This window comes from Pristiophorus japonicus, chromosome 12 (genome assembly GCF_044704955.1).
Source record: "Pristiophorus japonicus isolate sPriJap1 chromosome 12, sPriJap1.hap1, whole genome shotgun sequence".
Classification (NCBI taxonomy): Eukaryota; Metazoa; Chordata; class Chondrichthyes; family Pristiophoridae; genus Pristiophorus; species Pristiophorus japonicus.
In genome coordinates, this window is record NC_091988.1 from 18135254 (window position 1) to 18279432 (window position 144179).

The following is a 144179-nucleotide window of genomic DNA, read 5'->3' on the forward strand; positions in this document are numbered from 1 at the left end:
CACTGGGCTATTGGCACAGTCCAGCCTCGGCTGTTTTAATCAAAATGAAATGTCAACAACTTTGGCTGGTGCTATATCTTTCCAAATTAAACTTCAAGCAACTTGAAAGCTGCCGTATCTGTTTTCCAATCATCCAGCTGTCACTGTCTCATCAGTTCTGTGAATTCAAGATCGACGGCCAGCGACTTCTGTTTATCCAGACCGATACACACTGCAAGTAAGACCCTCAGTACGTGGCTAGCTAGGGTATCATCCAGATGGATTTGAATGGAAAAGACGATTGGGATGAAATAATTACCAGATTTCAGAGGGAGATAAAATAATTTGAATTTGTTACAGATTGAACTACAGATCCAGAAAAACCCAGGGGAAAGCTTGCTGCAATTTGAAATATTTCACAATGGAGTCAAAATGAAATTGTAAACCTGGTGAGTCACACAGATAAATCTGAAAGGGTTTTAGATGAATGACTCCAGAATTGTATGTGACTCACTAAACAAATTATATTTTTATTCCACATTACATACAATGGTTTTGTGCTAAACAGGTGTGCAACTTCAGCACAACTAGCCTCCAAATAGAAATCGATGAGCTGTGTTGTGAGTTAAATAAAAATATTCTCATATCTATTTTAAACAATGTAACATAATTTACAGATTTTCCAGTTTGATAATTTTATGGAAAAATTAGACTTGAGTAAAAAGGTTAGTCGCAGTAATGGACGACTTTTCTGTGGTCAGTGCTTCTCTGATTGTAATCTTCCAAACGTAGAGGAATGAATATTCACAAATAATGTGAAAAAGCTTATTTGTGCTTGTTATGGTCTTGTTAAAGGTTATTATTGATGAACCAGTGCAGAATTCTACAAGTTGCACAGCCTGAAAATGGAATATTTTATTCCAGGTCAGCTGTGCTGTTAGAGAGGAAGATCTGAAAGTATTTACGGCAATGACAGAAGTGAACAGTTAATGGAAAAGGACATCAGGCAGAGTGTAAAATGGGCTGCCGATTCGCTACAGCTTGGTTTGCGCTGTCATGTTTGCGCTATCATGCCCAAGACACGTTTCAGCTCCATAGTATTTCATTCATTTTGCTGGTGTTTCTGGCTGTTGTGTGTTCCCCATGCTGGTTGTGCATGTGGCCTATTATTATTTGATTATTTGGGCTAGATCTATACAAAATAAAGACCCATCACCAATGTTCACCGTCATTTTATTTTGGGTGGACGGCCCAGTCATAGTTTCACACATGCGCAAACTTTAACGTTGCACAAGCCGGTCCCGGGCTACGCAGGCTGGCAGAGAGCTGTGCAGCTTATAAGGAATGTTGGCTACCATCCCTGTGCTTGCTGCCCGACATTGGCTCCCGGTCTGGCAACGCCCCGTTTTTTAAAATGTCATCCTTGTTCTTGCCCAACCTATCTTTGTAACCACCTCCAGCCCTACAACCCTCCAAGATCTCTGTGCTCTTCCAATTCTGCCCTCTTGCAACTCCGGTAATTATTGCTTTACCATTGTCATGTATTCAACTGTCATTGTAACCCATGTATGAACTGACCTAAGTTGTACACCGTGAGAACATTGACCACTAGTTGGTGAACTTATGGGAGACACTCCTAACCTGGACTTTCAGGTATAAAAGGGGAAGCTCCACCCACCTTCATCACTGCAGTGCTGGCTAATAAAGATTACTGGTCACAGAGTGACCTTCTCTCTAGTATGGGCCTCGTGTGCATTTATACTGAATAGTAAGGACATATTATTGGCGACAAGAAACTGGGATTTAAACCACGCGAGCATGGCCACTAGCAGCAAGATGAGAAGCACTGTGTTGGTGATGATTGGGACGATTTTATTGAGAGACTACAGCAAAGTTTCGTCACTAAGGAATGGTTGGGACAGGATTCGGCCGACAAACGCAGGGCTCATCTCCTGACGGTTTGTGGATCCAGGACGTACTCCCTGATGAAGGACCTTCTAGTGCCAGAGAAGCCGGCGGACAAGACTTTTGAAGAGCTCAGTAAGTTGATCGGGGAACACTTTAAACCAGCGAGCAGCATGCACATAGCGAGACACCGGTTTCACACGCACCGGCGGCGAGAAGGGCAAAGCGTTCCAGACTTCATGGCAGACCTCCAGCGACTGGCGAGCCTATGTAAGTTCCCAGATGCATGCAGAGCGGAGATGCTGTGAGACTTTTTTATTGAGGGCATCGGGCATGCTGGGGTTTTCAGGAAACTGATTGAGACCAAAGACTTGACCCTGGAAATGGCAGCTTTGATAGCCCAGACATTTATCTCAGGGGAGGAAGAGACCAGAATGATGTTTGACAAAAATCTTGGTTTAAATGCAGCAGATGGACAGGGAGTCAACATTGTTAATGCGGCACACAGTTCTCCAGGCAGACAGGGGCAATCGGACATGCCCGAGCATGTAGTCGAAACCAAAGGGGGAATTCAACAGAGACAATGGCTAGCTGAACGGCGATTCATGCCATCGCAAGGGACAATGTGGCCAGTAATGGGGCCATCAACACCTGTTAATGGTGCGCTTAAGGTGCAGTTACAGAGACAGTCAGAGACGATCGACTGGTAATGGACCTTTTGTTTCCAACAATGTCTCATGTTGGAGGTGTGGAGGCAAACATACAGCCAGAGCTTGCAGGTATCAGCAATATACCTGCAGAAACTGCAACGTCAGCGGTAAATTGGCGCGTATGTGCAGGAAGCCTGCAGCCAGGTTGATGTACGAGGAGGACGGGCCCGATGTAAGCCCTACAAGGCCAACTGGACACTGGGGGAAATCGCTGGAAGCTGAAGTTTAGCGCGTTCATGTGGAGCACATATATAGTTCATACATCAGGACGCCACCGATAATGATGAAAGTGTTCCTCAATGGTATCCCAGTATCAATGGAGCTAGACACGGGGGCCAGCCAGTCCCTGATGAGTTTCAAACAGTTCGACAAGTTGTGGGCGTCCAAGGCCAGGAGGCCAAAATTATTGCCAATTGAAGCACAGCTACAGACATCTACAAAGGAGATCATTCCGGTGCTAGGCAGCGCCACGGTAGTCGTGACCCACAAAGATTCGGAGAACAGGTTGTCACTCTGGATTGTCCTGGGGGATGGTCCCGCACTGCTGGGGAGGAGTTGGCTTGCTGTGATGAACTGGAAATGGGACGATGTCAATGCAATTTCTTCTGTGGAGCGAATATCATGCTCACAGGTCCTGGACAAATTTGACTCACTATTTCAAGCCGGCATTGGCACTTTCATGGGGACCAAGGTAGTGATTCACATAAACCCGGACGCCAGGCCAGTACTCCACAAGGCCAGAGCGGTCCCGTACGTGATGCGGGAAAAGATAGAAGGCGAATTGGACCGCCTACTGAGGGAAGGCATCATCACGCCAGTCGAATTCAGTGACTGGGTGAGCCCGATTGTGCCGGTGCTCAAGGCAGATGGGTCGGTCAGGATATGTGGTGATTATAAGGCCACCATCACTCAGGTGTCACTCCAAGACCAATACCCGCTACTGAGAGTGGAGGACCTCTTTGCAACGCTATCCGGTGGCAAACTTTTTTCAAAATTGGACCTGACCTCAGCTTACATGACCCAGAAGCTGGTGAGTGAGTTGAAGAAGCTCACCACCATCACGACACACAAGAGATTGTTTGAGTACAACGGATGTCCGTTTGCGATTCACTCGGCCGCCGCAATCTTTCAACGAAATATGGAAAGCCTCCTCAAGTCGATTCCAAGGACGATGGTTTTTCAAGACGACATCCTCATCACAGGTTGTGATACTGAAGAACACCTCCGCAACCTGGAGGAGGTGCTACGCAGACTGGACCGGGTAGGTCTGCGACTGAAAAAGGCGAAGAGCGTCTTCCTAACTCCAGAGGTAGAATTCCTGGGGAGGAGGGTAGCAGCAGACGGGATCTGACCTGCTGCTTCCAAAACAGAAGTGATCCAGAGAGCACCCAGACCCCTTAACACGATGGAGCTGCGTTCATTCCTGGGGCTCCTGAACTATTTTGGTAACTTTCTTCCCAAATTGAGCACGCTGTTAGAGCCGCTACATGTGCTCCTACGCAAAGGTCACGAATGGGTCTGGGGGGACAGACAGGAAAGGGCTTTTGATAGAGCACGAAATTTGTTATGCTCCAACAATCTGTTAACGCTATATGACCCATGCAAGAAAGTTGTTTTAATGTGCGATGCGTCGTCCTATGGGATCGGGTGTGTGTTGCAGCATGTTAATGCCAAGGGTCAGTTACAGCCCATAGCTTATGCCTCCATAAGTCTGTCCCAGGCAGAACGGGGCTACGGGATGGGAGAAAAGAAAGCGCTTGCATGTGTATATGCAGTAAAAAAAATGCATCAGTGTCTGTTTGGCAGGAAATTTGAGCTGGAGACAGATCACAAACCCCTAACGTCCCTTTTGGCCGACAACAAGGCCATGAATGCAAATGCATCGGCCACTCACGTTAGCCGCCTATGACTATACAATTTGGCACAGACCAGGCACTGAAAACTGCGCCGATGCACTCAGCAGGCTCCCACTAGCCACCACCGAGGGGGCAACCGAGCATGCTGCTGAGATGGTCATGGCCGTGGAAGCTTTCGAAAGCGAAGGCTCACCCGTGACAGCCCGTCAGATAAAGTCTGGACAAATCGAGGCCCGCTACTGTCTTTAGTCAAGAAATGTGTCCTGAATGGGGACTGGGAAGCCACGTACAGGGCATGTCCTGAGGAATTCAAACCATTTCACAGGCGCAAGGATGAACTCTCGATTCAGGCCGATTGCCTACTGTGGGGAAACCGAGTAGTCATGCCCCAGATGGGCAGAGAGATGATCATCAGAGAACTCCACAATGAGCATGATGAAGGCAATTGCCAGGTCACACGTTTCGTGGCCAGGGATAGATGCAGACCTGGAACTTTGTGTTCGCAGGTGCAACACGTGTGCTCAGCTGGGCAATGCGCCCAGGGAAGCCCCCCTTAGCCCCCGGTCCTGACCCGCCATGCCATGGTCACGCATCCAAGTGGACTACGCAGGTCCTTTCATGGGAAAAATGTTTTTGGTTGTAGTAGACGCCTACTCCAAATGGATTGAGTGTGCCATTTTAAATTCAAGCATATCCTCTGCCACGGTAGAAAGACTATGGGCAATGTTTGCCGCCCATATTCTACCGGACGTCTTGGTCAGCGACAATGGCCCGTGCTTCACAAGCACTGAATTCCAGGACTTCATGGCAGGCAATGGAATCAACCATGTCAGAACGGCACCGTTCAAGCCGGCCTCAAACAGCCAGGCGGAACGAGCAGTGCAGATAATCAAACAGGGGATGCTCAGAATCCAAGGGGGTTCCCTACAAAGCCGCTTATCACGCCTCCTGTTGGCCAATAGATCCCAACCACGCTCCCACCCGCAGAGCTGCTAATTAAAAGGACGCTCAAAACCAGGTTATCCCTTATACACCCCACCATGAAAGAAATTGTTGAGAGCAGGCGCCAGTCACAATGTGACGACCATGACGGGAATGCAAGGGCGCAATGTATTGATGTCAATGACCCTGTCTTTGTCCTCAACTACGCTGCAGGGCCTAAATGGCTCGCAGGCACTGTGATTGCCAAAGAGGGGAATAGGATTCTGGTAGTTAAACTTACCATTGGACAAATCTGTCGCAAACACGTGGATCAAACTAAAAGGAGGTTCAGCAATCCCATAGAAGAAGCAGAGGAAGAACATGATGTAGAGTTCACTCCTCCACAGGTGACCGAACACCGGAACTAAGTGGAGGAGAGCCCAGTCACTGTGGGCAGTCTGGACAGGCCTGAGGCACCGCAAACAGCAGACACTCAGGCCAGCGCCCAACAAGCAGAGCCGCAACCCAGGCGCTCTACAAGGGAGCGTAAACCACCAGAGAGACTTAACCTGTGATCCCAATAAGACTTTGCGGGGGAGGTAATGTCATGTATTCAACTGTCATTGTAACCCATGTATAAACTGACCTAAGTTGTACACCGTGAGACCATTGACCACTAGGTGGTGAACTTGTGGGAGACACTCCTAACCTGGACTTTCAGGTATAAAAGGGGAAGCTCACTTCAGTGCTGGCTAATAAAGGTTACTGGTCACAGAGTGGCCTTCTCTCAAGTGTGGGCCTCGTGTGCATTTATACTGTATAGTAAGGACATATTAACCATGTCTTCAGTCGCCCAGGCTGAAGGCTCTGGAAATCCCATCCTAACCCTTTCCACCTCTCTACCTCTTTATTTTAACATGCTCCTCAAAACCTACCTCTTTGACCAAGCATTTGATCACATCCTAATAGCGCCTTATGAGGCTTGGTGTCAAATTTTGTTTGATAGCGCTCCTATGAAGCGTTGTTGGAAGTTTTACGACATTAAAAGCGCTATATAAATGCAAGTTGTTGTTGATCGTCCAAAGGACATTTGAAAGAATAAATTCTGATAATTTAATCACTGTATTTTGTAAAGATTCATGTAGTATTTTGTTTCTAATTACTGAAGACTAAATAATTAATTTTCCATCTGGATTTTCATTGGAACTTCTGCATCCATCTTGAAACTCAAAGCAGGAAATCCACCGACACCACTTCCTCATCCAGCACATCCCACCCACTAAAAACATGCCTTTAATCTTTTCATACATTTTAATTTCACAAACCAGCCAGAACAATTCAAGAAAAATTTTGACTGTGAGTGCTGCACTACATTAGCAATTTGATTATCACAAGGCATGTGGTTTAGGACTGAATCAACAAGATTAGCTCATCAGTTGCTTTGTGATGACATGGCTTACTTGCATGTGGCTTTTTGGAAAACGTAGCCTGCATCCTAGGGTTCTAAAAGAGGTGTCTGCAGAGATAATAGATGCATTGGTTTTGATCTTCCAAAATTGCTTAGATTCTCGAGCGGTCCCCAGTTGGTTGGAAGCCAGCAAATGTAACCTTGCTAGTCAAGAAAGGAGGGAGAGAGAAAACAGGGAACTACAGGCCAATTAGCCTGACATCAGTCGTCAGAGAAATGCTGGAATCCATTGTCAAGGAAGTGGCATCAGGGCACTTAGAAAATCATAACATGGTTTTAAGAAAGGGAAATTGTGTTTGACAAATTTATTGGAGTTTTTGAGGATGCAACTAGCAGGGTAGATAAAGAACCAGTGGATGTAGTATATTTAGATTTCAAAAAGGCATTTGATAACGTGCCACATAAAAGGTTATTACACAAGATAAGGATTCATGGGGGTGAGGGGTCATATAGTAGCATGGATAGATGACCGGTTAATGGATAGAAAACAGAGAGTAGGGATAAAAGGGTTTTTTTCAGGTTGGCAGGCTGTAACAAGTGGGGTGCCGCAGGGATCAGTGCTGGGGCCTCAGCTACTTACAATCTATATTAATGACCTAGATGAAGGGACCTTGTGTAATGTATTCAAGTTTGCTGATAATACAAAGCTGGGTGGGACAGTAAACTGTGAGGAGAACACAGAGTCTGCAAAGGGATTTAGATAGACTAAGTGAGAGGGCAGTAAGGTGGCAGATGGAGTACAGGTGGAGCGTCCGAAATCCGGAAACCTCGGGACTGAGGCCATTCCGGATTCCAGGTATTTCCGGATTTCGGAACGTCTTTCCGACTCCGTTCACAGCTCCCGATTTGCGTGGTTTCATTTGGGGGGTAGGCAGGGGCCGGCTGGTTTGGGGAGCTGCAGTATGCGTGGCCGGTTTTCGGACAGCCGTTTGATGGAAATAAACAGCGGTAAATACAATCAAAATTTCTTACTCACAACAGAAGTAACCCCCAAAATACAGCGTGGAAAATCGCCAGTGATTGTTTCCGCTTCCAGGACTGGGCCAGTTAGCTCACGGTTTCAATCGGAGGAGTACGATGAATTGACGCTGTTTTGGATTTAATTCTGGAAGTGAATAGTGGAAAAGGTGAAAGAATAAATAATGCAGGAATTGTGTGGAGCATTGTGACCAGAGTGGCAGAAGGAGGGGAAAGGAAAACTTGGATCATCCCCTTGTAGAGAAGGGAAGTGCCGTTTGCAGAGATTTGCCGGGGTCTTGCAACGGCGGTTTTAGGCGGACCGCCAGTGTGCAAGGCTGGGGTGCCATGGTTGGCGTGCTTTGGAGTTTTGGCCGAGGGAAGATGCCCGGGGGGGGGGGGGGGGGGGGCGGTGTGGGGAGGTACCTGTGTTGCGGACCCAGGAGCAGCGGTGCTTGTGGGTGTGAAGACCAGGAAGAAGAGGTGAGTTGGCGTTTTTGAGTTTTCATTCCTGTGAGTGTTCTGTGAGTTTTCGATTTTTGGATTTTCCCTGGGCCTGGCACGTGACAGCAAGTGGCTTGGCAGGGTATCCGGATTCCGGAACATTTTCTGGATTCCGGATGACACTGCCACGGATTGGCCTGGTGTCCGGGTTCTGGAACATTATGGATTCCGGAGCTCCGGATTTTGGACGCTCAACCTGTATAATGCAGGGAAATGTGAGGTTATTCACTTTGGTAGGAATAGAAAAACAGAATATTTTTTAAATGGTGAGAAATTTTTGAATGTTGGTGTTCAGAGAGATTTGGGTGTCCTAATGCAAGAAACACCAGAAAGTGAGCATACAGGTACGGCAAGCAATAAGGAAGGCAAATGGCATATTGTCTTTTATTGCATGCGGGTTGGAGTCTAAGAGTAGGGAGGGCTGAAATTCAGGGTTCGGATAAGGCCCGTTTCCGCTATTTAGCGGCGGTCATGTGGCGGTATTGAGTGGCCGCCGCGTTGCCGTCCAATGGCCGCCCCGTCCCAAATTCAGCTCGGGGATTTTTCGGCCTATCCCTAATTCCACCCCGCTGCTGATGACTGCCACAAACGTGCCATCAAAACACGCACCACCGCTGTCCCTCACCTGCAGAATACTGCACCCCAAATTTAGTGGAAAAATTAATTTCCCCGCCGCGCGGTACCCCTAACAGCTTTCTCTATCGGTGCACCTTCTCCTCACTGTGTGCAGCCCGGCAGTGCGGCATCACTTCAAGGGGAGGGCCCACTTCCGCGGCTGCCATGTCTTTATTTTTGCCGGCCTACTTCCCGATCGGCCAGTAAAATAGTGCCCACGGGTTCGGCTGGGCCGCCAACAGGCAGCCTGGCACCGCCTCTTGGGGGCCAGGCCACTGTCCCAGCCGAAACCCTCCCTGGTGGCCCAGTGGCCGAAGATTAAAAAATGCCCGATTCTCTCCCCTTTAACGGAGGGGAGAGAGCGTGGTGAGGCACACGGGCTGTGATGACACCACTACTGAGTGACAGCGGCGGAGTTCCGATTCCGCCTCAGCTCTCGCCCCTCAGCTTCACTTACCACTGCAATTCCGGCCCCACTATGACCGACTTCCGGTCCAACGTAAAACAAAATACTAAGTGCCGAAAATCAACAGAAAGGCCGCTTCAATGATCCCGGTGGAAAAAACTTCAAGAAAAAGGAAGGTCTGCCAGCTTTCTGGCGGCCCTGAATTTTGGCCCCAGGAAGTCTTGCTACAATTGTACAGGGCCTTGATGAGACCACAGCTGGAGTATTGTGTGCAGTTTTGGTCTCCTTATCTAAGGAAGAATATACTTGCCTTGCAGGCGGTGCAACACAGGTTCATCAGATTGATTCCTGGGACGAGAGAGCTGTCCTATGATGAGAGATTGTGTAGAATGGGCCTATACGCTCTGGAGTTTAGAAGAATGAGAGGTAATCTCATTGAAACATATAAGATTCTGAAGGGGATTGACAGGATAGATGCTGAGAGGTTGTTTCCCCCAGCTGGGTTGTCCAGAACTAGGATGCATAGTCTCAGGATCAGGGGTTGGCCATTTAAGACAGAAATGAGGAGGAATTTCTTCACTCAGAGGGTTGTGAATCTTTGGAAGTCTCTGCCCCAGACGGCAGCGAATGCTGAGTCTTTCATTATACTCAAGGCTGAGATAGATAGATTTTTGGAGTCTAGGGGAATCATGGAATATGGAGATCGGGCGGGAAAGTGTTGAGGTCGATGATTAGCCATGACCTTATTGAATGGCGAAGCAGGCTCAAGGGGCTGCATGGCCTCCTCTTGCTCCTATTTTTTAGGTTCTTCTCTCAAATTGGGCCCTTGAAGATTTCCTTAAAGAAGAAGGAAGCAGGGCTTCCCAAAAGGCTTTCCAGCTAATGAAATATTTTTTGATGTGTTGTCACCGTTGTAATATAGAAAATGCGGCAGCTAATTTGCGTACAGCAAGATCCCTCAAACAGCAACGTGATAATGACTAAATAATCTGCTTTTAGTGCTATTGTGGATTAAATATTGGCCAGGATACTGGGGATAATTCTCCTGCTCTTCTTTGAAATAGTGCCATGGGACCTTTTATGTCCATCTGAAAAGGCAGATAGGGCTTCGGTTTTAACGTCATATCCGAAAGATGGCGCCTCCGAGAGTACAGCACTTCCTCACTACTGCACTAGAGGTCAGCCTGGATTTTTTGCTCAAGTCTCTGGAGTGGGACTTGAACCCATGACCTTGTGACCTGGAGGTGAGCGTGCAGCCAACTGAGGCACGACTAGTAGAACAAAATGAGAGAGTTACTGCAATACCATCTTTATATGCCTTGCTATAATAAAAACAGAAAATGCTGGTAGCATACATGTCAGTCAGCATATGAAAATTAAAGATAGCTTCACCTTACAGATGAAATCCTTCACCAGAATGATATGTTGGAGAACAATTGGTGGAGTAGTTCCTGTATCACCAAAAATCTCACCAGCATCTGCTTTCTATCTGCAACCTAAATCATCCCATCCTGATAAAAAGCCCTGCTGAAACAATCCATCTTTCTCTTTCAGGTGCTACGTGAACTGCTGTGTTTCCCCAACCTTTTTTGTTTCTGTTGTATATGCTGACTATGAATGTACTTTATGTGTAGTCACTGTGAGATTGTGTAAGATGGAGACTTGTTTACCTTGATGTACTATCAATAAGGTTCCCACCGTGTACATACATGCTGGCACCACTAGAGGGTGCAACTGGTGGAGACCGGGGGGTTTCCTGCCCTGGTGGCAGTGCTCTGTATAAAAGGCTGCCCACCATGCATGCACAGCACTCTGGAGTTTGGAATAAAGGACCAAGGTCACTACAGTTCTAGTACAACACATTGCCTTGTGGAGTCATTCATAAGTACACTATAGACATAACAGTTTCTACTTCAGATTTTCAGCATTTGCACTGTTTTTATATCTCACCTGTCTTGTCTCCAAATGTGAGAGCGTTCAAACCTGGCTTTTGTGTAGCAGTGGTCTGATTCAAGCACCGGAGCGGGCGTCTGCCATCTCGAACCCGAATGTTGTAGTGTGGGAATGCACACAGTGCGCCCCGTTCTGGTAGCTGAACACATGAGTTCTCTGGCAAATTTGAGCAGAGACACACAGCGCGGGCGTGAGTGTCGATGCCTTTTGACAGTTTCCGTCTTGATTACGGGCCAGTCCACACTGCAACATGTGTGCGCACTAGGTGCCTGCAGCAGAGCTGGTCTCCAGTGGTCTTGATTAACCCTTGCCACTGAACCAAGACCTAACTCTGTCAAGCCCGTGTGGTGGCTGGTGTGCAACGGTCACCACACATTAAAAAAATCCACGCACAGGCATCTTCCACCCCCTCAATCGGAGTTCAGGACTGGAATATTGGGTCCTTCATTGAAACATCTGTGAACTCATGTGGAAGCAAGTTATCCTCGTTCGAGGGAACGTCTATGATGATCTTGTCCCATATGGTTGCCCCTAAAATGTTGATTAATTTCAATATTTCTATGTGATTGGAAACAAACCAACTTAATAGCCTTGCAGAAGACTGTAAAGCCAGTAACGAATAGTTCATTAGTAAGTCGGTGAGAAATGTTTCAGGGCATCGAACACCATGAAGTCAAGGTCATTGCAAATGCACACAAGTAAAATGTTTCATTATATTTTTTCATTGTTCAAAGCCCTAGTGTTCTACAAGAATATAAATCTTTTGCCTGAGCATGACCAATCTACGTCTACAGTCAAACATTAAAATACTCTGGAAAACATGTCGGTGCTGTTACCTGCACCAGTATTTCAATTTTCAGACAAATACCCCAAGTACAACTGTTCATTTTTAAAGGAATCCTATTTGTAGAGCAACACATTTCATGTTGTTGCATAGCAACGCCAGAAGTATAACTTAGTCTGCTGAACACAGCCGTGGTATTTGGAGATGGATATTGTTCATGATTATAAGATGCATTTTGATGGAGGTCTTAAGGAAATTAATTTCCAAGGTTCTATTTATTATAATTTACTTTAAGATTTGTAGATTTCAGATCAATTTCATATTTTCTAAATTAGGCAGCCAGTGATTTTTGTGTACTCTTAAAAAGGAAAGAGGCCACTTGGTGATACTTCCTTTCTGAATTTATGTTACGTTAAGTTTTTATGCCTCTTTGCTATTTGTCTCCTATGATGAAAGAGTTAAAGACACACAAAATGTAAAGAAGATATTATGAAAATATAAGTAAAAATATTCCTTGAGACACCTCTATCGACCATTCAGACACCAAGCATAGACAAAACCATTTCCTGTTCCCCGCCAAAGTTACTCTGTCATTGCTGCTCGGAAATGTATGAATCACATCAAACTGATATCATACATTTCTCATACACAATGCAGACCACCAGACTTGAAAAGGACGGAGCAGAAGTCAAAGCCAATCTGAAAGTAATGATACTATGATGCCGAGCTTGTGTTGAAAAGCCTGAAGAATATTTGAAGAGTGTAAGGCGCTCCACAGTTTTGAGATCCTGGGAAACAATGAGTTAGAGTGGGAGACTGAACAATGAGTTTTGAATATCTGAGGATGTATGTGGAGCGAGTGAAAAGTGTGCAGGATGGTATGTTTGCTGCTTAGGTGGTACTAAAGAGGGCAAGTCAGAGATGCACTTACCATAGTCGTATATATTAATACAATGAATAGAGACAAAGATTGCAGGCTAGAGATGAGAAAAGGATCACCTATGAGAGGGAAAACTTTATTGTTTCCTATCCCAGAGTGTAGGAGAGGTGTTGGAAGAGCCTCCTCAGATGTGAGCGCTGCATTCAAGTCTTGGATTGTCTTGGGATTTAAAGAAAGTTAAGAGTTATTGAAGTTTCTAAATCATTTCACTTTAAATAAATTCTTGTAAAAGAGATTAAGATATTGGAGATTGTTGGATGCATAAAAGTGATGCAACTGTAACTCTGGATATTGTCTTCAAGTTTACCACCACTACATTTTTTTTAAATTGAAAGAATAGTAAAAAAAGGCAGAAGAGGGTGAATTGAAAATGACACCAGTAGGTTTATTTCTAGGCAATTATTTTACTCCAACTACACATCACCTGAAGCATACAAATTATTACAGTTAGAATATTTCAAGAAACTGTGGAGATTTTGAAATGTAATCCTACATATTAATATTAAAAAGTTCATTCAGAGAGTGTAACTTTATCTAATACAGATACAAATTATTCAATTTATTTATAGACCGCTACCTTAGAAACTAATAACCGATGCAGTTTAAGTAACAATTTCACAGTGCAAGTGTTTTCAAGCTTTTAGTCCTTGTGGATTTAGGCATGATTGACAGAGAGCTGGGCTCAAATAATGACAGAAATCATTTCAATACGAATAACAGAGTCAAAGTATTGCAGTGCTGTTTAGCAAATAATTTGCCTTTATAATGCACCATTCTGTTACTATTAATGATGTGCTAGATTCACTGTGCCCTGTTTGCATGGACTTGCTGCATACATAAATGGATAAGATAAGCTAGTTTGCATTTTTGTGTTTATCATGTGCTATTTGTCAACATAATAAGTCCCTGAGGAAGTGTCAAAAGTCCTCAAACTTGCAGTAATACCCTTTGTAGAGTTCTGCCTGAAAAATGTAATTAATATTGTATCCTAGTTAACACATGCAAATTTGGCATTATTAGCTTTAATTAAAAGAATTTCAGCAGTGACTGCCTCCAAAGGGTTCTACACAGACAGCTTAAACAAATTTAAACCATTAATCACTGTAGTATGCGAAAATATAGAAATATAGGGCTAATTTGCACTAATTGTCCATATTAAAATTCTGCCCTCTATTCTGTGAAGGTGGCATCATCCTTCTGGAGCTTACCTAACAGATTCACAATTGTATTATAAATGGAACAATTGAGGGTTTGGTCAGTGGTTTCCTGAAAACTTTAGGACCTACAAGCATAGTGATCACCATTAAATGGGCCCAAGTTTCGGCTCGAGTTGCTCCTGTTTTTTTGGAGCAACTAGTTTAGTGTGGAGTATCTTAGAAATCGCAATTCTCGGCATTTAGTTTGCTCCAGTTCTAGTTAGTTAGAATAGTTTTGTTTTAGTGCAGTTTTTTTTTCAAAAGGGGGCGTTACCAGCCACTTATGCCTGTTTTGCAAGTTTAGGCAGCAAAAAGTTACTCCAAACTAACTTAGAATGGAGTAAGTGTCGATTTTTGTACGCTCAGAAAAACCTTGCCTACACTTTATAAATTAGGCGCAGGTAGCGAGAGATTGTGGGGGAGTGGGGGGAGAAGGGAAGTCAGAAGGAAGTTAGGGGATTTTACAAAGCAATAAAGAGCCATCATCAATAATAAATGATAAATAACTCAATAAATCAACCAATAAATCAATCCAAAAAAAATTAAAAATAAAAAAATAATAAAAAAACAATCAATAAATAAAAAATTTTAAGTTTCTACTCACCTACTGCAGCACCGGGAGCCCTCCAATAGCATGCTGAAGAGCTGGTCGGACAGGCCCCACCGCTGACGAGGTGCTCGGGCGGGGCCCACCACCGGGGAGGAGTTCGGGCGGGGCCCGCCACCGAGGAGGTAAGGGCAGGCAGGCCACTCGGCCCAAGATAGGGGCGACGTCCTTTCGGACAGAGATAGGGTCGCCCGGAGACAGGCAGCTGGGAGGGCCAGACGCAGCTGCCGCCACTCTTTTTGGCGCAGGGCTGTAGCTCCGCCCCCAGCTGCTTGTGCTGCGCTATGTTGACTGTGAAACAGGCCTGCTGGACTCGGAGAATCGTGAAGTAAGTTTTAGACGCTTTTTTTATTCTTGGAGTGCGCCATTCTGGGAGGACATCCGAAACTTGGGCCCAATGTGTCTATGATTTCATTAAGTTCTGTATTATTCGTAGGTTCAAACTTTGCGAGAAGTGAGGGGCCCGTGCCCAATATCCCCAAACTCAAATTTGAAGAAACAACTTGAGCTGCCCAATGGTTGCAATGGTGCCCAATGCTACCCAGGATGGGACTCAGCCATACAGACCAGGAAGATCCCAGGACACTGTGACAAGTGAATTGACCTCAGCTGACATCAGAAGGGATGATTCATTTGGCACCTGCGTTCCTAAACTGTGGAGAAATACAGCCAGTATGCCTTCCTGGAAAGTGTGCTTGTGTTGATGTCTGGTGAGGTCATGCATTATTTACAGAATATATATCTAAACCTATAATATTGGGATAAATAGTAACTCAGCGTAATTGCACAAGAAGGATGATTATGTATTTAATAGAGCAGCATGCCTTGGAATAAAAATGACTATACTGCAGCAATTTTATTTCAGAGTTTTTTTCCTGTTTTTCCCTCTTTACCCTCCTCATATCAGTCCATCTGTAACCATCTGATAGCAAGAAGATAGCATTCCCCACGCTCCCATGACTACTGATGACTATGCTGACTGGAGTAGCTTGTGGCTGGGCAGGACAGTGAAGGAATGAATCTCTAACACCAAAACTGAATAGCAGACTCTTTAAACTGCTGCCCCATTGGTCAATACCCTCTTACAGTGAAGTTTGTTAAATTTAAGTCAAGTACCGAAAGCCTAAGTGCCTAATAATATGGTTTGAATATTGCAATATTGTTGCTAGGGGGATATTGTGACACAGTTCCAGAAATAATAGCTTCTATAGTGGTCCATTTAAAAAAGCATCAGAAGGTACGAAAGAACCCCATCTTACTGGCAAGGCTGCATACGGCAAATTTAAATTAAGTGTATTAAATTAATTGCCAACATTTTCACTTTAAAATTGTACCTCCCAATGCCTTTCCTTATGGGACATTCCAAGGCGAAGGGAAGGGGGCTATCAATGAGCTCGAACCGTTCAATTGATTCTGATAAAAACAAATGACAGTTTTAAAAAATATACTTATTTTAATTTTAGATTTTGGTCTAGTATAGACAAAATGAAACCGAAGGACTATTTGAACCAGATAGGTTAGTGCAAACAGGGATAATGCACATGAGTGATGACAGTTCAAAAAGGAGTGGAATGGCTTTCTTGTTGTGGCTAATATCACTGCATACAAAAGGTAGGTGGGAAGCTGGGTGATGCCCCCTTACTGTCACCGTGGTCTCCGGAAACTTGGTTTGATTGCTTTCGGGGATCAGAGAGGAATTTCCTATATTTCTGCCACCTGAATTGGCCAAGGGTTTTCTTTTCTGTCTGGTTTTTCACTTGTCCCAGGAGATGGTTCATTCTCGGGTTGGAAAACAGTAACCAGTGGGGTGCTGCAGGAATCAGTGCTGGGACCCCAACTATTACAATCTATATTAACGATTTGGAAGAAGGAACCGAGTGTAACGTAGCCAAGTTTGCTGACGATACAAAGATGGGAGGAAAAGCAATGTGTGAGGAGGACACAAAAAATCTGCAAAAGAACATAGACAGGCGAAGTGAGTGGGCAAAAATTTGGCAGATGGAGTATAATGTTGGAAAGTGTGAGGTCATACTCTTCGGCAGAAAAATATCAAAGCGCAAGTTATTATTTAAATGGAGAAAGATTGCAAAGTGCTGCAGTACAGCGGGATCTCAGGGTACTTGTGCATGAAACACAAAAGGTGAGTATGCAGGGACAGTAAGTGATCAGGAAGGCCAATGGCCTTTATTGTAAAGGGGATGGCGTGTACGAACATAAGAACATAAGAAATAGGAGCAGGAGTAGGCCATACGGCCCCTCGAGCCTGCTCCGCCATTTAATACGATCATGGCTGATCTGATCATGGACTCGGGTCCACTTCCCTGCCCACTTTCCATAACCCCTTATTCCCTTATTGTTTAAGAAACTGTCTATTTCTGACTCAAATTTATTCAAAGTCCCAGATTCCACAGCTCTCTGAGACAGCGAATTCCACAGATCCACAACCCACTGAGAGAAGAAATTTCTCTTCATCTCAGTTTTAAATGGGCAGCCCCTTATTCTAAGATTATGTCCTCTAGTTCTAGTCTCCCCTATCAGTGGAAACATCCTCTCTGCATCCACCTTGTCAAGCCCCCTCATAATCTTATACGTTTCTCTAAGACCACCTCTCATTCTTCTGAATTCCAAATGAGTAGAGGGCCAACCTACTCAACCTTTCCTCATAAGTCAACCCCCTCATCTCCGGAATCAACCTTGTGAACTTTCTGTGAACTGCCTCCAAAGCAAGTATATCCTTTCGTAAATATGGAAACCAAAACTGCACACAGTATTCCAGGTGTGGCCTCACCAATACCCTGTACAATTGCAGCAAGACTTCCCTGCTTTGATACTCCATCCCCTTTGCAATAAAGGCCAAGATTCCATTGGCCTTCCTGATCACTTGCTGTACCTGCATATTAACCTTTTGTGTTTCATGCACAAGTACCCCCAGGTCCCGCTGTACTGCAGCACTTTGTAATCTTTCTGCATTGAAATAATAACTCGCTCTTTGATTTTTTTTCTGCCAAAGTGCATGATCTCACACTTTCCAACATTATACTCCATCTGCCAAATTTTTGTCCACTCATTTAGCCTGTCTATGTCCATTTTAGATTTTTTGTATTCTCCTCCCACGTTGCTTTAGCAGGGAAGTCTTGCTACAGTTGTACAGGGTACAACTGGAATACTGCATGCAGTTTTGGTTTCCATATTTATGAAAGGATATACTTGCTTTGGAGGCAGTTCAGAGAAGGTTCACAAGATTGATTCCGGAGATGTGGGGATTGATTTATGAGGAAAGGTTGAGTAGGTTAGGCCTCTACTCATTGGAATTCAGGAGAATGAGAGGTGATCTTATCGAAACGTATAAGATTATGAGGGGGATTGACAAGATGGATGCAGAGAGGATGTTTCCACTATTGGGGGAGACTAGAACTAGAGGGTACGATCTTAGGATAAGGGGCCGCCCATTTAAAACTGAGATGAGGAGAAATTTCTTCTCTCAGAGAGTTGTGGATCTGTGGAATTCGCTGCCTCAAAGAGCTGTGATAGCTGGGACACTGAATAAATTTAAGACAGAAATAGACAGTTTCTTAAATGTTAAGGGAATAAGGGGTTATGGAGAGCGGGCAGGGAAGTGGACCTGAGTCCATGATCGGATCAGCCATGATTGTGTTGAATAATGGAGCAGGCTCGAGGGGCCGTATGGCCAACTCCTGCTCCTATTTCTTATGTTCTTATGTTCTCATTACATGACTATGGGTTGGAATCTCCTGGATCGCACTTATGCAGAAATGTATTCAGATTTCTGCGCTGATTTTGTCAGTGGGAAATTACAGCGAAATTTCCTATGGAGCTCATTTTGCTACATCACATTATAAAAACCAGCGTAAAACAAATGCAAATCCAGTATTGCCAATCCAGAGTCTTACATATTGACAGCACAGAAACAGGTCCATTCCGGTGTTTCCACACGAGCCTCCTCCTACTCTTCTTCATCCAACCCCATCAACATATCCCTCTATTCCTTTCTCCCTGATGTATTTATCCAGCTTCCCCTTAAATGCCTCCATGCTAGTCGCCTCAACTACTCCTTGTGGCAGCTAATTCCACATTCTAAACACCCTCTAGCTAAAGAAGTTTCTCCTGAATTCCCTTTCGGTTTTATTAGGGGTAATAGCAAGCGGACTGCTGTCTTCTGCCCCAGTGTCCCACTTTCAGGGACTTTTCTGCTCTTCTTCCTCTTCTATCATTATGCATAACAGAGGTATGCCCATTGGGACGGACATTTCAGCTATTTAGTCCTTCTGCACATTGTGGGGAGATGGAGGTGCTGGGTGGGGCAGGGAGGGGAGGCGAGGGCTCAAAAGGTTTCTGAGATTGTCAGCACTTTGGTTCGATATAGTCCAGGAATCAGCCAGAATAGTGAAGAAAATCTCGATCAAACTCCAGAAATCTCAGTTACACTAATATCAGATGACAGGGCCTTGCTGCACCTAAATTTTTGGACATAAATCTATGCCAGCGTATATTCGCATCAGTTTCGGAAACTTACATGAGCTGGTCCTTTATACGGGGGCACAGAGCTACAATTGAGGAACTTCATGCACAGTGATATTTTAGTGTAAAACTGGAGTAAATCAGTTTCACACAAATTTCCTTTCTTAAATAAAACTCCACATCAGATCTCGCATTAAAGAACTAGAATATTTAGAAATATAACCGTAGCAATGGCAGGTGAATCTATATCAAAGCACATGTACTCAGGGTTATATCACATTCGTACATCTGCGTGTTAGTGTTGTATAACATTATCAATATCACACTGTGCTTTATACACAGTGTATCACAGTTGACGTATAATAAACTCCTTTTCTGCTATGTTACACTGCAACCCGGGAGCAGTGTGGAGACCCCGACCTGCGTGAGAACATCAGCGGCAGGTCGGGGCCATAAAAAGAGGGCGTGGAGGCCTCGGGAGCAGCGTGGAGGCCTCGGGAGCAGCACGAGTTGGTGCAGGAGGACGACGGCAGCAAAGAGTGACATCCTCAAGGTCCAGGTCGGTGATTGGAGCGTGGGCAGACACAGCAGGAGCGGCGAGGTCGGGGGCGAAGGAGCGGCAAGAGATTGTGGAGGGGCGTGATCGGGGCCCAGGAGAGGCGTGGGTTCGGGGTCAGGGGCAGCACGGGCCAGCCCACACATTGATATGTGTGCGCACTAGTCCCGTGCAGCAGAGCAGGTCTTTAGTCATCTTGGTTAACCCTTGCCACTGGACCAAGACCTAGCTCTGTCAAGCCCGTGTGGTGGCTGGTGTGCAACGGCCACCACACGTTAAAAAAATCCACGCACAGGCATCTTCCACCCCTCAGGATGTAGTTCGGGACCTGGAATATTAGGTCCTTCATTGAAACACCTGTGAACTCATCCCTTTTTTGGCGTGGAAGCAAGTCATCCTCGTTTCGAGGGACTGCCTATGATGATGATAATTCAGTCTGTTACTCTATACCTGACATTATCCACTTTCAGTTTCTGTAGGGTATATTTTCCACCTGTCACCAATGGCACTTCTGGATGGGGAGGAAGGGAGTCAGAAACACTTAATGAGATAAGGATTAAAGGTCTTGCTAAAAACAGCTGGGAGAAATTCATTAGAATATTATAATGAATCATAATGCTATGCAAATCAGCACACATGCAGTTTCCCACAATTCTCGTCAGGCGTGTGCTGTATGTCACTGTCACGACTGGGAATTGCAGACTGACAGCATTGAAAGAGAAATTGAATCAGCAATTTCAGTGAAGATTTTGGGACAGGTCTTTTGTCTGAAATATTTTAGTTATTGGAATTATAATTTGGAATATGACATTTCCATTATTTTCTGCTATTCGGGGAAGGAGGCAAGTGACAATCCACCTGAGATGGATAGAGAACTCAACATTACCCTCGGACTTGTATATATAGGCAGAGGAACATCTGTCTTAGCATGTCTGAGGCAAACTTCCCTAACAGGCTTAGGGAGGCATGGACAGAGTTATGGGCGCTGATATTAACTTGGGGCCATGGAGAGAGGCCGGGCTGGGAGTGGGGGGGAGTGGAACACCTGGACAGAAAACCTGGAGGTAAGGGTTTCCGGCCGACCTGCTGAAATTAACCGCAGGACGTCTTTAAAAAATGTTCAGCTGGTTCCACTCCCGCCAGCCAGCCAGATAGACAGGCTACCTGCCCGTCAGGTGGGAAAGCAACCCGGGAGCCAATCCCAGTCAAGTCGGAGATTGTGCAGGGTGAGGGGCGGGGGGGTTGGAGATTGGAGGGATTTGGAGTTTGGGGTGTTGGATATCTGCTGGGGGGGGAGGGAGTTGGAAATCGGGTGGGTGACGGAAGTGGGTGATCGGGGAGAGTTGGAGATCGGGGGTCTGGGGGAGTGGGAGATCGGGGAGAGTTGGATCGGGGGTCTGGAGGAGTGGAAAATCGGCGAGAGATGGATTGGGGGTCTGGGGGAGTCGGAGATCGGGGAGAGTTGGATCGGGGGTCAGGGGGAGTCGGAGATCGGGGAGAGTTGGATCAGGGGTCTGGGAGAGTGGGAGATCGGGGAGAGTTAGATCGGGGGTCTGGGTGAGTCGGAGATCGGGGAGAGTTAGATTGGGGGTCTGGGGGAGTGGGAGATCGGGGAGAGTTAGATCGGGGGTCTGGGTGAGTGGGAGATCACGGGAGAAAGGATAGCTGACAGTGGGGGGGTGTAACGAGGTTCGCTTGTTGAGCCTGGAGGAAACATTCCTTCTCCTCCAGGCCCACACGCAGTGCTGTAAATGTACTTACCTCATTGCTCCGGCCCTTAGCGCCTCCTTTTACCTGCCGTGGTTCCAAGCCCGGTGTAATATGGCCTCCATTGGTTAAAAATAAAAATCCAGTTAAAATGGAGTCATTCAGTCTTCTTAAAGGCTTTCACTGAGGTACCCGCCTCCTGAGGAGGGGGGGGGGGGGCGACAGGGGGAGGGGTTGTTGTGTGAGGTGGTGATCAGCAGGAGGTTTCCTTGGCCTTCTGTGTGACCTCAGTGGGACCAGAGCCAATGTTGACCACTCCCAAGGCCACTCCTACTCCCGTCCCAACTGTATATTACTGTGTCCTCACCCCTGCTCAGTCTATCCTGCTGGTGAGACAGGGAATACCGAGAGATAGTGATGTGGGACTTTGGCTTGTTAATAGAGTGTAGACCCATTGGGATAGCTAAAGCTCTTCTTAAACAAATGCTATTTTGTGGATAAACAGACTCAGTTAAGCAGTGTAGTACAACTTTAAGAAGCTGTTAGGAAGGCTCCAAGAGGTGTTACAATTTTTCTTTGCCAAGCAACAACAATACTACAGCTTAACCAATAATATACTTTAAGAGCAAGGGCGCAAAGGAAGGAAAGAGCCCTCCCCTGAAATGTTAATTTTATACATATGCTTAGCCTTTGAAGTGATGTACAGGCACTTCACTTACAATATATGAAGCTCCCTAATTTACTTCAGAATTGAGGCTTCAATTAACAAGATGGAAATTTGTGCACAGACACCAAATGCCCAGGTGCTTTCAAATTAAATTATTGTGCAAAGTGAATAATGAGCCAGATTTTGCGGTCAGCTGTGAAAGAACGGTGCCAGCAGTTCATTACGCATGCACTTGCCCTTGCCCACAGATTTTCTATGAGCTTTTTGTTGCTGGAAGTTGCTGAGATTAGAAATCCATTTCGGCGCAACGCCCTCTACAGGCGATCTGGGACCTGTGTGATCATCAGGCGGTCCCTCAAACGAGGATGACTTGCTTCCACACCAAAAGGGATGAGTTCACAGATGTTTCAATGAAGGACCCAATATTCCAGTCCTGAACTCCAGGGGTGGAAGATGCCTGTGTATGGATTTTTTTTAACGTGTGGTGACCGTTGCACACCAGCCACCACACGGGCTTGACAAAGGCAGGTCTTGGTCCAGTGGCAAGGATTACCCAAGATGACTGGAGACCTGCTCTGCTGCACGGACCTAGTGCGTACACATATCGCAGTGTGGGCTGGCCCGTGCTGCCCCTGGGCCCTCGGCTCTTCTGGGCCCCGTAGGGACCTGTGTGAACAGGGCAAGCAATTGTATACCTCCTTAACCAATTAGATTGAAGAATCTTTAATGAGGCATGCAGAGTCTGAATCAGGAAGTGTAAGTTAGAATATTTAATTCAGTGCCAAATCACATATAGAAAGCCAAAAAAGAGAGGGAAAAAGTTAGATTAAGAAAGAGAGAGAGATATAACAGAGACAAAAAGAAAAAGTTTAAAAAGTTATTTAACTGTGATTTTTTTAAGTCTCCAATAATAACTAAAATATGACGGAATGAGACACCACACTTATAAAAGTTGATTCTCAATGCCAGAGCAGTGTTTGGCAGTAATTAAGACTTATCATGCCATGTACTTAAAATGTACTTACACTGGAATGGACAAGTCCTTACTTTTCCTGATGAATTTATTGGGTAGCTATCACGTAAGTACTGCAACTTTACGCTGTTGTACATAATTCAATGCCAAGTCTCTCGGCCAGATACCACCATAGTGAAGCTTCTGGAGGAGCAGAGCAAGTCGGGCAGCTGTACATAATTCAATGCCAAGTCTCTCGGCCAGATACCACCATAGTGAAGCTTCTGGAGGAGCAGAGCAAGTCGGGCAGCAACTTCCTGATTTCCGCATTTAACTGTGCATTTGCGGTCGCTGGAAGTTACTGCTTGATTTACATTTTACTAACGGTGAGAGCTGTTAGCCTCACCATTTTCTTTACCACAAAATCCAGGCCATTGGGTATTCCCGAGGTGTGAATACCTCTTTAAGCCTCCTCTTGAAATGAGCTCCCCTTGAATTTAGTAGTTAGACTGCTTTGTCCCTTCCCTATACTTACTTTTAGCCCCACCCCATATTGTCTGAGTTGCCCCTCACTGGTTTAAAATCTTCCTGATCTATTTACTCTCACTACAAGAACATTCATACAAGTTCGCTTTCGGTGGAGCTCATGTTGTCTGCGGAGTTTTCTCCATCTCAGAACTCACCCCAATGCCTTAGTTCTGAAACGCTCCCTTGTACTCTATCTATAACTGGGGATTTAATTGTTCTACCAAGTCATGTGCTGATGTATCTACTTTGCATCTACTGACCTTTCATGTGACATTTGGAGTAATCCTGAATTTACCAGCGATAACCCACCAGTTGGTCAACAGGGAGCTCGCTGGTAATAGGGTGAGGGTACTTTTTATTCAAAGGATTTCCATCCTGTTCATCCCTATGTCACTTGGTTCCAATGGGTATCACAACTTGAAGCTGTTCAGTTCTGGGTGCCACACTTCAGAAAGGATGTATTGGCCTTGGAGGGGTACAGCACAGATTTACCAGAATGATATCAGGGCTTAAAGGGTTAACTTATGAGGCCAGGTTTTATAAGCCTGGGTTGTCCCGTGAGCTGAGGCGGTTGAGTGCTGATCTAAGTAAGGTGGTTAAAATGATAAAAGGATTCGATAGAGTGAATACTGAGAAGCTATTTCCTCTGGTGGGAGAATCCAGAACAAGGGGGCACAATCTCTTAATTGACAAATGTCATGTGCCTCACTCTTCCAAGTTTTAGTGAAAGCCTGAGATTTTCAGATGACCTCATTCTGGTCTGTCTAATGTGAACATTACGACTCTGCAACCTTATAAAAATGTAAAAATAAATGACAACTAATCTTAAATGTGAAACTGCTAAATTCACAGCCAGATGCTGGCAAATGTGAGTCCCTAACCTGACACTGGGATTTATCTGCTGCAGTGGTGATGAATTTTGTCAGCTCTAGGACAGACTGCTCAGTGTAGGATACTGAAAGCCTTCCACCTCAAGGGAGTAAAGATGGAGATGGCCATCTCACCCTATTACCAGTGAGCTTCCTGTTTACTGACTGTGGAGTATTATTGGCAGGTGCAGACAGTTGCTAGGCTTGTCCTATCTTGCAAAAAAAGAAGGCTGCTCAAAGACATTTGGCCCTCATGGGGAGGAGGGAGGGTTTGGAAATACAAAAAGGGATTACATTAACTCTAATAGTTGCATCAAGTACTATAGAAAAGAAGATATATTTTATAAAAATTGAGTATCACTGTAAGAAAGTCCCTTTTCAGGGAAATCGAAGGAATATTGAATAGGCCATTACCATCTCCTTTTGCTTTGTACTATCATACCTTTTGTAATTGTGATAGATCCTAATGACATCACTAACAAACACACTCTACAAGATGGCTCTTACACAGAAAACTGTCATCATGTGACCTTGCCACATGATCCTTTACTATTTACATCAGTAATTGCATAACCACAGTAGTCCACTAGGTGGAGCCGTAGTCCTCTAGGGGGATCTCTATTACACTTCTCCCTCCTTAATGAAGAAGTAATCATAACAAAATAATCATTATACATAACATGCATGGTTATACACAACAAAAGACATGGGGGCCGAAATTCAGCCTCCCAAAAAGGCCACTTACCGACAGAAAGCAGCGGCCAGGCGGAGGAGTCTAGCGGCCGCCGAATACCGGTTCAATGGCCACCATGATCGAAATTCAGCTCGTGGATTTTTCTGGTCGTCCCCACTTCTACCCCGCTGTTGCCGACTGTCCTAAATGCATCATCAAAGCGCACACTGCCGAACTCCCGCACCTCCATCGCACCTCCCGCGAAATTTAACTGCAAAAATCCACGATCCGCCGCGCGGTGCCCCCCGACAGCTTTTTCTGTCGGTGCACCTTGCCTTCACACTGTGAGCCGCGGCAGTGCAGCGGCCCTTCAAGGGGAGGGCGCATTGCCGCAGCCGCCATGTTTTTTTTTTGTCAGCCGACTGCCAGGTTGGGCCGACAATTATGCCCCCGGGTTCGGCCGGACCTCCAACAGGCAGCCTGGCACCCCCTCTTGGGTGCCAGGCCGCTGGCCCTGCGAATACCCTCCCTGGTGGCTCAGTGGACCGAAGTTTCAAAGTGACGAATGCTCTCCCCTTTTAGTGAAGGGGAGAGTGTGGTGTCGCACACACATCATGCCGTCATCTCCGCTCCGCTGCTGACTGACAGCGGTGGAGAATCCGTCCCGACTCCACCCCTCTAGAGTACTCACCGCCCCTCCTCCGCCCCCATTATGGCCGACATCCGGTCTGCTGCAAAAAAAAGGACCAAGAGCTGAATATTGATCAGGAGTCAACCTCATGCTACCCGGCGGTGAAAACACTTAAATAAACGGTAAGTGTGCCGGGTTTCTGGAGGCCCTGAATCTCTAACAAACACTGTCTACAAGATGGCTCTTACACAGAAAACCATCATGTGATCTTGACACATGATCCTTTATTATTTACATCAGCAGTTGCATTACCACAGTAGTCCACTAGGCGGAGCAGTAGTCCACTAGGGGGAGTTCTATTACAATTCCTTCTGCCTTCCGTCCTATCACAGGCCTACCCTTTTGTTCTTTATTCCCCTCCCGCCCTTTCCCTGCCCTTGCACTTGCTTAAAATGCATTACATCTGTAACTTTTTCCAGTTTTGACGAAAGGTCATCAACCTGAAAGGTTAACTCTGTTTCTCTCTCCACAGATGCTGCCTGATCTGCTGAGTATTTCCAGCAGTTCCTGTTTTTATTTCAGATTTCCAGCATCCCCAGTATTTTGCTTTTATATTGAATAGGCCAGTCGCACTGTGCAGTTTTAATGCAAAACAGATTTCAACCTCCCAACAACAAACTGTGTGATTTATTCCAGGCGTGAAATGACTCAGGCGCACGAAGACAAGAGGTGTGAGACGCAGCTCTGGGAGACAGGCTCACACTAGTTGATCTTTGTCAGGCATCATGGAGTTTGGGCCAAACCAAAGTTTCAGAGGTTGATTGACAGGCCATTGGACTACCGCAAACCTTTCAGGTAACTTCTGGGACAATCAGCTTGCTGGTCGCCTGAAAAAGTAACTGCCTGTGTTTACAAATAGGGTAACCATTCATACAGCTCCCTTGTGTTTTGACAGAGAAGCGATATGGAGCTGGCAGTATATGTCAGGTCTGTCGGTTCTGTGTTATTTAAAACACAGAACCAGCAGACCTGACTTACATTTCCAGCTCCACATCGCTTCTCTGCCAGAACTCCTTCACGGCAAATGAGCCAAAGGTGGGCAGAGGAAATGTTACAGGGCACCCTCAAAGCATCCCTGATAAAGTGCAACATCCCCACCAACACTTGGGAGTCCCTGGCCAAAGACCGCCCGGGAGGGCGCTGAGCACCTCGAGTCTCAACGCCGAGAGCATGCAGAAACCAAGCGCAGGCAGCGGAAAGAGCGTGCGGCAAACCTGTCCCACCCACCCCTTCCCTCAATGACTGTCTGTCCCACCAGTGACAGGGACTGTGGTTCTCATCATAGACGATCCCTCGAAACGAGGATGACTTGCTTCCACGCCAAAAAAAGGACGAGTTCACGGGTATTTCAATGAAGGACCCAAATTACATCCTGAAGGGTGGAAGATGTCTGTGTGTGTACGTTTTTTTACATGTGGTGGACATTGCACACCACACGGGCTTGACAGAACAAGGTCTTGGTCCAGTGGCAAGGGCTACCCAAAATGACTGGAGACCAGCTCTGCTGCACGGACCTAGTGTGCACACATCGCAGTGTGGGCTGGCCCGTGCTGCCCCTGGGCCCCTGGCCCCGAACTCGTGCCTCCCCTGGGAGACGTGTGGTTCTTATATTGGACTGTTCAGTCACCTAACGACACATTTTTAAAGTGGAAGCAAGTCTTCCTTGATTACGAGGGACTGACGACGATGATGATGATGATGACTTAACATATGACTGTCTATGCTCTCTGCAGTATATTATTACTCTGAATACTTTAGCCTTATGCTTATTTTTGTGTGAATAGTTTTATATCAGGCCATGTCAGCTGTAGCTCAGTGGGTAGCACACTCACCTCAGCGTCAGAAAGTTGTGGGTTCAAGTCCCACTCCAGAGACTTGAGATAAATCTAGGCTGACACTCCCAGTGCAGTACTGAGGGAGTGCTGCACTGTCGGAGGTGCAGTCTTTCGGATGAAACATTAAATCGAGGCCCCGTCTGCTCTCTTAGATGGACATAAAAGATCCTATGGCACTATTTTGAAGATAAGCAGGGAAGTTATCTATGGGATCCTGGCCAATATTTATCCCTCAGTCAACATAACAGAAACAGATTATCTGGTCATTATCACATTGCTGTTTGTGGGAGCTTACTGTGCACAAATTGACTGCCGTGTTTCCCACATTACAACAGTGACTACACTCCAAAAATACTTCCTTGGCTATAAAGCACTGTGGGACATCCGGTTGTCGTGAAAGGCGCTATATAAATGCAAGTCTTGACAGGGGATCTCATAGAAACATATAAAATTCTGACGGGATTGGACAGGTTAGATGAAGGAAGAATGTTCACGATGTTGGGTAAGTCCAGAACCAGGGGTCACAATCTAAGGATAAGGGGTCAGCCATTTAGGATCGAGATGAAGAGAAACTTCTCCACTCAGAGAGTTGTGAACCTGTGGAATTCTCTACCACAGAAAGTTGTTGAGGCCAGTTCGTTAGATATATTCAAAAGGGAGTTGGATGTGGCCCTTACGGCTAAAGGGATCAAGGGGTATGGAGAGAAAGCAGGAATGGGGTACTGAAGTTGCAAAAATGATCAGCCATGATCATATTGAATGGTGTTGCAGGCTCGAAGGGCCGAATGGCCTACTCCTGCACCTATTTTCTATGTTTCTATGTTTCTATGTTTTTCTGTTCATTTTAAATCAGTAAGTTTATCGGCAAAGGCATCAGCCAGTTTATACTAGAATTGAAGTGCTTCTCTAACAGAAATGGAAAATATATGTTAACAGCAAACATGGGTGAGGAGAATACCTTTGGCAAATGTCAATTAAATTTAGGAAGAGATTAAGTCCCTTCAAGGCCTGGTGAGTGAGAGCATCACCTTGTGTAGTGCTAATCAATATTGATCCGAAAGTACCAGATACAGTTCCAGATTATGCTGAGTTATCTGATCTCAGCTGGGGTAGTTGCAATTTTGCTTCAAGTGTCCCGAGGCCATGGAGTGGATAAATCAACCAGATTTGTTTCCAATCACTTCTACTGGAAAATATATTTCTGGATGTCAGGTGAGAACATGATCGACCTTGGTGGTAATGCACTCCATAGTTAAATTGCCAGGTGTATGCTCACACAAGAAGAATGGTCACTGAAGTGAGCTGTCTGTGCCCGTGGCATCTATTCCCCCACCACCACCAACTCCCCCCTCCACAAAAGTCAGCACCTTGAGGAGAGGAAGTGAGAAGATTAGGAAAAAAAGAGTTTAGATTATATGAAGCTGCAATATATTGCTTATCAATTATATTCAATTTATGCCATTCCATTGTGTGCTATTTTAATGTTACCCAATTTAACCCAGAGAAATGTTATATGAACACATTAAGGCTTGGCTTTTCCTCTGGGTTACTACCCATTTTTGAGCAGTCTGGAAACAGCCAATGGAGAAAAATGGAGCAGAGAGGCTTAGCTTTGAATTCTCACCCCAAGAAGCTGCCAAGCTGACGGAACAATATATGTGGGGAGGGGGGAACACCACAATGCCCACAATGCCCGCTGCTTGCCTGCTCTGCCACGTGTGAACGATGGCAGGAAGATGGGTTTCCTGGTTGTCCCATATTTCTCCCCTACCACCCATGGTCCAACTCCAGAAAGGAACCTTCTGTAACCTCCTACAACCCTACAACCCTACGAGATCTCTGCACTTCTCAAATTCTAGTCTCCCGCGCATCCCCGATTTTCATCGCTCTACCTTTGGTGGCCGTTCCTTCAGCTGCCTGGGTCCTAGCTCTGGATTTCCCTCCCTAAAGCTCGCCAGCTCCCTCTCCTTCTTTAAGACGCTCCTTAAAACGTACCGCTTTGAACAAGCTTTTGGTCGCCAGTATAATATCTCCTTCTGCGACTCGGTGTTTGATTACGCCCCTCTGAAAAACCTTGGGACATTTGACTACATTAAAGGAGCTACACAAACTAAAGTTGTTGCTGTTGTTCTTCCTACCATTTATAATTCTCCCACTGTTTATGACCAAAGGCTGGCTGTAGGTAATCTCCTCCGCCATCCCCACCCCCCCTCCCTTCCCCAATGGACTTCTCAGACTGGAGAATCTGTTGGGGGCGAGGCTGCATCTTTGTGGCGGATGTACTGTCACCTCACCTATCCACCCTGTAAACAGTCACGCCGAAGATCCAGGCTGTGTTTCTTCATCATCATAGGCAGTCACTCGGAATCGAGGAAGACTTGCTTCCACTCTTAAAATGAGTCTTTAGGTGGCTGAACAGTCCAATACGAGAACCACAGTCCCTGTCACAGGTGGGACAGATAGTCGTTGAGGGAAAGGGTGGGTGGGACAGGTTTGCCGCACACTCTTTCCGCTGCCTGCGCTTGATTTCTGCATGCTCTCGGCGATGAGACTCGAGGTGCTCAGCGCCCTCCGCTTAGGGCGGCCTTTGGCCAGGGACTCCCGCGTGTCGGTGGGGATGTTGCACTTTATCAGGGAGGCTTTGAGGGTGTCCTTGTAATGTTCCTCTGCCCACCTTTGACTCGTTTGCCGTGAAGGAGTTCCAAGTAGAGCACTTGCTTTGGGAGTCTCGTGTCTGGCATGCGAACAATGTGGGCTGCCCAGCGGAGCTGATCAAGTGTGGCCAGTGCTTCAATGCTGGGGATGTTGGGTTCTCTGTACCTGGTGCAATGCAACAATGTAAGACAGGTTGCAGAGCGGAAACAAAAGTAGGTAGTCACATGATCTTAATATAAAGGCTTATAATAGATCTTTACTTGGTTAAAAAATTTAACGCATTAGAGGGAAGGTTTTAGGTAGCATGTGAAGTACATTTTTGTTTTGGGTTAACTTCAACACCAAGGAATATATTCCTATGTTACTCTGGGGAGGCCTGTCATTTATATTCCATGAGGTGTGTGTGTAACTAACATCTTATGTTAATGTTAATTTCATATCTATGAATGAGTTGCTACTCAGCTCTGTTCTATGGTTCCCCTGTTACCCCGGGAAATATCAACAAGACTGATCTGATAACTCTGGTAGTAACACTACCGCTGCAAAGGCTCCTTGTTGTGGCTTCACTATTGTGGTAATGTCATATGTCGCATCTCATTCCAAAGTGAAATCCAACTGCAAGCCTTTAAATGCTGTCACTCCTGGTTTTACTACCTGGTTTTAGTCTACTCTTTGAGACTTTTCTCAAGCGACTGACTAGAGTCTGTACAACAGATCAATACTGCTCAGAGCTCACAAATATATTATTTGGGAACTTTCTATATTATCTATTGATATAAATATATCATATTTTTCAGGCATCAATTGGGGTATTCCAATGTCACATTAATATTGTAGAAATCAAAGTGCTCGACAGGAAAAAGTACAATCTGAGTGAACATGCACATATTTTAAAAATAGAAAATACATATTTACAAATGTTTTAATGTAAGTTAATCATGCATGTGGCAGTGTTATAAACGGGTATCAGTACACCCTCCAATACAGTGTAACGACAAGGTTCGACAATCCTCTTGGATATTCCAAAATAAGGTCTATAGGAAAAACATAAGAACATAAGAAATATATAAGAAACATAAGAGTAGGCCATACGGCCCCTCGAGTCTGCTCCGCCATTCAATAAGATCATGGCTGATCCGATCATGGACCCAACTCCACTTCCCCGCCCACTCCCCATAACCCCTTATCCCCTTATCGTTTAAGAAACTGTCTATTTCTGTCTTAAATTTATTCAATGTCCCAGCTTCCACAGCTCTCTGAGGCAGCGAATTCCACAGATGTACAACCCTCTGAGAGAAGAAATTTCTCCTCATCACTGTTTTAAATGGGCGGCCCCTTATTCTAAGACCATGCCCTCTAGTTCTAGTCTCCTCCATCAGTGGAAACATCCTCTCTGCATCCATCTTGTCAAGCCCCTTCATAATCTTATACGTTTCGATGAGATCACCCTTCATTCTTCTGAATTCCAATGTGTACAGGCCCAACCTACTCAACCTTTCCTCATAAGTCAACCCCTTCTTAGCCTTTAACATTCAGCAGGCTGTGGTGTGATGACATTGCTTGTTCACTGCAGGCTGGATCCAGCCAATAACAAATGAAACAAACTGGAACGGGTCATAGCTATCAAATGTGGACAGGTGACCTGTTTAACCTTAATGTGAGTCTTCACCCACATCCAGAGCCCAGAACACTGTTGGTCTTTCCACGTTTCATGTCTCTATTCCTTTACTCATTTTCCGGCATTCATTATGCTCTGAAAAGTGGTGTGTCTTCAATTCATTGTAGCAGCTAAAATCTGGAGCCCTCGGGACTGAGGCCATTCCGGACTTCATGTTTTTGCGGACTTTCGAACATTTTTTGATGTCTGAAGTCCAGAAATGCCTGAGCCCAGATTTGAGTACTTTCGGATTTCAAAATGCCAGTGGCGCGTCCTGAGTCTGGAAATGCCTGGGCCCAGGTTCCGATATTTCCGGTTTTTGGATGTCATTTTGTAGTTCTCTTCGCAGGCCTTGTAGTCCTCGCTTCTTCGCAACGCATAGTAAGTGTCCCTCTCTTGCTTTTGTACCTGTATGTTTTAGAAGGTAGTCTGATGCCCTGTACACCTGTACCTGTACAAGCCGAAGGGGACTTGTGCGCGGTGCTTGATTGGTTCTGGCCGAAGGGACTTGTGTGCTGTGCAGAGTATGATTTTGGCCAGGGACTTGCGCACAGAGCTGGGTTGGCTCTGGCTGAAGGGACTTGCGTGCGGACCCAGGAGCAATGGTGTGGTGACTGTGAAGACTTGGCCTGGAACAGCTAGGATTGGAGTTTTTATTCTTGCAATTCTTGTCACTGTACAGTAGTTGGATTTAATTTTTTGACTTTTCCCTGGGCTTGGCTGGTGGCGGTAACGGTTTGGCAGGGTGTCCGCATGACGGAACATCTTGCGGATTCTGGACGGCCCTGCCACGGATTGCCTCGGAGTCCAGGTTCCGGAACATTCTGTACTCCGGAACTCCGGATTTTCCACGCTGCACCTGTATTGCCAATTACCTTCTAACTTTCACAGTGTTGCATAGTCAGGAACAGCCAGACTGCTGTGTGTGACTGCTCCTGCTGTGAGGGAAATTGAATGGCCCTCGTCAATTGCCTTGAGGGCAGATTCTGATTAAATGATTAAGTACACACCGGCACAGTCTCTTCTCTACTCAAATCTCTAAGGATCAGGAGCTTACATATCCCATCACAGAAAGGAAGACCTTCCTATAGGCAAACATCAGATAAGTGACCTTTGCTCCCTGGCTCTCTAACTGTTGTTAGGCACGTTTCTTTCCTATTTATGCGGTAGAATGCATTTTCTATGGTATTTTTGCAGATGGGTGCTTCAGCTGTGATCTTGAAATGTCCCTCCTTTGACTTTTTGCAGTAATTCTCTCACATGATTCTGTTGCAGTAAACCCAATTGTGCATGGTATGTACTACGGGTAGGGTGAAGGAAATCAAAACCCAAATCTAGCAACTTCAAATGCTTGCTCAATAAAAACACATAGGGCCCGAACTTGGTCGAAGCCAAGGCCTGCCCAAATACCGCCCAAAGGACCGCCGATGGCAGCAGAGAGACCGGGTGGTACTTTGCCAGGAAGATCCCTCCAAAAGAGGTGGCAGTACCGCCCGACGGCCAAACAATGGTCTACGCCATCAATCTGGGTGGCAGCGGGCGGGAGCTCTCAATCTCGGCGGCAAATGCGGCCAAGGATGGAGTCGGGCACAGGGAGGGTGGAGGTGCATTACCAAAAAAGAAAAATAAACACTGGATCACCTTCAAGGGACCCCATCCAGGTAAGACGCTGTAAAAAAAATAATGTTTTAAAGATGTTGACTAACCTTTTCTTACCATCGAGGTTAGACCTGCAGTGGTCCTTCCCCCGGCTAGTGCCGACTCCCACCGACTTCCGCCAGCACCAATCTGGCAGCTCAGCGGGCGGGAGGCCACTTGTGCCACTTGACCGCCAGCAGCCGTCAGCGGGCGGTTCCCGGCGGTACTCCCCTCCCGCCGGCTACAGCCCGAGTCGAAACTGGCACAGAGGGGAGACTGGAGTCAAAACTCGGCGGCAATGGGCGGTAAGGCCACTAATATTGGGGCCATTAAGTAAAGAAATGAAAGAAGGAGAAAGAGAAGCATAAAGGTGCTTTGATATCTGCTAACACGAGGCAAAATTACAGTTCAAGATAGCCAGTTAGTTGAGATTACATTTTTCTAACCGGCAGAAAAACAAAGTAACTTATTTGTCCAGAAAAGTAGACATTGAAGTACAAGTTAAAGTCCTATGTCCTTTAAATCAGTACGTTCCAAACCTGTATGTGTGACGAACTCTCTGCAAGTATTGGCACAAGCCATGCCACTACCCACACTCGGGGGCCTTCGTGCTAACTTCTAAAACACAGTGTCAGCTACTCAAAGAATCGTAGTGCTAATGATTGTTGAAAACGCTTTTTCATAATGTTTTCTAAATATAGAAACATTCAGAATTTGATACAGATGGATGGAACTCTGGTGATCCTGGAATCCCTCCAGTCCAGGACTTAAGCTTTAAGCATGTTTTCAAGATTGAAGGAGCTGCTCCCAAGCACTGTTGCAGTGGGAGTAGGTGGGATGTGGGGGGAGGGGAGGCGGGGTGGGGGAAGTGTTCCTGCTCTTCAAGATAAAAGGCGTTAGTGCTGAAGAATGAAATATTTTTCTACCTTTTGCATCCAGTGACAGTATCAAGTACTCCAAGTCCAGGTATAGTATGAGATGAATGTAGGTCAAAATGCTATTTACTCTTTCCTAATAATGGTTCCTGATTCCCTGCTGCCCTCTTCATCATCATAGGCGGTCCCTCGAACGAGGATGACTTTCTTCCACGAGTTCACAGATGTTTCAATGAAGGACCCGATGTTCCAGTCCTGAACTCCAATTGAGGGGGTGGAAGATGCCTGTGCGTGAATTTTTTTAACATGCGGTGACCGTTGCACACCATCCACCACACGGGCTTGGCAGAGCCAGGTCTTGGTCCAGTGGCAAGGATTAACCAAGACGACTGGAGACCTGCTCTGCTGCACGGATCGAGTGCGCACACATCTCGCAGTGTGGGCTGGCCCGTGCTGCCCCTGGGCCCTCGGCTCTTCTGGGCCCCGTATCCTCATCTGTCGCACCTCCGCCACAATCTCTCGCCGCTCCTCCGCCCCGACCTTCCCACTCCTTTGTACCTGGGCCCCGCCGATGTTCCTGCCCATGCTCCAAAACGGCGACCAGGGTTTTGATGACGTCATCCAGTCGCCCATCTCAAAATCCTTGAAGCAGCTCGCGCTGGAGGTTGAAATGGTACGCTACTCCAGCTCTTTTATAGCCCGGCCTGCGGAGCTGTTCTCCCGCAGGTCAGGGGGCCATTAAAAGCCATACCAGCCACCCCCCCCCCCACCACCCCCGTGGCCTCTCAAAGTTAAATTGCCAATTTAATTCTGAATGGCGTGCAGTTTTGAGCTGTGGACTCATATCCAGTAGGAACTAATTCAGACCTTTGAAAGTCATTTCACAGAAACTTTTAGAGCTGTCAAAGCAGAAAAACTTTCATTTCATCAATTAGAATTGGGTTTAAACCCAGGTCCCAGACTTGAAATCAGTATTTAAACTTCCTGTACCTTCTAGCCTCTTACTGTGTGAAGACTGTCAGTGGTTTTCCTATTGCTGTCCTGATAAAGTGTATTTCAACTGTAAAGTATCTACTGAAGTCTATAATAAATGTCCCAGTGTGTTTAATATGACACCTTCAACTAATTAAAACAAAAGGTGCACCTCTGTGCTTCAGCTCAGCATAAAGCATGAGGTAATATTCATTGTAGTTATTAGTGAATAGATCATTCACTTATTTTTGCATTTCAAATATATTCCAAGAAGGCAGGATGGTACAGTTTTTAAAAATAATTTTCTGGCAATGTATCCACAAGACCCAGATTATCAAGAGAGAGACAGCTAAACACATTACTTACAATTCGCAGCTTACCTATGTCAGATCATTCAGAGTTATAGATTGTGAACTCGATAATTCTGATTTTGAACTCTGAGCTGACCAGATGGACCAATGTGTCCTTTTCTAGTCCGTTGAATTCCTATGTTCCTAAAACTGGCCCATTTTCTGTGCACTGCTGCAGTCAGTTAAGTTGTGAATGTTTTATATAAACCCTGTGAAGCAACCAAAGGAAACCTTTGGTCTGAAATCCTAAAAAATATTCATATCATGCATCACTTTGATGTACTGAATATTTAATCACTATGTACTAATAGACAAATTAACAGAACAAATCCCATTCGATTGTCCCATCAGAGACATTGATTTTGTGCTTGGCATGAAGAAATATAGATACCAGACAGCAAAACTGACATCTGGAAAATAGAAGTTTGAAGACCCCTAGGTAGTTTAAGCACATGAGAAATCCATCAGGGACAATAAAACCACAAACATGAATTACCCAACAAAGGAAATAAAGCACATGTTAATTAGAAAACACATCTCCCCTCCACAAACTGGGAATCTTGAATTACACACACTCATTTAAAGTTACTCTTATGAATCCAAATAAATATTTTTGCATCATGTTCTCACTAAGGTGCGTGCGCGTGCGGCAGTGCAGTAATTCTCATCCTTGTTTACAAATCACTCCATAGCCTTGCCCCTCCCTATCTCTGTAATCTTTTTCAGCCCCACAACCCCACAAGGTGTCTGTGCTCCTCAAATTCTGGCCTCTTGAACATCCCTCATTATAACTGCCCAACCATTGGTGGCTGTGCCTTCAGCTGTTTGGGCCCCAAGCTCTGGAACTCCCTCCCTAAACCTCTCCGCCTCTCTACCTCTCTTTCCTCCTTTAAGACACTCCTTAAAACATACCTCTTTATACAAACTTTTGGTCATCTGCCTTAATTTCCTCTTTTGTGGCTCGATGTCATATTTATCCATTTTGTCTTGTAACACTGTTGTGAAGCGCCTTGGGACATTTTACTCCATTAAAGGCGCTATATAAATAACAGTTATTGGGCTAGAACTTCCACTTTTTTTTTAACCTGCTTAACGCCCACTTAACAGCCATTTAACCGCTGAAAGGATGTATAACGCCCATATAGCGCCCATTTTGGCACAAAATGGAAACCGACAGGCATTTTTCCGAATCTCATCTCCGAGCGTTACCTTCCCCATGTGCTTAACACCGAGAAAAAATATTACTGCCCGCCCACTTTTTGGGGGCGGAATCAGCAGAATGGGCAAATTCAACACCCATCATATCGCCCAGCATTACTTTCCGCGCGGATTTAACACCGAGATTCAATATTAACGCCTGCCGACTTTTTTGTCGTAAAGGGAAAACTAGCGGCCATGGAGATGGCCCATCGTCAATTTCAGCACCTCGCACACATATCGCCCACAATATCGCTCGCTCAAAGAACCGCCCACAAAAAGTGGAACTAACCGGGACGAATCACAGCGTTATGGACGCCATGTTGTAGATCACATGTCGCGTCCTTTATAAAGCAGCTGTGCTTCAACCTCGGCGGAGTTCGGATGTACTCTGCAGGTCGTTGGAGTTGATGTGAACATCTGTGAAAACATCTTGACCACAAAGTGACCGATTGGAATTGAAGAGGTGTGCTCGTCGGGACATTCCTTGTTTGTGAGCAATCGGTAGAAAACAGAGAGCTACTGCAATGGGGCCTGCCCTTTCTCACCCTCTCTCGGTGACCAAATACATGCAGCAGACTTGACATTGCCGAAGGAACGCTCCACTGCATTATGTGCCCAATGTACGAAGTGACAGACAGATGAGGAGGAGCAGACGTTACACCCCCCCACCCCCCCCCCCCACCACCCCGCAAGTACAAGGAGAAGCATTTTTACCTCAACTTGCCCGACACCACCTGCCTTCGGAGACAGCGCTTCCACAAAGAGGTTATCACTGAGGCATGCCAGCTGATAAGGGCAGATCTGCAGCCTGCCAGCACCATCAGTACTGCACTGTCCGTCAAGGTCAAAGTCACCGCGGCACTGTCATTCTACGCCTCGGGTTCTTTTCAGGCCACAGCTGGCAACATTTGCGGACTTTCTCAGCATGCCACACATCGCTGCATTTGACAGATCACTGAAGCCCTGTACGCACACAGGAGGGACTTGATCAGCTTTCCTATGACCAGGGAGGCACAGAGTGAGAGGGCTCTAGGTTTCTCCAGAATTGCAAACTTCCCCAAGGTGCAGGGAGCAATAGACTGTACGCACATCGCGATGTGGGCACCTTTTCAGGATGCTGAGGTTTTCAGGAACTGCAAAGGATTCCACTCCCTGAATGTCCAGCTGGTTGTCGACCACCAGCAAATTATACTGGCAGTGAATGCTCAATTCCCGGGCAGCATCCATGATGCTCACATCCTGCGTGAGAGCACTGTCTCTGACTTGTTTAACAATGAGCCACAAGGTCAATGCTGGATGCTTGATGACAAAGGATATGGCCTCGCCACCTGGCTGATGAACCCCCTGCGTGACACCCACAGTGAAGCTGAGAGGCGATACAATGAGAGCCACAGAACAACTCGCAATATCGTGGAGAAATCCATTGGAGTGCTGAAGCAGCGCTTTAGATGCCTGGACCACTAAGGAGGCGATCTCCAATACTACCCTGAGCAGGTAGCTCAATTCATGATGGTGTGCTCCATGCTACACAACTTGGCTATCAGGAGGGGACAAGAATTGCCTGATGAGTCTGACAGTCCACCTCACCAGAGAGAGGAAGAGGAGGACGAGGAGGCAGACGCTGACATCGGCCCAGACAATCTGGCTGACACTGAAGCCATGTCCCCGCCCCCCTGTAGACCGCATGAAAGGGCCCATGGTGGCATGATAGCTGCAAGAGCCTTACGTCAGGAGCTCATCAATGATTGCTTTGCCTGAAAGAACGTTGATGTTATTTACAAGGCTGACACACTGCTGGGTGTGTAGGTCATACATCAATGGTGGGCATCACCTTGGTAACAGTTAAAGTTTAAGTTGATTGAAGTTAAGTGTGATTATACCCTTTGATAAGGAATCACCAGCATGTAATGGTGCAGCTATCTGAGCCAATGTGCTACAAGGTTTTGTTAAATAACAAACATTTAAACCGAACATTGGTCTGAAATCATCAGTATTTCTGTACAAACTAACTCTTTCACCCCCACCCCATCGCTTCTCCTCCCCACCTCTACCCCTTCCCCTTCCCCTCCTGACTCCAAGCCACCTGGCCGAGGAGGTCCTCAGGTGATGCTTCATTGGGGGTGACGGCCAAAGCGCTGCTTGGACAGATATGGGAGAGAACGATCCCTAGGTGGGAATGTGCTCCGAGCCATAAACAAGATGTTGGTGCTGGCTCTCATGTGGTGGGCAATGGGGGTGCATCACCTTGGGGTGCAGTGCGGCACTCTGGGATCACTGGGAGCCCTCTGCTACCAGTATTCCTGGCTACCAGCTCCAGGGCCTCCTCCATCCCTTCCATGTTATATATTATTTGTTGGACAAAAACTCGGTGCCAACTATGTTCTTGGTGCTTAGTAGGCTTTTTGCTGCTGGTGAATCTCTGTCATTCCTCCCATAACAGCCAAACAAGCACACACCACAGCCACACACGCTTTCAGTGCCTCTGAGCTCCCTCTCTCTCTCTGTCTCCTCTTCTGCGCATGTCATGATGACCATTGACTTCCTGAATCACGGGAATCGAGCGTTGCCATGCTGTTGCTAAGGACAGTCACACTTTACGGCAGAAGGTCAGAAAAATTTAACGCTACCGCCCATTTGATATTGCTCGTGTTAACGCCCATTTTCAAAAATGTAAACTAGGTTTTTTTGAGAATGGGCGAGAAGCTACCGATCTGAAAACCCTTTTTTACCGCCCACGCCGGAAATAACGACCATTTTTGGGCGATAATCACAAACGTGGAGTTTCATTATCATTATTATCCCTTGATACCCTTAATATCCAAAAATCTATCGATCTCTGTCTTGAATATACTCAACGACTGAGCCTTCACAGCCCTCTGGGGTAGAGAATTCCAAAGATTCACCACCCTCTGAGTGAAGAAATTTCTCCTCATCTCAGTCATAAATGGCTGACCCCTTATTCTGATATTGTGACCCCTGATTCTAGACTCCCCAGCCAGGGAAACATTCTCTCTACATCTACCCTGTCAGGCCCTGTAAGAATTTTGCATGTTTCAATGAGATCATTAATGATTTAAACGAGGGGATTAAATGTAGTATCTCCAAATTTGCAGATAACACTAAGTTGGGTGGCAGTGTGAGCTGCGAGGAGGATGCTATTAGGCTGCAGAGTGACTTGGATAGGTTAGGTGAGTGGGCAAATGCATGGCAGATGAAGTATAATGTGGATAAATGTGAGGTTATCCACTTTGGTGGTAAAAACAGAGAGACAGACTATTATCTGAATGGTGACAGATTAGGAAAAGGGGAGGTGCAAAGAGACCTGGGTGTCATGGTACATCAGTCATTGAAGGTTGGCATGCAGGTACAGCAGGCGGTTAAGAAAGCAAATGGCATGTTGGCCTTCATAGCGAGGGGATTTGAGTACAGGGGCAGGGAGGTGTTGCTACAGTTGTACAGGGCCTTGGTGAGGCCACACCTGGAGTATTGTGTACAGTTTTGGTCTCCTAACCTGAGGAAGGACATTCTTGCTATTGAGGGAGTGCAGCGAAGGTTCACCAGACTGATTCCCGGGATGGCGGGACTGACCTATCAAGAAAGACTGGATCAACTGAGCTCGTATTCACTGGAGTTCAGAAGAATGAGAGGGGACCTCATAGAAACGTTTAAAATTCTGACGGGGTTAGACAGGTTAAATGCAGGAAGAATGTTCCCAATGTTGGGGAAGTCCAGAACCAGGGGTCACAGTCTAAAGATAAGAGGTAAGCCATTTAGGACCGAGATGAGGAGAAACCTCTTCACCCAGAGAGTGGTGAACCTGTGGAATTCTCTACCACAGAAAGTTGTTGAGGCCAATTCACTAAATATATTCAAAAGGGAGTTAGATGTAGTCCTTACTACTAGGGGGATCAAGGGGTATGGCGAGAAAGCAGGAATGGGGTACTGAAGTTGCATGTTCAGCCATGAACTCATTGAATGGCGGTGCAGGCTTGAAGGGCCGAATGGCCTACTCCTGCACCTATTTTCTATGTTTCTATGTTTCTATCATCTCTAATTCTTCTAAACTCTAGAGAATATTGGCCCAGTCTACTCAATCTCTCCTCATAGGACAATCCCCCCCCCCCCCAATCCCAGGAATCAGTCTGGTGAACCTTTGTTGCACCCTCTATAGCAAGTATATCCTTCCTCAGGTAAGGAGACCAACACTGTACACAATACTCCAGGTGTGGTCTCTTTTCTTTATTTTTTTTCCTGCGATTCAGGTGGATGGGGTCCCCTGAAATTTTTCCAGGAGTTTTTTTCTTATTTTTGGGAAATTGTAATTTTTATCTGCTCCCCCCTCCCTGGGCCCGACTCAATCCTCGGCGGTACTTTGCCAAGGATTGCATTTACCGCCAAGATTGGGATCTCCCGCCCGCTGCCGCCCTGATTCATGGCGTAAGTCCTTTTTTTTGTCGCCAGATGGTCTTTCCAGGACTTTTTCATGAAAGTTCTGCCCAGAGTACTGTCAGGATCTCAGCGGTTCTGTGGGAGGCACTTGGGCGGAACTTAACTTCCACCAGGGTCGGGGCCTCTGCTTTTCTATTTTTCCTACCAAAGTGGATAACTTCACATTTCTCCACATTATATTCCATTTACCATGTTCTTGCCCACTCACTTACCCTGTCTATATTCCCTTGAAGCCTCTTTGCATCCTCCTCACAGGCAAGACATACCTTAACCAGCCAGTAAATTGAATTCCTCACACTCATGAAACTACTCTTACGAATTCAAGTTCTGAAAGTTGTTTTTCCTGGGTTTTTTTATTTTAAGTTATCCTCACTGTGACCTGCTCTGTATTTTCTATTTCTTTTACTACATTTTTAGTGAATCATTACTCCTCCGTAACTTCAGGATTTAGCACATGCGCATTTAAACATGGAAATCGTAAAGTTACGGTCAGTCATTCACTGTTTCGACACAGGTTGTGCGGTGGGACTTCCCACAGCCGGCAATCAATTGAAATTACTTGAACTAATGAACACTTCTTCTTTTACGATGGAATATTGCTGTTTAAAAAAAACACTAAAACGTTAAGTCTGGTTGAAAGACGTGTTTTTAAGAGCTTAATTACTGATTGAACAACTGTTCTGATCCTGAAATATTAATTTTATATTTGTGGAATGTCAAATTTTTGCATTAATATGAATAAGAATTACACATTTTTAATATATATATATATATTTTTTTTTTAAGTTTGTTTATGATATTTCAGCTTCTACCTGAATCATATGTGTATGTTCCAATCTTTATTGGAAGGAAAAGCAATGTGTGAGGAGGACACTAAAAATCTGCAAAAGGACATAAACAGGCTAAGTGAGTGGGCAAAAATTTGGCAGATGGAGTATAATGTTGGAAAGTGTGAGGTCATGCACTTTGGCAGAAAAAGTCAAAGAACAAGTTATTATTTAAATGGAGAAAGATTGCAAAGTGCCGCAGGACAGCGGGACCTGGGGGTACTTGTGCATGAAACACAAAAGGATAGTATGCAGGTACAGCAAGTGATCAGGAAGGCCAATGGGATCTTGGCCTTTGTTGCAAAGGGGATGAAGTATAAAAGCAGGGAAGTCTTGCTACAGCTATACAGGGTATTGGTGAGGCCAGACCTGGAAAACTGCATGCAGTTTTTATTTCTATATTTACAAAAGGATATACCTGCTTTGGAGGCAATTCAGAGAAGGTTCACTAGGTTGATTCCGGAGATGAGGGGGTTGACTTATGAGGAAAGGTTGAGTAGGTTGGGCCTCTACTCATTGGAATTCAGAAGAATGAGAGATGATCTTATCGAAACATATAAGATTATGAGGGGGCTTGACAAGGTGGATGCAGAGAGGATGTTTCCACTGATGGGGGAGACTAGAACTAGAGGGCACGATCTTAGAATAAGGGGCCACCCATTTAAAACTGAGATGAGGAGAAATTTCTTCTCTCAGAGGGTTGTAAATCTGTAGAATTGTAGAATTCGCAGAGAGTTGTGGAAGCTGGGACATTGAATAAATTTAAGACAGAAATAGACAGTTTCTTAAACGATAAGAGGATAAGGGGTTATGGGGAGCGGGCAGGGAAGTGGAGCTGAGTCCATGATCAGATCAGCCATGGTCTTATTGAATGGCGGAGCAAGCTCGAGCGGCCGTATGGCCTACTCCTGCTCCTATTTCTTATGTTCTTATGTTCTTATGTTCTTTATTTCGCTCTCTGTAAAATTTATAAAAAGTAAATTAGAATCTGTGCATTTTATTTCCTGGTTTGTTGTCTGTGAGAATTCTTCAATGTGATTGGCTGCTCAGCCTGCTTGATGACATCACTGTTGCTGGACACTGGAGATTTGACGTCAGTTTCAAACTAATGTCAGGAATCCCGGGCTAAATCCAATAATGCTATCCAACCATATGTCTCTGAACAAAAGTCGACTTGTGGATGACATGAATCTATGTCATGATTGAAAATACAGTTGAGTGCAAGGTAGTAAGTACACCGTGACACCCTGGTCCATTCTGCAATCACCCCTAGTACCTCCTCCCCTTCCTATGTCACCTTTCCGTGCAAGCGCAGGAGATGCAACACCTGTCCTTTTACCTCCTCTCTTCCCACTATCCAGGCCCAAAATACTCCTTCCAGATGAAACAGTGATCTACTTGTACTTCATTCAATTTTGTCCACTGTATTCGCCACTCACGATGTGGTCTCCTCTACACTGGGGAGACCAAGCGTAGATTGGGTGACCGCTTTGCGGAGCACCTCCGTTCAGTCCACAAGTGTGACCCTGAGCTTCCGGTCGCCTGTCACTTTAATTTTCCACTCCATTCCCACTCTGACCTCTCCATCCTCGGTTCTAACGAAGCTCAACAAGGAACAGCATCTCATCTTTCGTTTACAGCGTTCTGGACTCAACATCAAGTTAAAAAATTTCAGAGCGTAACCGCTGCCAACCTTTGGCTCCATTTCTCCACGCCCGCGCCCCCCCCCGCACTTTCCACCCCTCAGAGCCTGCTTCTTTTTTTTACTCCTTGTCTCTAATGGCTGTTGGTCGTAATCCCACCATTCACACCCTATCTCGACTAATGTTTTTCTAACCCTGGCATTACCATTTGAATTTGGGCCATCATCCCTTTTGTCTCTCTAATCTCTCCTGTCTTCCAACCTATCACAGATCTTCCCTTTTGTTCTTTCTTCCCCTCCCCCTTTCAGTGCCTGTAAAGAACATGTTTGTTCTGAACACTCCCCAGATCTGACGAAGGGTCATCAACTCGAAACGTTAACTCTGCTTCCTCTCCACAGATGCTGGCTGACCCGCTGAGATTTCAAGCATTTTCTGTTTTTATTCTAGATTCCAGCATCCGCAGTATTTTGCTTTTCTAGTAGTAAGTACACGTCCTGTCATTGCATTGTATGGTTGCATCCTTAAAACCAAAATGCAACTTTGGAATGATTAAAGTGAGAAAGTACTATAGCTAAAAGGTTCTCTTGCAGCTCTATTTCTATGAAATATTCATTGGTAGCAGGTCCCCGCCTCCCCCAAATCAATATAATGTTTACCACTCAGAGACAAACCGTGCAGGACATCGTCTGATCTGATCCTGTTTCTGAGATTTCTGATGGATGTAACTCTCTCATGAGCTATTGAGCTATTCAATTATAGCCTTGTGTCAGCACTCACCAGTCTTCTTCCTCAGGGATCTTAGCTCAGCAATTTAGATGTCTTCTTGTATTATTTTCTGTTTTCAATCTAATAGTAGAATCATCGGGATTTAATCTCTTGCTGAAAGATGAGCCACTTCAGGACTATTTCAGCACTCCTGGGGCCAGAATTTCTTTCGCCATACCGGGTGGAGAGATGCACCAATGCACTTCTGTCTCGACCTATATTTCTCTTCGTGGTGGGATGGCTGCTGGCTGTTCCTTCCCCACCTGCCGCATGTACATTAGGGCAAGAAGGTGGGGAACTGCAAGATGCAAATTTTCCTGCCTTCTGCCCATGGGGGTTGACTTATGAGGAAAGGTTGAGTAGGTTGGGCCTCTACTCATTGGAAGAATGAAAGGTGATGTTATCGAAACGTATAAGATTATGAGGGGGCTTGACAAGGTGGATGCAGAGAGGATGTTTCCACTGATGGGGGAGACTAGAACTGGAGGGCACGATCTCAGAATAAGGGGCCGCCCATTTAAAAATGAGGAGAAATTTCTTCTCTCAGATGGTTGTAAATCTGTGGAATTCGCTGTCTCAGAGAGCTGTGGAAGCTGGGACATTGAATAAACTTAAGACAGAAATAGACAGTTTCTTAAACGATAAGGGGAATAAGGGGTTATGGGGAGCGGGCGGGGAAGTGGACCCGAGTCCATGATCAGATCAGCCATGATCGTATTAAATGGCGGAGCAGGCTCGAGGGGCCGTATGGCCTACTCCTGCTCCTATTTCTTATGTTCTTATTATTCAGTCAACCCCAGGGACCGCCACGAGAGGGGGGGACCAAAGGCCGTGGCTTGTTGATGCCACTTTTGGAGGGCGAGGGACCAGTAGTTGGGACCTCGGCCTCATGTTAGGCCTCGAACTCTTACCTATTTAGAATTTGGTCCATTCCCAGGCTTAAAACTGTAAATTCCTTCCTGCTTCCTTTGGGCTCATCTGCTTCCTTTAAATGTCCCCCCATTGCTGGGATTTTCTTCTCTGGCAATAATGGGCACCCTCAATGGGTTCTGCTGGGAGCCCGGCCTTGCATAGCTAATAATTTTGACCTAGAAAAATGGGTTTGGGTCAGAGTGATGCTGAAACTACGAGTGAAGTCCCAGCCAATGTACCTGCTAAGTTGCATGGCTGCACAGCGGTTCAGAGGTCTGGAAAAATTACGCATGCATGGAAATTTGTCTGGGCCATTCAACCTGTTAAAGAGACCGTTACCCCCCCCAAAATATTAGAGGGAACATTGGTCTAGCTGGACGCCCCCACCCCCCCTCCACCGCCCCTGCCCCCACTCCCCCTCTCCTGCAGTGGATTAGGGAAAATCTACCACCTCATTTATACTTTTGGTCCAATAAATTGAATATTCAATAAAATATAAATCCTGAATAACAAAATGTTTCAGTTATAGAGACAGAATTTATGGGTGACTGTTACTTCTTTTTTACTAGCACACAGGTTATTTATATTTCCATGGACCATGGTAAACCCACTGTGTTTTAGCTCTCACACTGAAGGATCTTTCTTTGCTATCACATCATTGTCATTGTTTGAAACAAATCAAAGAGATTTGAAGAAAACTGGAATGGCCATATTGCAATTTATTAATTGGCATTCTGCGATTCACTCTATATACCTTACACCGAAAAATAGCTGTCAACTGTAGCTGACGATTGATCATCTTAATGCAATATCATCATCACAGGCAGTCCCTCGAAATCGAGGAAGACTTGCTTCCACTCTAAAAGTGAGTTCTCGGGTGACTGTTACAGTCCAATACGGGAATTACAGTCTCTGTCACAGGTGGGACAGACAATGTTTGAAGGAAGGGGTGGGTGGGGAATCTGGTTTGCCGCACGCTCTTTCCGCTGCCTGCGCTTGATTTCTGCATGCTCTCGGCGATGAGACTCGAGGTGCTCAGCGCCCTCCCGGATGTTCTTCCTCCACCTAGGGCGGTCTTTGGCCAGGGATTCCCAGGTGTCAGTGGGGATGTTGCACTTTATCAAGGAGGCTTTGAGAGTGTATTTAAAATGTTTCTTCTGCCCACCTTGGACTCGCTTGCCGTGTCGGAGTTCCAAATAGAGCGCTAGCTTTGGGAATCTTGTGTTGGACATGCAGAAAATGTGGCTCACCCAATGGAGCTGGTCGAGTATAGTCAGTGCTTTGATGCTGGGGATGTTGGTCTGATCGAGGACACTAATGTTAGTGCGTCTGTCCTCCCAGAGGATTTGCAGGATCTTGCGGAGACAGCGTTGGTGGTATTTCTCCAGTGATTTGAGGTGTCTGTTGTATATGGTCCACGTCTCTGAACCATACAGGAGGGCGGGTATCACTACAGCCCTGTAGTCCATAAGCTTGGTGCCAGATTTGAGGGCTAGATCCTCAAACACTCTCTGCTTCAGGTGACTGAAGGCTGCGCTGGCATACTGGAGACAGTGTTGAACTTCGTCATCGATGTCTGCCCTTGCTGATTGTAGGCTCCCGAGGTATGGAAAGTGGTCTACGTTGTCCAAGGCCGTGCTGTGAATTTTGATGACTGGGGGGCAGTGCAGTGTGGCGGGGTCAGGTTGGTGGAGGACCTTTGTCTTATGGATGTTTAGTGTAAGGCCCATGCTTTCGTACACCTCAGTGAGGCCAATTCACTAAATATATTCAAAAGGAGTTAGATGAAGTCCTTACTACTAGGGGAATCAAGGGGTATGGTGAGAAAGCAGGAATGGGGTACTGAAGTTGCATGTTCAGCCATGAACTCATTGAATGGCGGTGCAGGCTAGAAGGGCCGAATGGCCTACTCCTGCACCTATTTTCTATGTTTCTATGTTTCTAAGATGTTGATGACGGCTTGGAGTTCAGCCTCTGAATGTGCGCAGACGCAAGCGTCGTCCGCGTACTGTATTTTGACGACAGAGGATCGGACGGTCTTGGATCTAGATTGGAGGCAACGAAGGTTGAACCGCTTCCCACTGGTTCTGTAGTTTAGTTCCACTCCAGCGGAGAGCATGTTGAGCGTGGGATGGAGTATTGCAGCGAGGAAGATTGAGAAGAGGGTTGGCACGATGACGCAGCCCTGCTTGACCTCAGTCCGGACGTGGATTGGGTCTGTGGTGAATCCGTTGGTCAGGATCACGGCTTGCATGTCGTCGTGGAGCAGGCGGGGCAGAGAGGCACTATTGGCTCGAATGCATGACCTCATCTCTCTCATCTGGAAGGAGGAGAGCATGCCTGGAGATCTCAGAGATGCCATAATCGTGACCATGTTTAAAAAAGGGGACGTCCGACTGCGGTAACTACAGAGGAATCTCCCTGTTGTCGGCCACTGGGAAAGTCATCGCTAAAATCCTCCTCAACTGTCTTCTCCCTGTGGCTGAGGAGCTCCTCCCGGAGTCACAGTGCGGATTCCGTCAGCAGCAGGGTACAACGGACATGGTCTTCACGGCGCGACAACTGCAAGAGAAATGCAGGGAACAGCACTAACCCTTGTACATGGCCTTCTTTGACCTCACAAAGGCCTTTGACACTGTTAACCACGAGGGACTATGAAGCGTCCTCCTCCATTTCAGCTGCCTCCAATGCACTATACATGCATATTATACCCACAATTTATTTTCATGGTTGCTAAAGCTTTACAAAATATAACAAATTGCATTGTGTGTGCTAACATGAAACTCAAGTATATTATGAGAGAGAATATAGAATCTGATATCCACCCTCCAATTATCTGCCATCCCAATTATCCAGTAGAATTTCAATGGGGCAAAGTCTAATGTCAAACGTATCCTTGTTGCATAGCTTGTTAACATCAATCAACTCCTGTCTGACAGAAATCAGCATCACAATTCAGGAAAGATTAAATTCAGTTGAAGTGTTAATTTTCATTGTACTTGTCTTTATTCCTGTGTTGTATTGGTATACCATATTGTAAGGCGAGGAAAACCGATACACAAACTGAATTGTTGTACTTATCAGTATTAGGAGGTTCTGAGGAATCATAAGTAGCAACAATGCATTGACCCTCAGCACAGACTGATGAAAACATACACTCAGTACTGAACAACACATCCACCAAGGGCAGTGGAGAGTCAAAAGTCTAGAAAGATAGCAAACCCTGGGAAGCAAGGTCAATTCACACGTCATGAGGAATTGAGGCAAAGTTGACACCATGAATAACACATTCCAGAAAGGTGACACGTGATGGGAGATGGACAGTTGGGGGAGAGCCACTCAGAGCCAGTCTGAGCAGTAGGTGGTTTTGTAGGAGGGTCGCACACCTCGAAAAACTGTATAATTGTAATTGTAAAACCTCTGATCGGGGAAGTGTTTGTCGGAACCTTCCCGAGCATGCTTGAATAAAAACCGGTTGAACCAAGGTTTAGTCTGAGTGATTCCATGGTCGCTATACGAGAGAGGACAGTTGTCGATTCCTTATATCAGGGGGTCCACCTTGAGGAAGAGAAGTCTTGTTTTTACCCCAACAATACAATACAACCAAATTTTTGGGACTTTTGATCATCTCCCAATTCCCATTAACCGTAAGAGAAGTCTGTCCTTATAGGAGTTAATGGAGGTACCTCCCTTGCTAAATTGTTCATTTTATAATCGGCCTTATTTGCACATTCAGATTATACCAAATAAACAAAATACGGTCCTAAGTCAAGGAGGGGATGGCACAGCTGATTGGTGTATCATCACATTGTGCCGCAGAGCTTTAGGGCATAGGTTTTAGCCTGTAATTGGCCATGCAGTAAGTACACAATCTCAGCCGTACTGTTGCGCTGAAGTCAGGTGCCTTCCCATGTTGATCAAATGGTGAATGGAACCAGAGTACTGTCGCCCAACCCCTTGAGTAGAATTGGCACCAAACTTGCCATAGTCCACCTGAGGCCTGCTCACTTGGATGAGGAAAGACACATGATCCATGAGAGCCAAGAATCAGAACAAAAATATCCCACCATTTTTATAATTAGTGCTTATGGTTTTGCAGTTACACGAAGAACTCTATTTTGTAATTAAACTAATTAATTTATGTAAATGAGAGCTAATACTTTTAATTCACTAATTTCATTCCTAATAGATACACCATCTTACATAAAGCTAAGATTTGCAGTTTTTGAATTGTAGATTTAATTTACATATTTAATTTTGACCATATTAGCATAAATCATTAACATGATATCCCTCACAGCATAACAAATAGTCCCATGAGCTTTAGAAAGATAGACTTAATTTTATTTTATGCATGGGAAAAGTCTATCTTTCATGTGTAATCTCAGATGGATGACTATAGGACATCTGCTTTTGTTTAAAAATTAATAATTGTGCATGTTTACCATCTATTCCACAGTCTCCCCTCAAGGTATTGACTCTGGGTATATTCCACAGGTTGTTCCAGCTCTCCAATACCTTTCTCAAGTAGATAAGAGTGCTGTAACTATGGAGAGCATTGGAGCCAAGTTCAATATTGCCAGTGGATAGAAATCACAAGCAGGAACACTGATTAACTTTCTTTCTAATTTGCAACACCTAAAGCTCTGATTGTGGTCCCCTTGATCACAAGATTGGAGCCCTTGGAGGCTAAGGCACACCCAGCAATTTTGTGTGTATTTAGAACCGCCCTGCCTATGTAATCAGTGACTTTGCAAAGTGTAATTCGAGCCATTCTGACTGCCGACTCCGAACAGACAGAGCTCACTCTCACGGGTTAAGATCTCCCACCCCCCAAACAAGTTCCTGCCCCCACCCCGCAAGTTCATGACCTCCTCCACCCAGCTTAAGTTCCTGATCTCCTCCCCCAAGTTCCTTCCCGTACCCTCAAGTTTCTGACATTCTCCCCGTGCCCAAGTGCCTGACCTTCCCCAAACTCCCCAACGCCACCCCCCACAACCCCGCCACCAGAGTTCCTGTCCTTCTCGCCCTGGCCAAGTTCCTGACCTTCTCGCCCTGGCCAAGTGCTTCTCCCATGAATTCATGATCTTATGACCTTCTCCCCTCAACAGGTTCCTGACTTACCGTCCCCCACCCCCTCCATTCTCCCCTTTCCTAACCCCGGCCATAGATGAAGCATTGTGTGTGGGTCACGGATTAACAGATTTATTGGATATGAAGTGAATAGTGACATTGTGATGACTTCCAGATGTCATCCGGTCCAAAGATGTCACTTGCCACACACGCACCGAGCTTTCCGAGAAATCAAGCAGGTGTAGGGGGAGGAGAAGGAGAATGTGGTGCAGGTGTAAAGAGGGTGGGGTTGTAAGAAAGTGACCTGTCTTACCATCTGGGTCACGTTCTTGCTCTCAACCCCCCCCTATTAGACCTGGATCATGTTCTTCCCCCATCTCCCCTCTATCTGCCTCTTCTCTCTCTGCCTCTTCCCAATCTCTCTCTGCCCCTCTCTCCCCCAGTCTGTCTCTCACACGCTCTCTGACCCACTCTCTCTCTGCCTCTCTCTCTCCCTCTGCCCCTCTCTCCCTCTGCCCCTCTCTCTCTCTCTGCCCCTCCCTCTCTCTCCCTCTGCCCCTCTCTCCCTCTGCCCCCCTCTCGCTCTCTCTCACTGTCTGTCACTCTCCTCCACTCTCTCTCTCACTCTTCCCCACTCTCTCTCCCTCCAGTCTCTCTCTCTCTGCCCCAGTCTTTCTCTCTCTCATTCTCTCCCACACTCTCTCTATCTCTCTCCCCAGTGTCCCTTTCTCTCTGCCCCAGTCTCAATCTCTCACTCACTTTCTCCCACTCTCTCTTACTCTCCCCACTCTCTCTTACTCTCCCCATTTGCTCTCTCCCTCTCCCTCTTATTCTCCCCACACTCCCTCTCACTCTCCCTTTTTCTATCTCTTCCCTAGTCTCTCTCTCTCTATCTCTCTGCCCCACTCTCGCCTTCTCCCACCTACAATTTCCTCTCGCTATCAGAAGACCATGAAAATGTTTGTGCAGATAATCACAGCGACATTTTAGGCAAAAGTCCTGGAGATAACCCAGTAGCAGGTGTAGGTTTGGGCAGCAATGAGCTCTAGGTTCAGCAATGTGGTTCAGCCCTACCTCCGGTTTCCTCGTACATCATACTGTGCCTGCATGATCGGATCGAGCGCAATGAATAAAAATGGGGTGGAGTTCATGGCGTACATGCACAGAAGGAAGCAAAAATGTTCATGTAGATAATCACTCTGTGCCCTTTCCCTTCTTTATCCCAGGGGCTTTGAAGCCAATTGTGCTGCCCCATCTACCAGAAGAGACTGGGCATTAAACCTGGGAACTTCTCACCTATTAAAATGGCAGGTGCTGTTTTCAATCACAAGACTATTAGCAGAGTCTCTGTTCTTTTATATGTCAGCCATGGCTCAATGGGTAGCACACTGGCCCCTGAGTCATAAGGTCATGAGTTCAAGTACCACTCCAGAGCTTTGAGTGCAAAATCTATGCTGCAATGCAGTACTGAGGGAATAGAAACATAGAAACATAGAAAATAGGTGCAGCAGTAGGCCATTCGACCCTTCGAGCCTGCACCACCATTCAATAAGATCATGGCTGATCATTCACCTCAGTACCCCTTTCCTGCTTTCTCTCCATACCCCTTGATCCCTTTAGCCATAAGGGCCATATCTAACTCCCTCTTGAATATATCCAATGAACTGGCATCAACAACTCTCTGCGGTAGGGAATTCCACAGGTTAACAACTCTCTGAGTGAAGAAGTTTCTCCTCATCTCAGTCCTAAATGGCTTACCCCTTATCCTTAGACTGTGACCCCTGGTTCTGGACTTCACCAACATCGGGAACATTCTTCCTACATCTAACCTGTCCAGTCCCGTCAGAATTTTATGTTTCTATGAGATCCCCTCTCATCCTTCTAAACTCCAGTGAATACAGGCCCAGTCGATCCAATCTCTCCTCATATGTCATCCTGGGAATCAGTCTGGTGAAACTTCGCTGCATTCACTCAATAGCAAGAACATCCTTCCTCACATTAGGAGATCAAAACTGAACACAATATTCCAGGTGAGGCATCTCCAAGGCTCTGTACAACTGCAGTAAGACCTCCCTGCTCCTATACTCAAATCACCTAGCTATGAAGGCCAACATATAATTTGCCTTCTTCACCGCCTGCCGTACCTGCATGCCAACTTTCAATGACTGATGTACCATGACACCCAGGTCTCATTGCACTTCCCTTTTTCCTAATCTGCCACCATTCAGATAATATTCTGCCTTCGTGTTTTTGCCACCAAAGTGGATAACCTCACATTTATCCACATTATACTGCATATGCCATGCATTTGCCCACTCACCTAACCTGTCCAAGTCATCCTGCAGCCTCTTAGCATCCTCCTCACAGCTTACACTGCCACCCAGCTTAGTGTCCTCTGCAAACTTGGAAATATTGCACTCAATTCCCTCATCCAAATCATTAATGTAAATAGCTGGGGTCCCAGCACTGAGCCCTGTGGCACCCCACTAGTCACTGCCTGCCATTCTGAAAAGGACCCATTTATCCCGACTCTCTGCTTCCTGTCTGCCAACCAGTTCCCTATCCACGTCAGTACATTACCCCCAATACCATGTGCTTTAATTTTTCACACCAATCTCTTGTGTGGGACCTTGTCAAAGTCCAAATACACCACATCCACTGGTTCTCCCTTGTCCACTCTACTAGTTACATCCTCAAAAAATTCGAGAAGATTTGTCAAGCAGGATTTCTCTTTCATAAATCCATGCTGACTTGGACCATTAAAGTTATCGTTTATGCAGCACTGTTAAAGTTATCGTTTCTTGGACGAGATGTTAAACCCTGAATGCTCCCTCAGGTCCCATCGCACTATTTTGAAGAAGAGCAGGGTAGTTCTGGCCAATATTTATTCTTCAACCAACATCACAAAAAAAACAGATTATCTGCTCATTATCACATTGCTGTGTGTTGGAGCTTGCTGTGTGCAATTGTTGGCGTGTTTCCTACATTACAAAAGTGACTACACTTTAAAAGTACTTAATTGGTTGTAAAGCACTTTGGGATGTCCTGAGGTCATGAAAGGTGCGATATGAATGCAAAATAAAGGTATTTTCTTCCTTCTCGCTTTTCTAGGCTCTCCTTACAGTGTACAACATCCCCGGCTGCATGTATGTGAGAACAGCTGTTTGTCCCAACCCTGTGAGGAAACACCTGGCGTAAAATATGTGATGAACAGTTGAAAATGATTCCTAGCGTTATTTTCACGGTGGCTGATCTTCTCCGATAGATTGGGGAAGGTGTACACAAGGCAGAAAACCACCTTGTTGCCCTGTATGCGTAGGCTGAACACAGCCTGACCCCAAGAAAAGGTACGTGCCAACCATCACAGTAATGCCAACTCTCGCGATTTAGTCACAGGACACGTGATTTTTTAATAAAAATCCCCCCAAAATCGCAATCTTGCAATTTACCTCAGAAAACTCGCGAGCTGAATGGTTGATTCATTCCACACGAGAACTTCTGTACAGAAAGAAAAATGAACCCTGCAGGCCTCTGGCCTATATATACTGTTCCAATTCTGAAAGGGGACGGGCTCATGTTACCAGGACATTCATTGATTGACAGGTATGCTTCAATGGAGTCTTCGCAAAGCATAAAGGAGGCGTGACCGTGCCAATAAGGCACTGACTGACTGGCCCTACAGGATGATCCGGGGGGGGGGAAGGGGCAGAGCTAACTGTTTCAAAACTACGAGGTGTGCAACAGAAGGCTTCCTTTAATCCATGTGTGAAATCCAGAAACTAAGTTGTGAGGGGCGTTGTAGCAAAAAGGGGAAACAGTTTATGAAGATAGGTGTAGGAAATATGAAACATAGAAACATAGAAAATAGATGCAGGAGTAGGCCATTCGGCCCTTCGAGCCTGCACCACCATTCAATATGATCATGGCTGATCATACAACTTCAGTACCCCATTCTGCTTTCTCTCCATACCCCTTGATCCCTTTTGCCATAAGGGCCACATCTAACTCCCTTACACTAAATCTTACACAAAAGGCCACAGTATGTAAGAAATATTGTATTGAAAAATTCTAATGTGGAATCTATCAGTTCAAAGGCATCGGGCATTAATTTTCTTAAATGGTCTTTACTTTCCTTTATATTGGCTAAAATTGCACATAGTGCATTGAGCTGGTTTTTCAAGGTGGGAAGAGAAGCAAGAGGTGGTGGGGTTTAGAGGGGGAGTTCCAGAGAAAGAGGCGAAACAGCTGAAGGTTCCGCCATGAATGGTGAGGCGAAGGAACTGGGAGCGCCCCAATGGCCCAGAGTCAAAAGCCTAAATGGGGCTAATGTGTGAAACAGGACTGAGTGCAGAAAAGAACAAGAGTGGTTGAGTTTTGGACAAGTCAGAAATGATGGAGGTTGGAGGGTCAGAGCGGGAGGGACGGGCATTGGAGAACAATATTCTGTGGGTGACAAAAGCATGGATAAAGGGTTTCAGCAGTGCAGGAGTTGAGCTAGAACCAGAAACAAGCCGTGTTGCCGAGATGGAAAGAAAAAGTTGTAGTGATGGGTAGGATGTGGTGTTTGGAGTTCAGCTCTGGATCAAACAGAGGTCAAGGTCTCGCACTAGTCCTGATGTGGTGGGTTCATCCTTGTGGTTGACAGCGAGGTCGATTGTGTTAGTGGGTCGTTGGGGGCCAGGTCCTTTCACAGTGGTTCCTGGTTATCTGTAGTTCGCAGTTTGGTCTGGTCCAAATGCTTTCTGCGTTTGCCCAGTACATGCTTTCACAATCAAACGCTCCATTTTCATCACACAGTCTATCCCCCCCTTTGGCTAATACAGTGCTAGCAGCTCATCTGGGGCCCTGAACATGGTCTACCTCATTTATTCTGATGTCGCGTGGAGGAGCTGTGTGATCATGGTGCATTCTCTGCTGATAGTATACTGAAAGCTCGGTTCTGAGTGATTCTGTATGGTGACTGCGTAGCACCCGGGATAGCCGGGTCTGTGGGGAGTCTACCGTGACACATGTGGTGCTTGGCTTTGTGATTTGGGCTGCCTGCTCCGGACTATTGTCGCTGACCCTAAGGTCTGGCAAGCCCAGGATGGCCGTTATGGCCTTGAGACTTTCAGTACTGGCGGGAGGCCTCGTAGTCCCCTTGGATCCTGGGCCATGGTATGGAGGGCCTGGACCACCGACTCTGTGTAGCCGCCCTGCCTTTCTTTGCAACAATGCAGGGTTGCCCCATAGGGGGCAATCTGATGGGATGGGCCTTTCATCTTTGTGACGGATAAGCTGCAACATCCTGTCTAGCGTTGGCAGGCGGTAACGTGGGATCCTGGCTGGTCCAGGTCCTAAGCTGGGGGGCCGTTATGGTTGACCCCTCGCTTTCTAGCACTTCCGTGACCACGAGTAGGTCTGTAGGCTGCGCCATTTCCACCCCGGTGGTGGGCAATGGTAGCCAACTGAGGGCATCAGCGCCATTCTCAGTGCCTGGCCCGTGGCGGTTAATGTTACAGTGCACAGACAGTGTTAGACATTCTCGAAACAAAGCATCGATAATGGTGCCTCTGCTCTCCCAAAACTGTGAGGTAGGCAGCTTGTCTGACTCGAGCAAATATTGGGACGCACTTTGGTACGCCTCTTTAGTTCCATGAACGCAGGCTACTGCCTTGGTTAACTTATTGGATATATGTACAACCGGTTGGGGCTCGCCTGTTACTTTGGCTTGCTGCACAACATGCCCGACCCCATGCAGTAACACATCACTTCCTATGACTACTTTGTTAGATACATGTACAGCTGGTTGGCGTTCGCCCACTACTTTGGTTTGTTGAACAACACGCCCGACCCCTTGTGATAATACATCACTTGTTACAAGTACTTTGTTAGATACATATACGACCGGTTGGTGTTCGCCCACTACTTTGGCTTGTTGTAAGGTAACCCCGACCCCATATGATATCATTGGCCACGAAAGGACGCTCACATGGGTTACACAGTGCAAACAACTTATTGGAATGTATTGGGTTCCTGGCCTTCTCAGCAGCCGCCCCTTTACCTTTGCCCCAAGCCCAGTCATCTTCCTTGCTGGGCAACACATTCCTCTGTTCCGTTACGGTGACCGCCCGTGGTCTGGACGCTCTCTCATCCCCTGGTCTGGACACACTTTCGTTCCGTGGTCTGGATGCACCCTCGTCCCGTGGTCTGGACGCACTCTCGTCCGTGTCCATGATGCTGACTGCCGCGATCTTCCTCCCCAGGGATTTAGCCTCTGGTGTCGGGAAGATGCATTCAGATCATTTCAGCTGGAGTCCCACTCTGCAAGGCCGACCTGGAGCCTCTTCCATCGTCGCTAAGAGGTCGTCAGCTTTGGGTGGTGGGTACCATGCCTGTACTGTTGCTCGGTTGATCTTCATCTCCTCGTGATCATGATGAGCGGCGTGTGCTTTGGGGATCTGCAAATGGATCTGCACTTCGATGCCTGGTTCAGCTGAAGGTGGGGGCTTGCTCAGTCTTTGAGCAGGGGAGGCGTTATTCACCAGAGAAGGTACGCAGAGGTCTTCCCAGTTCGATCGAATCTTCCCCATCAACCTTCTACCAAGCAGCATTGGCCCATCACCTGAAACAATCCACATTGGTAAAGTGTGCACCGCTCCGTCATTGGATACTCTTATGTCCGCACTACCAATAACAGGTATCAGTTCCTTGGTGTAGGTGTGCAGCTTTGCCTGAATTGGGATCAGCTTGGGTCGCTGTGCTTTGTCGCCCCACAGCCTCTCGAAAGCCTTCTGGCTCATAACTGATTGACTGGCCCTCGTGTCTGACTCGCCCCCGTGTCTAATTCCTGGCGTGCCGTTGAATTCAACTTTTAACATTATCGGAGGGCTTTTGGTGGTGAAGGTGTGTATCCCATATGCTTCCTCTTCATCCTCAGGTTGAGTTGCCTCTCCTGCTCATTCATTGTGATCCTTGCTGGATCGGTCGTTCTCTCCTGACTCTGCCACTGAGTCACAGGTCGTTTGCACATTCGCTGGAGGTGTCCCATTGTTCCACAGCCCTTGCACACATAGGGCTTGAATCAACATTGATTAGCTCTATGACTGCCCCCGCAGCGCCAACATGGTGTTAATGGATATGCATTCACGCCCCACGGCAGACTCTGAGTCACTCTAGGCCGAGGTCTGGCCTCTGCGGTCGTGTGGGCCCTGCCCTGTACAGTTCTGCCTGTTAAAAACATTATTTTATGCACAGAACTTGCCAGAGAGCTTCGATTCTGTGAAGATATCTGTTTCGTGTTATCGCTCGTGGATATGAAGGCCTGGGCTATCGTGATGGCCTTGCACAGATTTCGGGATTCGGCAGACAGCAGTTTGCAAAGAATGATCTTGTGGCCGATTCCAAGCACGAAAAAGTCCTGCAACATTTCCCCCAAGGATCCTGCAAATTCGCACTGTCCCGCAAGGTGTCTTAGGTCAGCGACTAAACTCGCCACCTTCTGGCCCTCGGAGCGATGGTGCGTGTAAAAGTGATACCTGGCCATCAAGATGCTCTCCTTCAGCTTGAGGTGTTCCTGAACCAGCGTACACAGTTCTGTGTAAGACTTGTCCGTTGGTTTGACTGGTGCCAGCAGATTTTTGAGGAGGCCATATATCGAAGACCCACATACAGTGAGGAGAATCGCTCTGCGCTTGATTGCCGTCTCAGCTTTGTCCAGTTCGTTGCCGTAAAGTACTGGTTGAGGCGCTCAACGAAGGCTTCCCAATCATCACCCTCAACAAATCTCTCAAGAATACCAAAGGCAGCCATTACCACGTGAAAGTTCGTGATCCGTTACTCGTCGCCAATTTGTAGTGTTCAGAATAAATCCACAGAACCTTATTGTAAGCTCAAACTGTTGTCACCTTAGTCTCTTTATTCAGACTCCAGAGTGGAGAAGCAGCACGGTGAATCACCTTTTAGACCTGCTTGCCCCAGGGTGCACAGGAGACCCTTAGGTCTCCCACAGGTGTGCCCCCTAGTGGCAAGTCTTACATATTGGTGAGGTTTACATATATACATAACAAAAACCTTCTGTAAGGTGACCAGCAAGGCTCTGCAAACCTGTTATTAAACTGGATTTGTAGTTCATTTAAAAGAAAAAAGGCCAGGAGTTTTTATTATGTGGTGCATGTGATGCTGCAAAAGGTTGGACCAAAGTTTTGTTGTATTTGAGAGAGGAATACAAACGTTTTTTTTAAGGGGAAAAGCAGTGTGTTGTATTATCACATGGTTTGGTATGAGCATGCTCAGTTCGCGCTGGCCTAATTAAACAAGCACATGGACTAGCAAAGCATCATGTCTCTGTCCTTCATTTGTTCTACCCAAATATATTACATAGCCTATGCAACCTGTCCTCATAATGTACCCCTTTTAGCCCAAGTATCATTCTGCTGACCTGTCCATAGACCTACATCCAGTGCAGTTTGGAATTGTTGCTTGTGCTTTGAATTGCCAGCTTTTTGGGAACTCTTGTCTGCTTTTCTGAAGATGTTCAGCGGCTTTTATTAATTTTTCTAGGTTAGTATTTATGCAAAATGTGGGTGTCAGCACTGCTAGCAGCAGCCAATTAAATAGCTGCTCTGGTATTAACATCTCTGGGGTGCCAGGGAAAATCACTTCACAAGGTTGATCTTGATGCCGCTAGGGCAGTAGCAATGCCTCATTTACTTTGCACAACAAATAATGGCAGATACAGGTACGATGCGTCTCTACTGGTGCTTTTAATGCAATTTGCTGAGTGCGTGCTGAAAATATGAGAGAACTTGCATTTCTGGACAGGACATCAGAAAAAGTCTGGTGGATTATCTCTCTCAATTCTAGCCTCGAATCGCTCTCTATCTCAATTATATTGATGCTACAATTATTATTCCTTCCATTAATTATCCTATCTTGTTACTCCTAAGTACCAAACGCACCATGCAACATGCTCTTCCTCCTCCTTGCATCACGGTATTGCAATCAAGACTTACTGCACCTTTTCAAACTCCATGCTTCCATTTTGTTCTTGCTGCAATCTATTGGCTTTCAAAGCCCAAACTTGGTATCTCCGAACCATGACTTGATTTATCCAGTCATCTTTCCAACATCAGTAGTCTCCTACACTTTGGGCTTTGGCCCTTCATCCAGGTGCCTCTTTGTTTTACATTAACAAATACTTGAAAAGGCAAAATTTGCAGGGCTATGGGGAAAGGGCAGGGGAGTGCGTCTAATTGGTAGCTCTTTTAGAAAGCCGAAACAGGCATGATGGGCTGAATGACCTCCTTCTTTGCTGTATGATTCTATGGAATCCATTGCCATACAATAATGCCATACTACTGTAAGAATAGCTGTGACCCAAACAGTTTTGCTGTATTTTTACAGTAGTGATGCTGGGTCTTCTCCACAGAGGGCTGAAAAAAAAACCTAAGGGAAAAAAACAAGCTGATGACTATTAAAATATTAACGCATTGATCTGGTGTATAAAGGGATCATGCTCAAGTTTGACGGCGTCAGGAGGTTGTGTCTTTGATGAGGAATTAAATGGCAGTCTGTCAGTACACCAGATCACTCTTTCAGAGAGAAACTTGCCTTGGGGTAACTTCCCCCTGTCTTTCATGTCCTGTCCGTTGCTGGCAAACGGTTTACAGAGGTGACAATTTAAAAGGTTTGATTTCAACTCTCTTTGTCCTGCAGTCAGCAATGCAGCTTTAATGAGCAAAACCGATGATGCCATTACCATAACTAATGCAACCTTCACAATGTTACCTGACCTGCCTTGCAGTTAGGAGTTCTTAGTTGTTTGTAAGACAGGACTCGGGTATTGATTAATATGCATGTTCTCGGTTTAACATTGAGTTCCCAGACATGTAAAGTTCAGCTGTTTCATTCCCCGTGCATAAATTTCAGCAGTCGCATTTCAATTGCACAAAAGAGGTAAAATTGGAGGTGGTGGATATAAATGCAAAGAATGACTGGCTGAAGCATGTATGAGCAATCAAAACAATATGTGTGCTTAACAGTAATTGATATCTGTATGTAAACAGTTTAAAGTTTAGGAAGATTACAGTCGTTAGATTAGCTTTTTAATGCTAGTTAATACCAGAGAACACACCCTCATATAAAAATATAATAGCTCTGTCATTTTGCAAAAATACAGTCAATGAAAGGCAGAAAAAATAATCGTCAGTCAACATTATTCCATAATTTTAAGTTCAAAGTATGCATCAATGTAGTGATGATTCCCTGTTGGTAAATCCACAAATACCTTACTGAATTCTTGAATTTCTTTCAGTTCTTCTGCCTTGTTTGTATTTATATTTATAGCTGATCAGGAAATGGGAGAGGTCTTCATACAGCACACCATTTTCTCCCTGCCTCCCTTAGTAGAATCACAGAATCACAGAATCTTACAGCACAGAAGGAGACCATTCAGCCCATCATATCTGTGCTGGCTATTTCAAAGAGCTGTCAAATTTAGTCCCACACAGCAGCCTTTTCTCCATAACCCTGCATTACAGTCCTCTTGAAATACATGTCCAATTGCCTTTTGAAAGTTCAGACGGAATTGGTTTTCATTGCCCTTGAAAGTAGTGTGTTCCAAATCTTAACAACCCTTTGTGATTAAACATTCTCCTCATTTACCCTCTAGTTCTTTTGCCAGAGGAAACAGTTTTTTCCTATTTGCTCTATCAAAACCCCTCATTGCTTGAATAGATTAGTATTGGCATTGACAGGCCTCCAATAATCCTTGGCCATGCGTACTCCTACGCAGAAGGTGACTGGAGGGTATTTAACCGTTCAGGGGACCACACCTGAGCCCACTCGTACTTTTATTTACCATCCATGCTCGCACACTTTGGAACAGAGGTTAGTAGATAGTAGTCAGGAGTGGAAATCCTGGCTAAGTTTTCTCTTCAGAGCAGGTGACTTCTTCCCGGAGTCCTTACCAATATTCATCCCTCAACCAACATCAGTAAAAAAAAACGGATTTAACTGGTCATTACCTCATTGCTATTTGTGGAAACATGCTGTGTGCAAATTGTCTGCCGTATTTCCTACATTATAACAGTGACTACACTTCTCCTGCCCTCCTATATGGCTCAGAAACATGGACCATGTACATTAGACACCTGCTTGACAAATCTTCTAGAATTTTTTGAGGATGTAACTAGTAGAGTGGACAAGGGAGAACCAGTGGATGTGGTGTATTTGGACTTTCAATAGACTTTTGACAAGATCCCACACAAGAGATTGGTGTGCAAAATTAAAGCACATGGTATTGGGGGTAATGTACTGACGTGGATAGAGAACTGGTTGGCAGACAGGAAGCAGAGAGTCGGGATAAACGGGTCCTTTTCAGAATGGCAGGCAATGACTAGTGGGGTGCCGCAGGGCTCAGTGCTGGGACCCCAGCTATTTACAACATACATTAATGATTTAGATGAAGGAATTGAGTGTAATATCTCCAAGTTTGCAGATGACATTAAGTTGGGTGGCAGTGTGAGCTGTGAGGAGGACGCTAAGAGGCTGCAGGGTGACTTGGACAGGTTAGGTGAGTGGGCAAACACATGGCAGATGCAGTATAATGTGAGGTTATCCACTTTGGTGCCAAAAACACGAAGACAGAATATTATCTGAATGGTGGCAGATTAGGAAAAGGGGAGGTGCAATGAGACCTGGGTGTCATGGTACATCAGTCATTGAAATTTGGCATGCAGGTACAGCAGGTGGTGAAGAAGGCAAATGGTATGTTGGCCTTCATAGCTAGAGGATTTGAGTATAGGAACAGGGAGGTCTTACTGCAGTTGTACAGGACCTTAGTGAGGCCTCGCCTGGAATATTGTGTTCAGTTTTAGTCTCCTAATCTGAGGAAGGACATTCTTGCTATTGAGGGAGTGCAGTGTAGGTTCACCAGACTGATTCATGGGATGGCAGGACTGACATACAAGGAGAGACTGGATCGACTGGGCTTGTATTCACTGGAGTTTAGAAGGATGAGAGGGGATCTCATAGAAACATATAAAATTCTGACAGGACTGGACAGGTTAGATGCAGGAAGAATGTTCCTGATGTTGGGGAGGTCCAGAACCAGGGAACATAGTCTAAGGATAAGGGGTAAGCCTTTTAGGACTGAGATGAGGAGAAACTTATTCACTCAGAGAGTTGTTAACCTGTGGAATTCTCTACCGCAGAGAGTTGTTGATGCCAGTTCATTGGATATATTCAAGAGGGAGTTAGATGTGGCCCTTACACCTAAAGGGATCAAGGGGTATGGAGAGAAAGCAGGAAAGGGGTACTGAGGTGAATGATCAGCCATAATCTTATTGAATGGTGGTGCAGACTCGAAGGACCGAATGGCCTACTCCTGCACCTATTTTCTATATTTCTATGTTTCTATGACACCTCAAGTCGCTGGAGAAATACCACCAACGATGTCTCTGCAAGATCCTACAAATCCTCTTGGAGGACAGATGCACCAACATTAGCGTCCTCGTCCAAGCCAACATCCCCAGCATTGAAGCACTGACCACACTTGATCAGCTCCACTGGGCAGGCCACATTGTTCGCATGCCAGACACGAAACTCCCAAAGCAAGCGCTCTACTCGGAACTCCTTCACAGCAAACGAGCCAAAGGTGGGCAGCGGAAACGTTACAGGGACACCCTCAAAGCCTCCCTGAAAAAGTGCAACATCCCCACTGACACCTGGGAGTCCCTGGCCAAAGACTGCCCTAAGTGGATGAAGTGCATCCGGGAGGGTGATGAGCACCTCGAGTCTTGTCGTCGAGAGCATGCAAACATCAAGCGCAGGCAGCGGAAAGAACGTGCGGCATACTAGTTCCACCCACACCTTCCCTCAATGCCTATCTGAGCCACCTGTAACAGAGACTGTGGTTCTCGTATTGGACTGTACAGCCACCTAAGAACTCATGTTAAGAGTGGAAGCAAGACTTCCTCGATTCCGAGGGACTGCCTATGATGATGATGATGACACTTCAAAAGTACTTCATTGACTGCAAGGCTCGTTGGGACATTCTGAGGTCATGGAAGGTGTTATATAAATGCCAGTCTTCCTTTCTTTCTTTACTTTTGGAGAATTTTACTATGTTAAATGCACTATATAAATGCAAGGTGTTGTTCTTGATTGTACCACCTCTACTGAGATCAGCTTACTCATCACAAACCAGTGATCGAATCCGAGACCTTCTTGGCCCATATGCCTCATTACTACATTGGCATTTTACGTACCACTGAGCCATAACACAAATGCCGGTAACATTTGAAAATTGTGAATGTTTATTATCAGTAATGTTCAACATATAAAGAAGAAATAGTGGAGATTCATATCACGTGGAATATTGCTGCATGTGTTCATGTAACTTTGCTCCTGCTTAAAATGCAAATCTTCATATCTTACATAGAATTAAAAAAGGAAGGAATTGAATTTATATAGCATTTTTCATGACCTCAGGATGTCCCAAAGCGCTTTACAGCCAATGAAATACTTTTGCAGTGTAGTCACTGTTGTAATGTAGGAAATGCAGCAGCCCAACACATAGCAAGTAAGTACTGCACTGGACTGTCTGCTTAGATTTTTGTGCCTAAGGGCAGAATTTTACCGGCACGGAGCGGGCGGGATCGAAGGTGGGTCAGGTGTCAAAATGAAAATGATTGACAGCAGGACGGGAGCCCACTGTCCACCCGCCTCCACACTAGTCTCCCAGGGATTGGGTTTGTCGGCGCTTAACAGACCCGACACCAAGCGGCAGGGGAGGCAATTTAGATCATTAAGAGGTAGTTAAAAGCCAATTAAACACCATTTTGCCCAGTACTCACAATTTTTCCAGCTTTTTCACCAGGTTCAGAGTACTTGGGGATCACGTCTGGTAAGTAGGTCAGATGTTCCATCAGTATCCATTCTTCTGAATAGTTGACAGCTGCAAATGTGGTATAAAAGCTACCATTTCACAGCTGTTCACTTTCCAATCTCAGAAGCTGGAGCCTTCAGGATTTGAAATACACTTGTGAGCTTTATGCAGGTTGGAATTGTTTGGAGAAAACTCTCTACCCACTGTCATGTCCTTGGAACAACCTCTCTCACCATTGACAGATCGTTTCTGTCATCTCAACCTCACCTGCCATCTATTCCATCAGCATTGGTGCCCTTGAAAAAATCTCAGCCTGGTCCTCAGAATCCAACCACGATCATCCCCAACACGTGCATCACCAGGCACACCAGCAGCACCAAATTTCTCCGCAGTCAACTGATGCTGCACAGTACACAGAGCATCAACGTCCAATCACAATGCTGCCCGGAAGGCCAGGGGTGGCCTCACCGTGGCCAGATTTACTTCAGTTGATGCTGCAGAGCCTGGCTGCCACATGATGTGCCAGGTTGACATCACGCCACTCCAACACCATAAAGTATCCCTACAATGCTCAAGCCATTCCTTTCACACTCATCACCATTACGGGGGGGTACCGTTATGTCTCACCATTCACTGCAACTCACTAAGCCACTTCCAAAGTTGCACACAAATCTGTCCAAGAACACAAAGTAATGAAAATAAAGATATTTATGATTGTCACAACATTAACGGAGACTTTACATAAACATTGGCGATAACACCCAAGTGCTGTTGTGTGCTGTTAGTTGGTATGATTGCACTAGGATGAGGGTGAGTGTGAGGGGTGGCTAGTGAGATGGGGAAGTAATAATGTAGATAGAGAGAGGGAGGGGTGGAGGTGCAAGGTAAGTTGGTGTGAGTAAGAATGTGCAGGAGTAGGGTAGAGAAGGCAGAGTGATGGAGATGTGATGAGTGACACAGCAGGATGAGGTTGACTGTGACTTTGCAATAAAGTTTTGTGATCGACTGAGATCATTGAAAGGTTTGCGCTAATGCTCCACACGAGTCTAATCCAGAGAACCAAAGTTAAGCAGATGATTAACTTGGCTGTAAGGGCTGCTACTTTCAGTGTCTAATTCACTCATCATCATAGGCAGTCCCTCAAAATTGAGGAAGACTTGCTTCCAGTCTAAAATTGAGTTCTTAGGTGACTGAACAGTCCAATGGGAATTACAGTCTCTGTCACAGGTGGGACAGACAGTCGTTGAAGGAAAGGGTGGGTGGGACTGGTTTGCCTTTCGCTGCCAGCGCTTGGTTTCTGCGTGCTCTCGGCGATGAGACTCGAGGTGCTCAGCGCCCTCCCGGATGCACTTCCTCCACTTAGGGCCGTCTTTGGCCAGGGACTCCCGGGTGTCGGTGGGGATGTTGCACTTTATCAGGGAGGCTTTGAGGGTGTCCTTGAAATGTTTCCTCTGCCCAACTTGGGCTCGCTTGCCGTGTAGGAGTTCCGAGTAGAGCGCTTGCTTTGGGAGTCTTGTGTCAGGCATGCGGACAATGTGGCCCGTACAGCGGAGCTGATCGAGTGTGGTCAGTGCTTCGATGCTGGGGATGTTGGCCTGGTCGAGGACCCTACTGTTGGTGCGTCTGTCCTCCCGGGGGATTTGCAGGATCTTGCGGAGACATCGTTGGTGGTATTTCTCCAGCGATTTGAGGTGTCTACTGTATATGGTCCACGTCTCTGAGCCATACAGAATGACCTTGGTGGTAGATTTGAGGGCCTGATCTTCGAACACTCTTTTCTTCAGCCGGCCAAAGGCTGCGCTGGCGCACTGGAGGCGGTGTTGAATCTCATCGTCTGCCCTTGTCGATAATAGGCTCCCGAGGTATGGAAAGTGGTCCACGTTGTCCAGGGCCGCGCCATGGATCTTGATGACTGGGGGGTAGTGCTGTGTGGTGGGGTCAGGCTGGTGGAGGACCTTTGTCTTATGGATGTTTACTGTAGGGCCCATGCTCTCGTACGCCTGAGTGAAGATGTTGACTATGACTTGGAGTTCAGTCTCTGAATGTGCGCAGACGCAAGCGTCGTCCGCGTACTGTATTTCGACGACAGAGATTGGGGACGGTCTTGGATGTGGCCTGGAGACGATGAAAGTTCGTCCTCACTAGTTCTGTAGTTTAGTTCCACTCCAGCGGGGAGCTTGTTGAGTGTGAGGTGGAGCATGGCAGCGAGAAAGATTCGCTGTAGTGCAGCTGAATGCTCTGAGCGGCTGTGAAGTAGAAGTTAAATTACAAAAATGTACTGAAGCAGAGACTTTGCTGGGATTTTGGAATATTTAAAGCTTCAGTGATATGTGAAAATGTTAATGCTACCTAAATAGAAAAGTGCATTTAAAACACTGTCTACCTTTGTTCCTGGCATTCACATCATCATTTTTGTTCCTGGCATTCACAACTGTTCAACTGAATCCATTTAGTCATTGTGCTCCTGTTAAAGCTGCAGTACCTCCTAACTGTTTCATAATTAAACTACCCATGTGAATAGATTAGGAGCTAAGGCTTCATACCTCTGCAAAAATGTCTCCATTCCATCCTGCCCAAATACATTATTTATGTCTTTGCAATGAAGATCAATGTTAGTAACACAGTTTTTTTGTTCTCATGTTGCTAACGTCTGCTTTTCACCTCTGGTTTCCCTTCAATCACAAAGCTACAATTCAGGGTAAAAAGCCAATGGAAAATGGCATCTGGACATCGAGCCTATGTTACTTGTAAAATAGAAAGGTATTAACTAATGTCCACTGTAAGTTAAGTAACTTGAAATCAGGAGGTGTGGCTCAGCCTGACATGTATGACTGTATTCGCCTGAAGGTATTATACTATAGCATGTACTGTGTATCAAATCATGTCCCAAGAGAGCATGTACATCATCTTGTACAAAATAGAAAGGTGCGAGGAAGATAATTTTGCTAGAGACTGGGTTTCCCGCCTATATTTGAGGGAAATATAATGACTGGACAACGGTTGGAGCTCTGCAGACTTAAAGAAATATGTTTTTGACCACGTTTTATATTTTATCGTGTTGACATTTTAAATTATCATTTCCAAAATGAGCCAGCATGAAACATGTTACATGTCAAAAGAAACCTTCCATTGTACTACAATTGGGGGCCGAATTTGGTCAAGGCCTCTGCCCGCCCAAATGCCGCCAATGGCCGCCGAGGTACCGGACGGTACTTTGGGCGGGATATTCATCGCCGAGGTCCCTCGAAGGCCGGCGGGCAGCAAATGAACGACGTACGCCGCCAATCTGGGCGGCAGCGGGCGGGCGGTCTCATTCTCGGCGGCAGAGGCGCTTGCCGCCCAAGTGCTGCCGAGGATGGAGTCGGGCCCCACGGAGGGTCGAAGACCTGAAAATAAAAATCATCAGGAAAATTTTAAAAAGCTATCGGAAGACCTTCAGGGGACCCCGTCCAGGTAAGTCGCTGTGGGAAAAAAAAATATATATAAAATGTTCACTAACCTTTTTTTCAGGTTCTTCCTACTTACCATCGGGGACAGACCAGCCTCCAGCCAGTGATCCACCCCTGTTCTGGCGCCGACTCCCGTCAACTCCCGCCCGCAGGAATCTGGGAGCTCGGCAGGTGGGAGGTCAGTTGCGCTACTCGGCCGTCCGCTGACATCAGCGGGCGGTTCCCGGTGGCTCTCCCCTCCCGCCCGCTCCAGGCCACCTCGAAAGTGGCACTGGGCGGATCTTGCAGAGGAATGTTGGCGGCAGTGGGCAGCAGTCGGTGGTGAGTTGATCAATTTTGGCCCCCAAGTGTCGGGTTCTTGGGTTAGCAAAGGGGGAGAAAACAATTAGGGACCAAAAAAAAGCACAGAATGATTATTGCCTGTGGAAATGAAGCCCAGCAATGGACTTCAGAAGAGAGGGTGAGAAAATTAAAACAGGGAAAAAGTAGGAAACTATGATGGAACATTCTCAATTTCTCAATTCCTGATAAATGAACATAATCTAACAGGGGTTGACTGGTTACATTATTCAGTGCCTCGGAGCTATGGAAGTGAAGTTCCATCCTTTACTATACCAATGTAGTCTCTTTTCAGCTCACTTACAATAGGCTTCATTATAATCTAAAGACATATGACCATATTCTTCCTAGTAGAGTTTATGTATTCATTTTAATTGAATCACTTTTTGTTTAAAAAAATGTATCCAACTTTCATCTAATTTCTGACAGTTCAGTGCTTAAATCTACTTAAAAGTACAAAGGAATCGCTGGCTGGGTGATTTTTTTTACATATTAAATAAACCTTAAATTAATATTTACAACAGAAAGGAGATTCTGCTGCTGTAATTAAATCCCTCTGCTGTGTACGATTGGTGAATTACACTTTAATCATTCTTCTGAGTTGTTTAGATTCAATTAAAGGGGAAGAATTTGCAGAAAGTTAGACAGCTTCACTTAATTTAACTTCTAAAATTGTATCTGTACAAATTCCTCAATATTTTCTTCATTGTTTACCTAAGTTACATGTAATGTTGACAGGATCAGTATACATATTATATCATGTTAATCTGTCTTTTCTCTTTACAGGTGCTAAAACATTATTGTTTCCAGGCACCTATTCTTTTTATTTTAGGTTTTTGGGGGTGTTTTTCTTTTTACTTTTTTTGTTGATTGGTATGATTCCTCGCAGACACTTGTTACACCACAGTCAGATTTATTTTCTCTTGTTACAACTGTTGGTAGCTATAACAACAGTGTAACCGCACCAGCAGAACGTCAGCAGAACACAGTGATTTGTAAAATGGTAATCTGCAAGTTAATGATGGTCAAGAATACAAAAATAAACCAAACGGTAGATAAACAAATTTACTCGGCCAGGTAAAATTCCAGCAGCAGCAGAAGTGCCCTTACATGTGATTGACATCATCATCATAGGCAGTCCCTCAAAATCGAGGAAGACTTGCTTCCATTCTAAAAATGAGTCCTTAGGTAGCTGAACAATCCAATATGAGAATCACAGTCCCTGTCACAGGTGGGACAGATAGTTGTTGAGGGAAGGGATGGGTGGGACAGGTTTGCCGCACACTCTTTCCACTGCCTCCGTTTGATCTCTGCATGCTCTCGACGATGAGACTCGAGGTGCTCAGCGCTCTCCTGGATGCATTTCCTCCACTTAGGGCGGTCTTTGGCCAGGGACTCCCAGGTGTCAGTGGGGATGCTGCACTTTATCAGGGAGGCTTTGAGGGTGTCCTTGTAACGTTTCCTCTGCCCATCTTTGGTCCGCTTGCCGTGAAGGAGTTCCGAGTAGAGCACTTGCTTTGGGAGTCTCATGTCTGGCATGTGAACAATGTGGCCTGCCCAGTGGTGTTGATCAAGTGTGGTCAGTGCTTTGATGCTGGGGATGTTGGCCTGGTCGAGGACGCTAATGTTGGTGCGTCTGTCCTCCCAGGGGATTTGCAGGATCTTGCGGAGACATCGTTGGTGGTATTTCTCCAGCGACTTGAAGTGTCTACTGTCCATGGTCCATGTCCCTGAGCCATACAGGAGGGTGGGTATTACTACAGCCCTGTAGACCATGAGCTTGGTGGCAGATTTGAGGGCCTGATCTTCGAACACTCTTTTCCTCAGGCGGCCGAAGGCTGCACTGGAGGCAGTGTTGAATCTTGTTGTGAATGTCTGCTCTTGTTGATAAGAGGCTCCCGAGATATGGGAAATGGTCCACATTGTCCAGGGCCGCGCCGTGGATCTTGATGACTGGTCCTGTATGTGATGTCAGTCAGGTCAAGTAGGCTTTGGAGGTAGTGAAATGGTTAAATATTAAACTAAATATTGGGAAGAACAATATTGGTCCTGCCACAGACTCCATTCCCTAGTCACCGGCTCCATCCCTCTCCCAGGCAACTGTCTGAGGCTGAACTCTATCTACCCTGAGTTAAACTTCAAGACCGCATATCTACGCCATCACATAAAAAGCCTATTTCCACCTCTGTAACATCGTCCCTGCCTGAGCTCATCTGCTGCTGAAACCCTCATCCGTGCCTTTGTTACCTCTGTACTCGACAATTCCAATACACTTCTGGTCAGCCTCCCAAGTTCTACCCGCCGTAAACTTGAGGCCATCCAAAACTCTGCTGCTTGTGTCCTAACTCGCACCAAGTCCCGCTCATGCGTCACCTCTGGGCTCGCTGACCTACATTGGCTCCCGGTTAAGCGACGCCTCCATTTTAAAATTCTCAATCTTCTTTTCAAATCCCTCCATGGCCTCGCTCCTCCCTGTCTCTGCAATCTCCTCCTGCCCTACAACCCTCCGAGATATCTGCACTTCTCAATGATGATTGTCTGATTGGCTGCACCTATCAAGATGCCACCAAGAGTTTCTTCTGGCCTTGGCATTCCTACCTGGCAAGGCCCTGGCACACATATCCAGTAATTCTCTGGGTCAGCAGAAAGGCAGATGCAGAGCCATGCCATCTGTTACAATGACACCTACAGCTTCCATGCAGCAGAGCACTGACACATCCAATAAAAATAATGATCAGCCACAGCCTGACACTGGGCTACAGCTCTTTGCAGGCACGCTGCAGTTTGGATCCATGAGGATGATGCTGTGGAGAAGTACACATGGCAAAGCCTCCTCACAACTATCTCAAGCAGCAGCACCTCCATTTCAGTTGCCATTAAACATAGAAACATAGAAACATAGAAAATAGGTGCAGGAGTAAGCCATTTGGCCCTTCGAGCCTGCACCGCCATTCAACAAGATCATGGCTGATCACCCACCCCAGCATCCCCCCCCACACCCCCGACCCCCCCCAGCCGCAAGGACCACATCCAACTCCCTCCCGAACACATCCAATGAACTGGCATCAACAACTCTCCGCGGCAGGGAACCCCACAGGCCAACAACTCCCCGAATGAAGATGTCTCTCCCAATCCCAGCCCCAAACAGCCCACCCCCCCATCCCAAGAGCATGGCCCTCCCCCCCCACCCCCCCCCGGCTCCGGACCCACCCAACACCGGGAACACTCCCCCCGCACCCAACCCACCCCGTCCCGTCAGAATCCTTCCCAATTGCCAAACACCCCCGGATGTCGAGCCCCCAGCCCCGGCCACCCCGGAGCCACGCCCCCCCGACACCAACCACACCACATCCACCAACCACCATCTGCGCAGTCAACCCGTCCACCCCACTCTGAACACTCCCCACACCGAGGCACAGAGCCCCCTCATGCCTGCCTCTTGGTTTTCTTTGTATTCAGTTTTGCCTTTCCTTTCTTAGTTGCCTGCCCTTTCAGCCTTGGCAAAGACTGTTAATGGTTTGAGATCTTTTCTGAGGCTCTTTAAAGTCTTCCACAATTTTTGTCACCCTGTCGGGACACTGCCCTTTAATTGCCTATCCCTTTAAGTATCACTGGTATGTGTAATATAGATATAGCTCCATCAAGTGGACTACTGTGGCACTGCAGCCAGTGCTGTTTACAACATTAAACAGTTCAGGTCACCTGACAGGACTCCATGAAGTTATCAGCCATCTTAGAGCCTGTGTGTTTGTGATGTCGTACCGAAAACATAACAGTATGCAATTTGATGCTCATACCACTAGACCTCCCTAGACCTGTCCAAAATTGCACCTGAAGTTATATTGATTAACTAACTATGGAAAATTGAATACAAACATCCCACTTCTGTTGTAACCTGTCTAAATCCTACCACTAAAATCTCACCTGAGAAACGAGTGGCCGGCTATTGAAAATTAGGAGTTGGGTCCTTGACTGCCCTTTGGATGCCAAAGGCCCACCTGATGCAATGGTTTAGGTGGGCCTGATGGGTGAGCAGTCCGCCCGTATGCTGCTTAAATATGCAAATCGGAATCCTACGCCAGGTGTAGCTCCCTGATTGCAATTTTCCGGTACAAATGGGCAGGGTGGACATGATGCATGCTCTGCTCATTCGGACCAAACGTTGAGCGGCCTAACCAGTGGTCCTTAAACGGACAGTTGGAAGCCGATTTTAAAAAGAGCCCAGAAAATTCCAACCCACCGACTGCCAGCTTGGATTCTCTACCCACCGCCAACTGCCCGAGCTGCCAGCTAGCTCAGCGGAGGGCTAGCAGACTTTCCGCCCTCTCAGAACCAATGAACTGCAGTGGACCGTTAATGAAGCCAGAGCCTCATGCCAGCTTCTCCCGGCAGGCACAGCACCGGCTACCCTGAATTTATGCCCGTCTTCGGCGTTACTTGGAAATCACAGAATTTAACCTGTATCCTTCCAGCTCTGGGTCCCTGTAACACTTTGAGGAAATTCTGCTATTTTTTTTGACCAAACTGAGCTTAACAGCATTGCAGATTTCATTCAGAGACTCACTGTGAAATAAGAAATGGGTCACAGTCCCATAAAGTGAAGTAATTATATGATATATTCAGCAGTCTGAATCTGAGGATGTGTATATAGAATACTGCAGAGGCTTTTCCGAATTAGTACTCAAGCAGTTAACCCGAATCCAGAGGAAAATAAATACCCAGACGTTTTGTGTAAGATAAATGACATCCCTCAACGAAAACTTCAGTAAACAATCCCTGAATAATCGTCCAAATTGATTTGATCTGAAGTGATTCCAGTTCTGCTTTACACACGTCAAACCAACAGCAGAGAGTAAGGTGACTAAAAGCAGACATGACAGATAATCACTTAACAGGAAGGCTGCGATCACACAATGTTTGTAAAGTACTTTTTACATTCCATTCAAAGAAGCAAGCATACTGCAGATTCCATCATGTAAAGGAATCTCTGGGACAGATCATCCAAGTATTGATGAGGATAGAGATTCCGCTTTGGGCACAATCGGTGATCTGGGCGCAAATTGCGCCCAATATTGCGCTAGTGTTTATTTTTCCTCAAGTTTCTGCTCAAGCTCATTTGCGTATCGCCGAACGTGAACTCTGTCCGTGAATCAGTGCAAGCGGCCAGCGTTGTAGAATGTAACTTTGTTAAAAAATTTACTTCAAAAAATATTCCTCGATATATTTAAGAGTGCTAACCAGGTGCAGTTTGATTACATGTGTTTATCACAAAAATATATATTTTTAATCTAGTCCACCACCTGTGCATAACCCGCTTTATAAATAACTGAAAATGACTTTAAAACAACTACACCGAACCATTTACTAGCTTTACTAATGTACATTTTTAAAAATTATATTCAAAAGCTTTCAAATCATGCCTATTAGTGTCCTTGTGCCTAAAAATTAGTTTATTAGGAGTAACCTCGGAGGCGCACAAGCCGGTGCAATTAGCGGAAATTCGCCATGGTGATTAATTCGTTCTGGGGGCGTGGCCGACTTCTAGCGCGATGTTTTATTAAACCGGTGCAAAGGATCACGGAAACTCGATTTGCGTTGGAAGTAATTTCCGCATGAAATTCCGTGACCATTTGATTGGGTTGGCTGATATCAGTTGAATTGGGCTGAGAAAAACAGCGCAACCGACCGAAAACTCCAGGCCATAGTGTTTAATTTTGGCAGGAAGGAGAAATTGACAAAACCCTCGTTAACAAAACCTGAAGCTGTTCAATCAATTCAACTGAATTTTGCTCTTTCAAACTCGCCATAAATGGATAGGCAAAGTCATTCTTAGGTGCGATTCTACTTATCAAAAATTAGTTGTCCTCTCCCAGGTTTACTGAATCATCATGTGGGGGGTGGGGGCAGTGTGTGGGGGGGTGGGGGGTGGGGGCAGTGTGTGGGGGTGGGCTTGCGGAGAGGGCTGAAGAAAAAACATATTCACCCCATTTGATGCACATGCTGTGCCTGCGTGCAGGAGATGTTAATAAAGAGCAGATAAAAAGAAAATCTATAAATGATGAAAAACTGAAATAAGATCAGAATATATGCAGCTTGCTGATCAGCATCTGAAAGAAAAATAGTAATTGATTTTAAAGTGCAGCCGTTCATTAGATCTGATGATGGACCTCGCTAACATTAACCTATCGTTCTTTTCAGATGCTGATTGATCTATGCATTTTGTAGCATTTTCTATTTTTATTCTTGAAGTGGATCAGGTTCCTCTGTCAGCGACCAAATAGTTGCTTCTGTGCGGTGTGTTGTAATGGAATTAATATTCCAAAGTCACACTGAGCTTGAAATTTACTGGCTTCTCCTGATGCAAGACTAGAGATGTTTTTATTAACTTCTCCCTTTCCTGCATCCCCACCGAAGCAGCAAATGTGTAAAAGAGTCTGCCGGCAAGAGTACTTCAATAGTATCGCAACACTTAACAAAGTTTAGTTAACTATCTGGTCAACAATAAGATTGAAGGTTATAGAGGTAAGTATAGACATAGATCATCAACACCAAGGAATACACAAATTCGAGAATGTTATCAGTGGAGTGCAACCAGTCAAGGCTAAATAATGTAGATTGTAATCTTTGATTGATCTACTGGAGATTTGGTTCATGTATCTTCAGGGATCAGGAAGAGATTTCATAGAGTTTTATCTTTTTTTGGAAGTGCCACCTCCAGCCTATTCACCTCCCTTAGGAAATTAAAGGGCTGATTCAGTGATCCCAACAAAAGTGCAGCTGGATTCACAGCGCTCCCCTGATCCTTTGTTCGGGTAGAAAGGTCAGCTCACGATCATCATTCGAATGTGCTCCCTGCACATTTTCCACAAGCACAGGGAGAATAATGAATGAAAGGGATGAGAAATCACAAGAGCAGCACCGCTTAAACGAAAGCTGCTTTGTTTTTCTGATTACTTTGGTTACATTGAAGAACAGCTACTGTTGGCAAGGGTAACCTCCTTGACTAGAATTTGAAATAGGTGCAACAGAGGATGGCAGTCACGTTTGTGGCTGAGGGGAAGTCTCCTCAGTGCACAATCAGGATGGCAGGAGATTACTGATCAAGACAGCAGCACCTCCCACGTCCATAGGATGTGAGAATAGATAATGAAGAGATAAGCGTGCCAAGGTAAGACTCCACACCGTTCCATAACACAAATAATGTCTATGCCCAGGGTATGTCTGCAAAAACACTGTACCCCCAACACAGTGCAATGGTAGTAATAGAATATCGGAGGAATTGCCATAACCTCTCGCAAATTTCAGAACCTGTACTTCCCTACCTGCAATGGTTAATTTTGAACTCAGTGGCCCCCAACTACAACATGTTCTCGCACCAAGTCATAAATGTTCTATCTGTTTTTAAAGGGGAAGGCTGCATACAAGCATAGCAAGAGAAGTTGGACGGGTGGGGAGCCTGCCAACAGGTTTGCCATGAGAAAGTAACCCTCCAAATCATCAGAATCAAGGCACTATAAGGGGTGTGAGTCGAGATGAGCTTGTGGCTTGGTGGCAAGTGTCTTCTAAAACTGTTTTGTGCTCGCCTTCAAACTCACTTCATAACATGGAAGCATATCTGCCTAGCAGCAACATGACATTCAATGCATTGTGTGTTTAAATATTTCACGCGGGCACCATGGCAATACAAGTTCTTTTTGAACAGAGGCCTCCCAAGCTGACATACCTACTGCAAGACGTAGGCAAGGAGCCGGACCATCTCAACAACATGCACTCCTTAATATGCACGTACTAGCTCAGATACATCCACCTTTGGAGCTGCAACTAAAGCAGGTCAATCGGGAGTGGCTGGTGAAGTACACTGAGGTACAGTGTTATGTCTTTAGATGCTCTGATAATGACTCCATGAGGCAATGTGTTGTACTTGAATTGTAGTGACCTTAGTCCATTTAATCTAACTCCAGAGTGAGGATCACACATTGTGGCCTGCCTTTTATACTAGGCCTGGCATACCTGCACAGGTAACCTACAAGTCTCCAACTGCAGTGCCCTCTGGTGGCACACCTTGTAATAGTACAAGCAGTAAACATGTTGGATACCTGACATCACTCTCCCCCAAGTCCTTAGTGCAAATCGCCTTCATGCATTGACTGTGCTTTGGGCTTAGCTCTATTTGGTTGACCCTTGGAGGGTCGTTTCCATCTTGGGTGAGTAGGTGGTGTTTCATTGGCGGTGCTGGTGGTTTCTGTTTGTGCGTCCATGACCCCCCCCCCCCCCCCCCATATAGATTATACTGGTGGCTCATTACATTCATATTCATTCAAGTCCAGAAAAAAAAAATTGCATTTACAGCATTACATTTGTGGTACCGTTGTGAAGCAAGTACATTTGACTGGTGAGGCACATACTTGATGTATACTTGGAGTCAGTGCTGGTGTCTGCACCGGTGCGTGAGGACAAACTAGTACCAGAACTGCTGGATGGTGTCCAGGTAGTCTGGTGGTGGCGCGGTGCTCAGTGCTGGCAGTGGGAACCTGGTTGGCTCAAGTTGCTTGCTATCAGGGCTTTTGTCGTTGCTCCTAGCGTTGGGCAGGTTCACAGATGCCTGTGACCTCCCGGTCCTCTCCTTGCACCCCAGGTCGCTGCTGCTCCCTGAGGAGCAGTCATCTAGCAGTGCACAGGGAACTGCTTGCCTGGGCGTTATTTGGTTTGGGGTCCTGGCTGGTCCCGGTCCCATTTGGGGGGAGAACCATTACGGGTGACCCTTCGTTCTCGGGTATAGCCTTGATGGCGATAGGGTCTAGGGGCTGCGCCTTAGCGTGTTTTGCTCTTTCAGACTCATGGCGGTTGGTTCCATCGGGTGCCCGAGAGGTGGAGCCGATCAGGGGCAGGGTATTGATACCTGTGCCGTTGTCCTCCTGAGATCGCTTTCTCTGCAGCTCGTCTATATTACCTGCTAGTGGCCACACTCCGTGGTGCATCACTCTGGTCCCAGGGACGCAGGCTACAGCATTGGGTAGCTCACTGGACCTGTGTGCTCCCGATGGGTGTTTGCTCGCTGCATTAACTGAATGCAGTTGAAATCCCACATCGCACAACATTTCATTACTCATTGTAAATAACCTGTAGCTCCGATCGCGATCATGCGACTTTTCTTTGCTTATTACATGTATGAAACTCTGATCATCAATTACACACTTTACATTTAACTGACAGTTGCTATTACATTGATTGAGAATGTGGAACTCTCCCTTTAATTGTGGTGGGTTGCTGGCCTCCTTTAAGAGAGCCTTGCTATCTTTACCCCAATCCTCTTCTTCGCTTGGTACCACATGTTGCTCCATCAGCGTTGCACCTCGGGGTCTGGCCGCTGCCATCTTTTTCTTCAGCGCATCACCTCGTGGTTTGGGCGCCATCTTTCTTCCATCCACGATGTCGACTGCTGTGATCCTCTTCTCCCCGGGTTCTGCCACCGAAGCTGGGAAGTCGCCTTTGGATCCGATTTTCTTCCTCCGGAATGCTGCCACTGGAGCCGGGAAGGTGCGCTCGGGTCGTCCCAGCTGGATCATCTCCACGCAGTCGTGCTGAGCGGTCTGTGCCTCAGGTGCTGTGCTGGTCTGCTCTCTGGTACCGGATCCAACCTCAGGTGGGGGTTTGCTTTGCCTCTGAGCGCGGGGGACGTCGATCGCTGGAGGGATGAAATCTTCCCAGCTCCAATGGATCTTCTCCATCCACCTTCTTCCGAGTAGCATTGGTCCATCACCTGCAACAATCCACAATGGTAACTTGTGCACCGCGCCATCATGGAGTACCTTTACATCTGCACTACCAACGACTGGGATAAGTTCATTGGTGTAGGTGCGCAGCTTTGCCTGAACCGCGACCAACTTGGGCCTGATTGTCCCATAGCCTCTCAAAGGCTTCTTGATTCATTACTGACTGGCTGGCCCTCGTGTCCACTTCCATGAAGATTCGAAAGGCGTTTATCTTGACTTCCATCCTCAACGGGGAACATTCGGTGGTGCAGGTAAACATTCCATACATCTCATCGTGGGGCTGAGCTGCCTCTCTGACTGCCTCTTCATAATCCGCGCTGGATTCATGGCCATCTGCAGACTCTTCATCAACACAGTGAGTCATATTTCTTTTACACATTCGCTGGAAGTGGCTCTTTGTGCTGCAGCCTTGACATACATAGTCTTTAAAATGGCACTGGTGAGCCCTGTGATTCCCTCCGCAACGCCAGCATGGTGCTACTCGATTCGCCCCCCCTTGGCGGACTCTGAGTTAAGGGACTCGGGGGCCTGTTCTCTCTCCCCGAGGAGATTCACCTTCTACAGTCCAGCCTCTAAACGGCACCATTCTGTGTACAGTACTTGCCGGGTTTGAGTCCTGAGGCTGAGTCATCCGCCTAGAGCTGCAGGTCGAGGTCATGAATGCCTGGCTCACAGAGATGGCTTTCCGCAGTGTAATTGTGGTATCCGCAGATAGTAGCTTGTGAAGAAGCCTCTTGTGGCCGCTTCTGATGACAAAGATATCCCGCAGTGCTTCGGTGAGGTGGTCGCTGAAATCACACGGTGCCGCCAGCCTCCTGAGGTCTGCAGCATATTTCGCGATCTCCTGGCCTTCGGGCTGTCGGTGGATATAAAACCGGTGTCTGGCTGTGAGGATGCCTCTTTGGGCTTGAGTTGTTCTTGGATCAGCGTTACAAGCTCCTCATATGTCTTGGTCATTGTCTTCGCTCATGCCAGCAAGTCCCTGACGAGATCATAGACGGTGGGCCCACAACTGGTTAGCAGGATAGCTCTGCGCTTATCAGCCAGTGTGGCCGGATTGTCGCCTGCCAGGTCGTTTGCTGTGAAGAAATGGTTGAGCCTCTCCACAAAGGCGTCCCAATCATCACCATCGGTGAACAGCTGCAACGTACCAAAGTTCGCCATTTTCGCGTGAAGGTCTGTAATCTCGTCACCAATTATGTCTTCAGATACTCTAATAATGACTCCACGAGGCAATGTGTTGTACTTGAACTGTAGTGACCTTAGTCCATTTAGTGTAACTCCAGAGTGAAGATCACACCTGGTGGCCTGCCTTTTATACTAGGCCTGGAACACCTGTACAGGTAAACTACAAGTCTCCCACTGCAGTGCCCTCTGGTGGCACACCTTGTAATGGTACAAACAGTAAACATGTTGGGTACATGACACACAGCATAATTGAAGAGGAGCCAATGGAACTGGCAGTGGAGAAATACAGAGACCATGCAGCAGACCATTCGGCACAACTGGTCCATGTCGGTGTTTATCCACCATGCGAGCAAATAGTTCTAATCAGATTTACCTAACCTGTTCCCATATCCCTTCAAGCCTTTTTCCTTCATCCACCTAACCAATCTTGAATGTTGATATAGATTCTGCCTCAGCCATTAACCCTGCAGTCTCACAACTCTCTGTGTAAAGAACTTTCTTCTGTCCTCAATTCTAAATCTCTTACATTTAATCTTGTATCAATGTCCTCTTGTTCTTGACTACTCAACTACTGAAAGCAATTTGTTTCTTTCTACCCTGTCCTATTCCTTCGGAATATCAAACAATTCGATCATATCACCCTGTAATCTGTGTTGGTCTAAAGAAAACAATTGTTCAAGTCTTCGTATTCGTATTACTTCATACCTAGCATCCTAGTGAATCTACATTCTATTTTCTCTAAAGGCTCAATATCATAGAATCACAGAATCATAGAAATTTACAGCATGGAAGAAGGCCATTTCGGCCCATCGTGTCTGCGCCGGCCGATCAAGAGCGATCCCATTTTCCAGCTCTTGGTCCATAGCCCTGTAGGTTACAGGTCTTTAAGTGCACATCCAAGTATTTTTTAAATGTGGTGAGGGTTTCTGCCTCTGCCACCCTTTCAGGCAGTGAGTTCCAAATCCCCACCACCCTCTGGGTGAAGAAATTTTCCCTCATATCTCCTCGAAACCTCACCCCAATTACTTTAAATCTATGCCCCCTGGTTGTTGACTCCTCTGCCAAGGGAAGCAGGTCCTTCCTAACTACTCTATCCAGGCCCCTCATAATTTTATACACCTCAATCAGGTCAACCCTCAGCCTCCTCTGTTCCAAAGAAAACAGACCTAGCATCTCCAATCTTTCCTCATGACAAAAATTCTCCAGTCCAGGTAACATTCTTGTAAATCTCCTCTGCACCCTTTCCAGTGTAATCACACCTTTCCTGTAAAGTGGTGACCAGAATTGCACACAGTATTCCAGCTGTGGCCTAACCAGTGTTTTATACAGTGCAAACATAATGTCCTTGCTCTTGTATTCCATGCCTTGACGAATAAAGACAGATATTCCATATGCCTTCTTAACCATTTTATCTACTTGGCCTGCGACCTTCTGGGATCTGTGGACCTGCACTCCAAGGTCCCTTTGTTCCTCTACACTTTTCAGTGTCGTACCATTTAATGTTTATTCCCTTGCCTTGTTAGACCTGCCCAAATGCATTAACTCACACTTATCTGGATTAAATTCCATTTTCCACTGTTCTGCCTACCTGACCAGTACATTGATATCTTCCTGCAGTCTGCAGCTTTCTTCTTCATTATCAACCACACAGCCAATTTGTGTATCATCTGCAAACTTCTTAATCATACCCTCAACATTCAAGTCCAAGTCATTGATATTGTCATGTATGTATGTTCTGTTTGTAGCCACCAGATGGCGTAATTGTTGGAGGCCATTGAGCCGCACGCACAAGATGCTGGTCAGGTATAAAAGGCCAGCCATTCTGAGAGTCAGGCACTTTGGGCCTAAATAACGCAGAGCCAAGATTGTACCTTGCTTAGTTAAACAGTACTCAGTTTGAACCTTTACTGCATACATAACATTTGGCGAGAATACAAGAACCTTTGTTTGCAAAATGAGCACGATTGGATTTTTAGAGCGATTTGTGGAGGGAGAAGAATGGGCAGACTTTGTGAGCCATTTGAACCAGTACTTCGTGGCCAACAAAATGAAGGGGGTCGACGATGTAGATTGGTGCTGGGCCGTGTTCCTCACTGTGTGCGGTTCAAAGATCTACGGTCTGATAAAGAATCTACTCATGCCTAGTGATCCAACAAAGAAAAGGCAAGTACTGTAAATGTGATTGATTCGTCATTCGGTAGAGCGGCACATGGCAGGGCCTATCCGGTTGCGTGCCCAAAGTCCACCAGCGGGAATGTATCCAACTTCTCCGTGTTGGCATTGTGGGGGAAATCATCTGCACCAGCAGTGCCGATTTAAGCAATATAGTTGCAAAGGCTGTCTGAGAGTGGGGCATCTCCAGTGTAAGTGTCCGCAGATGAGCAAGCGAGCTGCGACACACTACGTGGAGGATGAGAGTCAAACTAGCGCGGATCTGAATATGTAATCCGAGATGCCAGAGGAGGAAGTGTATGGACTGTACTCCTTCATAACCAAGAGTAAACCAATTTTGATTAATGTGAAGTTTAACGGGATACTCGTATCGATGGAACTGGACACGGGGGCGAGTCAATCGATCATGAACGAAAGGGCATTTAATAGGCTGTGGGATACTAAGGTTGTGAGGCCCAGGCTGAATGGACCAGCCCCATTGTTCCTGTGCTGAAAAGTGATGGCACAATCAGAATCTATGCAGACTAAAAGGCTACGATCAACAGGATTTAGAAACAAGATCAGTACCCGTTACCGAAGGACGATGACTTGTTTGCGACGCTAGCCAGAGGTAAGTCGTTCACAAAACTGGACTTGACGTCGGCTTATATGACACAGGAGTTGGTCAAGACATCGAAGAGACTTACATGCATTAACACGCACAAAGGACTGTTTATTTACCACAGGTGCCCTTTCGGAATTCGCTCGGCTGCAGCAATATTCCAGCGGAATATGGAAAGTCTACTGAAGTCCGTTCCCAGAACCGTCGTGTTCCAAGATGACAGTCTGATCACCGGTCATGACTCCAAGGAACATCTGAACAATCTTGAAGAGGTCTATTGCATTTATATAGAGTGGGACTCAGACTGAAACGCTCGAAATGCATCTTCATGGCACCGGAGGTCGAATTCCTCGCTGCTTATGGCATCAGACCTACTGACGTGAAAACCAAGGCCATCAAGAATGCACCCAAGCCGCAGAATGTAACGGAGCTGCATTCGTTCCTGGGTCTACTCAACTACTTTGGTAACTTCTTACCTAAATTGAGCACCTTACTAGAACCACTGCACATGCTATTGAGAAAAGGCGACAACTGGGTGTGGGGCACATCGCAAGACAGAGCTTTGGAGAAAGCCACTAATCTGCTTTGCTCGAACAAGCTGCTGGTACATTATGACCAATGTAAACGTTTAGTTTTGGCCTGTGACGCATCGTCATATGGAATTGGTTGCGTACTCCAACAAGACAATGAGTCGGGGAAACTTCAACCTGTCGCGTATATTATGCTCATGATAAAGGATGAAACTGAGTACTGTATGCAATGAGTAGGTGTGACCTTAGCTCCTTTAATTAGATTCCAGAGTGCAGGTACCTCGTGGGAGACCTGCTTATATACAGTGCTCCCAAGGGATGCTGGGATCCCTTGGGACTCCAACAGGTAGGCCCTCTGGTGGTGGAGTGATACAGGTTGCCAAGGGTTAAATACATAATAGCGTATGATCCAAAAGTTTGTCTAAAGCAGAAAGAGCCGACAGCATGGTAGAAAAAGAAGCTTTAGTGTGTGTGTACGGTGTTAAAAAGATGCATCAATACCTGTTCGGTCTGAGGTTCGAATTAGAGACTGACCACAAGCCGCTCATTTCATTGTTTTCCGAGAGCAAAGGTATCAATACCAATGCTTCATCCCGCATCCAAAGGGGGGTGCTGACATCATCTGCCTGTGATTATGCCATTCGCCACAGAGCTGGCACAGAGAATTGTGCCAATGCTTTGAGCCGGTTGCCGTTGCCCACACCGGAGGTGGAAACGCCACAACCGGCAGATCTAATGTTAATTATAGATGCTTTTGAGAGTGAAGGAACCCCTGTCACGGTTCAACAAGTTAAGACCTGGACCAGCCAGGACCCGATTTTATCGGCGTTAAAGGGTTGCATCCTCAAAGGGGATTGGTCTGCCATACCTAAGCAAATGTGCGAGGAGGCCAAACCATACCTTCATCGCAAGAACAAACTGTCCATGTAAGCAAATTGGATATTGTGGGGCAATCGCATTGTAATGCCCAAGAAAGGTAGAGAGAAGTTCGTGCGTGAGTTACACAGCACACATCCTGGTATAATGATGATGAAGGCCATCGCCAGGTCCCATGTATGGTGGCCAGGAATTAATTCTGAGCTGGAAGCATGCATGCATCAGTGCAACACTTGCATGCAGCTCAGCAAAGCAGCAGCAGAATCACCGCTGAGTCTGTGGCCGTGGCCATCCAAACCTTGGTCCAGGATCCATGTAGAGTTTGCTGGTTCCTTGCTGGGCAAGATGTTTTTAGTAGTTCTGGACACTTATTCGAAGTGGATAGAATGCATAATCATGTCATCCAGCACATCCACGGCAACCATAGAGAATCTCAATGTCATGTTCGCGACACATGGTCTGCCTGACATAGTGGTGAGCGACAATGGGTCGTGCTTCACCAGTCAGGCGTTTCAGAAGTTTGTGAAACTTAATAGCATAAAACATGTAAGGTCAGCACCGTTCAAGCCTGCATCCAACGGGCAAGCTGAATGCGCAGTACAAATTATCAAGCAAAGCATGAGGAGAGTAACCCAAGGGTCACTGCAGACCCACTTGTCCTGCATACTGCTGAGTTACAGGACAAGACCCCATACACTCACAGGGGTCTCGCCTGCTGAACTCATGATGAAAAGAGGTCTTAAGAGCAAGCTATCTCTGGTACACCTGGATTTAAATAATCATGTTGAATACAGAAGACAAAGTAAACAAGGGTACCACGATCGCACAACTGTGTCACACAAGATTTCTGTTAATGATCCTGTATATGTGTTGAATTATGGTCAGGATCCCAAATGGATCGCTGGTACGATCATGGCCAAGGAGGGCAACAAAGTATTCGTTATTAAGCTCAAGAATGGGAAAACTTGCAGGAAACACATGGATCGGACAAAGCTGAGGCACACAGACGAGCCGGGACAGTCGGATGAAGAAACCATCGGCAACCAACCAACCTACCAGCAGTCTTCAGAGGACTCAAGGATTATCATTGAACCCGGAATTTCCATCACGGACCTGTTCAATAAAAATGGACTTGCAATTCCTGACATGGCCACTGCCACCCCCAACAAGTCGGTCATCCAATCATTAGCCACAACAGACCCCGCACACTCACCCAAGGCTGGAATCGAACTGAGATGGTCAACCCGGGAGCGCAAAGCACTGGACCATCTCAACCTGTGAAAAACTGTGATAAGATCTCAGAGGGAGGTATTGTCATGTATGTACATTCTGTTTGTAGCCACCAGATGGCATCATTGTTGGAGGCCACTGAGCAGCATGCACATGGTGCTGCTCAGGTATAAAAGGCCAGCCATTTTGAGAGTCAGGCACTTTTGGCCTAAATAAAGCAGAGCCAAGGTTGTACCTTGCTTAGTTAAACAGTACTCAGTTTGAACCTTTATTGCATATATAACAGATATATACCACAAAAAGCGAGGGACCCAGCACTGAGAACTGCACAACCCCTTCCAGTCACAAAAACACCCATCAACCATTACCCTTTGCTTCCTGCGTCTGAGCCAATTTTGGATCCAACTTGCCACTTTGCCCTGGATCCCATGGGCTTTTACTTTCGTGACCAGTCTACCATGTGGGACCTTATTGAAAGCTTTGCTAAAATCCATATACACTACATCATACACACTGCCCTCATCGACCCTCCTGGTTACCTCCTCGAAAAATTCAATCAAGTTAGTCGGACATGACCTTCCCTTAACAAATCCATGCTGACTGTCCTTGATTAAGTGAAGATTTATCATGCCCTTCAGGACTTTTTCCAATAATATTCCCATCACTGAGGTTAGGCTGACTGGCCTGTAATTACTCGGTCTATCCCTTTCTCTCTTTTTAAACAAAGGTACAACATTAGCAGTCCTCCAGTCCTCTGGCACCACACCTGTAGACAGGGAGGACTGAAAAATGATGGTCAGAGCCTCTGCTATTTCCTCCTTTACTTCTCTTAATAGCTTGGGATACATTTCATCCGGGCCTGGGGATTTATCCACTTTCAAAGCTGCTAAGCTCCTTAATACTTCCTCTCTCACTATGTTTATCTTGTCTAATATTTTACACACCTCCTCCCTCATTGCAAAGTCTGTGAAAACAGATGCAAAGTATTCATTAAGAATCATACCCACGTCTTCTACCTCCAGACACAGATTTCCTTTATGGGGCTAGAATTTTCTAACAACCCACCAGCGCCCGATTATCGCCCAAAAGACCGCTAAGATGCCTAAGATTATCGCCAGTGCAAACTTCTCCCCAAAAAAGAAAAAAATCCAACCAGCAAAAAAAATGCGTGTTGCACCCCGATTCGCGGTGAAAAAGGTGAATTTTGGGTCGATTAGGGAGTTCTCAAACAAAGTGGGCGATAATGAATAAATTTACTAAAAATTTACCCCGAGGCTGCGGGTTGGGCCTAGGAGGAGAAAAAATATTTGTTCAAAAACAAAACATAAAAAAATCATAAAAACATTCCCAAGACCCTTTTAACTTAAATCACCACAACAGAATTTTAAAATAATTAGTAAAAAACCAATTACTTACCTTTCTCTTGCAGAGCTAGCCACCTACCGCCCAGCTCCGCTGATTCTCGTGGGAGGTTTTTTTTCATATTTGCCGACGGGTCACCGCTCAGCCAAATATCACGCCATGGCGATCTGAGGAGGTACACGCCGGCGGTCCGCCCCCCCAGCAGTACTTCGAAGCTGCCAGCGTAACTCAGCTGGGCAATTTCTCACTGACCCGGCTCTTGCCCAAAACGGGCGGTGAGCCATTGCAAATTCTAACCCATAGTCTCTAATAGGCCCCATTCTTGCTCTTGTTACACTCTTGCTCTTAATGTATTCATAAAACATCTTTGGGTTTTCCCTGAATTTACTTGCCAACATTCTCTCATGCTCTCTCTTTGCTTTCCTGATATCGTTTTTAATTGCATCCCTGCTCTTCTTATACTCCTCCGGAGTTTCTGCAGTATTGAGTTCTCGGTATCTGTCATAAGCTTCCCTTTTTATCTTTATCTTACCCTTTATCTTACCTTGACATCCAGGGGGCTCTAGATTTGTTTGCCCCACCCTTTTTCTTTAAGGGAACATACTTGCTCTGTACCCTCAAGATCTCCTCCTTGAATGAGGCTACAGCAGCTGGAGGGAGATTTAAACATCAGTGTCTCCCTGACAATGGAGGCAGCGCGAACCTGGAGCAGCTGGAGGGAGATTTAAACATCAGCGTCTGCCTGACAACGGAGGCAGCTTGAGCCTGGAGCTATTACAGGTCCTACCAAGAGGACAAAATGAGAATAAAAAGGTAATAAAATTATGACATCACAAGAATGGAGGACAGTGATTGATTCTTCCATTTTAATTGCATCACTGGACAGGGAATGAATATTAAATAAAGCTAATTACTGATTTAATTTGATTCAATTGCTGATTTTCTCATTTTAACTTAATTTATAATTATGGTATATATTATTTAATTTTGTTTAATTATAATTAATCTTTATTTTGCTGATTTTACTATTGTATACTCCTTATTATATTATTTACAATGTCATTTGAATTTCTTTTTTTTAGTTTTTTTCACCTGTGTCTATCTGCGTGCACATTTTGGCTGCTGCTTCAGACCCGAGCCTTTCATCTCTTTTTTACACTTCCTTCTCCAACTTTTTCTCTCTTTCCCTCAATGGTCAATATCTAATGAGTTGTAAAATTGTTGTGAAGTGCTTTGGGATGTTTTACTACGTTAAAGGCGATATATAAATAAAAGTTATTATAATGCCTTCTACTGCTCTGACACTGATTTATCATCAAGTATCTGTTTCCAGTCCACTTTGGACAAATTGCATCTCAGCTCAGCAAAATTGGCTTTACCCCAATTGATGACTTTTTCTCCTGGTCCATCTTTGTCCTTTCCAATAACTACCTTAAATCTTACTAAATTAAGCTCACTAGCACCAAAATGCTCTCCCACTGATACTCCTTCCACCTGCCCCTCTTCATTCCCCAAAACCAAGTCCAGAACCGCCCCCTCCCTTGTTGGGATTGTTACATAGATGACCTGGAAGAGGGGACAGAGTGTAGCGTAACAAAATTTGCAGATGACACAAAGATTAGTGGGAAAGCGGGTTGTGTAGAGGACACAGAGAGGCTGCAAAGAGATTTAGATAGGTTAAGCGAATGGGCTAAGATTTGGCAGATGGAATACAATGTCGGAAAATGTGAGGTCATCCACCTTGGAAAAAAAACAGTAAACGGGAATATTATTTGAATGGGGAGAAATTACAACATGCTGCGGTGCAGAGGGACCTGGGGGTCCTTGTGCATGAAACTCTTTTTGGAGTTTATCTGCAAAAACAAAAAACATTAAACCGTGCCACCCTACCTGGGTGACACACCAGACATTTACAAGGCCCTTTTTTTCCTTTTTTTTTTGTGTTTTTCTTTTTTTTTGTGGTTTTTTTTTGGGCACTAAAATCACAATTTTTCCCCATTGCCCCCTATAAAAGGGAAAGGGGACACTAAAAGCACCGGCAATTAAAACAAATTAAACTTTAAAACGTAAAATCAAATTAAAATTTGGTTGCCGGGCATGATGATGCACTCCAGTCCCTCCGGTGCCCACCTCTCGCGGAAGGCCGCGAGCGTACCGGTGGACACCGCGTGCTCCATCTCCAAGGACACCCTGGACCGGATGTAAGAGCGGAAGAGAGGCAGGCAGTCAGGTTGAACGACCCCCTCGACCGCCCGCTGCCTGGACCGGCTGATGGCACCCTTGGCCGTGCCCAGGAGCAGTCCTACGAGGAGGCCTTCGGACCTACCCGCTCCCCTCCGCACAGGGTGCCCAAAGATCAGGAGAGTGGGACTGAAGTGCAGCCAGAATTTCAGGAGCAGCCCCTTCAAATAATAAAACAGGGGCTGCAACCTCGTGCATTCCATAAAAACATGGAACATGGACTCCTCCAGACCGCAGAAATTGCAGGCAGCCTGGGAGTCCGTGAACCGGCTTAAAAATTTGTTGCACGGCACTGCTCCGTGCACCACCCTCCAGGCCAAGTCCCCGATGAATAGTGGGAGGACCCCTGCGTAGAGTGCCCTCCATCGGGGACCCCCGCCTCCTCCGGACGGCAAGATGGTACGCCATGGCGTGTCCGGACGGCCGGCGAGGATGGCAAAGTTGAGAGTGTGCAGGAGCAGCCCATACAGGAAACCCCTCCGCGCGGAACTGAAAGGCACGGAGGGGATTTCCCCGAGGCGGCTCAAGTTGTGAGGCGCCGGCCCCCGAGGGAGGTTCCGGGGTTTGGCGCCGATGAGGAATTCCGTCCGGACAGGGGTCAGTTCAGACGGGATCTCCCCACGTGCTTGAGTCTCCTCGATGCACCTAACAGAGTCAGGGCCCAAAGCTGTTTTTAGCGACTCGATGGCTTCGGCCGCGTGGCAGACATCGGCTGAATTGAGGCGCCGCGCCAGCGTGTCTGGCGCCATCCAGCCCGCTCCTCCGCCATCGAGCAGGTCCCTGACCCTGGTCACCTCACCAGCCAAAGCCCTCTCTTCCGACCGCCACATAAAACCTCGGTCGTGGAGGTACGGATTCCCGAGCAGCGGCTCCTGCAGGACGGCCGCCACTCCAGCCGGCGGAGAGCTGCGCTTGGTGGAGACTTTGTTCCAGACCCTGATGAGTTCCCTGTAAAAGACAGACAGCTCCCGGAGGGCGGTCCTGACACCCCCCAAGTTCACAAACAGGAGCTGCGTGTCGTAATTGAGGTCGCGCTGCTGGCGGAAGAAATACGTCGCCAGAGCACACCACCTAGGAGGGGGCTCGACGTAAAGGTATCTCTGCAGGGTCTGAAGACAGAAAGTCGCGAGCTGTGCGCTGACGCACACCAACGACTGACCGCCCTCCTCAAGCGGGAGACTCAAGACCACAGCAGAGACCCAGTGCTTCCTGTTGTTCCAGAAGAAGTCCACCAGCTTCTTCTGTATCTTGGCGACAAACGCAGGGGGAGGGGTCAAAGTGACCAGCCGGTACCACAACATTGCGGCCACCAGCTGGTTTATGACTAGCGCTCGACCCCTGTAGGACAGCACTCGGAGCAGTCCTGTCCAGCGCCCTAGGCGAGCGGCGACCTTGGCCTCCAGCTCCTGCCAGTTCGCTGGCCAGGCTCCCTCGTCGGGGCTAAGGTAGACTCCCAGATAGAGGAGATGGGTCATGCTCCAGGCAAAAGGCCTGAGCTCCTCCGGCAGGGAGTCCACCCGCCACTGACCCACCAGGAGTCCGGAACATTTCTCCCAGTTGATCCTGGCAGAGGACGCGGCCGAGTAAATCTCCTGGCACTCACGCATCCTCCGCAGGTCAGCGGGAACCTCTACCGTGAGGGGCACGTCATCGGCGTAAGCCGAGAGGACGACCCCCACGCCCGGCCCTTGCAGAGCCAGTCCCGTCAACCTCGTCCGCAAGAGGCGCAGGAAAGGCTCCACGCAAACGGCGTATAACTGGCCGGACATGGGGCATCCCTGGCGCACCCCTCTCCTAAAGCGAAAGGGCGCCGTCAAGGACCCGTTAACCTTAATCAGACACTCCGCGGCGGCGTACAAAAGTCGGATCCGGGCGACGAAATGCGTCCCAAACCCGAAAGCGCGCAGAGTTCGGAGCAGATAGTCGTGATCCACCCTGTCGAACGCCTTCTCTTGGTCGAGGGATAGGAAGGCGACCGACAGACCAGCCTCCTGGGAACAATGGATGAGGTCCCGGACCAGATGGATGTTATCGTGGATTGTCCGGCCCGGGACCGTGTAGGACTGGTCGGGGTGGATCATGTGGTCCAGCACGGCACCAAGGCGAGCAGACATCGCCCTGGCGAAGATTTTGTAATCCGTGCTGAGGAGGGAGACCGGGCGCCAGTTCTTAAGGAGGCGGAGATCGCCCTTCTTAGGCAGCAGGACGATGACTGCCCTGCGCGAAGAGAGGGGCATCTCCCCGGTCGCCAGACTTTCCCCCAGGACCCGCGCGTAGTCGCTCCCCAGGACGTCCCAGAACGCCCTGTGGAACTCCACGGTCAGCCCGTCCAGCCCCGGGGATTTTCCCCTCGAGAGCCGGTCGAGGGCACCGGTCAGCTCCGCCAGGCTTAGCGGAGCTTCCAGATTTTCGGCGCCCTCCGGGCTGACCTTCGGCAGGTCCTCCCACAAAACTCTACGCGCTTCCTCGCTGGACGGATCCGGAGAGAACAGAGCCCCGTAATATTCACGGGCCCTGTTGTTGACGCCCTCCGGATCCGAGACGAGAGAGCCGTAGTCGGCCAGCAGCGTCAAGAGCTGCTTACGGACACTCTGCCTTTTTTCCAGCGAGTAGAAGAAGGGGGAGCCGCGGTCCAGATCCCGCAGGAACCGGATCCGCGACCTCACGAACGCGCCTCGGGACCCGACGAGCTGCAGGTCCTTCAGCGCGGCCTTCTTCGCTTCGTACACCATCCGCAGGGCCGGGTCCTGGACGACTTGACTGAGACGGGCTTCCAGGTCGAGCACCCTTGTGCATGAAACTCTTTTAGAGTCTACCTGCAAAACATAAAACATGTATCCGTGCCACCCGACCTGGATGACACACCAGACATTTACAAGGCCCTTTTTTTCTTTTTTTTTTTTTTTTTTTGGCACTAAAATCAAATTTTTTCCTTTTTCCAGTGCCCCCTATAAAGAAGAGGGGGACATTAAAAGCACCGGCAATTAAAACAAATTAAACTTTAAAACGTAAAATCAAATTAAAATTTGGTTGCCGGGCGTGATGATGCACTCCAGTCCCTCCGGTGCCCACCTCTCGCGGAAGGCCGCGAGCGTACCGGTGGACACCGCGTGCTCCATCTCCAAGGACACCCTGGACCGGATGTAAGAGCGGAAGAGAGGCAGGCAGTCAGGTTGAACGACCCCCTCGACCGCCCGCTGCCTGGACCGGTTGATGGCACCCTTGGCCGTGCCCAGGAGCAGTCCTACGAGGAGGCCTTCGGACCTACCCTCTCCCCTCCGCACAGGGTGCCCAAAGATCAGGAGAGTGGGACTGAAGTGCAGCCAGAATTTCAGGAGCAGCCCCTTCAAATAATGGAACAGGGGCTGCAACCTCGTGCACTCAATAAAAACATGGAACACGGACTCCTCCAGACCGCAGAAATTGCAGGCGGCCTGGGAGTCCGTGAACCGGCTTAAAAATTTATTGCACGGCACTGCTCCGTGCACCACCCTCCAGGCCAAGTCCCCGATGAATAGTGGGAGGACCCCCGCGTAGAGTGCCCTCCATCGGGGACCCCCGCCTCCTCCGGACGGCAAGATGGTACGCCATGGCGTGTCCGGACGACCGGCGAGGATGGCAAAGTTGAGAGTGTGCAGGAGCAGCCCGTACAGGAAACCCCTCTGCACGGAACTGAAAGGCACGGAGGGGATTTCCCCGAGGCGGCTCAAGTTGTGAGGCGCCGGCCCCCGAGGGAGGTTCCGGGGTTTGGCGCCGATGAGGAATTCCGTCTGGACGGGGGTCAGTTCGGACGGGATCTCCCCACGTGCTTGAGCCTCCTCGATGCACCTAACGGAGTCAGGGCCCAGAGCTGTTTTTAGCGACTCGATGGCATCGGCCGCGTGGCGGACGTTGGCAGAGTTTAGGCGCCGCGCCAGCGTGTCTGGCGCCATCCAGCCCGCTCCTCCGCCATCGAGCAGGTCCCTGACCCTGGTCACCTCACCAGCCACAGCCCTCTCTTCCGACCGCCACATAAAACCTCGGTCGTGGATGTACGGATTCCCGAGCAGCGGTTCCTGCAGGACAGCTGCCACTCCAGCCGGCGGAGAGCTGCGCTTGGTGGAGACTTTGTTCCAGACCCTGATGAGTTCCCTGTAAAAGACAGGCAGCTCCCGGAGGGCGGTCCTGGCACCCCCCAAGTTCACAAACAGGAGCTGCGTGTCATAATTGAGGTCGCGCTGCTGGCAGAAGAAATACGTCGCCAGAGCACACCACCTAGGAGGGGGCTCAACGTAAAGGTATCTCTGCAGGGTCTGAAGACGGAAAGTCGCGAGCTGGGCGCTGACGCACACCAAAGACTGACCGCCCTCCTCAAGCGGGAGACTCAAGACCGCAGCAGAGACCCAGTGCTTCCTGTTGTTCCAGAAGAAGTCCACCAGCTTCTTCTGTATCTTGGCGACAAACGCAGGGGGAGGGGTCAAAGTGACCAGCCGGTACCACAACATTGCGGCCACCAGCTGGTTTATGACTAGCGCTCGACCCCTGTAGGACAGCACTCGGAGCAGTCCTGTCCAGCGCCCTAGGCGAGCGGCGACCTTGGCCTCCAGCTCCTGCCAGTTCGCCGGCCAGGCTCCCTCGTCGGGGCTAAGGTAGACTCCCAGATAGAGGAGATGGGTCGTGCTCCAGGCAAAAGGCCTGAGCTCCTCCGGCAGGGAGTCCACCCGCCACTGACCCACCAGGAGTCCGGAACATTTCTCCCAGTTGATCCTGGCGGAGGACGCGGCCGAGTAAATCTCCTGGCACTCACGCATCCTCCGCAGGTCAGCGGGATCCTCTACCGCGAGGAGCGCGTCATCGGCGTAAGCCGAGAGGACGACCTCCATGCCCGGCCCTTGCAGAGCCAGTCCCGTCAACCTCGTCCGCAAGAGGCGCAGGAAAGGCTCCACGCAAACGGCGTATAACTGGCCGGACATGGGGCATCCCTGGCGCACCCCTCTCCTAAAGCGAAGGGGCGCCGTCAAGGACCCGTTAACCTTAATCAGACACTCCGCGGCGGCGTACAAAAGTCGGATCCGGGCGACGAAATGCGTCCCGAACCCGAAAGCGCGCAGAGTTCCGAGCAGGTAGTCGTGATCCACCCTGTCGAACGCCTTCTCTTGGTCGAGGGATAGGAAGGCGACCGACAGACCAGCCTCCTGGGAACAATGGATGAGGTCCCGGACCAGATGGATGTTATCGTGGATTGTCCGGCCCGGGACCGTGTAGGACTGGTCGGGGTGGATCATGTGGTCCAGCACGGCACCAAGGCGAGCAGACATCGCCCTGGCGAAGATTTTGTAATCCGTGCTGAGGAGGGAGACCGGGCGCCAGTTCTTAAGGAGGCGGAGATCGCCCTTCTTAGGCAGCAGGACGATGACTGCCCTGCGCCAAGAGAGGGGCATCTCCCCGGTCGCCAGACTTTCCCCCAGGACCCGCGCGTAGTCGCTCCCCAGGACGTCCCAGAACGCCCTGTGGAACTCCACGGTCAGCCCGTCCAGCCCCGGGGATTTTCCCCTCGAGAGCCGGTCGAGGGCACCGGTCAGCTCCGCCAGGCTTAGCGGAGCTTCCAGATTTTCGGCGCCCTCCGGGCTGACCTTCGGCAGGTCCTCCCACAAAACTCTACGCGCTTCCTCGCTGGACGGATCCGGAGAGAACAGAGCCCCGTAATATTCACGGACCCTGTTGTTGACGCCCTCTGGATCCGAGACGAGAGAGCCGTCGTCGGCCAGCAGCGTCAAGAGCTGCTTACGGACACTCTGCCTTTTTTCCAGTGAGTAGAAGAAGGGGGAGCCGCGGTCCAGATTCCGCAGGAACCGGATCCGCGACCTCACGAACGCGCCTCGGGACCCGACGAGCTGCAGGTCCTTCAGCGCGGCCTTCTTCGCTTCGTACACCGTCCGCAGGGCCGGGTCCTGGACGACTTGACCGAGACGGGCTTCCAGGTCGAGCACCCTTGTGCATGAATCCCAAAAAGTTAGTTTGCAGGTGCAGCAGGTAATCAGGAAGGCGAATGGAATGTTGGCCTTCATTGTGAGAGGGATGGAGTTCAAAAGCAGGGAGGTCCTGCTGCAACTGTACAGGGTATTGGTGAGGCCGCACCTGGAGTACTGCGTGCAGTTTTTCTCACCTTACTTAAGGAAGGATATACTAGCTTTGGAGCCGGTACAGAGACGATTCATTAGTCTGATTCCGGAGATGTGGGGGGTTACCTTATGATTATAGATTGAGTAGACTGGGTCTTTACTCATTGGAGTTCAGAAGGATGAGGGGTGACCTTATAGAAACATTTAAAATAATGAAAGGGATAGACAAGATAGAGGCAGAAAGGTTGTTTCCACTGGTCGGGGAGACTAGAACTAGGGGGCACAGCTTCAAAATACGGGGGAGCCAATTTAAAACCGAGTTGAGAAGGAATTTCTTCTCCCAGAGGGTTGTGAATCTGTGGAATTCTCTGCCCAAGGAAGCAGTTGAGGCTAGCTCATTGAATGTATTCAAATCACAGATAGATAGATTTTTAACCAATAAGGGAATTACGGGTTATGGGGAGAGGGCGGGTAAGTGGAGCTGAGTCCACGGCCAGATCAGCCTTGATCTTGTTGAATGGCGGAGCAGGCTCGAGGGGCTAGATGGCCTACTCCTATTCCTAATTCTTATGTTCTTATGTTCTTACATACTAGCTAAAGGATATCATTCCGATAGTGTGGAGCCTAATCTGTTCCCATATCAGCCAATGTTCCAGACTCCTCCATTCCTGGATAAGTCCTTTCCCACCAGCAGGACAAAACCACCAGAGGTGGCAGCACAGTGGTATACAGTCGGGAGGGAGTGGCCCCGGGAGTACTCAACATTGATTCCAGACCCCATGAATTCTCATGGCTTCAGGTCAAGCAATGGCAAGGGAGCCTCCTGCTGATTACCATCTATCAACTGCTCCATACTGAAAACCACTTGGAAAAAGCACTGAGGGCAGCAATGGCACAGAATGTACTCTGGGTGGGGAACTTCAATGTCCATCATCAAGAGTGACTCAGTAACACCACTACTGACCGAGCTGGCCAAGTCCTGAAGGACATAGCTGCCAGATTGAGCCAGCGACAGGTGGTGAGAGAACAAACATGAGGGAAAAAAAATACTTGGCTGTATTGGTAGCAATCGTCGAGACAAAGTCCCGTAACCTCACGGCCCGGCATATCCCTCACTCTATTATTACCACCAAGCCTGAGACCCACTCTGCTTCCATGATGAGTGTAGAATAGAATGCCAGGAGCAGCACCAGACATACCTAAAATGAGGTCCCACTGGGAAAGCTGCAACACAGGACTGCATGCATGCTAAACAGTGGAAGCAGCATGCTATCGACAGAGCTAAGCAATCCCACAACCAATGGATCAGATCAAAGCTCTGCAGTCTTGCCACATCCAGTCGTGAATGGTGGTGGACAATTAAACAACTAAGGGGAAGAGGAGGCTCCCCATCCTCAATGATGGCAGAGCCCAGCATGCAGGTACAAAAGACAAGGCTGAAGCATTTGCAACCATCTCCAGCCAGGTGTGCCAAGTGGATGATCCATATCGGCCTTCTCCTGAGGTCCCCACCATCACAGAATCCAGTCTTCAGCCAATTCGATTCACTCCATGTGAGATCAAGAAATAGCTGAGCAGGCTGGAGGCAGTAAAGACTATGGGCTCTGACAAATCCCGATTGTTCTGCTGAAGACTTGTGCTCTAGAACTAACCGCACCTCGAGTCGAGCTGTTCCAGTACAGCTACAACACTGGCATCTATCCAACAATGTGGAAAACTGCCCAGGTATGTTATATCCAAAATAAGCAGGACAAATCCAATCCAGCCAATTACTGCCCCATCAGTCTACTCTCAATCACCAGCAAAGTGATGGAAGGTGTCATCGACAGTCCCATCAAGCGACACTTACTCACCAATAATCTTCTCACTGATGCTCAGTTTGGGTCTGCCAGGACTACTTGGCTACCCAATTACAGACCTCATTACAGCCTTGGTCCAAACATGGATGAAAGAGCTGAATTCCAGAGGTGAGGTGAGAGTGACTGTCCTTGACATCAAGGCAGCTTTTGACTGAGTGTGGCATCACGGAGCCCTAGTAAAACTGAAGTCAATGGGAATCAGGGGGGAAAACTCTTCACTAGCTGGAGTCATACCTAGCCCAAAGGAAGATGGTTGTGGTTGCTGAAGGCCAATCATCGAAGGCCCAGGACATCTGCAGGAGTTCCTCCGGGTAGCATCCTGGCTTCTCCAACATTCAGGCTTGGGCTGATAAGTGCCAAGTAACATTCGCGCCACACATTGCCAGGCAATGACCATCTCCAACAAGAGAGAATCTAACCACCTCCCCTTAACATTCAGCCACATTACCATCACCGAATCCCCCATAATCAACATCCTGGGGGTTACCATTGACCAGAAACTTATCTGGACTAGTGACATAAATACTGCGGCTATAACAGCAGGTCAGAGGTTGGGTATTCTGTGGCAAGTGTCTCACCTCCTGACTCCCAATGCCTTTCCACCATCTGTAAGGCACAATTTAGGAGTTACTTGCCTGAATGAGTGCAACTCCAACAACACTAAAGTAGCTTGACACCATCCAGGACAAAGCAGCCCACTTGATTGGCACCCCATCCACCACCTTAAACATTCACTCCCTCCACCACCAGTGCACCATGGCTGCAGTGTGTTCCATCTATAAGATACACTGCAGCAACAAGGGTAGAACTTAGATTTGACCAAACTCGGGCACTAGGCTTATATTCTCTAGAGTTTAGAAGACTGAGGGGTGACCTCATTGAAACATACAAAATTCTTACAGGGCTTGACCGGGAGGATGTTTAGGCTGGGGGGGGTCTAGAACCAGGGGTCACAGTCTTAGAATAAGGGGTCGGCCATTTAGGACTAAGATGAGAAATTTCTTCACTCAGAGGGTGGTGAATCTTTGGAATTCTCTACCCAAGAGGGCTGTGGATCCTCAGTCGTTGAGTATATTTAAGACAGAGATCAATAGATTCTTGAATATTAAGGGAATCAAGGGATATGTGGATAGTGCAGGAAAGTGGAGTTGAGGTAGAAGATCAGCCATGATCTTATTGAATGGCGGAGCAGGCTCGAAGGGCTGAATGGCCTATTCCTGCTCCTATTTCTTATGTTCTTTCTTAAGCATTGGGAATCCTGCAGGCCATCACAGAGCTAGTGGCAACTCAAGAGCAATAACAGGCATTCAGATAGCACCCTTAATGTAAAGAAACATCACAAGGTGCGTCACAAATGGGCATAAGGAAAACCGATACCTGGACCAGGAAGGGATAGATTAAAGAAAGAACATGCATTTATATAGCGCCTTTCATGACCGCAAGATGTCCCAAAGTGCTTCACAGCCTAGGAAGTCTAGTTATTGTTTTAATGTAGGCAAACAGAGCAGTCAATTTGCACACAGCAAGATCCCACAAACAGCACTGAGATAATTGAGCAGATAATCTGCTTTCTAATGGTATTTGCTGAAGGATAAATGTTGGCCAGGACATCAGTAGAACTAATAGAGTCTGGCCAGTTAGACCTGTCACTTGGACTGGGTTTTTTTCCCCACTCAGCTCCAGATAACTACGTCAGTCAATCTCTCCTGTTTTTCTTTCCCTTCCTCAGTTCACACTGGCATGCTTCTCCGATTTGTCCCCTATCTTCATTCCTGGCCTCCACTTTGTCCACACTAAGGCTGGGAGTTCCTGATCTCACAAAACTATTGTGAGCAATTTTTGCCCACAGCATGCAGCAGAGTTTGAAACTTGGAGCAAACCAGCAGAATCAGGTTGGAACCAGGAGTGTGATGAAAGATGAACCATTCTCATGGGGTAGTATAATATTCATCGATTCATGATAACATTTGGCAGCAGTGGCCCTGGTTATGCCCAACATACAGGTTATCTTCAGTGGAAAATGTCGAATTGTTCCCTCGCACACAGGAATGATTTAGATCCCAATGATTATAGTAGCCAGTGACAAGAGGAAACATAATACTTTTGTTCACATCACAAATATATCTATCTTTTAAAGTATTCACATTTGTGTCGCTTCAGGTAGCTCTTCACTGCCTAACCAGTAACTACCATCTTCATTAACTTTCCATCTCCACATTAATCATTCTTCATCTATTGACATTCTTACCTGTCTCCTCTGACCTCAGATACAACTCGCAAATTTCTTCCATTGCTAAACCTGCTACCAAGATGCTTGTCTTCCTCTTTCGTGCCAAACATTTTTCCGCTCAGCAACTCACAACACTCTGAAAAACCCATCAAACCCATCAAGAATTGAATATTGTCCCCATATAAGTGGAGGGAGGTTTTTGAAACACTTCCTTTAAAAGTGTCGGATTGGCTCAGCTGTTAACACTCGTGACTTTGAGTCAACAGGCTGTGGGACCAAGTTCTGGTATGCACTTGAGCGCATAATCTCACCTGGCACTGGTACAGTACTGAGAGAATGCTGCATTGTTGGAGCTACTGTCTTTCAGATAAGATGCTAAACGGAGGCCGTCGGTCTGGCTGATCCAGGGAACATAATGGATCACACGGATGTATTCCAAAAGAACAGGGAGTTCTCCTGGTGTCCTGTCCAACAATCCTTCTCCAACCATCACCACCAAAACCAGATTATTCTGTCATTCATTTGCTGTTTGTAGGACCTTGCTGTGTATAAATTGGCTGTCGTGTTTTCCGACATAACAACAGTGACTACACTGAAAAAATAAGCAATTAATAGTAAAGTGTTTCAAAATGTGATAATACACTAAAGAGGAGATTTTTCCTCCCTCTGCCTGGCGAAAATTGGATGATAGCAGAGTTAACTGAGTTCTCGCTCTGCTGCTATTTTAACTCAGGCCTTCCGCTGAGCGGTCCAGGTGCCTGCCTGACTCAAGTAGAAGTCTCATTAATCTATGCAAATTGGTTCCTGTGACATATATGGGGCCGTGATGTATTTTTGAGAACCTACTGGTAGACGTCAATGGGAGGAAAGATTTCTGTCCTTTGAGGAGATCTTATATTTATTTATCTAATATATATTTTTAAAAACACTGTTGGATGCCTTCGGATTTAATTATTTTTAACTCGAGTAAAACCTGGCGGTCAAGAAAAAGAGGCTCCAAATGATAAGTCTAAAATTATTTTTGTGGGACCAGGTGGAACAGGGCTGTTGCTCTGAGCTCTGCAAGAACAATGTGGGCTACTACTGCCCTGGGTTCACTCTCTCTGTGATCTTTGGCCTTCCCCCCTGCCCACCAGCCTCCCCCATGCTCCCCCGGGACCTACCTTCCTGCCAGCTGGGTCAACCTCTGAGCCGTCCATTATTGTGTCTTCTCAGAGCTGGCGATCTGCAACACGGCATCCATTCAAGGCGTTCAGCTCACCACCAGCATGTTAATAAAGTCTGGCCCTCAAAATAGACTGGGCTTCCCGCTGGAGAGATCAGGCAGCCTCTGCTTTGCCAGCCAGCCACCCAATAGTTAAAATCACCCCTTATTATAAATTCAGGGTTTTTTTTTACACTCTCGGACAGGATACAAGGAAAATCTTGTCTTCTCACAAGAGAATTAACGTACCCTGTTCAGTGGGGTCCTGTCCCTTAGAACTGCTTTCAGTTTTCAGCTCTCAGCTATACATTTACTAATAGGGTGTCAATGGGACTGCTTTGAACCCAGTATCAAACATTAGTGAGCTGGGGGTGGGGGGGAGGGGGGGTAGGAGGGGGAGGTGGTGTGATGGAGGAACTGTGTGCAGTTTGTGTTATATTTTTAGCAGTGCATTAATATTTGGAATTCACATCACAGCGAGGTTGAAGATTCAAAGAAATGACAGTACAGATATGTCTTGTTTGATATATTCATCTGACAATTCTGGAAAGTGAAATTCAAGTAAGTGATTCCTGGGTGCAAATTCTGGAAACCTGGTGCAGGAACGTAATCTTGATTTGACAGCTGCACACCAGTGTATTAAATAATGTATTTTAACTGAAATGATTTGTTGATAAAAAAGATGATTTATTCGCAAACCATGTGACATTCCTCACTTTGCCTCTTCTCATAACTGTTAAAATTACCTTGTGCCTTAGTCTCTGCTGTAGCTAATGCGTTGTCCAGTGACCAACTATAAATGGAAATAAGCGAGAAGAAGGATTTATCTACCTGTGATGGCATCATCCAGTAATCTTTCTCACCTCTCTTTGATCCTGGTGGAATTCCAGCAGTAACATCTGTGAAGAGAATTGAGTATTAACAACCAGGTTCTGGGAAAAGATTGCTTGTTTGCTAGGCATGGAATAGAATGCATGATTGATTGTTATATGTTGCTTATGTACAAATGGTCATGCATAATCCTGTGCATCAAAAATACACTTGCCATTTTTCAGAATGCAGTCATGTTTACTGATCAGCAAGAAGATTCTGAGTGTATTTTTTTGATTGAAAGTTCTGTTTGAATGGAGGGAGAGTTGTGGTGTGGTGGGGGGAGATGGGTTAGAATGCTATTGTTTTCCTCCACGATCTGTTTTGCATTCAGCCACAATTGATGGGTTGAGAGCCTTCGCTCTCTAACAGCAATAAGCAGCCTACATAAATTGAGTTTTGTCAGCCTGAATGTGGATCCTAGTCGGCATGGGCCCACAGCAGAAGATTATATACAGTTCAGCACAACAACAACAACAACTTGTATTTATATAGCGCCTTTAACATTGCGAAACATCCCAAGGCGCTTCACAGTAATATTAAGATAAAAAATTAGAGCCACGTAAGTAGAAATTAGCGCAGGTGACCAAAAGCTTGGTCAAAGAGGAATGTTTTAAGGAGCATCTTGAAGGAGAAAGAGATGGTTGAGCAATTATAATCAGGAATGCTCAAGAGGGCAGAATTAGAGGAGTGCAGACATCTCGGGGGGTTGTGGGGCTGGAGGAGATGCAGAGATAGGGAGGGATTTGAAAATAAGAATTAGAATTTTGAAATCGAGGCGTTGCTTAACTGGAAGCCAATGTAGGTCAGCGAGCACAGGGGTGACGGTGAACATAAGAACATAAGAACATAAGAACATAAGAATTAGGAACAGGAGCAGGCCATCTAGCCCCTCGAGCCTGCTCTGCCACTCAACAAGATCATGGCTGATCTGGCCGTGGACTCAGCTCCACTTACCCGCCCGCTCCCCCTAACCCTTAATTCCCAAAACTCAGCTGCCCATGTTCTAACTCGCATCAAGCGGGACTTGGTGTGAATTAGAACACGGACAGCTAAGTTTTGGATCACCTCTATTTTATGTGGGGTAGAATGTGGGAGGCCAGCCAGGAGTTTGTTGGAATAGTCAAGTCTAGAGGTAACACAGGCACCATGAGGGCTTCAGCAGTGGATAAACTGAGGCAAAGGTGGCGACGGGCGATGGTACAGAGGTGGAAATAGACGATCTTAGTTATACTGCGGATATGTGGTCAAAAGCTCATTTCAGGGTCAAATATGACACCAAGGTTGCGAACAATGTGGTTCAGCCTAAGACAGAAGCTTGGAAGAGGAATGGAGTCAATGGCTAAGGAATGGAGTTTGTGACGGGAACCGAAAACAATGGTTTCATTCTTCCCAATATTCAATTGGAGAAAATGTCTGCTCATCCAGAACTGGATGTTGGACAAGCAGCCTGACAATTTAGAGACCGTGGAGGGGTCAAGAGAAGTCGTAGTGAGGTAGGGCAACATGTAGATGATAAATAGGAGGGGGCCAAGGATAGATCCTCGGGGGATGCCAGAGGCAACGATGCAAGGGCGGGAAGAGAAGCTTTTGCAGGAAATTCTCTGGCTCTGATTAGATAGATAAGAATGGAACCAGGCAAGTGGAGAGGTGTTGGAGAAGGATAGAGTGGCCAACCGAGTCAAAGGCTGCAGCTAGGATGAGGAGGGATAGTTTGCCTTTGTTACAGTCACAAAGGATGCCACTTGTGACTTTGATGAGAGCAGTTTCGGTACGGTGGCAGGCGCTGAAACCTTTTGGAGGGATTCAAACATGGAATTGCGGGAAAGATGGGCACGGATTTGGGAGGTGACAACATGTTCAAGGACTTTGGAGAGGAAAGGGAGGTTAGAGATGGGGCGGTAGTTTGCAAGAACGGAGGGGTCGAGAGTTGTTTTTTTGAAAAGAGGGGTGATGACGGCAGATTTGAGGGTGAGAGGGACAGTACCTGAGAAGAAAGAACCATTAACAATGTCCGCTAACATGGGAGCCAGAAAAGGAAGTTGGGTGGTCAGCTGTTTGGTGGAAATAGGGTCAAGGGAGGAGGAAGTGGGTCTCCTGGACAGGATGAGCTCGGAGAAGTCATGAGGGGAGATCGGAGAGAAACTGGAGAAATATGTGAGGTCAGGGCAATGGTAGGAGGCTTCCTTAGAGGAAGTTTGGCCAGGTGGGCGAGGGGAAGGAAGGGAGGAGGCAGAGGGGGACCGAACGGATGGTGTTAATCTTTGAGACAAAGAAGTCCATGAGCTCCTCACACTTATTGTTGGAGGTGAGTCTGGAGACTGGGAAGAGGGGTTTAAAATGATGGTTAACAGTGGAGAATAGAAGCTGGGGTTTATCTTTACATTCCAGAATGATTCTGGAATAGTGAGCGATTTTGGCAGACGAGAGCAGGAACCGATAGTGCTTTATATGGTCCAGCCAGATCTGGCGGTGAATGGTTAAACCAGTCGTTCGCCACATCTGTTCAAGTGAGTGAAGATGAGGGCCGTACCAGGGGGAATGGCCAGGGTGAGAGAGAGTAATTGTTTTAACAGGGACTAGGGAATCAAAGGTGTTGGTGAGGGTGTGATCGAGCAGATCGGTGGCTGCAGAAATGTCCTGGTGAATGGAGGGTCAAAGGTTGGACAGTTGCGAGTTCATCAGTGCAGGTGTAAGAGAGTCGGGAGAGAGTTTTTTCCAGGGACGGACACAGAAGGAGGTCGGGTTGAGGTGGGTGGTGTGGAAGGGGGATGTGGGTGGATAATGATACGAGGAAGTGGTCAGAGATAGCCTTACCTGCGATTGACATGATGGGAGTAGCAAGGCCATGCAAGATGGCAAGGTCGAGGGGGTGGCCATGAATATGGGTTGGGGAGTTTACATGGAGGGAGAACAGGAGGCTAGTGAACTCAGAGGAGGGAGAACATGATGAATTGAAATTGAACTGAACATTAGTTTGACAATTTAAGCTTCAAAGGCCCCAAAGATGGCCAGTGCAAGAATAGAAATGCAGTGCATTAAAAAGTTATGATTTTCAACTTTGAATGATTCTTGTAACTTGTTTTAGATTTTAGAAATCATGAAGTAGAACAGTTGTTACAATTGGTATAGAAGAGTTCTTAGTATCGGCCCAGATTTCTGATATAAATAAAGAGCAGAAGAGACATGACAATAACTACTAAGCTCCCAGGTGCTACAGTGAGTTCACCCAATGAATAGCTGAACCATACAGACAAAGAAGGTCTTGAAACAAATACCAAGATTGATCTCTAGTGGCTGAAAACTGGCACTGCACGAGTGCTCATACTCGCACTTAACAGCTAGAATTTAAAAAATCTATATACACTAAAGGGAGAGTAAATAACGCCTAAGTTATCGTTTGACAGTTTGAAAAACATGAAATTCGTTTGTGTTAAGAGGTTTTTTAGTGCAAAATAAAATAACCATTATGTCTGGAATAGTTTATGTACATAATTAAACACAAAATAGATGACAGCAACTGCTTTTATCTTTACTCATTGTCTTACCGAGGATTACCCCTCTACAAATGTACTCGTTTAACGCTTATATTATGCCTTGAAAAACAAGTATCATTAAAATTATGAATTCTAAACTATTAAGCACACTCTGGTGCCCTCTAGGTATTGAGGAGTGTTTGCAGTGGGGAGCTGTATCTTTCTTCCTTTCTCCCCCAGCTGGGTTTTCAATTCCTCCTCGTATTCCCCATGATTAGTCCCATATGGCTTTGACAGCTTTACTGCTCCGAGATGGAAATTATTTCTATCTCTCCCTGTATGTTGCGAGTATGTTGGTCTGGACTTTGGATAAGCCCACATATTTCATTTTGCTGTCATTCCACCTTTACTGCTGCTCTTCGGATTGATAGTAATTTAATTGACATTCATGTGATTCTGTCTTGTTTTTATGTATGGTTTTCCTCCCATGAAGAAGTTATTTTTTTTTAATGATGTTAATTTAAACTTGTACTTGATTGGGCAATATCAACAGATTTTCTAACAAGAGTTAAGTACCTGGTGAGAAATGAAGATTTGAAATTATGAACGCCGCTCAAAACAAACTGTTGAAATACAATTTGGAGTACTGAAGATATCTTTGAGTTAACGTGTCTGGTTCTCTTGAGCTCCCTTGCCTTAGCTTGATGAGCCTTTGTCAGTTCTCAGCCTGGATATGCTGTGAAGCACAACCTCGAACGGTTTCATTCCACCTTGATGGAAAAAAATCTAACTTGAATGATTTGTTGTGGTGCTGCCTACTAGCTAGTCAGGGGGCAGTATCCAGCGTGGTTATGGAAAAATCTACAGCTGCCTTCCAGACTAGAGGCGATAGAATCGTACAGAGTAGACTGCATGAGGTAATAAGTTAGAAGTTTTAAAACAAAAAAACAGGGGGAAATTGCGGTCAGAGGCTTCCTTCGTACGAACGCCTCCGACCTGAAAAAAATCTACGAAAGTACCTGATGGTCCCAGAGGAACGTAGGATACCGGTCGGAGGGCTAGATCCACTGTGCAGCGCATGGGGAGATGTCTTTCAGGTACGTATGTACAAGCTGGAGTCACATGGGCCTGGACAACCAATCACTGTGCAGTATTTGCATTGATAAAAATGGGGACTCCATTTGTACGAGTTCCCATTACTATCATAGAAACAAAGAAATATAGAAATTAGGTGCAGGAGTAGGCCATTCGGCCCTTCGAGCCTGCACCACCATTCAATATGATCATGGCTGATCATGCAACTTCAGTACCCCATTCCTGCTTTCTCTCCATATCCTTTGATCCCTTTAGCCATAAGGGCCACATCTAACACCCTTTTGAATATATCTAACGAACTGGCCTCAACAACTTTCTGTGGTAGAAAATTCCACAGGTTCACAATTCTCTGAGCGAAGAAGTTTCTCTTCATCTCGGTCCTAAATGGCTTAATCCTTATCCTTAGACTGTGACCCCTGGTTCTGGGCTTCCCCAACATCGGGAACATTCTTCCTGCATCTAACCTGCCCAATCCCGTCAGAATTTTCTATGTTTCTACGAGATGCCCTCTCATTCTTCTAAATTCCAGTGAATATAAGCCTAGTCGATCCAATCTTTCTTCATATGTCAGTCCTGCCTTCCTTGGAATCAGTCTGGTGAACCTTCGCTGCACTCCCTCAATAGGAAGAATGTCCTTCCTCAGATTAGGAGACCAAAACTGCACACAATACTCAATGTGTGGTCTCACCAAGGCTCTGTACAACTGCAGTAAGACCTCTCTGCTCCTATACTCAAATCCCCTCGCTATGAAGGCCAGCATGCCATTTGCCTTCTTTACTGCCCGTTGTACCTGCATGCCAACCTTCAATGACTGATGTACCATGACACCCAGATCTCGTTGCACCTCCCCTTTTACTAATCTGCCACCATTCAGATAATAATCTGCCTTCTTGTTTTTGCAACCAAAGTGGATAACCTCACATTTATCCACATTACACTGCATCTGCCATGTATTTGCCCACTCACCTAACCTGTCCAAGTCCCCCTGCAGCCTCCTAACATCCTCCTCGCAGCTCGCACTGCCACCCAGCTTAGTGTCATTTGCAAACTTGGAGATATTACATTCAATATCAATGAGAATAGCCCCCTAAAACACCCAAACACAGCATAATAAATAAAACACCTCACATATTTAAAATTAAATTAAAATTAAGTGTTTTAGAAAAGAAACATTTTAGAATTTTTTTTAATGTGTTTTAATAGGGTTAAAAATAAACTTACCTTAATGGACAGGGTTTTTACTGTAAAAATGAGTGTTTAAATTTAATTTTTATATGTTTTAAAACTCTTACGCTGGTAAAAGTAAGCTATGCACCTGCTTTTACCAGGCGTAAAAGTTTGAAGGACATTCGCTGAACATGAGTTGGGCAAATAGTCCAATCTCTCCCCCGTGAATGTCCTTGCTGCAGGAGAGATTGGACTATTTGCCCAGAGAAATCTTGACAGATCAGAAAAGCCGGTTTTCGGCGCATGCGCATTGCGCTCCGAAAACCAGCTTTTGCGAGGCCTCACCAGGTCCGTGCACACTTCGTACAGACCCGGCAAGGCTGGAATTTTCGGACCAATATATTCCCTGAAGTTGGTATGGCTCTTTTTCTTGTAATGTCTCCTGGACATATTGGCCCAGATTTTGCGCTAAGAATAACAGCGAGGTTATCAGCACTCACTGTTATTAAGGAATAAACTTCCAGCGTCCGGACATGCGTTTTTAAATGGGGAGATCAGGAAGTTGCTGTCTGTGTTTCCCTGCTCCTGCACAGCTTTGCTACCTCGCGTGAGGCTCGGCATTCAAACACATGAAGGGCGTGAAGTTGTTGTTTGTACCCAGTAGATAACCACTAAACACGCTAGGAAAAGTTTAGGCTTGTCTTTTCAAGTGTAAGTACATTTTTAACAGCAAGATAAGACTTAATTACTACCAAACAACCTCTTTGGCACTGAACATTTACTTTTACAACTGTGGAGTCTCAATCCTTCAGATTTTAATTATTGTTGGAGATTTTTTTTAAATATTACTTTTTAACTTTTTTTTGTGTCTCTTTTATCTCTCTCTCTTAATCTCACCTTTCTTTCCGTCTCTTTATTTTGCTTTCTGTACATGATTTTACATTGAATAAATATTTTAACTGGCACATCCTGGTTCAGACTCTGCGTGTCTCAGTAAGGTTTCTTCAATCTAATTGGTTGAAGAGACAAGCTGTATGCAGGGCTGGAGTAATACCCGCCCTCCTGTACGGCTCAGAGACATGGACCATGTACAGTAGACACCTCAAGTCGCTGGAGAAATACCACCACCGATGCCTCCGCAAGATCCTACAAATCCCCTGCTAGGACAGATGCACCAACATTAGCATCCTCAACCAGGCCAGCATCCCCAGCATTGGAGCACTGACCACACTCGATCAGCTCCGCTGGGCAGGCCACATAGTTCGCATGCCAGACACGAGACTCCCAAAGCAAGCGCTCTACTCGGAACTCCTTCATGGCAAACAAGCCAAGGGTGGGCAGAGGAAACGTTACAAGGACACCCTCAAAGCCTCCCTGATAAAGTGCAACATCCCCACTGACACCTGGGAGTCCCTGGCCAAAGACCGCCCTAAGTGGAGGAAGTGCATCCGGGAGGGCGCTGAGCACCTCGAGTCTCATCGCCGAGAGCATGCAGAAATCAAGCGCAGGCAGCGGAAGGAGCGTGCGGCAAACCAGTCCCATCCATCCCTTCGCTCAATCTGTCCCACCTGTGACAGGGACTGTGGTTCTCGTATTGGACTGTTCAGCCACTTAAGGATTCATTTTAAGAGTGAAAGCAAGTCTTCCTCGATTCCGAGGGACTGCCTATGATGATGATGATGCTTGCCCTGTTCACACAGGACCCAAATCCCCTGCAGGGGTCGCCTCACTGTTTCGGACTCCAGATGACTGTAAGTTGCCACAAAAAGTTTATGGGTAGCTTTAAGTGCAATGAACAGCAGCGCGATTCGTTTGCCGCCGACTGCAATATTCAGGCCAATGGAATGCTTCGACCCAATGCATCGAGGAAAATCAGGCAGCAGGAATGGCATGCAGTGAATGGAGGTTGCCTGATTGAGGCAAGCTCTGCTTTAATACAGATTGGGGCAATCTACTCCCTCCATGTGGCTTTGTAAAAGAAACAAAATACTGCCGATGCTAGAAATCTGAAACAAAGGCTGAAAAACGCAGGAAATACTCAGCATATCAGGCAGCATCTGTGGAGTGAACAAACGACTTTCAAATTTATGAATTTTTTATTCGGACTGGAAGATATCACAGATGGACAGCCGTATAAAAAGGAACAGAACAAGGAAAGGATTAGGATCTGCTGAGTGTTTCCAGCATTTTTCGCGCAGTGTGTCTGCTGCTCCATACGTTTCTCAGCTTCCCCTCCCGCCCCCCCCATCACACTGGGATGCTGCAATGTTCTAGTGCTGATATTCACCACTTTTCTCTTTACTTCTCTCTTCAGCGAGAATCGTACCATCAGCAACATTGTACGGCCAGGCAGGCTGCGAACAGAGTCCAAGAAAGGGCGAAAGCAACAGAAAGGAGAGAGAAAGAAAGAAGCAATAACTGGAAGCAGCCAACGGGAAATAAAGGGAGAAAACAATGATCAAAAGAGAAGAAAACAGAAAACAAAAGTGGAAAAGTCAAAAAAGAAACTCGACAAAAAAGTTGTGAGAAAGAAAACTAGAAGAGCGAGGTACGGAAAGAATATGATGATGACGACTCAAGAGATGACAAAAGAAAGGTAACATTTCTCTCTCTGCAGCTGTTATTTCTTTCCTCGATTTCCTCTCCTCTGTGGTAGGCATTTTTTGCATGACAGTATGGGCGAATCATGTGCTAGAGCCCTCAATCAATTAATTCTATAGCCAGTCACCAGGAGGCATGCATAACTGGTCCATGGCTGCCTTTATTCCTTTCCATATACAGTGATGCCCACTCAACTGCTTGCTATGGCAGCAAATGAGTGAGATCAGCAGTCCAGTGTGTGGGCAATTATAGGCATAGACCTTCACCTCAGTACTCTGTGTTTGTTGTGTTGTAGCCTTATTGGGAAATGGGGGGCGGGCGAAGGTGGGAGTGGCTTTGTCACTGAAATGTTCTGGCACCGCTGATCATACTATTGGGGTTTGTAATGTTAGTTTCCCATCATGATAACCACAGTCCTATCAACTTAAGTTGAGTTGAACTAATAACTGATCAATAACAATCGAGGTGGAATTTAACTCGAAGCAGATTTCCAGTGCGAAACTGATCTGATGAGTCAATTTCCTGCTACCAGAGGAAGCACAAGGCTATGGTAATTTTAACCAATTGGGCTGATTTGAATGTTGCTGGTCCACCTCCTGCATGGAATGGGTGGATAGATGTCGCAGAACAGCTACCGTGAAGGAAAGATACCTTCTGACTTGCAGGTAAGTAGCGGAGAGAAGGTTTTGGAAGGAACTTCCAAGAGAGAAACGGAGCTTGGAAGAATCTGGGGCAGAGAAAGCCACAACTTTGCTTGTGGGACCCAAAGGATACTCGTGCCCCTCCTGACATCACATAGGAATTTTTTTGACTCACTTGGACGGTCCCTTTGTCCATCCCACCAGCTGCCAGCCTGCTTCAGCCTGGCGGGAAAGCTGCGGGAAAGTTCCCGCTGAGGTCCCAGTTACAATGTCCTATTGACAACCTCCTGTCCGGCTCAGAGGCGTGGACCATATACAATAGACACCTCAAGGCGCTGGAGAAATACCACCAATGATGTCTCCGCAAGATCCTGCAAATACCCTGGGAGGACAGATGCAACAAAGTTAGTGTCCTCAACCAGGCCAAAATCCCCAGCATTGAAGCACTGACCACATTAGATCAGCTCTGCTGGGCAGGCCACATTGTCCGCATGCCAGACACGAGGCTCCCAAAGCAAGCGCTCTACTCGGAACTCCTTCATGGCGAACGAGCCAAAGGTGGGCAGAGGAAACATTACAAGGACACCCTCAAAGCCTCCCTGATAAAGTGCAACATCCCCACTGACACCTGGGAGTCCCTGGCCAAAGACCGCCCTAAGTGGAGGAAGTGCATCCGGGAGGGCGCTGAGCACCTCGAGTCTCATTGTCGAAAGCATGCAAAAATCAAGCGCAGGCAGCGGAAAGAGCGTGCGGCAAACCAGTCCCATCCACCCTTTCCCTCAACGACTGTCTGTGCCACCTGTGACAGGGACTGTGGTTCTCGTATTGGACTGTTCAGCCACCTAAGGACTCATTTTAAGAGTGGAAGCAAGTCTTCCTCGATTCCGAGGGACTGCCTATGATGAGGCCCCCGATTTGCATGATTTCAGGAGCTCCCGCTGCTTCAGGCGGGCACCTTAACCGCATACTGAACCATGCAGGTTAATATCGGAGATGGCAGGAAAGGGTCGGGTTCTGAGCATGTGAGTAACCTGCGCGTTTATAATGGCCCACCCGCCCGGTTTCTGCTGGGTTGCAACAGGACTAGTAGGATTTTAATCGACCCTGTTGTGTTTAGCAGACAACAGTCTAGTCTTTGTGATTAACTAGTACAAGTAATGTAATTTGGAGAAGGAATAGGTACAGACCATGGGCTAGAACCGCCACTTTTTTTGCATGCTTAACGCCCACTTAATGCCCATTTTACCGCTGAAATGACGTATAACGCCCAGATATCGCCCATTTTGGCTCAAAATGGAAACTGACGGGCATTTTTAGGAAACTAATCGCTGAGCGTTACTTTTCCCATGTGCTTAATGCCGGGGAAAAATATTACCGTCTGCCCACTTTTTTGGGGCGGAATCATCAGAATGGGCGAAATCAATGCCCAAAATATCACCCAGTGTTACTTTCCGCCGTGAAAATTGCCGAAAACCCGCCGAAAATGATCGGAAAGTTTAGCCCTATGTTCCTACACCTATTTTCCTAAATGCCTGCCTTTTTGGCGAAGAAATAGTTTATGAGCTGGTGATCAAAGATAAAGAGGAGGTCTCAGCAAGGAAGAAGGCAGATGATTTAAAAATGGGAGCTGTGGGGAAAATTTAATGAGAATTTGAAGGAATTTTAGCTCTCAAAGCGGTCACAATTAAACTGGGCAGTTTTTCTAATTTGTCTGCATTGGCATTCTGCTTAGTCACCATGAGTGTCACAGTCATAACAAACTGACCGTGAGAGTGTTTGTTGCATCACTAACATAGCAGTTGGACCCACTTTGGCCTAGTGCTAATCCAGCTTGTAACATATCTACAACAGTTAGCTTTCTATTTCATTTAACATTTATAAACTCCTTTTAATTGATTGAAAATGTGTAACAAGAATCACAGAACCATCTAGTAGATAAAACAATAGTCTTTATTGACCCACTAACTTATAAGAACATAAGAACATAAGAAATAGGAACAGGAGTAGACCATACGGCCCCTCGACCCTGCTCCGCCATTCAATAAGATCATGACAGATCTGATCATGGACTCAGCTCCACTTCCCCGCCCGTTCCCCATAACCCCTTATTCCCTTATCGATTAAGAAACCGTCTATTTCTGTCTTAAATTTATTCAATGTCCCAGCTTCCACAGCTCTCTGAGGCAGTAAATTCCATAGATTGACAACCCTCTGAGAGAAGAAATTCCTCCTCATCTCTGTTTTAAATGGGCGGCCCTTATTCTAAGATCGTGCCCTCTAGTTCGAGTTTCTTATATTTCAAGTCTTCTACTTTTGTTATCAACAATGGCTGTGGAGGCTCAGTCGTTGACTATATTTAAGACAGAGGTCGATAGATTTTTGGATATTAAGGGAATTAAGGGATGTGGGGATAGTGCAGGAAAATGGAGTTGAGGTAGAAGATTAACCATGATCTTATTGAATGGCGGAGCAGCCTTGAGGGGCCAAATGGCCTACTCCTGCTCTTATTTTTATGTTCTTATGTTCTTAATGCATGGAAGAGCTCCCAGCTAACGGTTTGCACAGACATATATTTATTGGTACAAATTGTACCGCAGCTTTGCATAGATTATTAATTATTATAACATCATTTTAGGCCAGTAATTCCTACTGAGTTTCTCTGTATGTAGTTGTTTCCTTATAACAGCCAACGGTACGATGATGGTAGTGTACATTGCTTGGCTGTTGCCTATGAATCATCTTTTAGCAGGATGCCAGACAGCATCAAAAATGTTAAAGGAAAACAGAGTACTCTGTGTTTCACTCAGTAATTCTGCCATTGTTTCCACACCCCTCTCATTAGAGCAATGAGATGGACTCTCGGACTCAACTACAATGCTATTGGGAGCAGGCATGATGTGCCTCTATGACATATTGAAGTAATAAAGCTCTATTCCAAAGGGAAACTGATGCCGCTCTAATTAAGTACCAGTGGTGTGACTATAATGTGGATGCCAGTTGTCATGGTGCAGAAATACATCTTCTGGGCCTAGGACAAACTAGATTACCCTTCCCCATGGAAAGAAGTACCAAGGTCATTAGCACAGAAGGTACAATTGCATCAAATCATCTCATCTTTAAAAATTAGCTGTGTTGACAGGTTGCTCACTGACATATGCTACTTGGTTTCAGCATAGGTCAAACATTAGTACTTCATGTATTTCACAGTAGAAGTGCATAAAACAGTCTTTACCAAGTTGCTACTAGCTGGGATTGTAGTTTGAAGCAAAGTGCATGTAAGGTTTTGAATAAACGAAACAGATTTCTAGTGTAATAATTAATTATCAGGATAGGGGTGGGGGTCTATTCTGTGAAGATGAAAGCTCTCTAATTCACAGGTCCTGAGGTGATGCAGTCTTTCTCGTATATGAAATAGTTTTTTGTATTCAACTGTCTATATTTATCACTCTGCTTTTGTTTATGTAAAAGGACTCCATCGATGGTGTAGGTAGTTAAAGGAGTGAGAGCAGAATCATTCAGACCAGGTTTGATTCCCAGTCTGTGCTGACTTGGCTTGTCTCGGCTGGAGCATTAGTAGCAGTACTGCAATTGATCCAAACACCCCAGGGTTAAGGAGATGAAAAATGGCCAGCTTTCCTCTCCTGAGCACTATCCTGTGACCCTTGACACAAATGTGCCATGTGACGACATTGTGTGAGGACAGAATTCAGCTCATTTGCGATGCCCCCATGGTAAAATAACCTGTAGATAGTCTTTGTCCAGGCTCGCACATGAAGACTGGCTAATTGGGGCCTCAGTTCCTGTTGGTACGATACTCCAGCATGGATTTGATACTTGGGGGGGGGGGGGGGGGGAGGGGTGTAAAGACAGGACAGCAAAATGGCAGCAAATAAAGAAGAGAAAATAAGGAAAAATAGGGCAGTCAAGAGAGAACCATTGTTCAACACTGAATGACTTTTTGTTTTTGTTTTTACCATCTTAATGTTACATTTATGTGGGGTTTAATTGGGCCTTGAAGGGCTGTTTATTCATCATCATAGGCAGTCCCTCGGAATCGAGGAAGACTTGTTTCCACTCTAAAATGAGTCCTTAGGTGGCTGAACAGTCCAATACGAGAACCCCAGTCCCTGTCACAGGTGGGACAGATAGTTGTTGAGGGACAGGGTGAGCTGTTTATTAGGCGCTGCACGGCCAACTAATACTCAAAGATGGGCTCTGAGTTCCACGTGCATACTTCCAACGGGAGGTACGCAGGGCACCATCTTGATAAAAGGGTTTGTACCCTAATGACCTCAGTTCGTTCCAAAAATAAAAATCACCACCAAGTTCAAATTCAAATCCAAATGTATCAATTCACTCACTAAATACAGAATGTAACTAATCACCCTTATGCATTCCCTTAGTGCCTGTTTTCCGTGTGCCTTTACCTTTCTTAGTGCTCCTATGAGATGCTTTCCCTGTGGCTGGGTGTTACAAGGACACCCTCAAAGCCTCCCTGATAAAGTGTAACATCTCCACCGACACCTGGGAGTCCCTGGCCAAAGACCGCCCTAAGTGGAGGAAGTGCACCCAGGAGGGCGCTGAGCACCTCGAGTCTCATCGCCGAGAGCATGCAGAAATCAAGCGCAGGCAGCGGTAAGAGCATGAGGCAAACCTGTCCCACCCTCCCTTACCCTCAATGACTATCTGTCCAACCTGTGACAGGGATTGTGGTTCTCGTATTGGACTGTTTAGCCATCTAAGGACTCATTTTAAGAGTGGAAGCAAATCTTCCTCGATTCCGAGGGACTGCCTATGATGACTAATATGTCCTTACTATACAGTATAAATGCACACGAGGCCCATACTTGAGAAAAGATCACTCTGTGACCAGTTACTTTTATTACCAAGAGACTGATGGTGGGTGGAGCGTTGCCCGTAGACTTTCTACCATGGCAGAGGATGTGCTTGAATTTAAAATGGCACACTCAATCCATTTGGAGTAGGCGTCTACTAAAACCAAAAACATTTTTCCCATGAAAGGACCACATGGATGTGTGACTATGGCTTAGCGGGGAAGGACCAGGGGCTAAGGGGGGCTTCCCTGAATGCGTTGCCCAGCTGGGCACACGTGTTGCACCTGCGAATACAAAGTTCCAGGTCTGCATCTATCCCTGGCCACCAAACGTGTGACCTGGCAATTGCCTTCATCATGACAATGCCCGGGTGCTCATTGTGAAGTTCTCTGATAAACACCTCTCTGCCCTTCTGGAGCATGACTACTCAGTTTCCCCACAGTAAGCAATCGGCCTGAATCGAGAGTTCATCCTTGCGCCTATGAAACGGTTTAAACTCCTCAGGGCATGCCCCGTATGTGGCTGCCCAGTCCCCATTCAGGACACATTTCTTAACTAAAGACAGTAGCGGGTCTTTATTTGTCCAGACTTTAATCTGACGGGCTGTCACAGGTGAGCCTTCGCTTTCGAAAGCTTCAACAGCCATGACAATCTCAGCATCATGCTCAGCTGCCCCCTCAGTGGTGGCTAGTGGGAGCCTGCTGAGTGCATCGGCGCAGTTTTCAGTGCCCGGTCTGTGCCGAATTGTGCAGTCATAGGCGGCTAATGTAAGTGCCCACCTCTGTATGTGCACCGATGCATTCACATTTATGGCCTTGTTGTCGGCCAAAAGGGACGTTAGGGGTTTGTGATCTGTCTCCAGCTCAAATTTCCTGCCAAACAGGTACTGGTGCATTTTGTTTACCGCATATACACATGCTAGCGCTTCCTTTTCTACCATCCTGTAGCCACTTTCTGCCCGAGTCAGACTTCTGGAAGCATAAGCTACCGGCTGTAACTGACCATTGGCATTCACATGCTGCAACACACACCCGACCCCATAGGACGATGCATCACACGTTAAAACTAGTTTCTTACATGAGTCATATAATGTCAACAATTTGTTGGAGCATACCAAATTGCGTGCTCTTTCAAAAGCCCTTTCCTGGCTGTCCCCCCAGACCCAATCGCGACCTTTGCGTAGGAGCACGTGTAGCAGCTCTAACAGCGTGCTCAATTTGGGAAGAAAGTTGCCAAAATAGTTCAGGAGCCCCAGGAATGAACGCAGCTCTGTCGTGTTATGGCGTCTGGGTGCTCTCTGGATCACTTCTGTTTTGGACGCAGTGGGTTTGATCCCGTCTGCTGCTACCCTCATCCCCAGGAATTCTACCTCTGGAGCTAAGAAGACACACTTCGCCTTTTTCAGTCGCAGCCCTACCCGGTCCAGTCTACGTAGCACCTCCTCCAGGTTGTGGAGGTGTTCTTCAGTATCGCGACCTGTGACGAGGATGTTGTCTTGAAAAACCACCGTCCTTGGAATCGACTTGAAAAGGTTTTCCATATTTCGCTGAAGGATCGCGGCGGCCGAACGAATCCCGAACGGACATCTGTTGTACTCAAACAACCCCTTGTGTGTCGTGATGGTGGTCAGCTTCTTCGACTCACTTGCCAGCCCCTTGGTCATGTAAGCTGAGGTCAGGTCCAATTTTGAAACAGTTTGCTACCGGAAGCATAGCAAAGAGGTCCTCCGCTTTCGGTAGCAGGTACTGGTCTTGGAGTGACACCCGATTGATGGTGGTCTTGTAATCACCACATATCCTGACTGACCCATCCGCCTTGAGCACCGGCACGATTGGGCTCGCCCAGTCACTGAATTCAACTGGCGAGATGATGCCTTTCCTCAGCAGGCGGTCCAATTCGCATTCTATCCTTTCCCGCATCACGTACGGCACTGCTCTGGCCTTGTGGTGTACTGGCCTGGAGTCCGGATTTATGTGAATCACTACCTTGGTCCCCATGAAAGTGCCGATGCTGGGTTGAAATAATGAGTCAAAGTTGTCCAGGACCTGTGAGCATGATACTCGCTCCACAGAAGAAATTGCATTGACATCGCCCCATTTCCAGTTCGTGACAGCAAGCCAACTCCTCCCCAGTAGTGTGGGACCATCCCCCGGGGCAATCCAGAGTGGCAACCTGTTCTCCGAATCTTTGTGGGTCATGACTACTGTGGCGCTGCCTAGCACCGGAATGATCTCCTTTGTATATGTCCGTAGAAGTGTGTCAATCGGCAATGATTTTGGCCTCCTGACCTTGGACACCCTCAACCTTTCGAACTGTTTGATACTCATCAGGGACTGGCTGGCCCCCGTGTCCAGCTCCATTAATACTGGGATGCCATTGAGGAGCACTTTTATCATTATCGGTGGTGTCCTGCTATATGAACTGTATATGTGCTCCACATGAACTCGCTGAACTTCAGCTTCCAGCGATTTCCCCCAGTATTCATTTGGCCTCGTAGGGCTTACATCGGTCCCGCCCTCATCGTACATCAACCTGGCTACAGGCTTCCTGCACATATGCGCCAAGTGACCGTTGACGTTTCAGTTTCTGCAGGTATATTGCTGATACCTGCAAGCTCTGGCTGGGTGTTTGCCTCCACACCTCCAGCATGAGCAAGAGGCCCCATTGTTGGAAACAAAAGGTCCATTACCAGTTGATCATCTCTGACTGTCTCTGCAACTGTCCTTAAGCGCACCATTAACAGGTGTTGATGGCCCCATTACTGGCCGCATTGTCCAATGCGATGGCATGAATCACCGTTCATCTAGCCATTGTCTCTGTTGAATTCCCCCTTTGGGTTCGACTGCATGCTGGGGCATGTCCGATTGCCCTTGTCTGCATAGAGAACTGTGTGCCGCATTAACAATGTTGACTGCCTGGTCGTTTGCCGCACTTGAGCCAAGATTTTTGCCATAAATCATTCTGGTCTCTTCCTCCCCTGAGATAATTGTCTGGGCTATCAAAGCCGCCACTTCCAAGGTCAAGTCTTTGGTAATCAGTTTCCTGAAAACCCTAGCATGCCCGATGCCCTCAATAAAAAAGTCTCACAGCATCTCCGCTCTGCATGCATCTGGGAACTTACATAGGCTCGCCAGTCGCCAGAGATCTGCCATGAAGTCTGGAACGCTTTGCCCTTCTCGCCGTCTGTGCGTGTAAAACCGGTGTCTCGCCATGTGCATGCTGCTCGCCGGTTTAAGGTGTTCCCTGATCAACTTACTGAACTCTTCAAAAGTCTTGACCGCTGGCTTCTCTGGCACTAGAAGGCCCTTCATCAGGGAGTACGTCCTGGATCCACAAACCGTCAGGAGATGAGCCCTGCGTTTGTTTACCGTATCCTGTCCCAGCCATTCCTTAGTGACAAAACTTTGCTGTAGTCTCTCAATAAAGTTGTCCCAATCATCACCAACACAGTACCTCTCTTCTGTGCTGCTAGTGGCCATGCTCGCGTGGTTTAAATCCCAGTTTCTCGTCGCCAATAATATGTTCTTACTCTGCAGTATAAATGCACACGAGGCCCATACTTGAGAGAAGATCACTCTGTAACCAGTTACCTTTATTACCAAGACCTCAAGAGTCAGACAGTGGGTGGAGCTTCCCCTTTTATACCAAGTTCGCCCCCTGTGGTCAGTGTTCTCAAGGTGTAGAACTTAGGTCAGCTTATACATGGGTTACAATGACAGCTGAATACATGACAATGACCATGGGCGGGGGGTGGGGGAGGGAGTGGGGGGGGGGGGTGGTTGGAAGACTGCTGACCCACAATTGAGGAGACTGCAGATGGCCTTGGAGGATAACCTCGAGCAGCTCTGGGCTGAGAGGACCCGGCTTCAGACTGCATCATCTCAGCCTGGGCTGCAGCAGTCTGAACACTGGCAGAGTGGCAGGAGTGTGAGCAGGAATGCTGTTATCCTGAGAGAGGACAGCAGCTTCCTGTTCCATGGAGTCACTACCACTCTCTCGGGGACGTGCGCCAGTATTCCTGGTGATCTGTTGGAGAGCAGATTGCTGGACTGCTGTGAGGCCCTGGAAGCTCCTATTCAACAACAGTAGCCAGAGCCACGAGGGTAGCAGTCTGAGCTTCCAGGGCAGCAGTCAAAACTTTGATAGAAGTGCTGCAATGCAAGCTGTGTGACATTGGTCATTAGACGCTACATCACGGTGGGTTCCACAAGTGTGCTGATGGAGGTGACCACCCGTTCCATGTTGGAAGGATGGGCTCCAAGCTCTCTGGGAAACCCTGTGCCGAGTTGGAGCTGGACTCCTCCATGCTCCTTGGCATTGTGCGTAGTCTTTCTGGCAAGCTTTCCAGTGCATCAAGCATTTGGTAGTGTACAGCCATCAGCCGCCTTCTGTACAAAAGCAAAATAATGTGGATGCTGGACATCTGAAATAAAAACTGAAAATGCTGGAAATACTCAGCAGACCAAGCAGCATCTGTGGAGAGAGAAACAAAGTTAACGTTTTGGGTTGATGACCTTTCATCTTTATGAATTTTGACAAAAGGTCATCGGCCTGAAACATTAACTCTGTTTCTCTCTCCACGGATGCTGCTGAACCTGCTGATCATTTCCAGCATTTTCTGTTTTTATTTCAGCCTTTTTCTGTAGTCTGGACCATCAAAGCCTTCATCTAACTTCTCCAGCATGGGCCAGCCCACACTGCGATAAGTCCGCGCTGGGTCCGTGCAGCAGAGCTGGTCTCCAGTCGTCCTGGTTAACCCTTGCCACTGGACCAAGACCTTGCTCTGTCAAGCCCGTGTGGTGGCTGGTGTGCAACGGCCACCCCGCGTTAAAAAAAATCCACGCACAGGCATCTTCCACCCTTCAAGATGTAGTTCGGGACCTGGAATATTAGTTCAGGATCTGGAACATTGAAACACCTGTGAATTCATCCATTTTTGGTGTGGAAGCAAGTCATCCTCGCTTCGAGGGATTGCCTATGATGATGATGATCTGACTTCTCTGCAGCAGAGCTAGTGTGTGACCCTGCCCTCCAGGGAGTTGGCACTTCTGCTATCCTTTACTCCCCCGCCCTGTCTCCTGCACTCTTGTGGCTGGTGTCTCACCACGTGCAGATCCTCCCTTCATCCTACCCCACCTCTATCCTAGCCACTAAAGAATGCACTGTGTCAGTCTCTGAGCTGGTGGCTGCAAGTGTGATGGTGTCTCTTCATCTTCACTATCTGCTCCCCTTCCTCCTTTGACTGGGGTGGTTCCAGTTCTTGGGTATCTAAAATGAAAAAAAGACAAGGGTTGGGTTGAGGTGAGGGGAGAGGAGAAGATAAGGATTGCGTGCTTACACCATCTGCTGCTTAGTGAGCCAGAAGAGATTGTGGGATGAGGGAGAAGTGGGAAGGAGGATTAGTCGAGGAGGCGGGAGCTCGGAGCAGCGCGAGTCCGGGGTCGGCGAGAGGCCTATAAAGGCCAGCGGGAGTCGAGCAGTTCGAGAAGTCAGTCGAGGAGGCGGTAGCTCGGAGCAGCGCGAGTCCGGGGTCGGCGAGAGGCCTATAAAGGCCAGCGGGAGTCGAGCAGTTCGAGCAGTCAGTCGAGGAGGCGGGAGCTCGGAGCAGCGCGAGTCTGGGGTCGGCGAGAGGCCTATAAAGGCCAGCGGGAGTCGAGCAGTTCGAGCAGTCAGTCGAGGAGGCGGTAGTTCGGAGCAGCGCGAGTCCGGGATCGGCGAGAGGCGTACCGGTGCAGCTACAGGGAGAAGGCAAAGATACAAAGGTGACGTCACAGCCTAGGGGGTAAGTGATTGGCTGGTGATTGGTGAGTAGTTTTTCTTTTTCTTCTTATATTGGTCAGTAACTTTTAACATTGTTATTACCAGTTTAAGTGTATCTAAGGGTTAAGACATGGCAGGAGAGCTCGGTCGGGTGTTATGCTCCTCCTGTACCATGTGGGAACTCAGGGACACTTCCGGTGTCCCTGACGACTACGTGTGCGGGAAGTGTGTCCACCTCCGGCTCCTGACGGTCCGCGTTACGGAATTGGAGCTGAGGGTGGATTTACTCTGGAGCATCCACGATGCTGAGAATGACGTGAGTATCACGTGTAGTGAGTTGGTCTTACCGCAGGGAAAGGGTCCACAGCCAGATAGGGAATGGAAGACCAGCAGGAAGAGTAGTGCAAGGAAGGTAGTGCAGGGGTCCCCTGTGGTCATCCCCCTGCAAAACAGATACACCGCTTTGGGTACTGTTGAGGGGAATGACTCATCAGGGGAGGGCAGCAGCAGCCAAGTTCATGGCACCGTGGCTGGCTCTGCTGCACAGGAGGGCAAGAAAAAGAGTGGGAGAGCGATAGTGATAGGGGATTCAATTGTGAGGGGAATAGATAGGCGTTTCTGCGGCCGCAACCGAGACTCCAGGATGGTATGTTGCCTCCCTGGTGCAAGGGTCAAAGATGTCTCGGAGCGGGTGCAGGACATTCTGAAATGGGAGGGAGAACAGCCAGTTGTCGTGGTGCACATTGGTACCAACGACATAGGTAAAAAAAAGGGATGAGGTCCTACGAAACGAATTTAAGGAGCTAGGAGCTAAATTAAAAAGTAGGACCTCAAAAGTAGTAATCTCGGGATTGCTACCAGTGCCACGTGATAGTCAGAGTAGGAATCGCAGGATAGCGCAGATGAATACGTGGCTTGAGCAGTGGTGCAGCAGGGAGGGATTCAAATTCCTGGGGCATTGGGACCGGTTCTGGGGGAGGTGGGACCAGTACAAACCGGACGGTCTGCACCTGGGCAGGACCGGAACCAATGTCCTCGGGGGAGTGTTTGCTAGTGCTGTTGGGGAGGATTTAAACTAATATGGCAGGGGGATGGGAACCAATGCAGGGAGACAGAGGGAAACAAAAAGGAGACAAAAGCAAAAGACAGAAAGGAGATGAGGAAAAGTGGAGGGCAGAGAAACCCAAGGCAAAGAACAAAAAGGGCCACTGTACAGCAAAATTCTAAAAGGACAAAGGGTGTTAATAAAACAAGCCTGAAGGCTTTGTGTCTTAATGCAAGGAGTATCCGCAATAAGGTGGATGAATTAATTGTGCAAATAGATGTTAACAAATATGATGTGATTGGGATTACGGAGACGTGGCTCCAGGATGATCAGGGCTGGGAACTCAACATTCAGGGGTATTCAACATTCAGGAAGGATAGAATAAAAGGAAAAGGAGGTGGGGTAGCATTGCTGGTTAAAGAGGAGATTAATGCAATAGTTAGGAAAGACATTAGCTTGGATGATGTGGAATCTATATGGGTAGAGCTGCAGAACACCAAAGGGCAAAAAACGTTAGTAGGAGTTGTGTACAGACCTCCAAACAGTAATAGGGATGTTGGGGAGGGCATCAAACAGGAAATTAGGGGTGCATGCAATAAAGGTGTAGCAGTTATAATGGGTGACTTTAATATGCACATAGATTGGGCTAGCCAAATTGGAAGCAATACGGTGGAGGAGGATTTCCTGGAGTGCATAAGGGATGGTTTTCTAGACCAATATGTTGAGGAACCAACTAGGGGGGAGGCCATCTTAGACTGGGTGTTGTGTAATGAGAGAGGATTAATTAGCAATCTCATTGTGCGAGGCCCCTTGGGGAAGAGTGACCATAATATGGTGGAATTCTGCATTAGGATGGAGAATGAAACAGTAATTTCAGAGACCATGGTCCAGAACTTAAAGAAGGGTAACTTTGAAGGTATGAGGCGTGAATTGGCTAGGATAGATTGGCGAATGATACTTAGGGGGTTGACTGTGGATGGGCAATGGCAGACATTTAGAGACCGCATGGATGAATTACAACAATTGTACATTCCTGTCTGGCGTAAAAATAAAAAAGGGAAGGTGGCTCAACCGTGGCTATCTAGGGAAATCAGGGATAGTATTAAAGCCAAGGAAGTGGCATACAAATTGGCCAGAAATAGCAGCGAACCTGGGGACTGGGAGAAATTTAGAACTCAGCAGAGGAGGACAAAGGGTTTGATTAGGGCAGGGAAAATGGAGTACGAGAAGAAGCTTGCAGGGAACATTAAGGCAGATTGCAAAAGTTTCTATAGGTATGTAAAGAGAAAAAGGTTGGTGAAGACAAACGTAGGTCCCCTGCAGTCAGAATCAGGGGAAGTCATAACGGGGAACAAAGAAATGGCAGACCAATTGAACAAATACTTTGGTTCGGTATTCACTAAGGAGGATACAAACAACCTTCCGGATATAAAAGGGGTCAGAGGGTCTAGTAAGGAGGGGGAACTGAGGGAAATCTTTATTAGTCGGGAAATTGTGTTGGGGAAATTGATGGGATTGAAGGCCGATAAATCCCCAGGGCCTGATGGACTGCATCCTAGAGTACTTAAGGAGGTGGCCTTGGAAATAGCGGATGCATTGACAGTCATTTTCCAACATTCCATTGACTCTGGATCAGTTCCTATGGAGTGGAGGGTAGCCAATGTAACCCCACTTTTTAAAAAAGGAGGGAGAGAGAAAACAGGGAATTATAGACCGGTCAGCCTGACCTCAGTAGTGGGTAAAATGATGGAATCAATTATTAAGGATGTCATAGCAGTGCATCTGGAAAATGGTGACATGATAGGTCCAAGTCAGCATGGATTTGTGAAAGGGAAATCATGCTTGACAAATCTTCTGGAATTTTTTGAGGATGTTTCCAGTAAAGTGGACAAAGGAGAACCAGTTGATGTGGTATATTTGGACTTTCAGAAGGCTTTCGACAAGGTCCCACACAAGAGATTAATGTGCAAAGTTAAAGCATATGGGATTGGGGGCAGTGTGCTGACGTGGATTGAGAACTGGTTGTCAGACAGGAAGCAAAGAGTAGGAGTAAATGGGTACTTTTCAGAATGGCAGGCAGTGACTAGTGGAGTGCCGCAAGGTTCTGTGCTGGGGCCCCAGCTGTTTACATTGTACATTAATGATTTAGACGAGGGGATTAAATGCAGTATCTCCAAATTTGCGGATGATACTAAGTTGGGTGGCAGTGTCAGCTGCGCGGAGGATGCTATTAGGCTGCAGAGTGACTTGGATAGGTTAGGAGAGTGGGCAAATGCATGGCAGATGAAGTATAATGTGGATAAATGTGAGGTTATCCACTTTGGTGGTAAAAACAGAGAGACAGACTATTATCTGAATGGTGACAGATTAGGAAAAGGGAAGGTGCAACGAGACCTGGGTGTCATGGTACATCAGTCATTGAAGGTTAGCATGCAGGTACAGCAGGCGGTTAAGAAAGCAAATGGCATGTTGGCCTTCATAGCGAGGGGATTTGAATACAGGGGCAGGGAGGTGTTGCTACAGTTGTACAGGGCCTTGGTGAGGCCACACCTGGAGTATTGTGTACAGTTTTGGTCTCCTAACTTGAGGAAGGACATTCTTGCTCTTGAGGGAGTGCAGCGAAGGTTCACCAGACTGATTCCCGGGATGGCGGGACTGACCTATCAAGAAAGATTGGATCAACTGGGCTTGTATTCACTGGAGTTCAGAAGAATGAGAGGGGACCTCATAGAAACGTTTAAAATTCTGACGGGTTGAGACAGGTTAGATGCAGAAAGAATGTTCCCAATGTTGGGGAAGTCCAGAACCAGGGGTCACAGTCTGAGGATAAGGGGTAAGCCATTTAGGACCGAGATGAGGAGAAACTTCTTCACCCAGAGAGTGGTGAACCTGTGGAATTCTCTACCACAGAAAGTAGTTGAGGCCAATTCACTAAATATATTCAAAAGGGAGTTAGATGAAGTCCTTACTACTCGGGGGATCAAGGGTTATGGCGAGAAAGCAGGAAGGGGGTACTGAAGTTTCATGTTCAGCCATGAACTCATTGAATGGCGGTGCAGGCTAGAAGGGCTGAATGGCCTGCTCCTGCACCTATTTTCTATGTTTCTATTAGGTATGCATGGACCCTCATCATCAATCCCTCTCATGCCGCTAGTGCCCACAGCCTTCCCATGTTGGCCAACACTGTCTCTTCCAGTTAAAATGTGCAGGCACGCTTGTCTTCCTCCAGTGCTTTATTGCTGCCTCCTGTTTGTTATGCACCACCTTCTCCTGCAAAAAAGAGAGATGGGTGTCAGTGAGTGTCTTGCAATAGTGCTACGTGTGTGAGGTTGAGATAAACATATGAATTGAACAGATAGAAACACAGAAACATAGAAAATAGGTGCAGGAGTAGGCCATTCGGCCCTTCTAACCTGCACCGCCATTCAATGAGTTCATGGCTGAACATTCAACTTCAGTACCCCATTCCTGCTTTCTCGCCATACCCCTTGATCCCCCTAGTAGTAAGGACCTCATCTAACTCCTTTTTGAATATATTTAGTGAATTGGCCTCAACAACTTTCTGTGGTAGAGAATTCCACATGGTTCACCACTCTCTGGGTGAAGAAGTTCCTCCGCATCTCGGTCCTAAATGGCTTACCCCTTATCCTTAGACTGTGACCTCTGGTTCTGGACTTCCCCAACATTGGGAACATTCTTCCTGCATCTAACCTGTCTAACCCGTCAGAATTTTAAATGTTTCTATGAGGTCCCCTCTCATTCTTCTGAACTCCAGTGAATACAAGCCCAGTTGATCCAGTCTTTCTTGATAGGTCAGTCCCACCATCCCGGGAATCAGTCTGGTGAACCTTCGCTGCACTCCCTCAATAGCAAGAATGTCCTTCCTCAGGTTAGGAGACCAAAACTGTACACAATACTCCAGGTGTGGCCTCACCAATGCCCTGTACAACTGTAGCAACACCTCCCTGCCCCTGTACTCAAATCCCCTTGCTATGAAGGCCAACATGCCATTTGCTTTCTTAACCGCCTGCTGCACCTGCATGCCAACCTTCAATGACTGATGTACCATGACACCCAGGTCTCTTTGCACCTCCCCTTTTCCTAATCTGTCACCATTCAGATAATAGTCTGTCTCTCTGTTTTTACCACCAAAGTGGATAACCTCACATTTATCCACATTATACTTCATCTGCCATTCATTTGCCCACTCACCTAACCTATCCAAGTCGCTCTGCAGCCTCACAGCATCCTCCTCGCAGCTCACACTGCCACCCAACTTAGTGTCATCCGCAAATTTGGAGATACTACATTTAATCCCCTCATCTAAATCATTAATGTACAGTGTAAACAGCTGGGGCCCCAGCACAGAACCTTGCGGTACCCCACTAGTCACTGCCTGCCATTCTGAAAAGTACCCATTTACTCCTACTCTTTGCTTCCTGTCTGACAACCAGTTCTCAATCCATGTCAGTACACTACCCCCAATCCCATGTGCTCTAACTTTGCACATCAATCTCTTGTGTGGGACCTTGTCGAACGCCTTCTGAAAGTCCAAATATACCACATCAACTGGTTCTCCCTTATCCACTCTACTGGAAACATCCTCAAAAAATTCCAGAAGATTTGTCAAGCATGATTTCCCTTTCACAAATCCATGCTGACTTGGACCTATCATGTCACCTCTTTCCAAATGCACTGCTATGACATCCTTAATAATTGATTCCATTATTTTACCCACTACCGATGTCAGGCTGACCGGTCTATAATTCCCTGTTTTCTCTCTCCCTCCTTTTTTAAAAAGTGGGGTTACATTGGCTACCCTCCACTCCATAGGAACTGATCCAGAGTCAATGGAATGTTGGAAAATGACTGTCAACGCATCCACTATTTCCAAGGCCACCTCCTTAAGTACTCTGGGATGCAGTCCATCAGGCCCTGGGGATTTATCGGCCTTCAATCCCATCAATTTCCCCAACACAATTTCCTGGCTAATAAGGATTTCCCTCAGTTCCTCCTCCTTACTAGACCCCCGACCCCTTTTATAACCGGAAGGTTGTTCATGTCCTCCTTCGTGAATACCGAACCAAAGTACTTGTTCAATTGGTCCGCCATTTCTTTGTTCCCCGTTATGACGTCCCCTGATTCTGACTGCAGAGGACCTACGTTTGTCTTTACTAACCTTTTTCTCTTTACATATCTATAGAAACTTTTGCAATCCGTCTTAATGTTCCCTGCAAGCTTCTTCTCGTACTCCATTTTCCCTGCCCTAATCAAACCCTTTGTCCTCCTCTGCTGAGTTCTAAATTTCTCCCAGTCCCCAGGTTCGCTGCTATTTCTGGCCAATTTGTATGCCACTTCCTTGGCTTTAATACTATCCCTGATTTCCCTTGATAGCCACGGTTGAGCCACCTTCCCTTTTTTATTTTTATGCCAGACAGGAATGTACAATTGTTGTAGTTCATCCATGCGGTCTCTAAATGATGGCTAACTGATAGAGATGGCTAACTGATAGAGATTGTTGGTAGGTGGATGATGGGGGTGTAGTGAATTGAGCAGTGATTGAGGCTAGTGGTGCAATTAGTACGACATGTCATTTGAAGATTGAACTCACTTACCTTGACAACTCGCGTCAGATCATTGAATTTCTTCCTGCATTGCCTACTTGTTGTTGGAGCCATACTTCTGGCATTGACCTCCACCGCTACTTCCTCCCACTGCCCCTTGAGCATATGTCTGGAGGGCCTCCAGCCCTCCGAAAGATAGAGGGCGTCTCTCCTCTCCACATCTTGCACCAAGGTCTCCAGTGCATTATCAGAAACACTTGGTGCATGGTCTCTCATAGGTTGAGCCATCTTTACAAAATTCTTCAAAATCAATTCATTTCCTGCCACTGCTTCCAGCGGCCACAGTGCACCTCCTCAAGAGGTGCTGCCTACTTTTAAGTAGCACTAGCCACTCGTGATATCGGGACCGCTGCTGATGCATGCAGCCAATGAACAGTTGGGTAGCACTGGCTGCATGCAGCAATCATGTAAATCAGCAGGCTGCACGAATTTAACGTGCTGCCTGCAACAGGATGAATGGGCGTGGAGTAACCCGATTTTTATCCCATTTTACCCTCATGTCAAGGAGCTGGCTTGAAGGGCCGATTGATCTACTCCTGCTCCTATTTCTTATGTTCTTATGTTATTTTAGCTGCAATAACTGTTATGTGGAGGATGCTGGCCCACTAGAGTACGGCATTGGCACTGCTCGCATGTTGCACCACAGAGAGTGAAATTGTGGGTTTGTAAATTCTCCACAGAATGAGCTCTTGACCTGACCAGAATTTACTGGAGGAAGGCACTGAGTAGAGAGCAGAGATGGGGAAATTCAAAATGAAGGTTTATCCAGATTATTGCGAATGATCTGTTGCTGAGTTGCATTGGGCTGAAACATGGAGCAGGGTAAACCACTTGCCCTCTCTTCATGGAATGGTTTAAAGTCTGAGAAACTTCAATTGTGACTTGTTATAATTGGCCTCAGCACCCCTGAGCTGAGAAGGTAAGAAGGAGAAAGATTATCCAGTGAGCCCTGTTCGAAAGTATGCATTTGTGGATGCTAGTTAAGCAAAGCTCCCCTATTCAAGTAGCCTGCTGAGATTCACTTTTTCTCTCATACTAATGAGTGCTTGAGCAAGTTACTGGAGGCTGTTGGAATGTGTGGAAAGCCAGAGGGCATTAAGAAAGGAGGAGGGAGAAAAATGACTAGAATGTAAATTGTAACATGCTGTGGATACAGCCTTCACTTATAAAAGTGCCCACTGATGATATGTAGGGTTGGTTTCCAGGCGTGTAAAAGACTCGGAAGTTAGCATTATAGGGCTGGATTTTGGGCTTTTTGGAGTTCGGGATGTTAATCATGACTGGACATTAAAGTTAGCGCCTGTAAATAGTTTGCACCTTCGACTGCAAGTTTCAGCGAAAATGTAAGTTGGAGAAGCATGGCGTTAAGTCAGGCGTTGCACAACGGATTTTGTGCGCCTGAGCCGAAACTTGCGTCGTTAAAGGAGGCGGCCATTTTGCGCATGCGCAGTGAAATGTTTTTTTCCCCGGCGCAACTGCTAATGTAGGGCGTGGCAGCTTCCTGCGCACATGCAACATATAAACCACCCCACTTCAGACACTTCTGCAGAGATGGAGGAGCAGGAGGGAAGGAAGTGTGCCAGGTGCTTCAGTAATGAGGCGAGTAAGGTCTTAGTCCATGCAGTGGAGAGGAGGTGGTCCTCACTCCATCTAGCTGGGAGAGCCAGACCACTCCCACCTGTATTTAAGAGGCTTTGGAGGGAAATAGCACAGGAGGTCTCTGCTGCAGACACTGTGCCCAGAACTGGGACACAATGTTGAAAAAGGTTCAACGCCTTAACTAGATTCATCAGGGTGAGTACCATTCACATTTATATATGCCTCCTTTCCTTATAACATGAATCCCACACACTATGTGAAGTCTTTCATGCATATGGTCCCTCTAAAAAGTCTTGCTGTCTGTGGGGTGGGCTTCACAATGCATAAGAAAGATGAACGCTTACTTCTACACACATGACCTTCTAATGATCGATGCACATGAACTCATGAATTTTACATCCTGCCTCGCAATACACTCCCGCTGCTGCTGTGGCTTTCAGAAAGATCACCTACAGCCCCTATATTGCATCCCTCTAACCTCCGAACAATCACTCACGAAGCTCATGCAACATCCAAACAGATTGAATGGAAGCCACTGGAACATTCACACAGTCTCACCTATTGTACTATGGTAGGCACATGCGCCACAACAGGAGAGAAACCCTCGCTACTTTTCTCTTTGCAGTTGAAGCATTCCCACAACAGGAGGGAGCAGCTGTGCACAGGCGAAGGGGCCGCCTCAAATACTGCAACTTAATGATGTCGAGGAACGGGTGTCGGCCCTCATTGGAGTAGCAGCTCGGGCAGTTGCCGGGGGTGATACTGAGCCCCCTTTAGGTAGTGAGGGTATGTACGCTTACTTCTACACACATGACCTTCTAATGATCGATGCACATGAACTCACGAATTTACATCCGGCCTGAAGAGACTGCATTGAGACGTATAATGAAGTGGCGGCGGACCTTCAAATGAACATGTGCAATGCCACAGTCCTCATGTCACCCTGCCCCCTCCCCTGCTGCTAACCACACACATGTGTTTTTGTGCTTGCAGAAGATCAGCCACAATCGCGCCAGCTTTCCCGGGACGCATCGACCTCAGGCCATGGCGGTGATGACGAGGCTGCGGACACAAGCAACATCACTGAGCTGCAGAGCCCACCCGTTGGCCCGTCTCCACGTTCCTCAGCTGGCGGCAATGAGATTTTTGAGGGATTTGAGTCTTTGGAGGCTCCTGGCCCAAGTTACCGACAACAACGCAGTGCGAGAGGGCAAGCTCGCAGGCCAGCTCTCCGGAGGGTGAGTCAGCAAAGTCAGTCTGCTCAACGACAGGCAGACATGGAACTGGACTAGGTGGAAATGTCCAGGGAAAACACAAGAATGCATTGCGAGCTTCTGGAAGCATTGGGTCGGATCCCAGAGAGCGTCGACCAGTTTACTGCGACTGTTTCAGAGGCAGCATTACAGATCGTCAGTGCAACTCAGGACTCCAGCGAAGCCATCATTGCTCACAGAGAGAGGCCGGTGGCCTCGAGTAGCGACAGAGGCATTCCAGATCATGTGGCGTGTGCCTTTGAGCATGTTGCAGTATCGCATGAATCGCAGGCACAAGCTACGCTTCAGCTTGGTGATGTGATGCGGTCAATGACTGGTGCCATCCTCTCCGTGTTCCCCACTGTCCAACGGGGAAGGGATGGTGCCAAAGCAGACCAGCAAGTTGTGGAGACAGGAAATGGAAGGTGCTGTCCTTCCTGAGGATGACAGCATTCTGGCTTCCACCACTGACTTGACAACCATGCACCATACACGGTTGATACCCAGTCACCAGTGACCGCTTCCACCGATGATGAGGCGCAATAGTCCGTAGCTGGACCTTCCAGGCCAAGAGCTGGTTCAGGGCATCTTCAGATGTTACCTGCATTGTCAGCCCTCTAGCAGCATTGCTGTAGGCACTGAGGCCTCATTGAGGAGGAGCAGCAGGCGTGGGAGGGGGCTGACTGGATGGGGGGAGTGGGGGAGAAGTGTGGCTAAGAGCCATTAAGGGCTGGCACAAGGTTGAGCTCAGGTATAATTGTTCACATTGTAAATAGTTGTAACTTAAGAAATGGGTTATTTTGCATTGACTTGCTGCAGGAAGCAGCTTTATGTTTATTTAGTTTTGGTTTTATCATTGTATCGGTTTGGGTTGTTGGGGGAGGGCATTGTTCATTATTGATGTTAATAAAAATGTTTCTTGCACCTTTGCCATTGGTGTCTTGTGTCTCATTGCAGAATTCAGTGTCGATGAGCCGTCATGGTGGCACAGAGTCGCAAGTCAAAGCTGCAACCCCACCTTCCCCATTCAAGCAAACCGGTCAATGCTGAGCTGGCGATGTAAGGGTCTTGCTGCAGCCATATCTCCACGCTGCCTCCCCTGTGGTTGTGGTGGATCCGCAACTGGTTCCTCGCCAGGCTCGTCTTCCTCGTCCTCCTCCTCCTGACGTGATCCTGCAATCCCCATTGGCAATGCCTGGCCCCTCATGATGGCCAAGTTGTGTAGCATGCAGCACACAACAATGAATTTGGAGTCCTGTTGAGGGAAGTATTACAGGCGGCCTCCAGAGCGGTCCAGGCATCAGAAGCACTGCACACCAATTGTCTGTTCGTTGATGTTGTGGGTGGCTGCATGGTTGTCATTGTAGCGCTGCTCGGGTTCTGTGGTGGGGTTCCGGAGGGGGGTCATGGGCCAGGTGGCCAACCTATAACCTTTGACCCCCGATCAGCCAGCCCTGTCCTTGTCTTTGTCGCTGAAACATTTGTGACACACTGTTCTCACGCAAGATGAAAGCATCATATGTGCTCCCTGGATAGCGGGCATTCACTGTAAGGATGCAATGCGTGTGGTTGCAGACCAGTTGCACGTTTAGGGAGTGGTATCCCTTTCAGTTTCTGAAGACCTCTGCATTGTGTAATGGTGCTCGCAAGGCGGCGTGTGTGTAGTCAATGGCTCCTTGAACCTTGGGAAAGCCTACAATTCTTCCAAAGCCTAAAGCCCTTGCATTATGGCTGTCCCTGCTCATTGGGAACTTTATAAAGTCCATTCTGCGTGCATACAGTGCCCTTGTAACCCGGTGAATGCAGCAATGTGCAACGTGCTGAGACATACTGCATATGTTCCCTGCTGCTGCCTGGAAGGAGCCGGAGGAATAGAAGGCCACCTTCACTGCGACGGGCAGAGCAGTCTTGTTGGTGCTGCTGGGCTGTAGGTCTATCTGTAGGGGCTAGATATCTCTGTCAGCACTTCTTTTCAGAAGCTCAGCCTTCTAACGCACTGCAACTCAGAGATTTGAAGCTATGAGCTGTTATGTGTGTAATGTACCTATGAATGACTCCACGAGGCAATGTGTTGTACTCAAACTGTAGTGACCTTGGTCCTTTATTCCAAACTCCAGAGTGAGGCACAAGCATGGTGGGCAGCCTTTTATTCTAGGCCCTGCCACCAGTTGCACCCTCTAGTGGTGCCAGCATGTATATACACAGTGTAAACCTTATTGATGGTACATCAGGTAAACAAGTCTTCATCTTATGCAACTATACAGTGACTACACAGAGATTATATCTATAGTCTGCATGTACAAAATCACTCTCCCCCAAGTCCTATGTGCCAATTACTTTTGCACTATGTGCTTTGGCTTAGCTCTCCTCAGACTTAAGTGCCAATAGCCCTTGCACCTTGGCTGTGCTTTGGCTTGGCTCTCTCCCTGTTAACCCCCAAGTCCTTTTTGCACAATGTTGTGTAGTGATTACCAGTTTGGATGGTTCGATGATGCAGTGGAGATTCCAGTGGGTTCTGGGTGTGATCCATGTGTGTGTCCATGGCTACATACATCCATTCCCCCCTCCCCACCCCCACCCCCAGCGAGATCATACAGCTGGCCCATTACATTAATATACAGGATCAGACACAGTGCAAGTTCAAAGAAAGGAAGAAAAATATTTTTTTTTACAGTTTGTATCGTGACACCTTGGTTCAGTGACTTACATTCATTACGTTTTACGGTCGTGCACTAGGATTGGGTAGATTGCATTCATGGTTCAGTCATGGTCAGTACTGAGGTAGCAGTACAGGTATGCGAGGACGCAGGTTCCAGGGCAATCTGATGGCAGCGCTGCGCCCTCTGCTAGCGGGGTGGGCTTGGTTCGCTCACCTTGCCAGGACTAAGGGCCTTTGCCGTTGCCTAGTGGTGGGCAGAGTCACAGATGTGTGTAGCTTCCCTGTCCTCCTTTGAGGGCTGCAGAGTCTTGTGCCTGCTCTCTAACGGTGTTGGGAATCTGGCTGTTCCAGGCCCCATTTGGGGAACTCGTTGGTTCTGACCTTTTGCTCCCAGACATGGCCGAGGTAGCGACTGGGGGCTGTGCCGCCTCCACCCGGGGGGTGGGCAACGGTGGCCAACTGCGCATATTGGCGCCATTTTCGGTACTGGGTCCGTGACGAATAGTGCCATCGGGTGCCTGCAGCGTGGGATAGGCCTGGGGCAAAGTATCAGGATCAGTGCCTTCACCCTCCTGAGGTCGCTCACTTGCTAATTCTGGGGACACTCTATTCCCGACATCTCGCAATAACATTTTATTCTTTACATTAGGAATAGTACCGACAATTCGCAACAACATTTTGTTCACAATCTTAATCGGTTCGTTACATTGATTGCCATGCATATAATGTCTCTTTAAATTCAGTTGGTTGCAGGTCTCCTTTAAGAGAACCCTGCTGGCTTTACCCCAGTCAAATCCTTTGTTAGACACCACGTGTTGGTCCCTCAGCGTGGCACCTCGTGATATTGTCGCGGCCATCGTTTTTTCCAGCCACGCTGCACCTCGCTGCAGCAGGGACGCCATCTTGTCTCTGTCCTCGAGGTCGGCTGCCTTGATCCTTCTCTGCCGCGAATCTGCCACAAAAGCTGGAAGAGTGCCTGTGAATTCAATCTTCCTCCCCAGGTGTCCTGCCACTGGATTCGGGATGGTACTTTTAGGTCGTTCCGGTCGGATCATTGCCACGCAGTCATGATGGATGGTCTGTGCCTCAGGTGCTGCGCTGGTCTGTTCTCCGGTGCCTGGCCCAAGTGAAGGTGAGGTTTTGCTCTGCCTCTGAGCACAGGGGACATCGATTGCTGGAGTGAAGAGGTCTTCCCATTTCCACTGGACCTTCCCCATCCACCTTCTTCCCAGTAGTTGGACCATCACCTGCAACAATCCACAGAGGTAACTTGTGCACCACGCCATTATGGATTACACTTATATCCGCACTACCAAGGACTGGGATCAGCTCCTTGGTGTAGGTGCGCAACTTTTCCTGTACTTGAACCAGCTCGGGTCATTTTTTGTTCCATAGCCTCTCGAAGGCATGCTGGCTCATCACTGACTGGCTCGCTCACGTGTCCACTTCCGTGAAGACTGGATGCTGTTTATCTCGACCTCCATCTTCACTGGAGGACAATCGGTGGTGCAGGTATACACTCCATACACTTCTTCTTGGGGCTGAGCTGCCTCTCTGGCAAATCATCATACTCCCCACTGGATTCAAAGTCATTTACCGACTCCTCTGCTAGACGGTGAGTCATATTTCTTTTACACATAAGCTGGAGGTGGCCCTTCGTGTTACAGGCTTTGCATACGTACTCAGTAAACCGACACTGGTGAGCCCTATGGTTTCCTCCGCAACGCCAACATGGTGCTACTCAATTAGCACTCCTCGGCGGACTCTGAGTTCTGAAACCCTGAGGTCTGTACTCTCTGCCCTGGGTACAGCCACGTTCTACAGTCTTGCCTGTGAAAATGATTTGCTTGGTGTTGCAGGTCGAGGTCATGAACGCCTGACTGATGCTGATGGCCTTCTGCAGGTTGACTGTGGTGTCGGCAGTTAAGAGCTTGTGAAGGAGGCCCTCGTGGCCAATTCCTACAACAAAGATGTCTCGCAATGCTTCGTTGAGGTGCGTGCCAAAATCACACGGTGCCGCAAGTCTCCTGAGGTCGGCAGCATATTTTGCAATCTCCTGGCCCTCAGGTCTGTGGTGAGTGTAGAATCTGTACCTGGCTGTGAGGATGCTCTCTTTTGGTTTTAGTTGGTCACGAATTAGTTCAGTCAGCTCACCGTATGTCTTATCCTTGGCCTTCATGGTTGCCAGCAAGTCCCTGATGAGGCGATAGACCTCGGGCCCACAACTGGTCAGCAGTATAGCCTTGCGCTTCTCTGCCAACGTGTCCGTCTCTCCGCCAGGTCGTTTGCCACAAAATATTGCTCGAGCCTTTCTGTGACGGCATCCCAATCATCACCCTCTGCGAAGTCTTTTAGTGTGCCAAAGGTAGCCTTAATATCACGTGAAAGTCCTTATTCTCGTTGGCAGTTGTTATGTCTGTAATGTACTTATGAATGACTCCACGAGGCAATGTGTTGTACGCAAACTGTAGTGACCTTGGTCCTTTATTCGTAACTCCAGAGTGAGGCATAAGCATGGTGAGCAGCCTTTTATACTGGGCCCTGCCACCAGGGCAGAAAACCCCCGGTCTCCACCAGTTGCACCCTCTAGTGGTGCCAGCATGTATGTACACAGTGTAAACCTTATTGAAAGTGCATCAGGTAAACAAGTCTCCATCTTATGCAAGCACACAGTGACTACACAGAGAGTACATCCATATTCTGCATATACAACATGAGCGATGTTCCCCGTAAAGCCATGAGGGTAAGGTCTCATCCCCAGACGTCTGCGACCTCTTCGAATCCGTGGCCCAAGATGGGCCAGAACCCTTCTTCCAGCTTGAAGCTGCCTGGCAATAGCAACCAACATGCTGTGCTGGCAAACTATTTTGCCTCCATCGAAATCTCTCACTGACCTTGTAAGCAAAGTGTCATGGCACATAAAAGTACCGTTTGCAACTCGGAGCCTCACGCAGCATTCTGCGCGCAACCGTAGGGGTCACTGACAACTGCAATACAAGATCCTCCAGCCTCCGTTTAAATATGGCGGCAATAGCGCCTGCTGCACCCTGGGACCGCCTGGTTTATTCAGGCGTTTCCTGGGGCGGGCGTTAAATGAGGCGTGAAGGCCGAAAGTTCCATCTGGGGAGCTAGCGCAGCCTTGCAGGATGATTGACGTCATAATCACGCTGAAAATGGAGGGCGGGGCGGCAAGTTTTTACGCTGGCACAAACCAATGGCCGATTCTTCCAGGCGGGTGGTAAATCCTGAACGCCCAACATAACGCCAAATAACAGCATTCAACGCCCCGTCAGGGCACTAACCGAGGCGCAAAGGAACCGCAAATCCAGCTCATAGAATCTTACAGCATAGAAGGAGGCCATTTGGCCTGTCATGCCTGTGCAGGCTCTTTGAAAGAGCTTTCCTATTTAGTGCCACATCCAAGCCTTTCCCCCATAAACCTGTAAATTAGGTCTACTCAAGTACATGTAGAATGGCCACGTGTAATGAGTCAGGAATAATAAACAATCTCCTCGTAAAAGATCCTCTCGGAATGAGTGATCACAGTATGGTTGAATTTGTAATACAGATTGAGGGTGAGGAAGTAGTGTCGCAAACGAGCGTACTATGCTTAAACAAAGGGGACTACAGTGGGATGAGGGCAGAGTTGGCTAAAGTAGACTGGGAACACAGACTACACGGTGGCACAATTGAGGAACAGTGGAGAACTTTTAAGGAGCTCTTTTATAGTGCGCAACAAAAATATATTCCAGTGAAAAAGAAGGGCGGTAAGAGAAGGGATAACCAGCCGTGGATAACCAAGGAAATAAAGGAGTGTATCAAATTAAAAACCAATAAGGTGGCCAAGGTTAGTGGGAAACTAGAAGATTGGGAAAATTTTAAACGACAGCAAAGAATGACTAAGAAAGCAATAAAGAAAGGAAAGATAGATTACGAAAGTAAACTTGCGCAAAACATAAAAACAGATAGTAAAAGCTTTTCCCGATATATAAAACGGAAGAGAGTGACTAAAGTAAATGTTGGTCCCTTAGAAGATGAGAAGGGGGATTTAATAATGGGAAATGTGGGAATGGCTGAGACCTTAAACAATTATTTTGCTTCCGTCTTCACAGTGGAAGACACAAAAACCATGCCAAAAATTGCTGGTCACAGGAATGTGGGAAGGGAGGATCTTGAGACAATCAGTATCACTAGGGAGGTAGTGCTGGACAGGCTAATGGGACTCAAGGTAGACAAGTCCCCTGGTCCTGATGAAATGCATCCCAGAGTATTAAACGAGATGGCAGAAGTTATAGCAGATGCATTCGTTATAATCTACCAAAATTCTCTGGACTCTGGGGAGGTACCAGCGGATTGGAAAGCAGCTAATGTAACGCCTCTGTTTAAAAAAGGGGGCAGACAAAAGGCAGGTAACTATAGGCCGGTTAGTTTAACATCTGTAGTGGGGAAAATGCTTGAAGCTATCAGTAAGGAACAAATAGCGGGACATCTAGATAGGAATAGTGCAATCAAGCAGACGCAACATGGATTCATGAAGGGGAAATCATGTTTAACTAATTTACTGGAATTCTTTGAGGATATAACGAGCATGGTGGATAGAGGTGTACCGATGGATGTGGTGTATTTAGATTTCCAAAAGGCATTTGATAAGGTGCCACACAAAAGGTTACTGCAGAAGATAAAGGTACGCGGAGTCAGAGGAAATGTATTAGCATGGATCAGGAATTGGCTGGCTAACAGAAAGCAGAGAGTCGGGAATAAATGGGTCCTTTTCGGGTTGGAAATCGGTGGTTAGTGGTGTGCCACAGGGATCGGTGCTGGGACCACAACTGTTTACAATATACATAGATGGCCTGGAAGAGGGGACAGAGTGTAGTGTAACAAAATTTGCAGATGGCACAAAGATTAGTGGGAAAGCGGGTTGTGTAGAGGACACAGAGAGGCTGTAAAGAGATTTAGATAGGTTAAGCGAATGGGCTAAGGTTTCGCAGATGGAATACAATGTTAGAATATGTGAGGTCATCCAACTTGAAAAAAAAAACAATAAAAGGGAATATTATTTGAATGTGGAGAAATTACAACATGCTGCGGTGCAGAGGGATCTGGGGGTCCTTGTGCATGAATCCCAAAATTTGCAGGTGCAGCAGATAGTCAGGAAGGCAAATGGAATGTTGGCCTTCATTGCGAGAGGGATGGAGTACAAAAGCAGGGAGGTCCTTCTGCAACTGTACAGGGTATTGGTGAGGCCGCACCTGGAGTACTGCGTGCAGTTTTGGTCACCTTACTTAAGGAAGGATATACTAGCCTTGTAGCCGGTACAGAGACGATTCACTCGGCTGATTCCGGAGATGAGGGGGTTACCTTATGATGATAGATTGAATAGACTGGGTCTTTACTCGTTGGAGTTCAGAAGGATGAGGGTAATCTTATAGAAACATTTAAAATAATGAAAGGGATAGACAAGATAGAGGCAGAGAGGTTGTTTCCAATGGTGGGGGAGACTAGAACTAGGGGGCACATCCTCAAAATACGGGGAAGCCAATTTAAATCGAGTTGAGAAGGAATTTCTTCTCCCAGAGTGTTGTGAATCTGTGGAATTCTCTGCCCAAGGAAGCAGTTGAGGCTAACTCATTGAATGTATTCAAATCACAGATAGATAGATTTTTAACCAATAAGGGAATTAAGGGTTATGGGGAGCGGGCGGGTAAGTGGAGCTGAGTCCACGGCCAGATCAGCCATGATCTTGTTGAATGGCGGAGCAGGCTCGAGGGGCTAGATGGCCTACTCCTGTTCCTAAATCTTATGTTCTTATGTTCTTATGAATTGCCTTTTGAAAATTCCTGCTTCCACCTCTCTTTCAGGTAGTGCGTTCCAGATTTTAACAACCCTCTATGTGAAATACAACCCGCTGTATTCTTTTGCCAATTACTTTAAATCTGTGACCACCAGTTACCAAATCACTTGCCAGAGAAGACAGTTTCTGCCTACTTGCTCAGAATTTTGAACACCTCTATTAGGTCTCCCCATAACCTTCTCTGTTCCAAGGTGAACAATCCCAGATTCTCCAGTCTCTCCACATAACTGAAGTCTCTCATCCCTGGTATCATCCTGGTAAACCTCCTCTGCAGACTCTCCAATTTCTGAAAGCCTTTCCCATAAATTAAAGAACATTTATAGTGCCACTTCATTGCATGATCTATTTTTGGAACATTTATCCTGTTTTCGAATAGGTGCAAGAATGCAGAGTGGAGATTAAGTGAAAATTCACGACTGTGGGCATTTCTTTTTCCGTTTTACTACAAGCAGTTATCGCCAATGCATCGATGGAGTTGAATGTGAAATTCTACATAAAAATACCACAGCATCTATCAACACTGATCTGCAAATATTCTACACATTATCCTCATACTACAATATGAATTTACGTCTATTTGCGACGAGTTCAAAATATTAAAAACAATAAATAAAACCGGATTTGATTATCATGCTCACTAATTGATGAGAAAATAGAGAGACCGAAAATAATTTTAACTCAATGAATCTTTTTCTGATCAATGGTTTTCAAACTTTCCTCTGTGTGGGACCCCCTGTAAATATTGACACAATCTCAATGTCCTGATTTTAAAAAACGGTGTCAAACATCTAAAGGAGACCTGCACTGTCAATGCAGAAAATATTTTTTAGTAGCACGAAGAAATAAAAATAACCTGAGTCAGTCAATAAATACAAAGAACTGCAGATACCTGATGACCTCATGGATCCCTCACAACCCAGGGACCCAAGTTTAAAAATCCATGATTTAGATGACTTGATGAATGTGAATTACTGAATGTGACACTATCAAGCAGTGCAAGTCTGCCCTCAAATAAAATCCTTTTCCGACCATTCAAACCGGTCAGGATTAAAATATCCCTGTGCACTGACGATAAGGTGAGATGTAAGATGTCAGACACCAAATGATTCTGCCAAAGGTCCTATACAGACAGATGAAGCCGAGGGCAGCCACATGATGCACAATATACCGTCATACGTAAGACACAAACAAAGTATTAAATGCTCCTGTTCTATTGTAACACACACCATTATCAGAACAATAAAGCAAAGCAGCGCAATGGAGAAAGAATATGGAAATTCAAAACATAAATAACAGTAATTCAACCTGCTGCTTTCTATTTATCTGGGTCAGCAGAGGCAAACAGAAGAAATGAGCCTCACAGGTGCCTTGCCTACCACGAGACTGGGACATCAATTCTGTGAACTTCTCTTGGTGGGCCATAGCCAGCAGCAGGAAAGAGAGTTGAATTAATTATAGATGTATGTTAAATTACTTTCATTACCACCCTTGGTTCTGGGTTGGGAATGAGCGAACAGGATGACTGATGAAATAGTATTTTAATATATCCCCATGGCAGCCCCTGTTTTTTCTGGGTTGGCAGTGTGTTTGACTGCTGAATGGTAAGACTGGCAATTTATATTGCACACAGCTGAACTGTGCAGAAAGCAAACTTAGGTACCATGGTACCTGCAGTCTCAAATGTTCAAGTGACTACTTAATGTGTCACTTTCAATCGAACCCTGACACCTGAATGAAATGTTAATATAAATTCAGAGTCCCCAATGTGACCCAGAGTAATGATGAATTAATATCTAGTCTAGATTACATTTTAAACTGAAGTAACGCTTGTATGTTGCTTTGAGGTAAAATTTCATAAAAGAGGTTTCAATATTCAACATTTACAAATGATTCTTTCAAGTAAGATGCTTTAAATGGTTAGTTTTGCATGATTAGTTTGAAGAGCTGTTTTCCATAATGGCTAGGGATGGTGATAACAGCTTTGTTGGCTGTAAAGTGTTTTGAGATGTCTGGTGGTTATGAAAGGCGCTATATAAATGTAGCTATACATATTGGTGCTCACTACAGTGCTAATTACACCATGCATTCAGAGTAGCTCCCTGGCACTTACCAACCTTCTTTAAAATGGGCCCTTTTGCAGAACTTATTTTTGCTGCTTGTCTGCACAAACCCAACTATAAACATTTAACCCAACTAAGCTGCTCACTCAAGCTACACTAATGCACATTTCAACATAACTAAATTTTAAAACTTGTAGTATCTTATACAACATTTGTTTGAGGTATGAAATGTTTGTATGTGTGTGTATTTAGGGGTGAGATAGTCTGTTCTGTGCCTTAATATTATTGAGTGTCCTTTCTATGGATGGCTGCTGGTATTTGTAATTTCCAACCATGGGTGGACTGGCTTCCCCAAAATGCTGAGAGATTCTTTGGGATTCTCACAGAAAATCAAGAACCTGAGAAATGCACATAAGTAGAGTTTAATCTCTCCTTGTAGGGACGCGTGTGTACACTCTCTCCTCATAGGAACACATGTGTACACTCTCTCCTTGTAGGAACACATGTGTACACTCTCTCCCTGTAGGGACACATGTGTACACTCTCTCCCTGTAGGAACACATGTGTACACTCTCTCCTCATAGGAACACATGTGTACACTCTCTCCCTGTAGGGGCACATGTGTACACTCTCTCCCTGTAGGAACACATGTGTACACTCTCTCCCTGTAGGGGCACATGTGTACACTCTCTCCTTGTAGGGACGCGTGTGTACACTCTCTCCTCATAGGAACACATGTGTACACTCTCTCCCTGTAGGAACACATGTGTACACTCTCTCCCTGTAGGGGCACATGTGTACACTCTCTCCCTGTAGGGACGCATGTGTACACTCTCTCCCTTAGGAACACATATGTACACTCTCTCCCTGTAGGAACACATATGTACACTCTCTCCGTATATGGACACATGTGTACACTCTTTCCCTGTAAGAACACATGTGTCCACTCTCTCCCTGTAGGAACACATGTGTACACTCTCTCCGTATAGGGACACATGTGTACACTCTCTCCCTGCAAGGACACATGCGTACACTCTCTCCCTGTAGGGACGCATGTGTACACTCTCTCCCTGCAGGGACACATGTGTACACTCTCTCCCTGTAGTGAACAAGTGTACACTCTCTACCTATAGAGACGCATGTGTACACTCTCCCTGTAGGGATGCATGTGTACACTCTCTGCCTGTAGGGATGCATGCCACTTATCTAAGACTATAAAGTCGAGTTTAATGACCCACCAAATGACACTAATTTATATAGCACTTTTCATGACCACTGGACGTCTCAAAGCTTTTTTAAAATTTCAAAATATATACTTTTTTCATATAAAAATTTGCACGATACATTGGAAGGCAGTTCAGTACATTTGGATGCAGTCAGCAATTCCATACAATACATTTGGATGCTGACGGCAGTTCCGTCCAATAGATTTGCTTGCTTTACATTTCAGGGTACAATTCAGTACAATCCAGGATACATTGTAATACAGTCATCAAATTACGTTACATGCGGCACTATACGGTACACGGAATGGGTGAGGGTACAGTTACATTTCTTTACAACATACATTACTAAACAGTTGCTGAACTTGCATTATACATGGCACTGTACAGGTGTTTCCAGATCATGGTGCTCTATGTATACAAAGGTTTACAAATACAGCCCGAGGGGGAGTTTAGTACTGATTCCTGCCCCCGGGTTTACCGTGGCAGAAGGGCTTTAAACTGTGGCCCTTCCCCACCGTGCCTTTGCGGCGACTGCACCAAATTTTAGTGCGTCCCTCAGCACGTAATCCTGGATCTTGGATTGCGCCAGTCTGCAACATGCAGACGTGGACATCTCCTTGCTCTGGAAGACCAGCAAGTTTCGGCAAGACCAAAGAGCGTCTTTCACCGAGTTGATGGCCCTCCAGCAGCAGGTGATGTCTGTCTCAGCGGGTGTCCCTGGGAACAGTCCGTAGAGCACAGAGTCCTGTGTTACGGAGCTGCTTGGGACATCTCAAAGCGCTTTACAGTCAATGGAGTGTTGTCACTGTTGTAATGTGGGAAACACGGCAGCCAATTTGCGCCCAGCAACTCCCACCAACAGCAATGTGATAATGACCAGATAAACTGTTTATTTTATGTTGATCGAGGGATAAATATTGGCCAGGACACTGGGGATAACTCCCCTGCTCTTCTTCAAAATAGTGCCATGCGACCTTTTACGTCCACTTGAGAGCGCAGTCAGGGTCTTGGTTTAACGTCTCATCCGAAAGACGTCACCTTTGACAGTGCAGCATTCCCTCAGCACTGCACTGGAGTGTCAGCCTACATTTTGTAACTTGAACCCACAACCTGCTGACTCAGAGACAAGGGTGCTACTCACTGAGCCACAGCTGACCGACCGCTGTGGCTCAGTGAGTAGCTAGTCTGTGTTGTTTAACTAGCTAAACAACACATACTAGCTACACTAGTAAGCTTTTCTGTTGCTTGCCCAGTGAGGACCACCTTACCTGGAAGGGCATTAGTTTGCTGGGTTATTTGGAGCCAATTGGGAAGAATTCCATCCCCCAGTAACAACCGACATAACGAGTCAGGTTGGCCAGACAATAATCAACAATGCCTTGGGGTACTATGGATCGGGTATTGGATTACTGAACCTGCTACAAAGGATTGACTTGGTTCTGATTTGGATTGCTGTTGTCGAGCCACTTCAACCACGAGGAGATCCCACCTGACTCCTTTCCAAGAAGGACAGTCAGTGTGCAATATGAGGGTACGGGGCCCAGAAGAGCCGAGGTCCCAGGGGCAGCACGGGCCAGCCCACACTGCAATATGTGTGCCTCTAGGTCCATGCAGCAGAGCAGGTCTCCAGTCGCCCTGGTTAACCCTTGCCACTGGATAAAGGCCTAGTTCTGCCAAGCCCGTGTGGTGGCTGATGTGCAACGGTCACCACACGTTAAAAAAATCCACGCACAGGCATCTACCACCCCTTCAACTGGAGTTCAGGACTGGAACATCGGGTCCTTCATTGAAACATCTCTGAACTCATGTGGAAGCAAGTCATCCTCGTTCAAGGGACCGCCTATGATGATAATGATTGCTAACAAACACATTCATGTGGCATTAATGCATTTATTTTGAACTGTTCGGCCTTCATTAAAATAACAGGCAGAACAATTTTGTGTAGACGTGTTAACATATTCATTGCTAATATTACACAATGATGAGAGCTATGGCACAGGTTTGTTACAGCGGTCACAACATGGGATTTACTTTACTAATCCACGGCTTTCCAATGTGCATTCTGTTTATTGTAGTGACTTTTACACTAAAGAGCTTTTAGTCTGTCACTAGATTCAGGCAGTGCAGATGCATTGAGAGGTGTCAAAAGACACTTATTGTGACATCACATGCTGGCTGGCACGAAGGTGACAACATTCATAGATCAGTGCTGCTATTTGCAGTCTTCACAGTCGTCATGGTTAATGTTCAAGTTTAATGAATGCACTGTAAAGCAGTTTCTGCACTGGCTGCCTAAGGCCTAACCCACCAAGGGTAACCATCATCATAATAGGCAGTCCCTCGGAATCGAGTAAGATTTGCTTCCACTCTTAAAATGAGTCCTTAAGTGGCTGAACAGTCCAATATGAGAACCACAATCCCTGTCACAGGTGGGACCGATAGTCATTGAGGGTAAGGGAGGGTGGGACAGGTTTGCCACATGCTCTTCTGCTGCCTGCGCTTGATTTCTGCATGCTCTCAGCGATGAGACTCGAGCTGCTCAGCACCCTCCCGGATGCACTTCCTCCACTTAGGGCGGTCTTTGGCCACGGACTCCCAGGTGTCGGTGGGGATGT